Source organism: Thamnophis sirtalis, unplaced genomic scaffold (assembly GCF_051295495.1).
Source record: "Thamnophis sirtalis isolate CommonGarterSnake01/CBP01778 unplaced genomic scaffold, rThaSir2_p1.2 scaffold_4, whole genome shotgun sequence".
Classification (NCBI taxonomy): Eukaryota; Metazoa; Chordata; class Lepidosauria; order Squamata; family Natricidae; genus Thamnophis; species Thamnophis sirtalis.
The window spans coordinates 89,385,565-89,529,743 of NW_028261384.1; the positions used below are offsets into that span (position 1 = coordinate 89,385,565).

General features: G+C 39.1%; 4 protein-coding genes across 9 annotated transcripts; 2 read left to right on the forward strand and 2 right to left on the reverse strand.

The window, feature by feature from the left end:
• The first annotated feature begins 7,583 nt into the window (after positions 1-7,583).
• Positions 7,584-58,012, forward strand: INTS10 (integrator complex subunit 10). Of its 4 annotated transcripts, XM_014068111.2 has the most exons (18): positions 7,584-7,719; positions 8,816-8,883; positions 10,875-10,978; positions 14,183-14,322; positions 15,132-15,213; positions 16,537-16,677; positions 20,196-20,367; positions 21,669-21,838; positions 24,733-24,866; positions 25,604-25,757; positions 26,216-26,298; positions 30,751-30,903; positions 33,367-33,475; positions 34,263-34,342; positions 37,117-37,279; positions 38,061-38,154; positions 55,819-55,896; positions 57,856-58,012. In XM_014068111.2, the coding sequence occupies exons 1-18, from the start codon at positions 7,591-7,593 to the stop codon at positions 58,010-58,012; spliced, it is 2,211 nt and encodes a 736-aa protein (XP_013923586.2). In that variant the 5' UTR covers positions 7,584-7,590. The 4 variants fall into 4 exon arrangements, with proteins under 4 accessions (XP_013923586.2, XP_013923601.2, XP_087569473.1 ...); XM_014068126.2 differs by lacking the exon at positions 55,819-55,896; XM_087713347.1 differs by lacking the exons at positions 55,819-55,896; positions 57,856-58,012 and adding an exon at positions 51,872-51,981.
• A 902-nt stretch (positions 58,013-58,914) lies between these two features.
• On the reverse strand, positions 58,915-91,070 carry HGSNAT (heparan-alpha-glucosaminide N-acetyltransferase). 2 transcript variants are annotated; one of them, XM_014068138.2, is made up of 18 exons: positions 90,893-91,070; positions 88,042-88,157; positions 87,490-87,620; positions 86,671-86,792; positions 82,362-82,431; positions 81,930-81,999; positions 78,608-78,717; positions 76,123-76,199; positions 75,693-75,723; positions 71,766-71,926; positions 69,136-69,251; positions 67,453-67,574; positions 66,388-66,514; positions 64,779-64,865; positions 64,281-64,358; positions 62,239-62,309; positions 62,044-62,156; positions 58,915-59,096 (listed from the first exon to the last, which is right to left on the reverse strand). In XM_014068138.2, exons 1-18 carry the CDS (start codon positions 90,981-90,983, stop codon positions 58,915-58,917), a joined length of 1,875 nt encoding a protein of 624 aa, XP_013923613.2. In that variant the 5' UTR covers positions 90,984-91,070. The 2 variants fall into 2 exon arrangements, with proteins under 2 accessions (XP_013923613.2, XP_087569475.1); XM_087713349.1 differs by lacking the exon at positions 62,044-62,156 and having other exon boundaries at positions 58,968-59,096.
• A 2,840-nt stretch (positions 91,071-93,910) lies between these two features.
• On the forward strand, positions 93,911-98,139 carry POMK (protein O-mannose kinase). 2 transcript variants are annotated; one of them, XM_014068100.2, is made up of 3 exons: positions 93,911-94,028; positions 95,072-95,382; positions 96,564-98,139. In XM_014068100.2, the coding sequence occupies exons 2-3, from the start codon at positions 95,077-95,079 to the stop codon at positions 97,332-97,334; spliced, it is 1,077 nt and encodes a 358-aa protein (XP_013923575.1). In that variant the 5' UTR covers positions 93,911-94,028; positions 95,072-95,076; the 3' UTR covers positions 97,335-98,139. The 2 variants fall into 2 exon arrangements, with proteins under 2 accessions (XP_013923575.1, XP_013923567.1); XM_014068092.2 differs by lacking the exon at positions 93,911-94,028 and having other exon boundaries at positions 94,101-95,382.
• Positions 98,140-108,126: 9,987 nt separating this feature from the next.
• On the reverse strand, positions 108,127-111,991 carry LOC106550136 (somatotropin-like). Its single transcript, XM_087714423.1, has 4 exons — positions 111,818-111,991; positions 111,233-111,349; positions 109,791-109,952; positions 108,127-108,327 (listed from the first exon to the last, which is right to left on the reverse strand). Exons 1-4 carry the CDS (start codon positions 111,884-111,886, stop codon positions 108,127-108,129), a joined length of 549 nt encoding a protein of 182 aa, XP_087570549.1. The 5' UTR covers positions 111,887-111,991.
• Positions 111,992-144,179: the final 32,188 nt, after the last annotated feature.

A 144,179-nucleotide genomic window follows, 5' to 3' on the forward strand; every position in this document is an offset into this window, starting at 1 on the left:
TATAGATAATTAAGAGAAGAAACCCACTAATGGGGAATGGAGAGAAGTTAAGAATTCAAGGATATTTTGCAACAATGTATTCAGACTTTCTCTTAAGATTGACTATTACTGTACAATTGAACTTAAAAGGGAGATAAAGGATACAACTGAGAATTAGTCTGTTTGGTATTTAAAAAGACATGGTACAAGAATGATAGTGACATAGATGAGACTTACCCATGAAACTGGTTTATGTTTTAATAGTTAAAAGGGACACCCAAATAATGATGATTTGGATTATGGATTTCAATTCAGAAGACTGACTTGGATAACTTTCTGGATTTGGATTTATAAAAGAGATGTATTATACTTATGAAAGAGTTCTTATGAAAAGATAAAGAGAGAATGAAAAGAAATAAACATCTGACATTACTTAAAAGGAATAAACATCAATACATGTTTTTTTCTTAAATAAGTTTAAATGATGATGAAGGACAGAAAAGAAATGCTTTATTTAAGATATTTTATTGTATTTTTAGACAAAATGATAAGTTACTGTGCAAAGGAAAGAAAGGAATATGACATTGATTTACTTATTTAAGATTAATATACACAACGTACACTGTACATTTACTGTATTCATCTTGATTAAGTACAAAGTAATTTTGATATATTTGTTATATATCTTATATTTTCCCTGTCCCCCTTTTTTCTGCACTTTTCATTTTTTATATTTTTCTCTTGTATTAGTTTTTATCTTTGTATTTTAAAACTTTAATAAAATTATATTTAAAAAAGAAAACCATTGAAAAATCAAGGAGGGACAGTGCACAGCCTCCATCTCGAGTCTGCTAAAAGTCATTCAACAGGAGTAATCAATGCTGTCTCAGTGCTATAAAAAGGTATAAATCCTGACTGAAAAGGTTCAGATAACTTGTTTTTTCGAAGGTCCGCTGTAGTTGTAAGGCATTTATATCTCAACAATCTTCCTTAAAAAGACAAGGTTGGAAACTGGATCAAAACTGTCCAGATTCATTGTGATGACCTCTTAAGGAAGGGAAAGACAACCACCTCCTTCCACAAGACCTCCTCCTGCTGAGAAGCATTCACAAAAACATGGACTCAACCACTTGCCCTCTGCTAGGATATCCTAAGGCATAAAAAGGAACAAGGATTTAAGATCCAGTTGGGCAAGCTCAAAGCTCCGAGGACCCTGTCCATTTCATCAGGATCAACAGATCTGAACTCTCCCCAGGTAACTGGGCATGACTATGCCTCAGGTAACTTACACAGAATCTGTACAGCATTCTAAATCTAAGCAAGTGTAACCAACTTTATCCAACTACATTAGAATAGAATAATTGTCACAGCAACCCTACAGGATTTCTGGCTTTTCTTTGGTCTAGGCCAGTGGTTCTCAACATGGAGCCCACACCTCACAGGGAGGCAATTTGATTTTTAATGGGGGCAATTTGCACCTTCTTTAAACCAAGATAATGGCCTTTTATGCTTCCTCTGCGTGAATAGAGTAAAGTAAGAATTATACTGTATGTTACAGGTGGGGTGGGGATAAGGATTTTAGAAATGCTTAGGTGGGGCATGGCCAAAAAAAGGTTGGGAACTACTGGTCTGTCATTGACTCACATGTTAACATCACACTGTCTCTCATTTGTTTTTCTAATATTTCAGATATTTTAATAATTGTTAGATTTGTTTTATCTCACTTTTTCATTCAGAAACCTTAGGTCAGTGATGGCTAACCTTTTTCTAAAAGTGTGCCAAAACTGTGAGTGGGCATGCTATTGCGCGTGCATGCTCACTCCCCTGCACATATGCATGCAACCCCCCCGTGCATGCGCATGCATCCCTCTGCATGGGGGGGGGGGAGAGCGATAAACAGGACCAACTTCCAGTTGACCCATTGGGCCTGTTTTTCGCCCTCCCCAGGCTTCCGGAAAGCCTCAGGAGCTTGGGGAGGGCGAAAAACAGGCTTAATGTGTCAACTGGAAGTAGGGCCTGTTTTTCGTTCAGGAATGAACTTCCAGTTTGCCTGTTGGGTCTGTTTTCTTCTCCCCAGGCTCCAGAGACTTTCCGGAAGCATAGGGAGGGTGAAAACAGCCTCCCCTGGCTCTCCAGAAGGCGCACGCTGGAGCTGAGGGCTACCGTGTGGCAAATATGATTCAGCGTGCCACCTGTGGCATGTGTGCCATATGTTTGCCATCATGGCCTTATGTGGTATAGATAGCACCCCTTCTTTTTCCTTTTCCCCACAAAAAAAATCCTGTGAAGTAGGTTGGATCCAGAGAAAGTGGCTGCCCCAAAATTTCTCCGTGTACATATGTGGTTAAAAGTGAACTAGAATTTGGTGCTAATCCAACTTCTGAATTATATATAGATTACAATCAAGGATTGAATACAAATTGTGTAAAACACTGTTAAATTCTTATGAGAACTTATACTATCCATAGTGTTAAGCTGAATCAGTCTGTAATAGTTAAGAAATATATTATTTAACCAAGTCAAGTGCAGTTGCATTTTTGTTAAAATCAAGCATATATACCTTAATCATTCTCTGTGAAAGCTAGACATTCTATATAAAACCTCAACATATATTTTAGCCCATTACTCATATATTTTAGCTATATGCTCACCACACCCAGATTTTTCCCCTTACATCAAACAAGCAATAAAATGAAGAAAACTCATTTTTATTCTGCAAAATAAGAGATAACATAGTTATTTAAATATGTTTCTCTCATAACTATAAAATCAATCATATTATAAGCAGCTGAAATGCAAAAAATTATGTAGATAATTATGGAAACTGGAGGTGGTATAATGAGCCAATTCTAACATTATGTAAGTCATGCATTATATTCTCAATACTACTGGAAACAGCTATGCATACTTAATAAAAATGCACTTGATGGAAATGTGCATATTGGATGAAAATTGAAAATATTTGTTATTATTGATTATCTTCTTAAGTCTTAAAATCCCATTCACCAAAAATGTATGATCAATTTGCGTTCGGTTTTAAAAATCTACACAATTTGAAGTCTTTTCTGTACTGTAGACAATAACATATTAAGTTTTAATGAAACTGTTCCAAAATCACTGGATTCAAGAAATCCAGTTCTGAATAAGCGTGCATATTTCCCCTGAAAGTACCTTTAATTGAAATACAGATTTTAAAAAAATATTTAGTTGATTTTAACTTAATGATATTTTAAAAAAGATAACAAATACTCCTCAGTTACAAGTTATTATCTTTTCTGTGTTGGAAATTTTGGCATAGTTTTAATTAGGAAGTCAAAAAGGAAAAATGTTAGAAATGTTCATCTTTTGTAATATTTGTTAATAAAATATATACCAGCACACATGCAAAATACTAAATTTTCTAGAAGAATTAAAATTAACTTTTAAAATTCTAAGTTACTTACATAATTGCAAGCAGGTACCATGAATACAATCATCTGTATTGCCCCATGCTATTTTCCAGAATTCACAAATAGTGGCTTTGTTCCATGTTGTTCCAAAATAAGAATAATTTATTATCTTCCATAAGTCACTCTGGAAATCATGGAAATCTTTCTCTTTTTAAACCACACTAAAGACAACTTCTTACCTCTGTACTATTTGAGCACTGCTAAACTGTCACTAGGTTGCAAAGTGTCATACCTGTTAAGGCATAGGACTGTTAGTGATCTGAATCTGCAATAAAAAAAAGCCTATTTCCAATTTAGAACAGGGAAAACAGGAAAAAGAAAAAAAAAGCTTCATGGAATGAAATGGTCAAAAGGAACATTATCACATAAACCTGCTACTGATGGAGAGAAGGGGGAGCAGAATCCCACAAGTTTCAAATGCCCAAGGCAAGTTTCAAAGGAAATGAGAAGGGGGAGGGAAAGGTATTTCTCTGTACTGTCAAAGAGTTCAGTGTGCAAATCAGAACAGGGAATTGAGTTGTTAAACTGTCCAGCCCTGGCTGAAGGTATCTTTCCAATATGAATTTGACATATTCTTTCCACTGACTGGAAGGAAGCTTGCTCCCTCCTCCTTGCTTTTACTTTTCGCAGATTAATGATGCTCTTTTCAGCAGTAGCTCTAGAAATTTCTGAATTTCTAGGCATGAATCTCAGGGCAATCAGCAGTATCTTCCACTTATGTTCTCAGAAATAAATCTTACTGATCTAAGAGAAACTAAGTGATACAGAAATTTGCTTTTTACACTGTAAAAAAGTGCTTAGTAAATTTTCAAATTACAATAAGAAAAAGGGCTCCCAAATATATTTTCTTCCAAATAAAATGGACGTCAAACACCTTATGTAAAATTAGGCAAAACAAAGTACATTGATAATTTATTTATTTCAAAACTACAGTCATTTATTTCTGAGGTATTATACCATAGTTATCTCCAAATAGTGTCTAGATTAGAACAACACATTGTGGCCAACTGGCCAGAGAGAGTTGTCCCGTTCCGTCCAAATATATATTAGCAGTCAATAACAGGAAGCAAAGGAAATTGAGGCAAGACAATTTAACCAGATAATCAGTAATTACTGATACTTGTTGGGATGAAATCCATGACTGGAACATATTGAAACTGTTAAAAAAAACAGACCCCATAAAAGAGGAGGTGGAGTTGCACTATATATAAAAACCATTATATTCAGTGTTGGATTCCTACTGGTTTGGCCAAACCAGTAGTGGTTTGGCGGCCTGGGTCGCTGGAACTGGCAATGACCCAGCCTGCCACACCTCCAAACTGGATCTCTCCTTTTTGACTTCTGCAAATGCACAGAGTAATTTTTATTGCACTGTGCATGCGCAGACAACCACATATGTGGTGCACCCACAAGCAAACTGGCAGTAGCAACTGATGGAACCCACTCCTGACTATACTGCTATAGAAATGCACGAAGCCAAAGACGAAAACCTCCTACAATGCATATATGTCAATATAAGAGAAAAAAAGAATGGCATTGCCGTAGGTGTATACTAAAGGTCACCCAACTAAGCAGGAAAAACAGGTGTATTGTTTGCTAATCAATTAACAAATATATGCAGGAGACACACTACAATAATGGGGGCCCTCAATTACCCTGACATCAAGTGGAAGACTAATTCTGCACCAAGTGAGAAATTGAATAGGTTCCTGACCAACCTAGCTGACCAGTTTGTTGTCCAAAAGGTAAAAGAGGGAACTAGAGGGATAGTCATACTGGATTTAATTCTCATGAACAGAGAAGAAGTAATAGAGGGAATTGAAATTGCAGGAAACTTGGGTGAGAGTGATCATATCATATCAGAATTCAATATAATGCAAACACAAGCAATGGAACATAATAATATCCAGGGTGGATTTGATTTAAATCAAATCAATTTAAATCACGATTTAAATCATGATTTAAATCACTAGTAAAAAGGCTTGATTTAAATCAACTCGATTTAAATCATAATTTTTAAAAGAGCAACAGTCATCTCTGTCCCGCAGCAGCTCCTCCTCTGGCCCACTGTTGACTCACCGACAGTCCCAATATTGCATAATATACAGCCTCATGCTACATAACTAAGCTCCATTTCATGATGAATAAACTAAATTATTAATGTATCTTAAATAGAAAACTATCTTTATTAAAATAAATTTGATAAAAATAAAAAAATCTGATTTAAATAAAAAAAATCTAATTTTTAATTTAAAAAATATCAATTTTTATCCACCCTGATAATATCAGAGTCTTAACTTTTCAAAGAACTGATTTTAAACTCAGACAGAGTTTGGAAAAGGTTCCTTGGATGAAAATCCTAAAGGGGAAAACAACTCAAGAAGCTTGGAAACTATGAAAAATATAATCATATGATTTTAAATCATATCTTTTCCAATAAGAAATAATATTTCAGAATGACTCCACCGCATTTATACAGAAAAGTCCAAGGTTGCTGGTAAATCAGTTATATTTATGCTGGAGCTGCACTAAAATTAAAATTCTTTATTTATAAAAGCTTATTTAAATAAGTGTTTCTACAGTGTCCAACAATTGTTCTACTTAAGAAATAGGTTATTGTGTATTAACATGTATTAATTTAACTTTGAGATTTACACTTTTTAGATTTTCATATTATTTTGAAGTTTATCTCTATCACATGGAAATGACATCTGGACAAAAAATGCTTAAAAGATTTGATATCCAGGACTGGAAACATAACCTGGGCTTCAACTATTGAGTTTGGTATTTGGAATTCAATTATTCCATGATTTATAGAACTGATTTACCAGCAATTTAGGAATCAGTAATTTATCAATACAAATAAGCTATGGGTGGTTGTAATGAATTATGGCTTCCATTCACTGAATATTCATAGTGCAACCTTATATGTGTTTGTGAATATATATCTTTTTTGTTTCTTCTTTAGCATATTTGTCTTCTTTTATAATTGTGTGTAGTGTTTTTATTGTTTGTTTAATACAAAATGGAAGGAAAAAGATGCATAATATAAAATACATACTGTAGATGTAGATTGTATTACAAATTGAAATAGAAAATTGAAACACAATTATAAAAAGTTTAAAATTACAAGTATATACTATAGTGATTATATAAAGTTCATCAACTCATTATACCAATGAGTTTTAGTATAAGATACTTTTAATATAAGATAATTCTTTTTAGTATAAGATAAGTCTAGATAGTGAGATTTATTATGGTCAACAAACATTTGGAATCTAGAGGTCATACATTATTTCATTGTCTATATCCTTAATGAATGAAAAGTTACATTTCAATTATTAGAGGTTAGTAAAAAAAAATTTTCTACCCCAGTTCATGAAACCCTGCACTAATCTTCAAAGGCAATCTCAATCCTGTTTTGGATTATACTGTATCACAATTGAACGGAAGAAGAAAATATCACTACTGACTTGCTAATGGTCTCATTTTCTCTGAAGCAAGTTAGGTACTCCGACTGAATGTACTTACTCATTTAGAAGGCAGAAATTGCCTACAAACTGTCACTTACATAGTATGATCACAAATAATACGAAATGCGTTTATTTTAAAGTTATCCTCGAGTTTTGGAAACAGTTTTAAGTACCAAATGCGTACATAAGAGTGAAAAGATTTAGAAAGTCAATGTAGCTATGATAAGCAGCAGATTATCTGTGTTGTCAAAAACTAATGGAAGATTCACAAACTCAACTCTAAATCTTTCCTTAGTTTAATAAATATTTTACTTTTTTAAAAAAAGTCCCTCGGAAACTTCATATACAGTTTAACCTAGTATGGTGGTTACAAGGGAGAGGTTACAATTTAGCTACAAAAATCCAGGGAATACCTTCAGAGCTTCACTGCCTTCAGCAGTGAACAGTATCACTCCACCTGCGAAATATATTGCAAGAAAACAAAGAGTGATTTATAGAGTAACCTGAAAGGGTCATGATATGGATATCCAATATTCAACAGTTACCTCGCCCATAAAAAAAAAAGACCGCGTAACTTCAGATATTGAGCATGCGTAGAATTGTTCTCCAACTTCATTCGTCCTAGGAAGTAATAGAGCGATTTTTACTGGGCCGTTATGTACGCATGCGCGGTTTTAAAGGCCTGCAATATGTCGGCGTTGGGCGATTGTGAGTTTTTGGTGAAGCGAGCCCGGGAACTAGTCCAAGGAGACCTGTGGGCTGCCAAAGCTTGGCTTATCACCGCGCGGAGTCTCTATCCTGCCGACTTCAACATTCAGGTTGGTTGGTTGTGAATTTGGTGTTCGGAATGCCGCCTGTTTTACTTGTTTTCTGGTGCTCCGCTTCAGCCGAGCTCCACCGCCTCTGACCTGCCGCTTTCCAGAGAACTTTATCCTTTGCATTTGGAGGCAGCATCTTTTCCTCGTGCGAAGGGATAACGTTGAAAAAAACCTTTTTAAAAGACTGTAGTAGAGAAATCAAAAATTGTATTTAGTATCTTTCCTCTGCTTCACATAAAAATAAAAACAAAAACAATTCATATCCCCTCAGAATCGAATCATTGTGGGGAAACGGATTGTCAGATTATTGCTTTCATTATTTAAATATTCTTGCTTTCTGAATTAGGAAGAGCAACTGATTGCCCTCACTCCTTGTCTTCTGTAGTGCAGGATTAGAAGACGTTGAAGGTAGATTTTAAATCCTTGTAAAATAATTCATTTATATTATTGCCTCAGGGAGAATCAGTTTAACAAAAAATGGAATGAGAAGAGGTGAAAGAAACCCTTTTAGATTGTGGTCTAAACAAGAGATGATGATTGTGATCTTTGCCAGAAATGGATTAAGGTTCCAAAAGAGTACACTACAATAACTGCACAAAATTCCTCCTGACAACTAATACTATTTAAACCTAAATTAGGGGACCAAGAATCATATAAAAATGAAGATATTTACAACAATGACCTGAATTTAAAATATAAAGAATGTGGTGAAAAGGGGGTTGCCTTTCATAAACTAATTTTGAAAGAAGGCCTTCTGGAAAAAAATATTATAATATAAAGAAATTAGGCTTTCATAATAAAATTTGCAAGCATCAACCTTTGACCACCCTATTTTATTCCCTTAATGTTTTCCAGTAATCTCATAAAACAGTTGGGTTAAACCCAATTGATAGTAATTGAGAAACTTTGGGGAAATGAACAGTGAAACCTGTAGAATACCACAATTTTAATATGATAGAATTGATGTCTCTATTAGTGTTAATGGTTCTGTTCTTCATTTTTTTCTCATTCTAGTTATGGTAAGTTAGAAAAGTTTGCAAGATGCTCAGTGTAGGAATGTTTTTGTTTCTTCACACTCTTCTTTCTTGTTTTCTAGTATGAGATGTACTCCATTGAGAAGAATGCAGAACGAACAGCATCAGCAGGCAGATTGTTATATGACATGTAAGACATATTTTACTGGATTTTTCCCAAATTAGGATTGAATGGATGGGATAACCTATTTCATTTGTAATTGATCTGTTTTATAATAAGATGTGATGCATTCTATTCCCTGCAGATAACCAAGTGCTCTCTGAAATTTAAATCAGTATGAGAATACCTTTATGTGCAATTGCTTTTTATTGTACATGTAGTATTTGATGTTTGACCACAATTGAGCCCAAAATTTATGTTGCTAAATGAACCATTTGTTAAGTGAATTTTGCCCCATTTTACAACTGGGGAGGCAATATGGCGTTAAGAAGCTGTGGGAGGATGAATGGATAGCCAGAAAGGAAAAAGCCACCAGCCATAGGGGAGGCAAGCAAAGATAATGCAGGTCAGTGGCGGAAGGAGTGGGTGGGGGGAAACGATTATAAATATGGGCTAGCATGAATTTTTATTATGTGACCATACGGTTGCATTGGTTGGTCAAGGGCCAGTTATTATCAGTGTCACCATAATTTCAAATGGTCACTGAATTAATTGACATTAAATGAAGACTACCTGTAATAAATTAATCTGATAAAATGGACAATCAAGATCTTTAAAGATTTATTTTTGAAGAAAGACATCTAGATTTATGGAGGTATGGAAGTGAAAGATGTGCAGATAGATTCAAAGTGGGAAAAGTGCTTTGGATTCAGCATGTGCATGCTTGTACCTTTTGGAAATCTTGCTTTATCCATGTTTCTCATAGCACCCATGCAATACCAAGAAAATGTACATTTTCCTAGGACCACTCAGTAGCCCCCAGAATCTGGCAAGTTTTCTTTTAGCTACCTCTATAACAAGTGCACCCATGTTGGACCGAAAGTACATTTCCTGCTTTGGATCCAAATACTGATATCTTGGGGGGGGGGGGGGGGGGAAATACTTAACATATATATGGTATGGATAGAATTTGTCACCTAATGATATCTATGAACAGTAAATTCAGAATGGATAAAAACATTTTTCTCATAGTTATAATTAATATATGGAATTTGTTAACATAGAATTTCAAGTTTTAAAGAGCAGTGTTAAGTGAGGGAATATTGAATAGTTTCTTAGAACCCTTTTAGCAGTCATAGAAGCTTCTGGGCTGACCTCTTTAAAAGAGAGCTTTCATAGAAAAACAAAAAACTTCACATGCCTCAGCTTTTTTATATTTTTTCAGTGGAAAAGTTTTCACTAGCAAAGAAGTGTCTATTTTATGACAATAAGCTGAAATTATATACCTCAAGCACAAAATTTATTAGACAAAACTGTTTAAACGATGAATATAACTTGCTATAGGTACTTTTATATAAAAACTTTGTACATTTTCCTGATTCTTTTCTTTTAATTAATATTGGTCATGTATTATTATAAAACATAAATATTACATTATATTATTTGGGTACAGTAGTTTTTTTTATATAGTATTGACTAGAAATTAACACATGATTTAAATAACAAAACTTTAAAGAAAAAAGTTGTTAATATAAATTATGTTTTCTAAAATGTTAATGTTGATGATTGCATTCAGAACTAAGAGCAGCATTGATTAACCACAAATTGCATTAAATTTATTTATTATTTATTTATATTTCACATTTCTGTACTGCCCACCTCCCTCAAAATGTTATTTGATATAAGGTTTTTATCTTAAGTTTAGTACTTTTACTACTGATGTATTCAGTATTAAAAAAATACTTTAAAAAAGCTATTTGCTTTCTAACTTTCCCCTTTTTTATCCCTTAACCAATGAATGTTCATATTGTCCTTTTTCTTTTACGTGTTGGTTTTTGAGCATTGATTATTTGAATAGCTTTTATTTTTTTTGTGGTTCCATAATATAACTTGTACTGCTGTTAATATGACCAGTTTGGCAAAACCTTTTCACTTTCATAACATACTTTTCATAACAAAATTTCAGCTGTTCTTAGTGATTTCAAGTAGAAATTTCTCTTGTCCCCTATTCTTTATTTTAGGTTTGTAAATTTTCCAGAGCAACCAGTGGTATGGCGGGAGATTAGTATTATCACATCAGCACTTCGTAATGATTCACAGGATAAGCAAACAGAGTTTTTAAAAGGTATAAATTTCTTCTAGACTTAAATTCCTTGGAAAATGATGTTTATTGGTGTGTTAATGAACTTGATTTGTAGGAAGCTTTGATGAACAAGATGATGGTAGGTTTTCTTCTATATTGCACTACCCAATATGAGAATCAGTGAGACGAGACAATAAGAGATGGAAGAGACATTGGAGAGTCCAAACCCTGGTCAGGCAGGAAACCCTGTAGTGTTTTAAGTAAATGGTTGCCCAATATCTTCTTAAAAACCTCCAGGGTTGGAACATTTACAACATCTGAGGCAAGTTGTTCCACTGATTAATTGTTCTAACTGTCAGGAAATTTCTTCTTAGTTCTAGATTGCTTCTTTCCTTGATTAGTTTCCAACCATTGTTTCTTGTCCTGCCCCCAGGTGCTTTGAAGAATAGCTTGACTCCCTCTACTTTGTGACAATCCCTGAGATATTGGAACATTACTACAATGTAGTAACCGCTAGTCCTTTGTTTCATTAAACTGGACATACTCAATTCCAGCAACCATTCTTTATGTTTTAGCTTTCAGTCCACTAATCATCTGTGATGTTCTTCTCTGTGCTCTTTCTAGAGTCACAACATCTTTTTTTTATATCATGGCGACCAAAAAAGGATATGGGTATTCCAAGTGTGGCCCACATTATAAAGTGGTATTAACACTTCACATGACAATGAGCAATGAGCAGTAAGGGAAGTGAGCGCCGGCCAGTACCTGCCTGGGAGAAATCAGGGGGAAAGGGAGAAGGCATCCCTAGCAGAAGTTTGTTGTCATGTCCCCCTCCCATTGATTTCTCCTCGGCAACACTTGCCTTGTGCCGTGGAAGCAAGCTGGCTCTCAAAGAGAATGAGAATAGCGACGGCTGTTGTGCTGCTGCTTCCAGCCGGGATATATTATGTCAGGCCTTTGGCGGCATCCTGGTATTGGGGGCCAAAAGTGGCAATGGTGAGGATGGGCGGCTTCGGTTTCCCTCCCCACCCCCCGAGCAGGCTTCTTGCACAGCACCAACCCGTGGCTCTGATGAGAATCTGCGATCCGGAGCGCTGCCGCTTCCAGCCGGGATATATTCTGCCAGGCCCTCGCCTCCCCGCCAGCAGCTCCACTAGCATCCTGGCTGGAAGCAGCAGCACAATAGCCGCTGCTGGGGAAGGGATGAAGGGTGGGCGGCTGCCCGTTCTCACCACCGCCACCTCTTTGCCCCTGGTTACGCCGACTGTTGTGCTGCTGCTTCCAGCTGGGATGCTGGATGAGCTGCTGGTGGGAAGGCGAGTTACTCGCATAAAGACGCTGCCGAGGACCTGGCTCGCTGATGTGGGAGCAGCTGCGGTGGCTGCCTGGTCGCTCCTGCCCTTCCTCCTGTGGTGGCCACTGCTGCGACTTTTCTGACACATCTGATACGGCCAGGCACCCCAGACTGTGGATGCACGTCAGTGCCGCAGGCTGGAGCAATGCAAGTAGCCTGCTCTGGTGGCGAGGAAGGGAAGCCCTTGCCTGTCCTTGCTGCTGCCGCCCCCTCGCCCCCGGCAGCTGTCACAGCGCTGCTTCTGGCTGGTGTGGGGTTGCCCCTCCTGCCCTTTCCCTTGTGGCTGCCGCTGCCGTTGCTTTTCTGGTGTGCCCAAGCTGGCCAAGCACTTCAGACCGCAGATGAACCACAGGGTGGCGGGCTGGGGCCACGCAAAAAGCCCACTCGGGTGTGGAGGGAGGGAAGTCCCAACCACAGCTCTGCTCTGTTAAGAAGCCGTCTCCACATCTTTTGGCACATGCGGCCATTGCTCTTCCTCTTACTGGTTTTTGCATGTGCATGCATGCCAGAACCAGATCACCAAATGACTGAAGCAAATGTGCACCCTGGAAACAAAAAGATCGTTTTCCTGGCTGCGCATACGCACCAGACGGCTTCTCTTCTGCTTTCTGGCATGCCAATGCGCGTGAAGACCAGCTGGCTGCTGCACCAGAACCCTGAAGACCAACTGGTGATGGCTTCGCTGCCAGGAGAAATGGTTCTGCATGCCAGTTCTGGCACGCGTGCCATAGGTTCGCTATCACAGATCTAGATTCTTCTTAAAAACATCCAATGATGGAGTGCCCACTATTTCTGGAGATAAGCTATTCCACTGATTAATTGTCCTCATTGTTAGAAAGTTTCTCTCTAATTCCAGATTTTTTCTCTCTTTGATTAGTTTGTAATCATTGTTTCTTATTCTGCCCTCTGGTGCTTTGGAGAATAATTTGACCTCTTTTTCTTTGTGGCAGCCACTGAACTACTGGAATACTGCTATCATGTCACCCCTAATTCTTCTTTTCTTTAGACTAGCCAAACCCAAATCCTGCAGCCGTTCTTCATATGTTTTAGTCTCCAGACTTTTGAGCATCTTAGTTGCTCTTTTGAAAGGCTCTCAATTCACTCATGCTTTGGTCACTTCTTGGGTAAACTAATGTGGGTATAATGTAGTTGGATGGCCTTTGAAGACTATCCAGAAGATTCAATGTGTAAAATGCTGCAGTGAATGGCACACATTACACCTGCTCTACAAGCTGTATTGATCGCCAGTTGCTTCTGGGTCTATTTTAAGGTACTGTTTTTGATCTTTGAAGCCCTTTCTATTATTATTTGAGGAACTTTCACCACCCGATTACATTTGCCCATCCTATCAAGTCTGCCAGAAGAGGTATGCTATGAGTTTCATTTAGAAAAGTTTCATCTGGTGGTATGCAGGAGATTTGCTTTTTCTATCCTGGTGCCTGCCCCATGGAACATTATTGTCCTCCCACCAGGTGAGATTGGCTCTATCCTTGATAACTTCTAGAAGTCCCTGGAAACATGGCTGTCCTGGGAGCTTAAGGATCAAAAAGAAATGGTGATCTAATAAGATGGTTGCATTGTTTTTAACATAATTTCTACTAATTTGCTCTATAATGTTGCTGATATATTTTAAAGTTTTACTTATTTTAATATTTTAATTTTACAATTTTTTATTTTGTGCCATTTTTCTGCAAGATGCTATAAATATGATAAATACATAAATAAATCTGGAAAAAGATTCTCTTAGGACAAAATACTTGAGCTAATGTGTCTAACTCTTCCTTAGATTTTTATGTCTTTTTTCCTCCTATCTTCACCCCATACTTTCAGTTTCTAATTTTTACCTGTATCTATCTTTTAAAAACATTAATTAAATATTGCTCCCCTTTTAGGTTTATTTGAAACTCTTCCTGGCCGGGTTCAATGTGAAATGTTATTAAAAGCTACAGACCAGTGCTTCAATACTTTAGAACGGGCAGAAATGTTACTATTGCTTTTACGGCGTTTTCCTGAGACTGTGGTTCAGCATGGGGTAAGAGGATGAAGATTATATGCTAAATACTTGCATATTATTTCTTTAAAATATTGTAAAGCTTCAACAAACAAACGTATGTGTTTAGAATCAACTTGGTAAATGAAAGTACCGATAGATGGGATGGAAATAATGGCAATTTCTAGCAGCAGTAACCAATATTGGGAGCATGAGGTTTGGCCTCTTTCCTAAGAAAATGTTATTGTCCAAAAGCTTGATTGAGATGATAATGTAGTTTTGTATGCATATTCCTTCCTTTTTACTTTGAAAGTAAGAAGTCCTCAACTTGTTTACAAAGATACAGGTAGTTCTTGGCTTACAACCATTCAAAGTTACAACAGCACTGAAAAAAGTCATTTCAGCACCTCCATGATTGATATCTGAGTGCTTGGCAACTGGCATGTATTTGTGATGATTGAAGTAATCTGGGGCCATGTGTTCACTATTTGCGATCTTCCTGAATTTCAGACAAGCAGAGTCAATAGGAGAAGCTGGATTCACTTAGTGATCACACGATTCACTTAACAACTAAAGTGATTCATTTAACAACCATGGCAAAAAAGCTCATAAAATTAAGTATAATTCATTTAACAATTGCCTTTCTTAGCAATCAAAATTCTGGTCCCATTTGTGGTCATAATTGAGGATTACCTGTATTTTTATTGTGTTGGCCATAACATGTTAAATAGCTGTAGGTTTTCAAGTATTGAGAAAGAATTGGCAGCTTTATTTATGCAATATGTTACAAACAATTTGAAAAACATAAAAGGAAGAAGAAACAAATTTGATTTTCTTTAAATTTTGCAAAGGTGGGCCTTGGGGAAACGTTATTAGAAGCAGAAAATATTGAAGATCAAGAGTCACCTGTTAATTGCTTTAGAAAATTATTTGGTAAGAATATAATTTTGTTCCAAAAAGTTTGTTTTATACATTGAAGGTTGTGAGATCATAGTTGTAAAATCTTTAAAATATATGCTTGAATATGAGTTGTATGAGTAAATTAACATTCATTTATGTCTTTGTTTTCCTTTGGTTTGTCAACTGACTGAAGTTGGAATGAAAAGTAAAATGGGCATGATGAATATTATTTAAATATTTAGAACAATTTGGGAAATAGGGAATAATGACACTTTAATTTACTCTTTATATTTGAAACTCCTCTATTCTTTTTTTGTATTATCTCTTTGGGAACAGGGAATAATGATCCCAACATATTTGTAGTAAAAAGAACCCAACAGGGTAGTAGAAAATGAAATTCTACAGGTAGTGCTTAATTTATAATATTTATTCAGCAACTGAAGTTATGACAGCACTGAACAAATTGTGGTTACAACTTGTCATTGGCATTCTGGCTCTCCCAGCATTGTGCTCTGAGAGTTTGACAACCCATTTGAACTTACAGAAAATCAGTAGGGAAGCCAGCAAGGAAGGTCACAAATAGTTGGAGTAAATCTTCATTACTTGCACACCCTCCATAGCCCTTCTGCACTCTCATTCATCCCCTCATGCTTGATTTACGCCATACGTAAATGCATACTCTCCCCAACCCATGCTGTGCCTCTTGTGCACTCCATTGCACCCTCATGTATCCTCATGCTCACTTCTCACGACCAATCATACCCTTTCTGACCTGCATTGTGCCTCTTTCTCTGACCTGTGCTTTCACACATCCCCTCACACCCTTCCTGCTCTGCACCATGTTTCTTGTACACCTTCTTGATTCTCCTTGTACTCTTGTGTGCCCTCCCCAACCAATTCCTGCCCAATCTTTCCTTCCTTCCCTCACCTGCCTGCAGGCCTGGAAGTTGCAACTTTTTTCCTGGCTTCCTCATTCACTTTGGTTATGGGAAGCTAGTAGCCTCACCTAATGATCATGGAATTTGGTTATAATATAATATGATAATATATAATATTGGGATTATAGAGGTTGCTGTTGCTAAGCAATGTGATTTTGCTGTATGACCTCATTATTTAGCAATAGATGAATATTTCAGAAGAAGAACATCTGAAAAATGATTTTCTTCTTCCTAGAGAAGAGAGAATATCCATTTGTTGCTTAATTTAAATAAGTTATTAGTTTTAGCTATTGTTAGTAGGACTTTATTTTAAATGAATTGCAAATACATTGCTTAAGGAATATAGATAATGCTTTGTTAAATAATGACATGATGCAGGAAACTGACAAATTTAATTTGATTTCATTATCATTTTTAGTTTGTGATGTTCTGCCTTTAATAATTAACAACCCTGATGTACGACTTCCTTCCACTTTGTTATACAAGTATCTGAATAAGGCTGCAGAATTTTATATTAATTATGTGACTAGATCATCACCGACAGAAAACCAATATCCAGGTAAAAATACTAGACCAAAATGCACTAATAAGGTAGAAATTAATATATATCAAAGAGAATAAAGAGAAATTAATATATATCAAAGCAGTGGCTTGGTTTATACAGCATATGAATATTATTCAAGAATCTTAAAATCTTCAATGTAGCAGTATAGCCATGTTTACATAATTCAGGAAGGACTGATAGAGCACAAGATGGTTGGGGCAGAGGGGCCTTTTCACTGTGGCTATGGAGTGGCTAGCAGTAGTGACAACACTTGGGCTGAGATAGATGTCTGAGGGCAGTGGTAGCTGGCTGAAACTTCTCAAAACCTTGGGCATTTACTGGCATGTGCTGCTGTGCAGGATGACCAAAAGGACAGAGATTGGGGGTGGGAATAAAAGTGAGTAAAGGAAATTGAAGCTCCCCTGCAGTTATAAATTCAGTCAGGCTACCAAGATCCCAAATTTTGATCAGATGACTGGTGATGGTGGCTGCAATGGCTGAAACTTCAGGATCGGTGACAAATACCATTTGTTTAGCACCACCATAATTTTAAGTAGTCACTGAATGAATTGTACTTGACCAAGGACTACCTATATGTCACTCTCAAATAAACAACCTATATTGTGGCTTATGTAATGATACTGTTTTTCCACAGCAGGATAAGATAATATCTAGGATTTTGTAGCATCTGAATTTCAAGTTAAGTTCTCATTCTGGTTATTCATGGCAACAATGAAAATTATTTATATTATCTTCTTCCTAGTTGCTTTTTCTTTTTTTCCGTAGTCCTAATATTCCCTGCACAATTTCCATCCAAATCCAAGCCCTATTCAGCTTCCAAACAAAAAACAAGGCTGGACAAGTACTTAGTAATAATATTACATTAATTTTAACCTTAACTTCCATGTTGTGTGTTTCTCCCTCTTGGTAAGGGAGAATGTAAATTTCGGAACTGTGATTTAACATGTGGTTCTTTTATATATTTTATTTTCTATTTTAAGAAAATTTATATTGCTGCCCAACCCAGTCTTGGTGAGTCTGAGCAACCTACGAATATTAAAACCTAGTATAAAAACAATGAAAAGCCATAAACCCCAGACCTCTGGCAACAAGATCAATCAAATAAGCCACATGATAGGCTCCATCCCACTCTGGGATCCCCAGGCCTGTTGGCAAAACCAGGTCTTCAGGGTTTTGTGAAAGAGTTTCAAAGTAGGGTCCAGTCTTACATCCACGGGGATGATGTTCTACAGAGTGGGAGTCATCATAAAATAGAAATAGAGTAGAATATTGTCACTTTAAATGTCCATTAATCAGCATTGCATTCATTGCATTCAGCTCTCAAAAGAACCATTATGCATATACCCACATATATATGATAAAGAAACATCACAGTCTGGTTTGAATGTATACAAGATGGATGGCATAAGGGAAAAAGGTTGTTACAGAATTTAGTAGTCTGCTAGAAAAACTTTGAAATCTCCTCCCAGAACGGAGCAACAGAAACAGACTGTGAAGTGGGTGTGTGGGGTCCCCAACAATGCTTCGAGCTCTAAGCATATAGTGCTTATAAGCAATATCCTGAATAATGACAAGCAAGCATCCTATAATCTTCTCAGCTGTCCTTACCACTCTATATGGATCTTCTATCTGAAGCACTGTTTCCACCAAATCAAACAGTGGTGCAGTTTTTTTGTTAAAATGCTCTCAATCACGCCTCTGTAAAAAGTGGTCAAGACAGGACAAAGATATGCTCTCTTCATCTGACGCAGGAAATGCAAACGCTGGTTTGCACATTTACTGAAGATAACATATGAAGAGACCAAGTCAGATTGTTAGCTATCTGCATCCCCAGATACTTAATACTGTTGACCACTTCCATAGCTGCAGCCCTTCTTGGTCGTACTAGATGAACCCACTTAGAAGAGAGGACTCATAACTTTTCTTGCCTGCCCAGTCAGGTTGATGTGATCTGGAAAAGATGACCCTTCAAATAGCCTCATCCCAAGCCATCTAGGGTTTTAAAAGTAACACCTTGAATTAGTCCTGGAAGCAAATGCACAACCATTGCAGCTCCTGAAGAGAGATGACACATGCCATCTAGACCTGCAGAAAATCATGTGCGCTACTGTATTTTGAATATGTTGAAGCTTCCATATGCTTTTCAAAGGCTCCAGTATGTAGAGTATGTTTCAATAGAGTCAGGTACTGAGGATTTCATAGCTGCCAGCTGATGTAAGGTTGTAATCTGTAAACTGATGCAATGTGGATGATTCAGCAATATAGGTATAGCCTATTTAAGACTGATGGATCCACACAAGTCATTTACCCCCTTAAATAGTCAAGATGGGAAGTGATTAGGGCGTGAGTATAATTACCATTTCATTTCACTTATCTCTGCCTACTTTATCATCTTCAAATATTGTGATAAAGTGGAAATTTGGATGATGTCAATTCGTAGTGTTTGTTGGATTTAAACTCTTCAAGTAGCCTATTAGGTAGTCTATTTTTTATTTTTAATCTTTTAATTTCTCCTTCCCATCCCCTTATAATTGTAGTTTCTAGTATTAAAACTAGAAACTACAATTATAAGATGCAATCAAAAAATCTGCATTCTTTTGAAAAATTATCACTGTAGTCTAAAAGCAAAATAAGATATTAGAATTAATATAACCAAGTAATGTAAAAAACTAGATCTTTTTTCAGATACTTTCAGAACAAAATTGGTCTAAAATCTCTAGATTTTTATTACTCGGTGTATATTTATGTATAAAGAATTGAATTTCTGCTTCAAGAGGATTGTAATTTAAACATAACAGAGAAGATAGCAAAAGAAAGGAAGAGGAATTGATAAAATAAAGAGATGAAATTGAGGGCTCAGATTGTTGGGGGCAATATGCTGCTCTGTAAACCATTTAGAGAGGGCTCTAAAGCACTGTGAATGCTATATAAGTCTAAGTTCTATTGCTATTGCAATAGATTGCCTTGTCTATATAGATTGCCTTGTCTATACACTAAGGGGTTTTTATAATGGGTAATTCAAATAATGATTGATAGAAAAAAACACTATGCCTTTAAGAACAGATTTCTTAGGGGCACAAAGAATAAATTAATGAAAATCACAATTAAGAATGCACATAGAGAAATCAAATCTTTATGGATTTCAAGAATTAAAGATAAAAATGTTTATAGAATTTAGTGGGTCTCCCCTGCTTGTCTTGATATTGGATTTATCTCTGTTTTTCTCTCCATCCATCCATCAATTCATCTATTTATATATCTATCAAATTTATGTAGCTGGCCTTCACACCAGAAGTCACTCTGGGAGGCATATAACAATCAAATGAAACCAACATAGGAAAACAATTAAAACAATCATCTTTAAAATATGGGCAATTATTTGGTCTTAACAAACATTGGAGCACATCATTAGTATTTCATATAAATATTCATTGCTGAAGTAGGAACTAAAAGTTGTTTTGGATGTTGGGCTAATTTTTAATAATTAATTAACTGATTTTATTCACTTCTAGGAACACAGGACACATCTGATCTTGTGTCCCCTAATAAACGAAGTGCTCAGAAATATATTATTGAAGGTCTCACTGAGAAATCATGCCAGATTACAGATCCTTGGGAAAGGATATTCAAAATACTATCCATAGTAGGTGTGAGATGTGAATGGCAGATGGACGTGGCAAGAAGGTTTGATAAATTGTTAATTTCTTAAAATATATCTAATTAACTATTTGATGAACTTTGGCCTGATTCTTGTTGACAGAACGGTACAGCTGGCCCTCGACCTATAACATTTTATTTAGTGAACATTCTAAGATACAACAGGACTGAAAAAAGTGATTTAGAATCGTTTTTCACATTTAGGACCATGGCAGCCTTCCCTTGATCATGTGATCAAAATTTAGACATTTGTCAGCTTATTCATGTTTATGTTGCAGTGTCCCAAGGTCATGTGATCTCCAATTGTTCTTACAAGGAAAGTCAAAGGGAAAGCCAGATTCACAACTAATTAACTATCAAATATTACTAATTTAATAATTCTAGTAATTCATTAAGAACTGTAGCAAGAAAAGTCATGAAATAGGGCAAAGTTCACTTAACAACATTCTCAGTTAGCAACAAATTTTGGACGAAAAACGGCTGAAAAAGAAGGCCGAAGTCCTGGCCAGCATGCAGGAGCCGACAGGGCAACGCCTTGTGTATCCTAATAAATGGCTTCACGTGCCATCATGGCTCAATACTCTTCAGCCTGGAGTCACTCATCAAGTTTAGTATCTTACAGATTTGTCATCTTTCCAGGCATGTGGTAAAATTAGTAAATGAGATTTTTAAAAGGGATAGCGATTGGAGGGCAGAGCTGGATAATTTATTTTCAGTACCTATTGGCTGGGGGAGAAAGGCCAACAAGTCCGCCCTCCCAGCTTTTTTCCATTGGTTGGAAAAGACTGAGAGGTTTTCAATCTTTTAATGGCCTGATTTGAAATGGAAAGCTTTGAAAGAGCAGCCATTTCTTCAATAAATTGTTAGAGTGCTAAAAATGATGACTGCTTCCGGTGACATGGGAAGCAGAGCCATGCATTATGGGGTCATCTCGGAGTGGGATGAGGAGACAGAGGTCAGGGGTGCTGTAACATTCCTATGGTAGGTAACAAGGGCAAATGAATACTTGGGTTCTGTATAGTCACCATAAATTTGAAATGGGGTTGTATATAAAGTAGGGGAGAGTGTCTATTTTAACTTTGAATGACCATTAAGTGACTTGTCCTATCTCAATGACTATTTGTATTCACTTTTAGCTGGCACCTATGAGCCTCCCTTATTTTGTATTGTTCAGAAGGTCACCTAACTTGAAGATTTTGGGGGGATAAAGTAAGGAAAATAATCAGAAATTGGGTTTTCTCTTTTTCCATTAAATTAATTTTTAGAATGTGTTTTACTTTATTGTATATTATAAATTCCAGTATAACTGAATATTCTTTTATCTTTAGAAGTTTTGGTGACATATTGCTGAAAATGAAAGATGTCTGCAGATATATAAGTAATTATGATAACGAAGCTCATGCAAAGTACAAGACCCAAGTAGTGTATTCCACAATGCTGGTCTTCTTCAAGAATGCATTCCAATATATCAGCAGCATCCAACCTTCTCTTTTTCAGGGTGAGTTGAAATGATGCCCTTCCTGTATCCATTTGGGCAGGTTTGCCAGAATTACTTTTGTATGAAATCTAACTTAATAGTGTTATTGGCATTTTGAAATGAAGCATTTGTATTGAGATAACATTCTATTTTCCACACTTACTATGTACACACTGCACTAAAAATCTAATTATGATGTGAAATTATTGAACTGTTTTAACTAGTGATAACTGCATTATGTATTAGCATAATCCACCTTTTCTTCCTATGTGTGCCTTGGACATAAGGTCATGAGCTGTGTGTATGTTTTTCGTAGTTCTTTTTCCCTTTTGAAGTGAGAGTAGGAAAAATTTGGTGCCAGAACTTTAGAAGCTGCCATATTTTTCAGAGTGTAAGACACACCTTTTTCCTCAAAAAAGATTTCAACATATAGAAACCATGGAGGATTCCTCAACAGCAGATCTCCCTCAGCCAAGGAGTCATCAGTCATCCGGACCCCCAGTGGCTTCAACTGGCCATCTGGCACTTGAGGGGGAGCTCCTGAGGGGGAGCTCCTTTCTGACAATGGTCCTTCAGACCATTCCAGAAGACCATCCACAACACGCATATACGACGCGACCTGGGCCGCATTTTCCACTTGGTGCAAGGGGCGTGACATTGTAGACTTTTCAGCATCCATACCCCAACTTCTGGACTTCCTTCAAGAGGCGTTGGACAAAGGGTTGGCGTCCAATACTATCTTTCGCCAGGTTGCGGCCTTGTCCACTCTACTGGCTAGAGACACTCATCAGTCCCTGAGTCAACACCCTCAGGTCAGGAGTTTCCTGAAGGGCACATCCAACATCTCCCCTCAGGCTATAAACATGTACCATTCCTAGAACTTATCTTATGTTCTGCGAGCCCTGACGAACGCGCCCTTCGAACCGATTTGAACTGCCTGTCTCTGGCATTTGACTCTTAAAACTGCCTTCTTAGTAGCAATTACTTCTGCTAGGAGGGTATCAGAGATTGCAGTACTTTCTGTCAAGGAGGAACTGTGTATTATCCATCACGACCGGGTCATCCTGTGACTCGATCCTTCCTTCATACCAAAAGTGAATACTCAATTTCACAGGGCCCAGGAGGTGATCCTCCCAAACGTTTGCCCCAGACTTAAGCATTCTAAGGAACGTTCCTGGCACAAGCTAGACGTTTGACGAGCGGTGCGCATATATATTAAAAGGACTAAGGACTTTAGACATTCAGAGTCATTGTGTCGTTTCAGGTCATTGGGCCGTAAGGTCCCTTCCTCAACCATTGGACGTTGGCTGCGGGCCTGTATAAAAATAGTTTATGAGCATCAGGGCAGGTCCGTGTCAGGTCGAGTGACGGCACACTCTACAAGAAGTGCAGCCACTACAGTCATTGACATTTGCAGAGTGGCTACGTGGGCGTCTCCCACAGCATTCATCAGAAATTATAAAATTGACACCTTTGCCTCAGCCGAAGCCTCCTTTGGAAGATGTGTTTTACAGCAAGTTGCCTCGGCTTCGGACAATCTGATACGATTTCTTCCCTCCCTGGGACACAATAGCTTGGGTATGTCCCATACTTTCACTCTCCAAGCAGCGCACAGGAGAATGACCGTTGGTTTACCTGAATGATAGTTCTCTGAGCACTGCAGGAGAGTCGAAACCTGCCCAGGGTTTATTACTGTGTCCAAGATTCTGCATAATGATCAAGATACATGAAAGGTGTTGTACAGCGGACAAGACTTTGTTTTTAAACTGCCCTCAATGAGGCAAAGGAGGCATGGTCAAAGAAAAATCTACTCAGTTCTAGGGCAGATAGACTGTATTTAACCCATGCTTGGACTCTCCCGCAGCGCCCAGAGAACGACCAGTCAGGTAAGCCAATGGTCATTTTTTGCCTCCCGTGCCCTTGATCAAAATGGCCATGTCTAGCCTCTAGGAAGCCTCTTGGGGGGCTGAGAAGGGCAGAACTCTATAAGCCTCCATAAGACTATGCATGCAATTTTTTTTTGGCAAAAAACAGGCCATTTTTTTGCACATTTTGTCCCCTCCTGAGCACTGCAAGCCCCCCCCCCAAGGCTACTCATGCCTTTTTTTAAAAAAAAAGCAGGCCCGTTTTCACAACCCCCCCCCCCTTTTTGGAAAGCTCTTTAACTGATTGATAAGAATTACATTGATCAAGTGCTGTGCCAGCAGAAACAAAGTCTTAGGTACTGCAGATTGTCAGCGATTTCCTTCTCCAGCACATGGATAAATACACCTGGAAACATCTACCTATCTACCTACCCTCTCTCTCTCCCTAACTACCTACTGTATTTCTCTCTCTATTTCTCTCTCTCCCTCTATCTACCAACCTATCTACTCTCTCCCTACCTATCTACTGTATTTCTCTCTCTCTTTCTCTTTCTCTATCCCTCTACCTACCTACCTACATTCTCTCCCTCTCCCTCACCTACCTACTGTATTTCTCTCTCTCCCTCTCTGTCTCCCTCCCTCTTTACCTACCTAACTACTCTCTCTCTCTCTCTCCCTACCTACTGTATTTCTCTCTCTTTCTCTCTCTTTCTCTCCCTCTCTATCCCTTTATCTTCCTACTTACTTTTTTTTAAAATTTCCTCTTCAAAACCTTGGTGCATCTTATACTCTGGGGCGTCTTATACTCCGAAAAATACGATAACTGCTATTATCAGAACTAACTGGGATTTGGAATCTTTTTATGGCAGCATTCCCCAACATAGAACCTTTTAAATATGTTTAAATATTTAATCAAAGAAAAATATGGCATTGCTTACATTTTGATCATAAACATTTGTGGTATTAATAACTAACTTATGTTGAAGCATATATTTCATAAACCAATAATAACAGGAAAAATAGAAGTAATTTTTTTCATTTTACACCTAGGATCAAATGCTTCAAACCAAGTTCCATTGATTCTCATCGAGGATGTGTCCAATGTTTTTGGTGATACAGATATTGAACGTAGCAAACATGTTCACAAGAAACGAAAACTTCCTGAAGGGAGAGAGAAAACAATGGTAATTTTCTCCCCTGTTTTTTTAAATAGAAATGTTATGTAATCTGTTGTAGTGTTTGAAATATTGCCCAAACATTTTCTTTCCAAAATACTGGTATAGATTGATATACAAAATAAACTTGTCAAAGAGAAATTTTAAACTTTCAAGATACATTCTCAGTGTCTGTTTTCTTGTTTTTAGAAAATCTTACTCAGGTAAAAATAATCCCAACTGTTAACAGCAGTCTGGAGAATAGTTAAAACAATGCTTTTCTGGAAGACCATTCGTGATTACTGTGTGCATTTTTAAATAAGACAGGAATTAAAATGCGTTCAACTCATTTGTGAATGGGTGTATATGTGAGTATGGTAATATCATACCTCTATATGCCCTACATATTGGTATGTAAGTCCATCTGCACATAAGCTGACCCTCATTTTTTAACCAAAATATGAAAAATGGATAATTCATGGGATTACTAATGGGTAAACCAATTAAAAATAAACGTACAAAAATTTGATTGTTATCTTATTTAAGTGACACATTTTTATAGTATTGGTTAACATTTTGAGGGATAGCCTATCTGAAGATGGACTTATAAGGAGCAAGCAACTAAAGGAAGATCCATATCATTAATTTTGGTTATTACTTAAATTTTTATTATGGGTTATTTTTATCTCAGAGAAATGCATGATTTAATAGTTTGGTTTGATCTAGTTGACTACTGCTTGGATTTTTGTGTTTTGTCTTTGGAGTAGAGCTCTGATGATGAAGATCCTTCTGGGAAAGGCAAAAATAGAGCCATTACAATAAATGCAACAGATCTCCCAAATTCTGTTGAAGTACAAGAGAGCTTTAGATTGGCTAGAGAGAGCTGGGAACTTTTACATTCATTGGAATCATTGGATAAAGGTACTTTACTATAATATGAAAAAATATTTAGAGAGTTTGTTGTAATTGTCAATTCTTTATGTTGAATCTTAGATTTTTGACAGGGAAGGAGGCATTATTAATCTTTCCTTTAATGAGACTTGCTGAAAATCTTAAATTAAAAATAAATAATTATTTTAATTATTATAACACCTATACTGTTACATTTTACTGGGTTGATTATTCACTGAACTTCATTGCTGTTGGTTTCAATAGAAGCTGTATCCTTTTTGATTATGAATCTACATGAAAATAAAATATTTTTATCTTTCAAAGGAGCTAACGCAATTTAGGGCAGTTGTTTACATTATCAGAAGCAGACATAAGAAGTTTATAATCAAATTTAAATTGATGAATCCTATGTCATTTTCTCACAACTGAGAAAGAACTGTTTCAAATACATTATCTTATATTTTCGTCTACTTCACTTCATTTTACAGAATTTACAAGAATTTGTGTGTCTTGGAAGACAGATACCTGGCTTTGGTTGAGAATCTTCCTCACAGATATGATTATCTATCAGGTAAAAATTCCAGGAGCAAACAGACCTATGTATAATCTTCCTTAAGCCTTTGTCATAAGCATTTAGATCAAGGCTCCCAAATTCATCAGCTCCTGTCTTGGAGACAGCGACGAGCCAGACACTGCCACCTTGGCCCTGAACCAGCTCGGCTGGGCGCTCCCCTTCGGGAGTGCAGAGGAGGTGGTGAGCTCACAAAGCTGGCATCCTGAGTGAAAGGGAAGTGGGGCAAGAAGGTCACTGGGGATGCCAGGCTGTGCATGCTCGTCACCTACGCATGCATCCAGGGGGGCAGGGCCAAGGCGGCAGGAGTGACTCCCTGCTGTCTCTGTGGCTACCCTGGAGGCCAGTCTAAGGCTGCCCACATTCAAGCCTCGACGGCTGCCGCAAAGTTGTAGGACAGCACCTTGCTCACCACCAGAATCTCCATGACCTGCTCACTGGCCCAGCCTCAAAACCTGTGAGTGCTTCCCTTTCACTGGGACTGCCCTTTGCATAGCAAAACCATGGCCACTGGCAGCACTGCCAACCTCTCCCCTTCATCTCTTCCTTGGCAAGGAGAGAAGAAGGAAGGAAGGAAGGAGATTGAGGAGGGAGTCAGGGAAGGAAGGGAAGAAGGAGGGAAGGAGATTGGAATGAGAGGGACTGAGTCTGAGGGACATGTTGATAATTTCCTTAGCACCTGGTCACCAGTAGCACTGTTGTCCTTTTGCCATCCCTTTGTCTTCTCATCCTGGTCTCTCCTGATGGTCTCCCATCCTATCGCTGAGGATGCTTTGGTTACAAAGCCTGCAGTGGTGGGATTCAAGATCAACTTTTAAGAGCACCCCCATGGAAGAAGCCAAGAAGCTGAGGGCAAAATCAGACATGGCGGGGGTGACTGGAGTGCCCCTCCACAAGGAGTGTGAAGGGAAGCAGACATCTTCCCTCTGAGGAAAAGAGGAGGTGGTGAAGTCCCCATGGAGGGACATGTCACATGCCTCTGTCGCCCCTGCCCCCGCGACTGGACTACTGCAACATGGGGCAGCCCTTGAAGAGTATTCGGCGACTTCAGCTTGTCCAGAATGCAGCCGTGCGAGCGATTGTGGGTGCACCTCGGTTCACCCACGTAACACCTATCCTCTGCGAGCTGCACTGGCTGCCTATTGGTCTCCGGATACGCTTCAAGGCGCTAGTCGTCACTTATAAAGCCCTTCATGGTATTGGACCTGGGTACTTGAGAGACCGCCTACTGCCAATTACCTCCACTAGACCAATTAGATCCCACAGACTAGGCCTCCTCCAAATTCCGTCTGCCGGCCAGTGTCGACTGGCGACTACCCGGAGGAGAGCCTTCTCTGGAATGAACTCCCCGTGGAGATTCGTACCCTCACCACCCTCCAGGCCTTCCGCATAGCCCTTAAAACCTGGCTGTTCCGACAGGCCTGGGGCTAAAGATTCGCTGCCCCTATCTCGAATGGTATGATTGTTGTGCTTTTTAACTATGTATAGTTTTGTGTTCTTGTTAAACTGTTTATATCCCCCACCCTTCCCTTTTTGAGTTGTGAGCCGCCCTGAGTCCCCTTAGGGAAAAGGGCGGCATACAAATGAAATAAAACTCTAAACTCTACTTTTGCTCTTGGCTTCTTGGCTTTTTCCATGGGGGCGCGCTTAAAGTCGATCTTGAAGACCTGGAAGACGTTTTGTTAGATCGCCACCAAACTCATCGTTGGGAGAGGTGTAGCCCCTGAATACATAAGAAGTCTTGGGCAAAGTTCTTCCAAAGTTCAGCCAAGTTGTCACCTCCTTCTCGGACCAGCCAGAGGTGGTATTTGCCGGTTCTTCGAACTAGTTAAAATTTCCACTACTAGTTTCCTCGAACCGGTCCGAACCACCTGAATATCACTTCTGAAAGCTGTGTCTCTTCATATGGAGAGGGGGTGGGCCTCCTTGTGACCCATCCACTTTGTCCTCCTGCACCTACATGAGCAACCTGGCTAAAGAGAGTGAATACAGTAGCAGAAGCCTTGAGGAGAAGGCTAGTGCAGCTGGGCACCCCTCGGGAAAACAGACCTGGGCTGGGTCAGGCTACAGGTTCCAAGTGCCCCAGGAACTCAAGGGCCAGGCTGTGCACTGACCCTCTGTTCTCCAGGGTTCTGAGCAGCCTGTGCTGCCATCCGGGGGACCTCCACATGGCCTGAGAGGGACCGCAAGGCTCCTGTGGTGGACTAGGCTTTGGGGCTTGCCCTAGTGTCACTTTCCTCCACTGGAGACCTCTGGATACCCCCTTCCAGCCTTGCCTGGCCCCCCACAGAAGACAGAGGATGATGCTGCTGCATGTGGAAGCGTGGAGAAGAAAGTTTGCAGGAAGCAGTATTCTCCGAGTCCAATATCTGCCTTGACATATCTCTGGAGAGAGGAAGGGGATGGTGGGGGAGCTGCGTGAGAGAAGGCTGTCCCAACAAGCCAGCATCCTTACCATACATGATTGGAAATGTGTATTCTCTTTTGAGAAGAGCCAGCCTCCCTCATCAGTTCCAGGGAGGTCTGTTCCCCTGCCTTCTCCTCTTGCTCTCCAGAGATCTGTCAAAGCAGAAGATGGACTCAAAAGAAACTGCCTCCTGCAAACTTTTTCTTCTGTGCTTCCACAAGCAGCAGCATCGTCCTCCATCTCCTGCTTTGCCAGGAGGGGACACTGGACAAGGAAACAGCAACAAAGTCTGGGATTGGGAGAAGAATATCTCCTTTGGCATGACGTGGCATGCACGCCCACACGATCACAAACATATTTTAAATTTGGAGACTTTTATCCACATCTGAGCTTACAAGCTGCCAATCATCCCTGGACTTGGAGGGAAGGCCCTCTAATTCCTTTGTGGATAAAAGCCCCCAAATGTGGAATATGGTATGTGCGTGTATGTGAGTGCAGGCACTTGGCTGCCAGGAGTTTGGGGAGATGAGCAGTTTATGGGGTATCAAATTGATCCCAAGTTGAGTTAGCCATTGCGATTTGTTCCATCCAATCCCAGCTGTCTTGAGCCAGCCATGCCCAGTGAATGGCATTGAGACAGCCATGCCTACTCAGCCATGGCCACCTAGTCTTGGCAACCTAGCTATTGGCCCTTTGAGGGTAACCATAATGCTGATGCAGCCCTTAGTGAAATTGAGTTTGACACCCTAGCTGTAGATTTAACAATTGTCAACAAGCAAGACAAAAAAGCCTGGACTGTGGATGTGGCAGTTACTGGAGACAGCAAAATAGGAGAGAGATAATTAGAGAAAGTCGCAAAAATATAAAAACCTATAAATAGAAATTGAATGACTGAAGAAAGCAAATGCAGTACCAATAGTAATAAGCACCTTGGATATAATCCCAAAACAACTGAAGCATCATTTTAATACCATTGCCCTTGACAAAATCACCACTTGTCAATTACTAAAGGCAGCTTTACTCAGAACAGCTTCCATTCTATATTGATACTTTTAATACCAGCACATCAATCAACATCTGCCTGTCTGAGGTCCTTGGGAAGGAATTGATAAGTAGGTAAAAATGCCAAATCTAGTCTAAACAACTGACTCTGCAGTGAAACGATAATAATTTATTAAAGGGTGTAGTTGATCATACAGCTCTGAGTAACATTCACCAAAAGTCAACTCACCTTCTGGTTAGCCTGGAGATGCCAAACAACCTATTATTTATCAGCCATCTATTGATCTCCAGACATTTATCAATATTGATCATTTTGTAGAATCTTGATTTAAATGAATGATGACATGTTTTAACTAAACATTTTGAGTAACCTTATAATCTTCATAGCTCTACAGGAAAATCCCAAAGAAGAGTGGAACAATATTTCATTGAGATAGACTAAAAACAGAATCTGAATTTGCCCTTCCCTCCCTATTATACTCCAGGGAATTGGAGATGGGGAGGGGAAGCCAGTCTGAGTTTCTTTCTAATACTGTCCAGTCTTCCTAGACTTAATGCTTGTTTTGTACCAGTTATTGTTTTAAATGCATCTGGGTTTTTTTATTCCCTACAATTGGATGGATTATAAATAGAATACGAAGTAGCATTCCCTTCTTACAAGATTTAATGAAGAAATATCTAAAGCATTTTGATGTTTTATATTATAAAAATATAAAGTGCTGGTAAAATATAAAACTGCTAATTCAAAATTTGCCTCTTTCATAAATTCATAAATTTAGTATGCTAAATTCAGAGCTTTGAGCATATTGTTTTTCTTAAAACTGGAGGATAAGAAAGACCCTCAACTTTATAAGGCTCTTTTAAGAGCTATAAAAAACTTGTGTGAAGCTAATTACTTATGCAGTGTATTACACCTATCAGTATTAATATGTTTACTTTTGTATGAAAATTACTATCTGAAAATCTTGGAACTTTTGTAAATTATTTGCATTATAAAATGGAACACTATTTTTTTAGTGATTTGATTTTTATTCTTTTGAAAGGGTCAATATAAAAAAGCAATTGCCAGCTTACATCACTTAGCAGCTCTGCAAGGATCTCATTGTCCACAACAAATTATGGGGCAAGGATCACTAGAAAATCAACGACCTCTAATCCAGTTAGCGACTTGTCATTTTGCTCTTGGAGAATACCATGTAAGCCCTGCCTAACTGCCTGCTTTTTACTGCTAAGTTTGGGATTTATGAGAAATGCAGGTTACTGAGACCAGACAAAATCTTTACAACTACTTTAGTGTATGAATTTGACTTTCAGTTTGATTAGGATGAGTAAAATTATATTCATTTATATATAACTTATCTGCTTTCTTTTCATGCAAATTGAAGAATGTATTACACCAGTAGAATGGATAATATTTACACTGAAAGCCAATGTAGTGAGGTGACTAAGGCATTGGACTGACATTATGCATTCAGAGGCTAGTCCATCTTTGGCCATAGAAGTTCACTGGCTCACTATGGACCAGTCATTCTCTTAACCAACTCTACCTTAAAATATTGCTGTTTTGTTGGAGAAAGTAGCAGAAGAGAGGACTTCATATGCCATCTTCAGGTATTAATAAAGGAGAATATTTGTAGCTTGGGGTTGAAATGGGAGGATCCTTAGTGCTCTCTGAGCTTGCTTGTCTTCTTGCAGACATTTCATTACCCTACCTAGATAACATCATCAATGCTAATAAGGAGTGCTGTTCGCTGTCAGTTTATATTTTGGTGACTTGCTTGTCTGTATTGGTGGGAGTAGCGTTAAAGATTATTTGGTTGGCCTATGTACTGATGGCTCATCAGTAGTTTCTTGATTGGGGTATTGCTTATTGCTATGCTGATCTGAGTGCTGATTACTAGTGAAGTGCTGGAGACTTTTTCTCTTTTGGGCTTTCGATTATCTCATTTGCACAAATAGACATCTACAACTACCAGTATATGGAATCAGCGTAGCACACCAGTCAACCAACCCCCTTCAAAACATCCTAAGCAAACTAAAAGACACAACAAGCCCAGAAGAAGAAAAAAACAGAAGTTATCTACAGCATACAGTGAGAACTGCAACAACCACTATGTAGGACAAACAGCCAGAAGACTGGTAGAATGTATCCATGAACACAAACTGGCAGTCAGAAGACATGATGAAACATCTAGACAAATTTAACCATAGTTTTAATTGGGAAAATGTAACAATCCTAGACCAGGCCAAATCAAAAAACGCCAAGGAATTTCTAGAAGTCTGGTACTTTGACAAATTAGCCATCAATAGAGACATTAACAACATCCATAGGCTATGCAAAAGATACAAACAACCAGTCCAAAAGAGGAAAAGGTTCCAGCACCTCTCCACCAATAATCAGCACTCAGATCAGCATAGATTAACTTCAGGCCAACAATCCAGTAAGCAGTACTGCCCAAGAGCCATCAGTAAACAGCCCAACCAAAGAATCTTTAAGATCACTCCTACCCAAATAGACAGGCAACACACCAGAATATAGTGACAGAAAACAGCACTCAGTAGCACTGATGATGTTACCTAATTAGGATAATGAAATTTTCTGCAAGAAAATAAACAAGCTCAGAGAGCACCTAGGACCCTCTAATATAATATTGTATATTATACAATTTATACATACACACTCCCGCAGACAAATTACATTAATTACATTTAGGCCCAGAAGCTGACTGGGTGACTTTGGGGCAGTAACTCTTAGGATCATCAATAAAGAATGGTTTGATTTGGGTTGATTATTATGGTTGTATCCACCCACCTACCCACCTACAAATATGTACCTAGAATTGTGCATCTATTTCAAATCTTCCATTAAGCTCTCCCAGCTTTACCTGTGAATCCCGAGAGACAGTTAATGAGCTGTGCTTTTCAGTTCTATTTTTAAATCCTATTTAATCTTAAGAGAATGACAAACAAGTCTTTGAAATGAAGATGAAGTCAGATATAATTGCATATATTGGTTTTTCTTAGCAAACTTAATTTGCAGAAGAATCACGTTCTATCCATTGCAGCTTTACAATTTGTAATTCAAGTTTTGTTGTAGTGCATTAGCTGAATCTGAATAGGGAGGCTGCTTAATTCAAATACCATTTCATCCATAAATCTACTCAGTTTGCCTTAAGCAGCTTCAATTTCTTTTGCAACATATATATTTAGTAATATAGCCTTTTAATTTAACAATAACAATTAAGGTGACCAAATAGTAATTCTTGTCTTCCAAAAATGAGGTTTCTTTAAGCAGCGTTTTTGACAAAAAAAATCCAAATATTTCAGTATTTTCTCTCTGCTGAAAGGATTCAAGTTTATTTTGACCAAGATCAGCTAGAGTTTTCTTTTGTGAGCAAAACTGGAAATGAAAACTGAAAGCCATATATTGATTGCATAACCTATAATGGTAATTTTTCAGTGATCACTCTTTAATATTATTACTATTGGCTTTCCCCACACTCAATAGCTAGAAATGGTGTCATAAAATTCTTTTATAAATGTACTTTCTCTCATTCTTAAGAACAACATGGTAACACAATTGCTGGTTATTTTTGTTTGTTGTAATTTTTTGATGTATAGACATTTTATATATAATGGAGCTCACCTTTTCTTTGTAGTTGACTTGTGAAAAAATTCTTGACTTAATGTGTTTCATGACACTTCCCATACAAGAAGGAGCCAAAATACAAGAAGATCAGCCTGTATTAAAGTCGAAATTCAGGAAAGGTAAATTATAACTTTGTCTCCAAATAGTAAATTTGAGTATTTTAAATTATGATTTCTGAAAAAAATATTGAAAATTGTAATATCCTGAAAGGGCAATTGACAAAATGGCAAAAAAATATGCTGCCTTTTAAGAAGAACTATGGGTAAAAGCAGCTTACAGATTTTATATTAAATTTTTTGTGTGCTCTACTCCCAGAACTGGGCAAAGGAGTGGATAGTTTTGGGAAAAATAACTGACCATTAGAATTACCAGTGATGGCAAGAAAGGACTTATTTCTTATTAAGCCCCTTGGATTCTAATAATTAACTAGTGGCTTTTAGTGGGAGGAGATATATATGGTAGCATATATAGGAATAATTGCTCCCCTACCCCCACACTATACAGGTGAAAACCACCAAAAGTTGAGTAGCTTATCACAACGTAGGGCAAATAAATTATTTTACTATTCTGGAATGTATAGATGATATATGAATACTTATCCAAATAAAGAATCATTTATGCCAAGAAATGTAATTTATTTAGCACAGGCGTTTAATTAAAACATTAATACCTGGTTTCTGTTTAAACACCACCAGGAAAAGGAAGCCAAACATTACATTATGTAGTCAGCCACTATCAAACTGCTCTTATTGTTGGGAGGGCTTTTTTCCTAACATTCAATTGGAATCCGACTTTCTATAACATAAACACATTTTATAGATATTAAAATGGATATAATTTTAGGTCTGTCATACTTGCTTTTAATTCTATTTGATTTTAATATTTTCAAAACTATTATTTGTCTAGTTTCAGAACTGAAGCTTTGGCCATGCAACAGTAAAACTATTATGCCTTACTGTCTCCGATTACTATTAGCTTGTTTTAAGGTAATTTATTATATTTGTGGTGAAGTATATTGTTACTATAATATTTTTTTATATTTTCTTCCAATTTTTCATTCTATTCATGTTGGCTTCAGTATTTATGTTAGCATATATTAATGCAGTGCTTATTAAGATACAAACAACTTGAAATCAGCTTAATTAAATCATTGATATCAAATAAACTATGAGTCAATTTTAAGAGAGTTAAAAATGGTTACCCTGATTACCAGTTAGTAATCAAGTCGCTGTCCTAATTGAAGTTTTTCACTTAAATGCTGAAGAATAACAAACATTCTCATAGGAAAATGAACTACTAAGCAATCTCTAAAAAAGAAACACATTTCTATATATTTGGTGGGGTGGTGGTGGTGTCAGTCTAAATAAATGTTCCTTGTAGTAATAGCATCATTATTGAGAAGAATCTTTTCATAGCCATTTGTAATTGTAGATCAAATTTATAAATGCTGATTGCTTCTTTAGGAAAGGAAAGATAACTCAGTCATTTAGCAGAATATTTCCGGGGCCTTCCAGCTGAATGTGAATTAAATGATCCATTCACTTTTAAAGAATATGGAAGGAAAAATGACCTTTCAATTCATGTTAATCCCAAAGGTGTCCCAACTATCCTTGAAGTAAGTCTCATTCGCCTCTCAACATTGAAGGTACTTTATGAGGACTATTAACTAAAATAATTGGCTATCAAGGTCATCTCAAATTTGTGAAATTTTATAGATTTGAATTGGCATCTTCATTTTTTAACATGAATCTTCAATGTGTCATGTACATGACAGTGTTGGAACAATTATTTTCTACATTAGAGAGGTGTCATAACAGATTGGAAAAAATAAAGATAACAAAAAAAATTCAAAACATTGAAGGTATTGACTTCATGATTGAAGCAATGGAATAATTATTTTTATTATAGGGATAAATTGTATATTACTAGCTAACAGAACATTGCAGCATTAGTACTTTAAACATCTCTGCTGTTCATTTCATTATTGCATATTGTTATTCTTGTGGTAGGCAAGTTGACTGAGCTGATACTTGTACAGATTGGAGCCCCATTGTGAGGGTGATAGATGATTTCTAAATAAATAAATACAATTATTTAATTAATTTATACAGGTAGTAATTCTGGTATTGATTGCTTGCTTCTTTACTGAACTTATTTGCCATCCATTTTGCTATCCTGTGACTCTGGACAGCCCATAGTCAGATAAAACCATAGTATAAAAAATTAAAATAGTAAAACAATGAAGCAATGAATACATTTAAATTAACAAGAAATAGCTTAATTAATAGGGGCTATGATGAAGGTAGAAGGGAGATCTTGTTAATACTCCAGGATGACACACCACTATCTGGGCTTCAGGTCAAGTGGCAGAGCAGTTTTTGAGATCTTTATAGGACAAGAGGTCGGGGTGGATCTCACCCCAAGAGATACGATATTCCAGAGGGCAGACATTATAGCAGAAAAGACTTTTCCTGGATCTTGACAGCCAAAATTCCTTGGTGGTTAAGGTCTGCAGCATGCCCCTTCTGCAGATACAATGAGGAAATTCAATTCCATTAGGGTGAGATGGTTCCTCAGGTAACCTGGATTCATGCCATGAATAGAGTATTGCACCTTGCAGTACTCCAGTACTACGATATCAGTTGCATATGTACCTGATATATATAGCAAAGTTTTGTTAAGATATGCATGTTAAAATAATATGTAAAGCTTAAAGAATTACCTCTTGAGAAATATTTATCTAAGGATGGCTTCACCTCTATAATCAGTTTTGCTATGTTTTGGGTAAAAGGAGTTTATAAGAATTTATTTTTTTCTAATATCCTGACTAGATGTTCCAAGATTAAATTCATTTTTGTCACATGCTATCTGACCAAAGCTTGGAACTTACATATTTTTAATATTTATTTGCTCCTTAGCCCAATGTAGAATCATTCTGTATTTAGGTAGTACATTTGCTTCTAGTACTCATTATATGAACAGAGTGTAACAGATCCTCCCTTTTTACAATTGTGGTGAGTACCATATGTCCATTTGCAGTGAGGACACTCTTTTAAGTTCTACATAGAAAAACTTCCACATAGTTCTAAGGATCCAGTTTACATGGTAACTTTTGTAAGTAGGATTCTGCACTTGAAGACTCTCTTGTTATACATATTTAACATTTGGGGAGAACTACTGACACAGTGTGACTTGAAAGAAGATTCTACTTCATGGTGAATACTACACACAAACGTATTGTCTAAATAACTGAATATAAGTGTTACTGTGTTTCCCTGAAAATAAGAAAGGGTCTTGTTTTCTTTTGAACCCCAAAATAAACTCTTGGCCATATTTGTGGTGAGGTCTTATTATTTTTGAGGTGCAGGAGGTGGCCAGTGTAGTCACCTCATGGCTGCTGCTGTGTTGCAATATTTTGAGGGGGAGGGCTTATTTTAACACATGCTCTCAAAAGCCTGATTGGGCTTATTATTCGGGGAGATCTTATTTTCAGGAAAACAGAGTCACCTTCATTCTAAGCTACCTTTAATTGTTTTGAGAACTTTTAACACTTGTTGTTCAATATATCCTACCCTAATAACAGCCCACAAATTTTATATGTTTTTTAGAATAGCATACTGGAAAAAGTATGAATAATATTTTGAGTACTAAAAATAATTCTTAGAAAAATGAAACAATTTGAAGTATATCTCTCCATTATATTTGTTTGTAACTTTCTGAGATGCTGTTTACATTGTTTGGTTTTTTTCCCCCCTAACAGCTGAAAGCTTTCACAGACAATAGGGATGATATGGCATTGGGTCATGTGATTGTGTTGTTACAGCATGAGTGGCCAAGGGGTGAAAACTTATTCTTGAAAGCAGTTAACAAAATCTGCCAGCAAGCAAACTTCCAATATGAAAAATTTTTCAACTATATTACAAGTATCCTTTGTCTTCAGTGGATCAATATAGGAGATAAACAGTTTCTCCAAGAACACATTTTTTTCAGATTATTAAGAATACTGGAATGTAAAATCTAATGGAATATTATACATAATAGTTGAAACAGATGTAAAAAGCAAATAAGAGGATGATGGAATTTTGAGTGTGCTATAAGAAACATGAGTTCAGAAATATTGCCAAGATCACATAACATATTGAACCAATAGTAGACTGGTTAATGTAGTTTGTTTGGTTTGATTTAACATTGTATGAACCAAATCATTGTGGTCTGTAAACCATAGCTTAGGCCTTTTGTATTAGATGTGAACGTGACCAATTTTGTTTACTCAGGAAGCAGGATTAAAATAAATCATGAATGGTGCTTGAATCTTTTTGTTATTTTATAGAAAGAGCAAGCTATATACTTTAAGATATGGTATGCTTTTCTGATACTAAGAACAAGAGGCTGATGTATAGTCATTTTTGTTCCTAAGTAAATTCTTTGGAACTCAAGGGGGTTTATTCCTAGATAAACATATAAAGGATAGTTGTATTACTCTGTTGCAAGGATAAAACTGACAAAATTACAGCTATAGTTAAATTAAGATATTATAATAAACTAATAGATACATCATATCTTGTTTGGGAACAAAATAAAGATTAAAAACTTTAAAGACATCAGCAATGAGGAATACAATTAGAAGAGAGTAGAGGAATCGGATAATGGATCATAGTAATTTTTTCAAAGATACTTTCTTTTGCACCTGAACATTTGTTTTAGATATTGATATGCTGGAGGAATTTGCCTACTTAAGAACACAAGAAGGAGGAAAAATTCATTTGGAATTATTGCCAAATCAGGCAATGCTAATAAAGTAAGAAAATATTTTTCCAAATTTTAAAAGTTTGTGAACTTACTCTAAAGGCTGCTATACTTTGTTTGTTAAGCCTAAACTGATGTTAAAACACTATGGTATTTATGAAACATTCAGATAAATGTTAGGCTTATTTCTGAGTATATTTTAGATATTCAGAGGATTGCTATGCAGAAATATGATATATTTTTGGTTGAGTGAGCTTTTTAGCCATAGTAAAGATTATGTGGCATTAAATACTGTATATCTCACTTGGCCTGTAAAATAGCTAATCTGGTGTTTGTAATTTTCACAAAGTAATAACCTTGATATATTGGATTAAAGTGATGAAGAACATTTATAAATACATAATTGAAGATGATAGATACAGTATGTAGGATTCTCAGATGAAAGTTCAAACATGATGAATTCATAATTGGATCAATAGCATGTTATAAATATCTCAGTTTAATGTGTTTTACAAATTTTGTTTCCTTAACTGTAAAAATAGAGAAATGTTATTGGAAAAAAGATATTATTCTCCTGTGTGCTGCTCCGGGAATCCAATCATGGGTTAACTTAGCCTTCTAGCCTTGAGACTGAGTATGCAAATATCAAAGTTACGCCTCCTCTGACTGGACTTCCGCTTCCTCCCCAGTCCTTATTACTCAGTCAAGCCTACGAGACTTATTTTCAACGCTCTCTTGATTAATTGCTAATATTTCTAGGTTAAGGATGAAATTACTTGGTTTTTCACTGTGGATTTCTTGCTGGATTGGAGGTAAAGCGGCAGATTGCTGTCAGCAGATTCCTCCCTCGCTATTTCCCTTAAAGGGATATCGGATCGCTGCAGCTGGAGTGGGGCTTCTCCGCCTGCCCTCCCTTATCATCAGCGCGCAAGGAAGCTGAGTCTCCCAGCGCTGCCACCCCTGCCGGGTAGCACCCGCCCGCGGGCGCGGTCAGATCCGAGGCTTTGGCTTGTCGGAGCGGGTCTTCCCCCCCTTCCCCGCCTCCCTCCTTTGTGCCCTCGCTGGAGCGGCTGCCGGAGGATTACACGGATCGGCTGTTGGGAATTTCCCTTGCGGTTCCTTTGAATTTCGCGCCTTTGAAGCCGGTGACCTTATTTGGAAGCGCTTTTCACGCATGCGCTCTAACGCCTGGGATGAGAAGGCAGATTTTGTTCGCGCGCTTGAGTCTGCGCACTGCTTCCGCCTCTCCCTTTTCCCTCACTCGAGTTTGCTGACTCAGCGAGGAGGTCGCTTCTCTTAGTCTCTGCTTCCACGTGGCGTTCTTGGCGAAGTGCTTTCAATTGCATTCCTTTGTCTCGCTGATTGAGCTCTTTCAAACTCATATCATGGCTGATCAATTGCAAGGTACTGTCCGGCCAGTTTCTGAGCCCCGTTCCCCTGGCGAGGGAGGGGCCAGCCCTGGGCCCAGCAGGGCCGCGACCAGGGCCTCTACTAGTAGGCCTCGAGCCTCATCTACTGTTCGGGATAAGTCGCACAAGCGCAAGGACAAGGCCAAAGTTCCCCCCAAGGCATCTGGGGCTCCCATTTCTTCCCCTCCGGTTTTGGTTCAGCAGCCTGTGTCTCCGGTGAGGGTTGTTGAGCAGGGTTGGTCTCCTGATATTCAGCTTCCCCAGGGCCCTATTCCCGAGGTAGGGGCTTTCGGGCCTCGTTCTCCCCCAATTATTTCGGAGGCTAGTGGGGCTTCTCTTCGTTCACCTCCACGCGCTGGGCCCTCTGCCACGTTCACCCCCACAGCTGCAGGCCTCAGGCCTCTGGAGGGCCAGGATTTGGGCCTTTCTGCTGAATTCTACAGCATGATCTCAGAGGCTATTTCCAGAGGGGTGGATGCGGAATTAGCGCGTAGATCCCAGGTCTCCAGGCCTACTCTGGCCTACTCAGGCCTGGCTCCCCAAGCAGTACAAGGGGATTCTTCCATTCTGCAAACTGATCCTCCTTCCCCTTTACACTCTGTGTTTAGCGCACAATCTCCCTTAGTGGAAGAAGGTGAAATCCAGGATAGGGAACTCTCTGGTGACGAGGGCCTTCCTGTGGACCAGCCTCCGCCCCCTGGGCTTTTCAGGCACACTCTTTTCAAATCCCTGCTATATAAGGCCAAGACTACCACCCACATGGGGGAGGCAATTTCTGCAGAAAGTGCTGCTGTGGGCCTGGATGCCACCGAGCGGCTCTTTGCTGAGCAGGTGGCTCTGCAGGATTTTATTCCATCTCCCAAGCTTTTTCTTGATTTAATCCAAAAGCAGTGGGATGAGCCGACCGCGGTTAAGCCCCCTGGGTCTGGTGATAGGAAGCTTTTCACATCTTCCCCAGAGTTGGAGGCCCTCCTGCAGTTTCCCACAGTGGATGCTCCCATAGCGGCTCTTGCTTCACCGGCATTAATTCCTTCTGAAATTTCGGAAGGATTGAAGGCCGAGGACCGCAAGGCCGAATCGGTCCTTCGCAAGACTCATCAGGCAGCAGCGTGGGCCTTGCGATCAGCCACTGCAGCTTCCTTCTTTAATAGGACTTCTTTAGTTTGGCTGAGACAGCTACAGGAAAGGCTGGATCCGGAGGAACTGCGCCTCCATCAGGATGTCACCAAACTGATAGCGGCCCTAGAGTTTTCTGCTGATGCCACCCTTAGCGCGGCAAAGTTTGCTTCCCGAGCCGTGGCTTCCAATGTGGCCTCTCGCCGTTTGCTCTGGCTCCGCCACTGGCAAGCTGATATCAAATCCAAGTGGCGTCTAGCATCCACGCCCTTTAAGGGCGGGGCCTTGTTTGGTTCAGTGCTGGATCCAATTCTCATTGAGACTCGGGACAGACGTAGGGTGCTTCCCTCCACAAGTGCCCGTGTGGCCAGAAGGCCACAGCCTTATGGTAGACGGCAGCCCTTTCGGTCTGGGGACTCGGGGTTTACCTCTGCCCCCTATGTCCCCAACTATACCAGGGGGTTCTCCCAGGCACAGGACCGTGGCCAGGACCGAGCCGGGGCCAGAGACAGGGGGCGCCAGCAGAGTCAGGCGCAGAGTAGACGGTCATTCCGAGGAGCGGGCAACCGATCCTTTCGCAGATACCGCTGACTCGCAGGAGGTAGGGCCCATAGGAGGACGTCTCTTGGCCTTCGCCCACCGGTGGGCGGAGCTCACGTCAGACGCCTGGGCCCTTCAAGTAGTGAGTTTGGGTCTCACGCTAGAATTTCTATCCATCCCCCCGAGGAGGTTCATCAGGTGCCCTGTGCCCAGGTGCCCGTCAAAGCGGCGCCTTATGGACACCGAGATATCTCATCTTCTCACCATCAGGGCCATAGAGCAAGTTCCCAAAGGGCAGGGAGGCCTAGGGTTTTATTCCATCTTGTTCCTAGTACCAAAGAACTCCGGGGGATGGAGGGCAATCCTAGATTTGAAACAGCTCAATCAGTATATCAAATACCAAAAATTCAAAATGCACTCTCTAAAGAGCATATTGGCTTCCATCCGCCAAGGCGACATGATGACTTCCATAGACATCAAAGAAGCGTACCTCCATGTGCCCATTCATCCGGCACATCGGAAGTTCCTGCGGTTTCACTTCAACGGCCGTCATTATCAATACCGGGCCTTGCCATTCGGCCTCTCCTCGGCCCCGCGCACGTTCACCAAGCTTCTGGCAGTATTGGCAGCCTCCCTTCGCTCAATTCCAATACGCATCAATTGTTATTTAGACGACGTGTTGGTGCTGTCGTCCTCTCGAGATCAGGCCCTCCGAGACCTACAGGTCACGATGGACGCATTGCGGGACCATGGCTTTGTCCTCAATCTGCCCAAGAGCCACCTGCGCCCAACCACGTCCCTCCTTCATCTGGGAGCCACCATCAACTCGATGTCGTGCGAGGTTTTCCTGTCCCCGGAAAGGAGGCAGAGCATATACCGCCTAGCGCATCATGCGCTATCCCATCGGCGAGTACCGCTGCTGTCGCTTTCCAAACTGCTAGGGAAGATGATCTCCTGCATCAGCGTGGTGCCCTGGGCCAGGTTCCATGCGCGTCCTCTCCAGTGGTTCCTGCTGCCCTTCCAAAGAGCGCATACCAGTCATTCCCACATCAAGGTGCAGCTCCCGGGCAAGGCCAGGCGGTCCCTGCATTGGTGGATGTCGTCCAGGCTCCTCAGGGGATGTCCATTCAAGGAGCCGGACCGCGTTCAAGTTACAACGGACGCCAGCTTATTCGGATGGGGGGCCCATGCCCTGGACAAGGTGGCCCAAGGTCGATGGTCGGATCAGGAGCTGGCGAACAGCATAAACTGGCTGGAGTTGCGGGCCATCCGTCTGGCTCTCCTGGAATTTCGGGACATTGTATCTCATCACCATGTGTTAATCCTGACCGACAATGTGGCCTCCAAGGCTCACATCAACCGCCAAGGGGGAACGCAGTCCAGAGCTCTGATGCTGGAAGCGGAAAGGTTGTTCCATTGGGCGGAGCCCAGACTCTCATCGATTCGGGCGGAGCACATCTCGGGCGAAGCCAACACTCAGGCGGACTGGCTGAGCAGAGCGACTGTGGATCAGGGGGAGTGGCAGCTCCACCCCATTCTCTTCCAGGAGCTCTCTCGCCGCTTCGGCCTGCCCGAGGTGGATCTGTTCGCTCACCCGCGCAACGCACAACTTCCCCGGTTTTACTCCCGATACCAGGCTCCGGGGGCGGAGGGGGTAGACGCTCTACGCAGCCGTTGGCCGGCCGGCCTTCTCTATGCCTTTCCTCCTCTCCCGATCCTTCCGTCGGTCATTCAGAAGATATTGACAGAACAGGCGGAAGTGCTGCTGGTCGCTCCAATGTGGCCCAGACGTCCCTGGTACGCAGACCTCGTCCATCTGTCCGTTTCGCGTCCTTGGAGGATCCCGGACGACAAGATTCAGCTCCACCAAGGGGCTCTCCGGCACCCGGGCCCTCAGCTGTTGCAGTTAGCCGTGTGGCACGTGAGCGGGAGATGCTAGCGGCCCTCCACTATTCAGACGAAGTCATCTCTACAATTCAAGCGGCCCGTCGCCCGTCGACTACCCGTATTTACGAAGCTACCTGGCAGGCCTTCTGCCGCTGGTGCCGACGCACCGGGGTCGATCCCATCAAGGCCTCGGTGCCCCAGGTTCTGGATTTCTTGCAGTCCGGCCTCAACAAGGGGTTGGCACCAAACACACTTCGCCGTCAGGTCACAGCCTTGTCAACGGTGGTCGGGGGTGGCCAAGGCCGCTCCTTATCCCAGCACTTGCGAGTTCGACCCTTCCTTAAGGGTGCTTCCAACTTACGACCGCCGACGGTACATCGTTATCCCACGTGGGATTTGACCTTGGTTCTCAGGGCCCTTACAGCTGCCCCCTTTGAGCCTCTACACTCCATCAGCCTCCGCTTGCTGACACTCCAGACGGCTTTCCTGGTGGCCATAACATCGGCCAGGAGGGTGTCGGAGCTAGCAGCCCTTTCGGTTCGTGCGGATCTTTGCATCTTCCACCCGAACAAGGTAGTGCTTCGTTTGGATCCGACCTTTCTTCCAAAGATAAATTCATTGTTTCACAGAACTCAAGAACTTGTCCTGCCGGACTTTTGTCCTCACCCGTCTCATCCGCGGGAACGTCAGTGGCACCATCTGGATGTGCGCAGGGCTCTTCGTCGCTATGTGAAGCGCACGGCGTCGTTCCGAAGATCGGAGGCCCTGTTCGTCTCCTTCCAGCCATCTTCAATGGGACAGAAGGTGTCCTCCCACACCATCGGCCGATGGTTGAAAGCTTGCATTGCGTTGGCGTATGACTCCCACTCCAGACCGGTTCCAAGGCGAATCACTCCTCATTCCACCAGGAGTGCGGCCACCACAGCGGCCTGGGCGACGCAAGCGTCCGTGGAAGAGATTTGCAGGGCGGCCACTTGGGCATCCCCCTCGCCTTTTATTCGCCACTACAAGATTGATGTCTTCGCCTCGGCCGAGGCGTCCTTTGGGCGGAGAGTGTTGCAAAGGGTCCTTCCGTCTGCGGAGGAGCCTGACCAGCCTAGCTCCCGCCCTGGGAGTTCATTGCTTTGATATATCCCATGATTGGATTCCCGGAGCAGCACACAGGAGAATGACCGTTGTCTTACCTGAACGGTCCTTCTATGGGTGCTGCGAAGGGAATCCAAACCCGCCCGCGGCTTCGGCTGGTCAGGGCTCCATTTGACTGTGACTAGTTACTGACTGGACTTGACTCCGTAGTGCCGGATGACTTGCGGCTTGTTGAGGATTGACATAATGCTTCTTCGGTGGACTTCGTAATAAGAACTGGGGAGGAAGCGGAAGTCCAGTCAGAGGAGGCGTAACTTTGATATTTGCATACTCAGTCTCAAGGCTAGAAGGCTAAGTTAACCCATGATTGGATTCCCTTCGCAGCACCCATAGAAGGACCGTTCAGGTAAGACAACGGTCATTTTGACAATTCAGAGATATCCAAGTTCGATATGTTTTATATGAACTGTGATATTTTGGAATAATGAGACAGTGATACATGTCTTGGCTTATAAGCATTTTCTCTTGATAAATATTTATTTGCTCTTGTTTGTGTTTCATTGAGCTGCAATTTAATTCATGATGTTAGTTATTATTTTTAAAGGCTTGCTAGCACAGGGCCTGGATACCTGAGAGACTGCTTGTTTCCAAGGGTTTTTGCCTGCTCAGTACGTTCACTTCAGGTCTTCTCCATTAAAATTGCCATCTTGTGGGACCTAGGAAGCATGTCTTCTTTGATGCAGCTCCCACATTTTGGAACAACTTCCCCCCACCATAAGGAGGGCTCCTCCTTTTCTAGGGTTTCAGAAAACTTTCCTGTTTTAGTCTCAGGCCTGAGGTAGATGTTTATTATTCGTCCAGTGATTCCTGTTTTGTCTTGTTGATCTTGGTTTTTATTAGATTATTTGTATCTGGACTCTCAGATTTAACATTTTAACTGTTTTTAGTTTTTTTCTAGATTTATACATTGCCCAGAATCTACCGGAGTTGTATGCACAATAAATTTAAATAAAATAAATTTTGAATGCTTATGATAGCAGAAAATCAGCCAGATATTGTCTTGATTTTCAAAGTGTGATCAAAATATTTTCCCTCCACAAAAGGATGTTGACTTGATAGCAAGGTTAAATTAACTGAAAAATCCGTACAGGACTTCCACCTTAATGGAGGTTCACATCTCACAAGAACATTGGTTACTAGTTTGCTTCTGGATTTTATTTATTTATTTATTTATTTATTTATTTATTTATTTATTTATTTATTTAATTGATTAATTAATTTGTATGCCGCCCACTCTCAAAGAGACTCAGGGCAGCTTACAAGTAAAAAAAGGGAAAGGGAAGGACATACAAAAACAAGACAACATTAAAAGATCCACAATATTCACAACTTAGGAAGGGGCTGGACAAACTCAACAGCCCCAGGCCTGCCGGAACAGCCAGGTCTTGGTTGCTTTGCGGAAGGCCGGAAGGGTAGTAAGGGTCTGGATCTGCGCGGGGAGATCGTTCCATAGGGCCGGAGCAGCAACAGAGAAGGCCCTCCCCTGGGGAGTCACCAGCCAACATTGACTGGCAGATGGAATCCGGAGGAGGCCTAATCTGTGCGATCTTATAGGCCTCAGGGAGGTAATTGGCAGGAGACGGTCTCTCAAGTAACCAGGTCCGATACCATGTAGAGCTTTAAAAGTAATGACTAGCACTTTGAAGTGGGCCGGAGACCAATGGGAAGCCAGTGCAGCTCGTGGAGGATAGGTGTAACGTTCGCGTGACTGCGTTCTGGACTAAGTGGAGTCTTCGAACACTCTTCAAGGGCAGCCCCATGTAGAGCGCGTTACAGTAATCCAGTCTTGAGGTGACGAGGGCGTGAGTGACCACCTGAAGGACCTCCCGGTCCAGATAGGGTCGCAATTGGTGCACCAGGCGAACCTGGGCAAAGGCCCCCTTGGTCACAGCCGACAAGTGATGTTCTAACGTCAGCTGCGGATCCAGGAGGACTCCCAAATGGTGAACCCTCTCTGAGGGGCGTATAATTTCACCCCCCCCAGGCTAAGAGATGGAATAGCTGGACCATCTTTGGGAGGGAGCATCAATAGCCACTCGGTCTTGTCGGGATTGAGTGCAAGTTTGTTCGTTCCCATCCAGACGCTAACAGTTTCCAAGCACTGGCACATCACTTCTACCGCTTCACTGAGTTGGCACGGGGCGGACAGATACAGTTGCGTATCGTCTGTGTATTGGTGGTATTTAATCCCGTGCCGTTGTATGATCTCACCCAGCAGCTTCATGTAGATGTTAAATAGGAGGGGGGACAGGACCAAACCCTGTGGCACCCCATAATTGAGGGGCCTAGGGGTCGATCTCTGCCCTCCGACCAACACCAACTGTGACCTGTCCGAGAGGTAGGAGGAGAACCACCGATGAACGATGCCTCCCACTCCCGCCTCTCGCAACCGTCGCAGAAGGATACCATGGTCAATGGTATCGAAGGCCGCTGAAAGGTCAAGAAGCACAAGGATAGAAGAGTGACCCCTATCCCTGGCTCACCAGAGATCATCGATCAGCAAGACCAAAGCAGTTTCCGTGCTGTAGCCGGGCCTGAAACCCGACTGAAAGGAATCCAGATAATCGGTTTCATCCAAGTTCCGTCGGAGTTGAAAGGCCACTACTTTCTCAACAACCTTCCCAACAAAGGGGAGGTTGGAGACTGGACGATAGTTACTCAAAATGGCTGGGTCCAGAGAGGGTTCCTTCAGGAGGGGTCTCACCACCGCATCCTTTAGGAGGTGCGGGAAGGATCCCTCCTTAAGAGCGGTGTTAACTATCGTCTGGAGCCAGCCACGTGTCACCTCCCTGCTGGTCAAGACCAGCCAAGAGGGGCACAGGTCCAGTATACAGGTGGAGGCACTCACCACTCCCATGGTCTTGTCCACTTCCTCAGGAGCGACAAGTTGAAACTCACTCCATAAAATCCGCTCAAGACCTTCCCACGGTACCTTGGCTGGTACCGTGCAATTGGAGTCTACATCTGCCCGAATCTGAGTGACTTTATCCATTAGAAAGTGAACAAATTCCTCAGCTCTACCCTGTAAAGGGTCATCCGCATCCCTCCCTTTCAAGAGGGAGCGGGCTATTCTAAACAAGGCGGCTGGGCGCGATTCAGTGAATGCAATAAGAGCAGCAAAATGCGCACATTTCACCGCCTGTATTGCCACGAGATAGGTCCTGATATAGGCTCTCATCAGTGCTCGGTCGGATTCAGAGTTACTAGCCCTCCAGCGGCGCTCTACACGTCTCTTTGGGCGCTTCATCTCTCGGAGTTGCTCGGTAAACCAAGGAGCCCTCCTGGATCCATTGCCTCAGAGAGGCCGTAAAGGCGCAATCCGGTTTAGTGCCCCCGCCGCCGCTGTGTTCCAAGCAGCAACTAAGGACTCTACCGGACTGTGGACGAGAGAGACAGGTATGTCCCCAAGCGCTGTCTGAAATCCCATAGTCCAGTGGTCCCCAACCTTTTTATCGCTGCGGACCAGTCAGCCTTTGATAATTTTACCGTGGCCCGCTGAGCGCGCGCAGGGGTGGGGGGCGTTGTTCGCGGTTTCGGTGGAATACGTCGATGACCAGCGCTAGTAGCGTAGCCTTGTGCAGGCGCAGTTCAGTATGGCTAGCGTAGATAGCGTAGCACAAACTGCGCCTACGCAAGGCTACGCTACTAGCGCTGTCTACGCTAGCCCTACGTAGCTGCGCAGGCGCTCTTAGGTTTTTTTCAGGAATCGGCCAGCGCTGAAGCGCTGAAAAGGAATGAGAAGGGCGGCACTGGACACAGGGGGGCAGTGGACCGCTGGTGACGTCAGAGTGCCACCAGCGGTCCAGTAACACCCCTTGTGCCAGTTAGCCCTAATTTGCATACAGAAAGAAACTATGGCCCCCGGTCGCTGCAGCGATCATGGCCCCCGGCCGCTTCAGCGATCATGGCCCCCGGCCGCTGTGCGGCCCGGTGCCAGGTACTCCACGGCCCGGCACCGGTCCGCGGACCGGGGGTTGGGGATCACTGCCATAGTCCATCAGGCATCTGGGGTGGAACCACCTAATCGGTTCCCCCTCCCTACAGTGGGGGATTGGTTTCCGAAAGTCAAGCCTCAGTAGGAAGTGATCAGACCATGACAAGGGCAATATCTTAATGCCCTTCAAATCTAGATCACGTCTCCACTGCTCCGAGAGGAATACGAGGTCAAGCGTGTGACCCGCTGAGTGAGTCGGACCCCGAATTACTTGGGTCAAGTCCATGGCTGTCATGGAAGCCATGAACTCCTGCGCCTCATCAGAGTGTTCACCGAGCAAAGGCAGATTGAAATCCCCCAGCACCATAAACCTGGGGAACTCTACCGCCAGCTCGGCTGCCGATTCGAGGAACGAGGGGAGGGCTGTTGCAATGCTGTTGGGAGGTAGGTACATTAACAACAAGCCCACTTGACCCTCAAGGTCCAACTTCACCAGCAGGGACTCACACCCGACAAGCTCTGGAGCAGGGATCCTATGAGGAACTAATGACCTTCGGATGATGACAGCCACTCCCCCACCCTTTGTCTGGGGTCGCGGCTGATGGAGCATCTGAAACCCTTCTGGGCACATTTCAGTGGGGGGACTCCTCCCTCCGGGCCCAGCCAGGTTTCAGTAATACATGCCAGGTCTGCCCCCTCGTCTAATATTAGGTCCCGGATGAGGGGAGCTTTGTGAACCACAGACCTGGCATTTAGCAACAACAGCCTGAGACCAGGGCCCTGACAACTCTTCGCCATCTGGTCCTGGAGTGGAACTAACAGGGCCGGAAGGAGGGATCGCTGTGACGTAGCGAACCCTCCTTCCACAGTAATGGCTAGCCCTGAAGTTCCCGCCGTACCTGCCCCTCCCCTTCATGATCATAATGCTCCGGCCCACCCCTGCACCTGTAGACCCCATTTCCCTTCCCGTAGCCTCCGCTCTCTCTGGCAGGCCATTTATATCAATCATTCTAGGACGGGAGGTAGGAGCTAGAATTGAAGGTACTGGTAATGGTTTATTAAATCCTACATGGCATAGGGCTGGATTATTTGTAGGATTGCCTCTCATCTATCACATCTACCACGAGATCTGGTGGGAAAGAGAAGTTGAAGGTTGCTGCCCATAAAGGAATGTCATCTGATGTGACTCAGGAGGAGAGCCTTTTCTACTTTGATACTTGCCATTTGGAACATCATTCTTTCTTAAGTTGAATTGGCCCTGACTTTGTTGGCCTTCTAAAAGAGTGAAGGAATGGCTTTGGCATCTGGTCTGGGGAGCCAGTAACATATATATGGAGCCTGCAAAATAACTATGGAAATTGAATGCTTTTTCCTACAAATTATTGAGAATGGGATGGTTTATGTTTTTTTATTGTTTTAAGTTTTAAAAATATTTTTAATGACTTTGGTTATTTTCCCGTATTGTATTTTATCAGTTTTAGGCCCAGTACTCTCCAAGATCTTCCTAAACAATCTAGATGAGAGAATAGAAGGGGAATTCAACAAATTTGCAGATGACACTAAGCTGGTAGGAGCACCAACACCCAGAAGATGGGCTCAAGAATCAAAAGGATTTTGACAGACTTGAGCCCTATCTAGAAAAGTGAAATTTAATGTAGAAAAAAAGTAAAATCTTACACTTAGAAAGACTAACTGTACAGGTACAAACTAGGTTAAACTTGGCTCAATGCCAGTAACTGAGAGGAATCTTGGGAGTCCAAGCGGACAGTCACTTAAATATAAGTGAACTATGTATGGCAGCAGCCAAAAAAGCCAATGCAATCCTAGGATATAATCAAAATAATGTGAAATATTAGTACCACTTTATAAAGCCTTAGAAGGACTATGGGTGATGTATAGTGTTTTTTAATACAGAATAATAGAGTTGGAAGGCACCTTGGAAGTCTTCTAATCCAGCCCTCTACTCAAGTAAGAGACCCTATTCCATTATAATCAGTCATTTCAGACTAGTGGATGTCCTGTCTCTTCTTAAAAACCTTCAGTGAGGGAGCACCCAAAATTTCTGAAGGCAAGCTGTTCCACTAGTTATTGTTCTCATTGTTAGGAAATTTCTCATTAGTTTTAGGTTGCTTCTCTCATTCATTAGTTTCCATCCATTGTGTCTTGCCTTGCCTTCTGGTGCTTTGGAAAAAGTCCCCCCCTTTTTTTTTGTGGCAGCCCCTCAAATATTGGAATACTGCTATAATGTCATCTCTAGTCCATCTTTTATCTAAACTAGTCATATTCAATACCTGCAACCATTCTTCATATGTTTTAGTCTCTTGGCCCCTAATCATCTTTGTTGCTCCTTTCTGCATTGTTTCCAAAGTCACAACATCTTTTTTACAATGTGGTGACCAAAACTGGATGAAGTTCTAAGTCTTACTAAGATTTTATAAAGCAATACTAATAATTCTTGTGAAATGTGAAATATCACATTGGCATAAATATTCAGACCCTTTGCAACAGCACTTGAAATTTAGCTCTGGGGCCTCCTATTTCTTTTGATGGTTGCTAACATGTTTCTATACCTTGATTGGAGTCAACCTATGGTAAATTAAATTGATTGGATACGATTTGGAAAGGCACACACCTCTATATAGAAGGATTTACACTTGACAATGCATACTGTAGGAGAGCAAAAGTCATGAGGTCAAAGGAAGTGCTCAGGATTATTGCAAGGCACAGAACGGGAAAGCTACAATAAAATTTATGCTGCACTGATGATTCCTAAGAGTGGCCTCCATAATTCTCAAATGGAAGAAGTTTGGCAAAACCAGGATTTTTCCAAGAGTTGTTCACCCGGTCAAATGAGTATTCATGGGAGATGGGCCTTAGTAAGAGAAGTGACCAAGAATTTGATGGTCACTCTGACGGAGCTCAAGAGATCCTGTGTAGAGATGGGACAGAGTTCCAGAGGGACAACTATCACTGCACTAACCTGGGCTTTAGGGCAGAGTGACTGGATGGAAGCCTCTCCTCAGTTCCAAACACATGAGAGCCTGCTTGGAGTTTGCAAAAAAGCACCCGGAGTTCTCTCAATCTGTGAGGAACAAGGTTCTCTGATCTAATGAAACTAAGATTGAACTGTTAGGCCTCAATTCTAAAGATATGTCTGGAGGAAACCAGGTACTACTCATTATCTACCCAATATCCCAATGAAGCATGGTGGTGAGAGCATCATGGTGTGGAAGTGTTTTTCACCAGCAGGGACTAGGAGACTGGTCAGGGTTGAGGGAAAGGTGAATGGAGCAAAGTAGAGCACTCAGGACCTCAGACTGGGCTGAAGGTTCACTTTCCAATGTAACAACGATCCTAAGCACACAACCAAGACAACACAGGAGTGGCTTAGGGACAACTCTGAATGTCCTAGCATGGCCCAGCCAGAGCCCTGACTTGAACCTTATGGACCATCTCTGGAGAGACCTGAAAATTGCTGTCCATCAACAGTTGCCATTGAATCTGGCTGAGCTTGAGAGGATTTGCAAGGAAGAATGGCAAAAAATCCCCCAATCCATGTGTGCAAAGATTGTTGTATCATACCTAAATAGACTCAAGGCTGAAATTGCTGCCAAAGGTGCTTCAACAAAATACTGAGTGAAAGGTCTGAATACTTATGCCAATGTGATATTTCAGTTTTTTTCTTTTTAATAAATTTACAGACATTTCTAAAATTTTGTTTCACTTTGTTGTTATAGGGTACTGAGTGCTGATTAATGAGAAAAAAATGAATTTCAACAACTGTACAATCAGCATAACAAAAGTGAAGGGCGGTCTGAATACTTTCTGAATTCACTGTAGTACAATTTATCACATCTAGGATATAGCCTAGTATCCGTGTATTAAATCATTTAATACCGAAATCACCGAACTGGAACATATTATCAACACTACAAAGCTCTACATTATGGGTAGCTAACATGGTGTCTTCCAGATGTGTTCCCACAATCTTTCATTATTTGCCTTGCTATCTATGGTTACTTATGGTAGAACTTTTAATTGAAAACATTTGCATGGGAGGTGTTTTAGAAGCCTGGAAAAGGCTTGTTCACTTCAGCGGAGTTGAATTTTCTATCCATATAGATTATCTGTTGGGCTTCCAAAATGACAGGAATTGGGAAGCTTGAGCAGTAGAAATGTGTTTTCAGTCCAAAAACTATTTTGGTCATATTGCATTTTCATTGATTATTTTTTATAATTAGCTTAAAAGTTTATTGCGGTTATAGACTACAAAGAAAGGAAAATACAAAAAGAAACTCAGCTCGCAAGAAGAAAGCTGAAGAGGTGATTAACAAATGTCCACTAGGCTTACTACATTATGAATTTCTCTGATACGCATAATGCAAAGTGAGAAATCTGCAAGGAAAATAATGGGGATATCATTCTGATTTACGACTTATTTTTATTTTTCTGGGTATGAGAGAACCTGATATTTCTGAATCTCTTATCTGTTATTGGATTCATGCTGCTATTCATATCCAGTGAAGTCCCAAGTTAAAATATTGATTTCTATCAACTATTATCAAAAGCTTTTTGATTTAAAAAAGCTTTTTTTAATCTTCTATGCACATTAGATTCTCAGTTATTCCAAATAGTAACCCCAAAAAAGTAAATTTCCTTATAACATGTTTTTATTGCATCCAACATGTTTATTAGAATATTGGTTCTCAATATTTGGGGCACATTATCAAACAACCTAAATTTCACTAAGATTATAAAAAGCCTATTTTATCCCAAAACATGTATAGTCATTTTTAATTTGTTGAGGTAAATTTTAAAAGTTTCAAAGTTTTAGTCTTATGCCCAATTTACCTATGATTTATACATGCTACTGGTTGAGAAGATAATAGCAGCCAGATGTTCTGCCTATAGGGAAAGAGTTTTGTATTTTATATAATTACAAAGTAATCCCTTGCTACCATTCTTTTCCCTGGGATAGGGGAGTTAATTTCACAAAACATTTTCCGAAGTACTTTCTTACTAAGAATATATTCTTAAGAGACTAAGTCTTTATTTTACTTTTCCAAGTTAAATTTGTATTTTTCAAAGCCAGTGAATTTTAATTATCAGGTTGGCAGTTGTGTGATGGAATGCATTATTGTGGTATACAAATAAAAGTGACTGTCAATCCTGAAGCTGATCTGGCTGAAGCCATCTTGGAGCTTCAGGACTGCCACGCTGGAGTGAGGGATAGGGAGGAGGGATTAGAGATAGCTGGGGTTGTGCAGTTATAATAAAATGCTTTTTCTTGGGGACCAACGACATTTTCACACCTGGCTGGAGGAAGGAGGAATGATGTCACCAGATCAGTGAATGCTGCCTTGATAGGGCCATGTGACTGATTGTTTGGGGTTGAGGAAAAAAAACTTACTTTTAATTAGATGAAAACCAAGGTGCCCCTCAGAGTTGGTTTTCAAAAGATATGTGCCAATACGATATTTCCAGCTATTCTTTGAGGAATCTACCTGTCTCTGAGTTTTTGCTTGCTATGAATCTATTACTTGGAATCCTGACACTGACTCCATCCTACCTAACAGTTTCAGTTGCTAAACCTTCTATTATGACTACTAATGTGCACCACATTGAACTATGAAACAATGATCTGTTCTTCTATTGTATAATAATCGTATGGGTTTCAAGTCATAATTTTGGTGAATAGACAGGAAATTGGACCTGTGCCCTGAATTAGCGAGAAAGGATTAGTTGCAATAGCATTCTTTCCCCAGTTATAGTTCTGTTTACCTTCTTTAGCTCATTTCTCTATTTAGCATTATTACACCTGTTGTAGAGTCTGATCTTTAATTGAAAGTTCTGTTTCAAACATTTGGGTTTAAGTAGTGGTTCAGCTTTATCATGCCACAACTTTATTAAGAGCATAATGCAATTCTTCTGCAGAAGGGACATTTGCTGATCATAAAATAATTCCTGTGTCCAATTTCTTGTAAATGTGTTGGAGAACCAGATTGGCATAGTGGTTGAAGCACGAGGCTAGGGAGACTCTTGAGTTCCAGTCGCACCATAGCTACAAACCCAGCTGTCACTTTCTCTTAGTATAAGATGCACCTTTCCCTCCCCTAAGAGCGTGGAAATGTTGGTGCGTCTTATATACTGAATACAGTCTTTTTTTGGCCTCCCAAAGCCCCACCTCGCATCCCATTTTTGCAAAAAACGGAGGTGTTTTTGCCTTCCCTCAGGCCCTAGCAGCACTCTGCAGGCTTCAGCAGGGCTCGGGTAAGGCAAAAACGTTTTTGCTGCTAGAGGCTGAGTGAAGATACAAACTTTTTTTCTTGCCTCTTTGGAATCTTGGTGCTTCTTATACACCTGTGCGTCGTTTAGACTGAAAAATATGGTAAATTCAGTAGAATTCTGTTAGAAGCTTTCAAACTGATATGACTTCCAACAGGACTTCTTAAATGCTAATATAAAAGATATATAAATTTGTTTTCTTATCTTTTTAATAGATATATGAAACAAGTCTATTAGGTACCATTTTGGTTAATGGGGGTGGGGAAAACCATCTCTAAAGCATCAGTATCAGTGAAATTATTGCAGCTTTTCATCGTACAGCAGCAATTAAGAAAAATGCTGGAAAAATAATAAAACACTGGAGAAGGCAAAAATTACAATACGTATTTCCTGTAGCACATATGAATAATAATAAACTTCAAATGACATTAACTTGCAGCTATTACCAAAAAAGAATGTATTTCATGTCTTAATATTCTGCTAAATTTCTGTTTGGAAGCATTTGTAGTGTAAGTCAGTTCTGGAATGGTGAAGCCCTGGTGGTGCAGTGGTTAGAATGCAGTATTGCAGGCTAACTGTTCACAGCCTGGAGTTAGATCCTGATGACATTCAAGGTTGACTCTGCCTTCTATCCTTCCAACATCGTTAAAATGAGGACCCAAATTATTGGGGGCAATATGCTGAAATTGCAAACTGTCCAGAGACTGCTTAAGGCACTTTAGGGCGGTATATAAATCTAAGAGCTATTGCTATTGAAATGTTATGTTTTCTTTTCTCTTTCAAAATACCTTGGTTTTGCTGTTGATTTGTTTTCTTTTGAAAGTTGCTTTCACAAAATTACTAAAAAAAATATTCGGCAAAGAATTATAGCAGTTTCCCTAGATGTGCTCTGGGGCAAGAAAAGGTGTACCATACTAGATGCCAAGTAGCCCTTTCTATTTTGTAAAAGAAAGAGGTGGCTTGATATTATCTGTTACATTGGTAGCCTAGTCTAACAGTAATGGTTTTCTTCCATTTGAAAAAGAGATAGCGAATCAGAGTATGTGCTTCAGGGGATATCTTATATTCTCTTTAACATGTGAACATTTGCTGAGCTTCCTTACTGAAATTTTACATCCAAGGATTGCTTGCCACATTGTATCTTTCTTGGTAAAGGCATTATTTATGCCAACAGGATTTAAATCCTCAGCTGACTTCTTGAATGCTCTTCTTTGAAACACCTAGGCTTGCGAAGCTTTTTCTGTTTCATCTCTAATAAAAAAATCTATTGGATGCTTGCACTAGGATTTAGACTTGATTTGTACTCCTCTTAATGTGTACGTTACTGGAGAATTGATTTTGTAGCACAGCGGGAAGTTGGTGTGTGTGTTTGAATGCTGCTGTTTGCTGTTTTTTAAAGGACTTCTAGCCCTCCACTGGGGTTACTGCAGCAGGAATTCATACCTGTACTACAGCCCAGCATGCAGACTGCTGACAGGTACAAAGCAGGAGGACACCCCTGCTCATAGTGTGCTGTCTTTTCGTCAATATGTTGTACCGGTCATGGTTATCAGACCTTTGTTAATTCCATGCTTTTGTTCTTCATTTGTGCCTACACCATTTGGCAAATTGTTTTATTATTGTTAACATTTGTTATTTTTTCATGTTACTGGCTCATGTATGTTAAACTTTTAAATGGATTATATAATAAAATGATGCTCTTATTTTTTTCTGGACAAACTAGTCCATTCTTTTATAATGTAGCTAAACATTGACTTTAATATGTTAAGACTGGCAAGGATTTTCATGGAATTTTTCATATTCTTTACTTTCACTACATTGCTTGTTCCTATTTTCTTTGCCTCTTGAGAAGCAAATTTGACTATAAGCAGCAGAAGAATATATATATATATATATTCTGGTTTGCGGTTTCAGCAAGTTGTTTCTTCAACAAGAAATTAGCCTTCTGTTAAAACACTATATGGGCAAGATAGAGGCAATGAAAAGGCAGCATATAAATAATGTGAAGTCTTATTTAAAATCAAACAAATGCAGCCTTATTAAATATGTGGTTTAAGAACTAAAATGTGATACATATTTTTGTGGAATTGACGTCAAATTGTGCATTTTTACTTTGACAATTAGCCTCAGCTAATTCGTGATATTGTAGAGAGGGTTTTTTAGATAAAATAGTAATAACTGTTGTAAAGCAATTTTGGAAGATTAAAGACTTGGAATTCATTTCTACCATTGCCTTCCTCTTTTTTGCCCATTTTTATTTTGAACTCTCTACCAATAGCTAGAGGTTGTATAACAAAGAAATACGCTGTAGCCCATGGTGGATATACAGCAGTTTCTGGTGTCTTAATAGTTCTGTTATGTACTGATGATGTGTCCCAACCCATTAAGATAAATTTGGTGCGTATGTGTTGCAACATGGTTAAATCTTAACCTTTCAAATTGCTTGAGAATCCATAGGTCATACCTGAGCGCAAGATCATAACAATAAGAGGAAAAAGCAGAGTCTGGAGAAACTAAAATGAAGTTTAGAATGTCCATTACAAAATGGCATAATCGGACTCATTTCTGTAGCTCTTGGTGCTGCAGTAGTGGTTATAGTGGAATTGGTAATCATTGACTTATAACAAATCATTTAATGGCAAATCAGAGATACGATGCTGCTGAAAAAAATGAGTTATGATTTGTCCTCAAAGTTACATTTGTACTAACTGCACGATCATATGATTGCAGTTTGGGTGCTTGGCAACCAGCTCATTTACAACAGTTGCAGTGCTCTAGTCATGTGATCACAAATTGGGGCTTCCCAAATGGCTTTCAACAAGGAAAATCAATGGCCAAATTCGGTTAACAATCGGTTAGCATCACTCAGCAACCAAATTCTGGCCCAATTGTGGTCATAAGTTGAGGACTACTTACTACTATTTAACAGTAAATAGTACTGTTGATTTTTCTCTTGTTAGGCCATAAATTATTTAATTTCTTATGGAGAGAGTAATGCAGTGTTTTAGGCAGGGATATCATCTCCAGAACTTTACAGTTAGATTACTACATATATATTGACCTGCTTTTATTCTATTTTGGTAAATAATTTATGCTAAAAATGAAATACTTGCAGTCATAAAAATATTCTTATGGCCAAATTTAAACCTGAATACAATTGTTCTTTAGCATGGCTACTTTAATACACTGCATTAAAGAGATCCAGACATTTCAGGACTTAAGATTCTAGGATGTGTTTCCATACCTTTAAAATCATTTGGAGGTTTTACATAAAATCTTATAATATATGTATGATACTTATCACACAACATTTTCATTCTATAAATATTTTAAAATGTTAACTGGAATGTTCTACAACCAATACTATGCAGTTTTCATTTTACAAGATGTAGCTCCATGGCCTTTAATTTTTTTGTGTGTGTTATTATAATTGCAGACATCACACTATCACCAGAGGAATCACCAAAGGTGTGAAGGAAGATTTCCGTCTGGCAATGGAGCGTCAAGTATCACGCTGTGGGGAAAACTTGATGATGGTATTGCATAGATTCTGTATGAGTGAGAAGATTTTGCTTCTTCAGACATTGAGCTGAGTCAACGTCATTTGAGCTCCTTCATTGGAGTTGAGAAGCAAATAAGGAGGAAAATCATTATCATTCCATTGGGGCCAGCCAGTTATCCTTAGGTGCTGAAGCAAAGTTGCTGGAAAAGTATAGCCAAACTTCATGACTTCAACTTTTGACTTTGGCATTCTAAATAAAATAAGCTTTCAAAATTAATTAAAAATCATCCTTTCATTAAAAAAAAATCTAGTTTAGATACAAGACTGGATTTAAAATTGTAGGTAAGTAATAGAAATCCATAATTCCATTACAGTCATGTTACAAAAATTCATAAGCCATGTAAAGCTGATACAGATATTCATCATGATATTTTGCTGGAGATCATCATGGTCAAGTGTTCTGCCTGATATCATCAAGCAAGCAGGCTGACGGCAGATACAAGTCATTTGTAAGCCATATTTGACTATTGTTTAAGTGCATCTTAGCTTTACAAAACAAATATAGCAGCTGAACTGAAGCCATGAAGGAGACTGAAGAGTACTGTTGTTCATTCCATTCTACAATCTTGAATTGCAGCACAATAAAATGAACAGAATCTTCCTGACCCTGCATAGTCCCAAATACCACTGCATAATCTATGTGATTTTTATAAGGCAAATTTCTGAATACTTGTGTACCAAAAATTCTTTTGAAAATACCATTATTGGAAAGCATTCAGTACGTTTATTTAGAAATTGAATAATGTAGAAAATAAAGTTTGAATGAAGTCTTGTTTTACTAAATGGAAGGCTAACTAAATATACAGGTTTCACTTCAAAATAATTTGGAATGTAAACCAAATACAGGACCCTTTGGGAAAAAAATGTGACAATAATATGAGGGGAAATACAACGTTCTTATAGCCCATACTTTTTGATTTGTATTAAGTTGAATTATATCTTCCAAAATATCCTTTTCTGGTAGAGTATATATGATATGATAACCCATAAAGATGTAGCAATTAGATCCTGAGTCAAATGTTCACTGTGTGATTGTGTATCATGCAGCTTCCATTTAAAAGGAAAATAGTTTTCAAATATTTCATGTCCTACATAAACAAGAATGGAGTTCATACCTGTAAAGAAATAAAAAATACCATCAGAAAAGTAATAATGCATGTGTGTGTGTGTGAGAGAGAGAGAGAGGGAGGGAGGGAGAGAGAGAGAGAGAGAGAGAGAGATGGATGGAGAGAGAAATTTGCCACTCATTGCTTTGAAGCAGCTCTGGGCAGCTTATAACATTAAAAACAATAAGATCATAAAAGATCAGAATTTCTAAGAATAAAAATAGAATTATAATCTAAAGTAAAGTTACAGTTAAAAGATACGACAGGAGGAAGATGGGATTTTTCTCTTCAACCATCTTCAGTATGCTATTCCCTTGTTGGGGTCCCAAGCCTCCTGGCAGAATCAGGCCCTTTTGAAAGGCTGGGAGTCAATCTCATCTTGGGATAAGATATTCTAAAGGGCAGAAGCCACAGCAGAGAAGACTTTTCTGGACTTTGCACCTGAAAGTCCCTATGTGATGGGCCCACAGCATGCCCTCTCTGCTGGGATAGGTAAGACAGGCCATCCCATCGGGGTGAGGATGGTTCCTTAAGTAACCTGGACCGATGCCATGCAGAGCTTTAATTCATCCTGAATTTCACTCAGAAGCAACATCATGTATAATATGGGCCACTCTAGGGAATCCCTGGAACCACAGTAATCCACATGTGATGACCAGGACTTGAGTGATTGAAAATAGGGACTCTTGATCCAGGAAAAACTAACTGCTACACAACATAAAATGCAAAAGCCACCTATTATTTGACCAGGAGTTGTGAGGCAGGAGAAACCCCCCAAGTTGCAGGTGCATTCTGTAACCCCATCCAGAACCGAAGTCCCAGATTTTGAAACTCCATGCTCCCCAAACCACCAGGTTTTGGCTGAAGACTATTGTACCGCATCCAAGTCCTTACAGCCTCCAGGCATGGCGAGATAGCATCACTTGGATCAACAGAGGTGGAGAGATAAAGTTGAGTATCATCAGCATATTGAAACTCAACCCATGAGGGCGAATGATCTCACCCAGTGGCTTTATATAGATATTAAAAAGGATGGAGAAAGTGCTATGTCCTGCAGCATACTACAAAGAAGTGGCCATGGATCTCCCAGTTAACACCAATTGGGACTGGCCTTGGAGAAGGGAGCAAACTGAGCACACAACTGTGCTGCCCAGCCACAAACCCCAAACTGGCCCAAAGAATAGGGTTGAAATCTGCAGAGAGGTTCAAGAGCGCAAGTATGGTTGCACAACTTTCATCCTGCTCTTGCTAGATATCATCAAAAAATGTGACCAATGTTGTTTCTGTTCTATAACTAGGCCTGAATTTGACAGGAAGGGGTCTAAATAATTCAGGAACCTCTGAAGTTGCCAAGCAATCACTTCTTTCTGAGGAAGGAAAAACGGGAACTGACAAAAATTGTCCAGGTAGATAAGATCAAGTGATAATTTTTAAGAAGGTGGTAGTCCAGGTACTCCTTCAGCCTGGATCCAGGCGGTTGTTGCCGCCTCCTTACGGGAGGGGGTCTTTCCCCCTGCTTTAAAGGCGGTGGTGGTGAGACCCCTCCTGAAGAAATCATCTTTGGATCCAGCCGTTTTAAACAACTACCGTCCAGTCTCCAACCTCCCCTTTGTGGGGAAGGTTGTCGAGAAGGTGGTGGCCTTTCAGCTCCAGCGGTCCTTGGAGGAAGCCAGTTATCTTGATCCATTCCAGTCAGGCTTCAGGCCTGGCTACAGCACAGAAACCGCTTTGGTCGCATTGACCGATGATCTCTGGAGAGCCAGGGATAGAGGCCACGCCTCCATCCTGATACTCCTTGACCTCTGTGGCTTTCGATACCATCGACCATGGTATCCTTCTGCAACGATTGCAGGAGGTGGGGGTGGGAGGCACTGTTTTACGGTGGTTCTCCTCTTACCTCTCGGACAGGTCGCAGTCGGTGTTAGTCGGAGGGCAGAGATCGACCCCCAGGCCCCTAACATATGGGGTGCCGCAGGGTTTGGTCCTGTCCCCCCTTCTTTTTAATATCTACATGAAACCGCTGGGCGAGATCATTCGATGGCACGGGATAAAATACCACCAGTATGCGGACGATACACATTCAGGGACTGTGCTTCATAAATTCCTGGTTGTGAGACAGTTTCTAAAGCTGGGCTGACGGGACCAGTTGAAATTGTTGCTATTGTACCAGCATCCCTGCTACATGACAATCTTCCTGCTTGAGATGCTGGAGGCCATTTGGGGCAGTTGGTGGATTTCCCCAGACTTAAGGTTCTGAAAGACTTCAGCCTGTCATTCCTAGATTTGGCATCTGAAGCGGCCTAAGATGGTCATCGTGGCGGCCATAGGCCTATCACAGATCATCTAAAACCTAAGTTGAGATAGTCCCTGAATGCCAAGAGATTATCAAATTACCACTGCCACCTCACCCCATCCCACCTACTCTACCCTACCCTGGAGTTTCTAGCTTCACTTCCAGTCCTCTTCCTATAAACTACAAATATAATATCACAATGGAACAAAATGGTATTTTTTTACCAGATGACGTCTAAACATTATTGGTTATCAATCCCACAAATCGTGCCACCAGTATTTTCAGTTGTCCCTAAAGCTACTTGAGTTTCTTTTATAATTAATCCAAATTAGACTTTCCAGGACATTCCTACAGAATAATCAAGCTATATCATTCCAGCAGCTATTTCACCCATATTGCATGGAATCATTATTTCAACCATAAGCTGATGATGGCACACATTATGATTCCAGGAAATTCAGTCCACTTGTTAGCAAAAATTTTCAGTGAAAATTCAACAATGCATCTAGTGAGGCTGCTAGAACAATATAAACCAGTGTAAAACTTGGGTGGGAGAGATAGAAACTTCCCACTATGAATCAACAGACAATCTACCAAGGTCTTCATTGCCACCTAGGTGTTTAATCTGAAAAAAGTTAAATTTTTATTTTTAAGCATACTCACCTGGATAAAAAAATGGAGCACCTGACCATACCTTCTTAACATCTATAAGATAGTATATCAACATCAGAAGTATAAAGGCAAAGCTGCTCAGTGTTGTCACGTATGAAATTGACCTGCAGGAATGTCAAAAGGTAATCCAAGATTTATCTATCAAATATCAGTTTATAGAATAAAATGATTCCATATGTTCCTCACCATAAATTCTTGTTAACTGGAATGAAGCCTGCATCTTTTGAGCATTTTGTCAACACCATAGAAATGACACCCTAAAAAAAAGCACAGATATTTTAAATGAAAACTAATGCTGGACTTAACAGAATGTTATTTAATTTGTCTGCCCACTTGCTTTGCTAGTTCATTCTCTAGAAAACTACCTTATATTCCTAAAATCTCAATAAGCAATTGCTCAATCATTTGTAACACGCGATCAGGAGCTTTCAATACATATCTCTTCCAATCAACAGGTTCTAAGATTTTTTTTCACTTCTCATATCATATAATCCTCAGAACATAATAGTGTCACTGATTGTTCTCCTTTGTTCTTTATGTCTTCCTACAACTTATATCTTCCTACTGCTCACCTCCTGACAAACTCCTATTTGATGTTATGCTTGACTTGCTCTGAATTACTCCAGAGCTGCTGCTCTGCCAATCCTAGAACATAGAATTATACAGTTGGAAGGGACTTCATGTTTTCTAGACTGGCACCATGCTTGAGCAAACAAACAAATGATTGTCCAGTCTCTTGAAAACTCACAACTTCTGGAGGCAAGGTATTAGGAAATTTATCTTTAGTTCTAGATTGTTTCTCTCCTTGGTTAGTTTCCAACCACTGTTTCTTTTCTTGGTTTTTGGTTCTTTGAAAACTGTTTGACCTCCTCATTTTTGTAGAAGTCCCTCAAATATTAAAACAGTACTGCCGTGTCATCCCCTAATCCTTTTCATTAGACTAAACTCCTATAACCATTCTTTGTATGTTTTAGTCTCCAGCTCCCTAATGCTTTTTGCTATTCTCTGCACTCTTTTCAAAGTCACAACATCTTTTTTTATATTGTGATCAAAACTTGATATAGTATTCCAAGTGTGGTCTTACTAAAGCTTTGTAAAGCAGTACTAGAACTTCACGTGATCTTGATTCTATCCCTCCATTAATGCAGCCTAGGATTGCATTGGTTTTGGATGCTGCTGTGATTGTCCAGTAGGACTCCAAGGTCCCTCTCACAGTTACTGGCATTAAGCCAACTTTCACCTAGTTTATACCTAGACATTTTTTTTTCTTACCTTAGTGTAAAATCTTATATCTATGTTGAATTTTGTATTGTTAAATACAGCCCAGGGTTCAAGTCTGTCAAGATTTTTTAAAAACTTTGAGCTTGTCTTCTGGGGTATTGGCTTTTCCTGCCAGCTTCGTGTTGTTTAAATTTGATGAGTTTCCCTTTAATTCCCTTATCTATATCATTTATGAAGATATTGCAGAGTATTGGGCCTAAAACACTACGTTGGAGTACCTCACTGCTTATCTCCCTTCAAGACTACACACTGAGTACAATTTGTCAGCCAGTAACAAACCCACTTGCTGGTGGTGCCGTCTTTCCCACATTTTACTAACTTGCCAAGAAGTAGGTTTTGGTTACTTATCAAATGCTGTACTGAAATCTAAGTGTATTATGTCCATAGCATTTTGCTGATCTACTAATTTTGTCCCTTTGTCAAATAATGAAATGAGATTTGTTTGGCATAATCTGTTTTTGGCTTCTGTTTTAATGTTGTTTGTATCTAGGTGTTTGCAGATTTGTTCCTTGATTATCTTTTCCAAGATCTTTCCGGGGATTGATATTAGGCTGATTGGTCTGTATTTTCCGGGATCTATTCCCCTCCCCCATTTTTTAAGATGACGACCATGTCAACTTTTTTCCAGTCTTCAGGCAGTTCCCTGGTGATCCAAGAACTTTGAAAGCTGTGGTTCTGAAATCACATTTGTCAGTTCCTTCAGAATTCTGGGATATAATCCATCAGGACCCGGTAATTTGAATCCATCTAGAGATGACAGGTGTTCTCTTATTTTTGCATATTTTAATTTACATTCTAAGTGTGATCCTCTAAAGAACTGAAATTCAGTTTATTGCCCAGGAAATATTCATCTCTTTTGAACCAAATTTACTAGAAAATAACACACTTTAAAAGAATTGATAAATAAATATAGTACTTGACCTAACAAAGCAATATTTGTAACTTACCATTATTACACTCCACACAAAAAATCGAAGAATTATTTCCTTATGCTGATCTTTATAAAACAAAAGAATTTTTCCTCCCTTGAAGAAAAACAAGAACATTAAATGTGGCTTAGGATAGTTTTAGTGGACTAATAAAGTGAAACTGAGAACTAGTTCATGATGTAAATATTGCAGCATTAAATAGTTCTATTAATACCTTCATCTAATCTGATTTTTGAGTATGTTTTTCTTAACCATATTAAAATTTCTCAGCATTGTAATGTAAATAAGAGCAGTTATTAAATAATTAATTCTGACGTTCTATGACTTGTTTGAAATGTTAAAATAAGTATTTCCTTGTGTTGTTCCAAAAAACCTATATGAACAACACTTGTATTATTATACCTATGGAAGGGCCACCCACCCCTCATACATATATAGGGAATTATAATCTCTCATCTTTCTATATAGCACTTGATGAAGCCTTTTTTGCTTATGTAGAGGAAGAGAATACAATACCTGAAGTCCCAAAAATGCCATAAGAACAGAATTTATTGTTCCTAAAATTCCTTCAGGGTCAAAGGGGACTGTAGTAAGATACAACACCTATAGATTGAGAAAGGTACATTAGAAATTTTGTTTAATTTTATTGAAACATTAGTTGCTAATTTAAATACAATTTGATTTAGCAATACTAAACTATTTAGCAACTATTTATAAAATTTGTTTGTCATCCATCTCACTGCAAGATGCCTCTGGGCGACTTACATTAAAAGCAGTAAAACCATACATATAGATAGATAGAAAGATAAAACTAGAACAGTAAGTAAATATATAATATGTATACAAAACAGTAAGAGTAAGAATACAAAGTTATGATTAAAAAATAGAAGCAGGATGCATAGTAGGGAAGGTACCATTGAGGCCCCAGGCCAAATGACACAGGCAGGGCTTCAAACTCTTAATGAAGAAGGGTGAGGGCAGATCTCACCCCAGGGGCACAAGATGCTCCAAAGGGCTGGCACCATGGCAGAGAAGGCTCTTAATTCTGGACCCCACCAGCTAGAATTCCTTGACCAATGGGGTGTTCAGCATGCATCCTCTACCCAGCATGGTTGAGATGGTTCTTCCAAGTAATCTGGATTCATGGCATGCAGGGCTTTATAGATAATAACCAATACCCCAAAAGCAAACTAGCAATCAAGTGCAGCTCGCAGAACAGAAGTATAACATAGACCACTCTAGGGGATCCGAAGACTGCCTATACTTCCAGTTGAAGCTTCAGAATGCTGTTGTGTAGCCCGATGCAGAGCCTTAGATCTAAAAATGTTTTTTGTTCAGATGTTTCTTCTGACCCTGAATTTCTATGTCATGAGACTGGGAGCAACACATAGGCATAGTTATTCCATTCCAGTTAGAAAGTAGGAATAGCATGGGAGTTACCTGTGCCTGCTGTCACTTAGTGTTAGACATCTGGATGGAGAAATTTTATTTGTTATATTTAATTTATTTTAAATGTATTTATTTATTTGAAAATAGAAGACCTAAAGTAAATTTAGGGCTATTACAAATGCATAATTGTGATAACTATAGCAGTAATTCACTTAAATTATTGTTCAATAGGACATAATTTAAGTTAAATGAAGTGAAGATGGGAAAAAATAGCCAAGCCATTCTACTTATTGCTAGCACTAAAACTTACTGAAAAATAGGTGAAATTTCTCCAGCCATTGCATTTCTTATCTGCTTTCTAAAGTCTTAGAGGTGGAGAACCTCAACTATTTCTGCAATGTGCAATCATAAAATTACTTTAAGAAATTAAAGAATGGTAATGTTGATTTCCTTGTTTGAATGAAATTGTAAGTGAAAGTTCTGTCACATAATATGTATTTTCTTTACATTTAAAAAATATTTCTAATGAAAATATTATGTGAACACATTAAGAAGAAAAGTTACTTGATTTCAAGGAATAAATACAGAAAATAAGAAGCTGGCAGCAATTTTGAAGAATTACAAAAATTGAAATCACAATTTGCCTTCCAATATTCTTAATAAGCAGTGATAAAACTTTTAACCAGGTTGAATCATTTTACAAATAGTTGATAGATGTTTGGAATGTTTAACTCACATTAGAAGATGGATGTTGATAGATATGATTTCCTCCTAGAAGCAAATGATCAATGTAAGCTGCTGCCCCTCCAGTACAGTTGGGAAACTTTCCAAAACTGCCAATACCTCCAGGTCCAAGGTAGCCTCTACAGGAGGGGAGAAAAAATATTTGAGAGTCATATGTTAGCATGGGTGTGATCAGACTGATTTGAAAAGGTCAAGAGCTCTTTTTGTGTAGTGTGTAGTATAATGAGAAAGCAGCTTTGCAAGCTATTAAGATTGTACAATGGCTTCCAGAATATGTCAACAATTTTCGCCACTGGCCAATGTCCATCATTTCATTTTATTGCTTTTCCCACTGTCTATAAAAATCCCAAAACAGGAATCTCATGACAAAATTCTTAGCCTGACTATCATATCTAAGCCATTTTCACAGCCCTTTAGAAGTTCCATATGCGAATCACTAAAAAAAAAAAAGCAGTCTAGGGATAAATAGCACTCCTGGAATAGCTAGCTCCAACTGAATTCAGTGAAGCTTCTTAATTTAATTTTATTTAATTTTAAATTTTATTTATTTTGTCAAGCACGTATAGGATAACAGATACAAGTATAAACATGATTATGAATACAGGAAATGGATCTGAATAAGTGGGGACAGTAGGACAGGAATGGTAGGCATGTTGTTGCGCTTATGCATGCCCCTTACAGACCTCTTAGGAATAGGGTGAGGTCAACAATAGAAAGTCTAAGGTTAAAGTTATGGGGGTTTGGGGATGAAACCACAGAGTCAGGTAGTACATTCCAGGCATTGACCACTCTGTTGCTGAAGTTGTATTTTCTGCAATTGAGTTTGAAGCAATTTACATTAGGTTTGTATCTATTGTGAGATCGTGTATTGTTGGGGTTGAAGCTGAAGTAGTCATGAGAATATTGTAGCCAGTTGTCCCTCAAGTTAACTAATGGCAAATAAATATTATTTTAATGCTAAACATTGCAGTGTTATTAAACAGAACAGCATATTAAATCTTATAGGTATCTGGAAAAGATAGAATTGAAAAAAAAAAGGATTTAAGTTTCAACTGACTTTGGACATCCAGGTACACTCAAAAGGAAGGTGAGACACAGCCAAAGTCCTTCAAGGGCCAGCATAAAAAGCCACTGGGGCCAATAAGGAAGAATATCCTGAAGAGCAGGGTAGGAAGTTTCCTATTAAAACATAGAAAGAAAAGTAAAATGTGCGTAATTCAAGTTTCATTGGGAAACTCCTACAAGTGCTGAATTTGCTGAAGGTATTTACTTTAACACAATTTGTATACTTTCAAGAGGTTTTCTTCTATTAAATATCTTCATAACACTAGTTAACTTCAGCCACTGACATATGGGCCAATCTTTTTTTTTCCACAATGGAAAAGAAAAACTAATGTGAATATACTTGCATTCAGTGTGTAAACTATTTCAGTGGTTTTCAGTCCAGATCAAGCATTACAGTCAGGTAACTGATTTGTTATCTAATAACTTACTTTTATCATTCTTCCATTTTCAATTTTTTTGAGCAATCCAAAAAGAAGCAATATATTCATTAACAAAGAAAACAAATTAAACAAACGTTAACAGTATTAAACATTAAAACAGCTAGCAAAAATAAAGCACCCCAGTAAAGCATTAGGAAGGGCCTAGCTAATCCCAAAACCCATTTCTCACTCCTTTCTTTGGTTCATCACCTACACTAGCTAGATATTTGAAGGAGTGTTTTAAACTTGTATGTTTAATACATAGTTCAATTGATGTGGAAGAGAAGGACTCCATTTTGTTTTGGACTTAAAGCTAAGTGCTGCCTCTTTTGTCTGTTCTAAGAAATAGATCAAAGAACTATATTCAGGTAGTAAACATTCTATAACCTAAACCCATTTCAAATACTGAATGACAAGAACAAGAAGCAAAAATTAGCAACTTTATTCTTGAAAAGTTTAATAATCTAGGCTTCTACGAGATGCCTGAAGTCACCTTTTTGACCTAATTTACTTTACTTTAGGAGAAGCTTTTAATTCAGGAACAACTCCACCAGATGACACACATGCAATAGCAGCACAAAAGCCCTGTATGCTTGGAAAATTATTCTGATGTATTGTTCTTTAAAGCGTTCTGAAAAAAGATACTTCTGTCTAAATCATTTAAGAAACTCTATTGCTTTCTTGGGGACGCGATGGCTCAATATTAAATTCAATATTAAAATTGAACAGACCTCTCTCAACAGATGGGGAGGGACACAATGACACCTATCTCCTATTTACAACACAGTTCTTTCAACAGTTCCAAGGTTCCACACCCATTTATAATATTCAGATGACCCTGAGGGCACAGATAAACCTCCAATGGCCTCAATGACTCTCAGAGAGAATGCCAACAACCCGATGACTGCAAGGGAAATAAATCCTTCCATTCTCCATCATTAAGTCATAACTGAAGAAGATTCTTGAATGAGAAGTGAAATGTCTTTAAGGAAAAACAAAGAAAATCCAATTGCTTTTTGAAAAAGTACCTTTGGGAAAATCATGATCTGGATGACTTAGAATTTCCATAGATATTGGGGTAAGTTAACTATTTAAGCAAGGGAGATAACTGATAACTTGTATTTGATGCATTCAATAAGCTCTATTTCACTTTTCTCTAAATTTCATATTGAAGCAGAGTTTTAATTTTTGAATTAGGAAAAGCCAATATTCTCTTCACTTTAAGTTGAAATACTACTATTAAACCATTCACTGACCAGAGTACTGTTCTCAGGTGCAGGTTTGACAAAGAGTAGTTCTAGTGTTGCAACAACAAAATATGTGCAAGCCAATCTTTGGAGCACACCTGGAATTCGTAGATTATCCAAGGAAACTAAAACAACAAAACAAATAAAAGCAATACAAGTGAGCATAAAAGTTTACAGAATAATGGATGCAGAAGTAGTTCTCATACTGTCCAACATTATATATATATATATATATATATATATATATATATATATATATATATATATATATATATATATATATATGTGTTATTATTTGTGCTGATAAATAAATAAAGGAAGACTAGTATAGATCTATTTCAAGCTATTTAGCTCTCATCAGCTAGCCATATCCTTACTGGGATTCGAACCTGTGCTCTATTGCCTCCCCAGGCAGGGAGTTAACCATTTGAGCTACAGAGAACGACTCCTTTTATCAGCCAGCCAGGGTGGGAGGTATATACTTAAAGTCACAACCCCTGGTATGTGTGTGTCAAAAACTAGCAAAAACCAGCCCACTTTTTGGAAAACAAGGGGGGCATGCAGAACTTTTGGAGGCTCGTAGAGTGCTCATGCGGGCTTGGGGGACAAAAATGGTCCATTTTTTGCTCGTTTTTGCCCTCCCCAGCCCCCAGGAGCACTTTGCAAGCCTTTCAAACTCTCTGCATGTCCATTTTTGCAAAGGGGGTTGGGTTTCAGTAGGCCAAAAATGCTGTATTTAGTGTATAAGATGCACCCAGATTTTCACCCTGTTTTTTGGGGGAGATAGGTGCGTCTTATACTCTGAAAAAAATACAGTAGGTGTTCACGCTACCCTGGCTATATTGCTCTAAAACAAAATTCTTTACAAAAGGATTTTGAACATTTATGAAATTTCTCAACTGAATTCCTTTATCATTCAATCTTTTTTCTATAAATAGGTATGTAATTAGATAAAAAATTCATTCATGTTTGGAAATAAAACAAAATAACAAAGGCTATATAGCATATTAGCTTTTAAAGATCACTGAAATGCACAGCTCCCCAATTTTCGAATTCTACTGTGCCCAGACAAAGACATCCCATTTTTTATTTTGCTATGTTAGAAAAGTGGTGCTACTTTGTGTGTGAATGTAACGGTAACAGAATAAGAGAGTTGTAAAGGACTTCAGAGGTCTTGTAACCCAACTTTCTGCTCAAGTCGGAGACCTTATGCCATTTTAAATGGCTCTCCAAACTCTTCTTAAAAACCTCCAGTGATGGAGGACTCATAACTTATGGTGTTAGCTAATCAAGTGATTACTTGTTCTCATGCCAGGAAATTTCTTCTTAGTTCTACTCTGGATCTCTCTTTGATAAGCTTCCATCTGTTCCTTCTTGTCCTGCCTTCAGGTGTGTTGGAGAATATGTCACTCCCTCGTTTTGTTGGCAGTCATTCAAATATTGAAAGAGTGCTATCAAGTCACACCTAGTCCTATGTAATTATTATTTAGTTTTGACTGTTCAGTCATGTCTGAATCTTGGTGTGGTGACTCAGGGCTGGACATGAAAGCAACATAGCAGGAGTGAAGGCTTAATTCCCTTTTATTGCTCCAACTCCCCCCCCCCCAAAAAAAGTCCCCACAATTCATTGTAAGTAATTATGTAACTTCTGAGGTGAATAATAGAATAAAAAAAGAATGTTTTTTTCGACTCCAATATGATACACTGGATTAAAAACATGAATCAGAACAAAAGAAAAATTGTTAATTCTAATACCTGAATTAAATATAAATTTATCCTCCGAACTATCATGTTGCTTCCGAAGTCATTTTATTCCACTCCCTTTATAATACTTAGATTTATACCCTTTATGTGCATTAAGATGAGATGTTACAATGATTTGGAAACAATATGAAAAGTAATTATCATGTTTTCCCCAAAATAAGACCCGGTATTATTTTCTTTTGGGCCCCAAAATAAGCATGGGATGTTTTACCTGCTTACCTTAGGACCACCACAGCCAGGCCTCCCACACTCCAAGACCTGTTGTGCTGCTGCCTGAGTTCTTCTGCAGCCGCTTCTAGGCAGACACCATGTGGTGTATTGTGCTGGTGCCACCACTTGCAGAACAGTGGTGCAATGCGCCACATGGCATTTGGCCACGAGCAGTAGCACTGGTGCAAAGTGTCATGTGGCATCCAGCCACAAGTGGCTGCTGAAGTCAGGCAGCAGCACAACATGTCTTGGAGTGTGTCAGGGCATGGGAGGCCTGGCTGCACCAGTCTTAAGGTAAGTGAGTGTGGGGCATATGAGTCAGCTCCACTCCCCACCCTCATCCTAGCTTGATTTTTACGCATGCACCTCAACCCATCTCATGCAATTAGACAGTGGGACGGAGTGGGTGGGATCTTAACTAGGACTTATTTTTGGGCTAGGTCTCACATTAGGTCCACCCCTAAAAATCAAGGTAGGGCTTATTTTCAGGATAGGCCTTACTTTCGGGAAAACATGGTACTACTTTGCAAGAACTCATGTAGTTGCAACAGTTTGTACATAGTTCCACCTGTATGAATTTCCATTTTTTCAAAATTCTATTGTGATATACAAAGTGAAGGGCACGATTTTAATCAATATAAAAATATAAATCTCTTAGCACTTACGTGGTCCAAGACAATAATTTGGGTTTACAATTATTAGTCCTATTAAAAATAGGAGGAGACTTCTCCATAAAACTTTGCCCAGCAATTTCCATTTGGAACAACCCCGTCTTAACATGACACTGAAGGACAGTGAAATAGAGGTGCCCATAATAAATACAAACCTAGAAATGAAAAGGAGAAACAGAAAATCAGAAAAAGACATATATTATCTGAGGATGAAATTAACTTCAAGAATTGAAAAACTTTAGAAAAACAAATATGAATCTTCTATTGGCAATGAAAGGGGGACAATTTGAATATTAGAAAAAGAGTTGAACAGTTCCTCTCTTTCCCAATGATCTACAATAAATTCCAGAAAACTACTATATTTTTCTGAGTATAAGACTCACCTTATACTCAAAAAAGAAAATCTGGGTGCATCTTATACATTGAATACAGCATTTTTTTCCTCCTGAAGCTCCACCCCTTCACCAAAATGGCTGTGTATACCCTTATGGAGGCTTTCAGAGAGCTCCTGGGGGCTGAGGAGGGCAGAAAGGTATGAAAAATGTGCCTTTTTTTTGCCCCCCCCCCAAGTCCCCAGCAGCACTCTATAAGCCTTCATAAGGCAATGCATGCACATTTTTTGACAAAAAACAGGGCCATTTTTGCAAAAAAAAATGGGCTTTTGCTCATTTTTGGTCCCCCCACTCACCCAGGAGCACTTTGCAAGTTCCTCCAAGGCTATTCATGACTTTTATTTTAAAAAAAAAAGTGGCCGTTTTCACAAAAACCAGGCTGTTTTGGGGAGGTTTGCAGAGTGCAAAACTTTTTTTTTCCTTTTTGGAAAGCTCTTTAACTGATTGATGAGAGTTACATTGATCAAGTGCTGTGGCAGCAGAAACAAAGTCTTAGGTGCTGCAAATTGTCAGAGATTTTCTTCTCCAGCACATGGATAAATACATCTGGAAACATCTACCTACATATGCGCGAGCGATCGTGGGTGCACCTCGGTTCACCCACGTAACACCTATCCTCCGCGAGCTGCACTGGCTGCCTATTGGTCTCCGGATACGCTTCAAGGCGCTAGTCGTCACTTATAAAGCCCTTCATGGTATTGGACCTGGGTACTTGAGAGACCGCCTGCTGCCAATTACCTCCACCAGACCGATTAGATCCCACAGATTAGGCCTCCTCCGAATTCTTTCCGCCGGCCAGTGTCGACTGGCGACTACCCGGAGGAGAGCCTTCTCTGTGGCTGCTCCAGCCCTCTGGAACGAACTCCCCGTGGAGATTCGAACCCTCACCACCCTCCAGGCCTTCCGCATAGCCCTTAAAACCTGGCTGTTCCGACAGGCCTGGGGCTAAAGAATCGTTGCCCCTATCTCGAATGGTATGATTGTTGCGCTTTTAAATTATGTATTGTTTTGTGTTGTTGTCAAATTGTCTGTATCCCCCTTCCCTTGTTTGAGTTGTGAGCCGCCCTGAGTCCCCTTGGGGAAAAGGGCGGCATGCAAATGAAACAAACAAACAAACAAACAAACAAACCTACTCTCTCTTCTTCCCTCCCTCCCTCCCTCCTGTATTTCTCTCTCTCTCTATCCTTCTACTTACCAACCTACCTACTCTATTTCTCTCTCTATCCCTCTACCTACCTACCTACATTCTCTCTCCCTACCTACCTACCTACCTACCTACTCTCTCTCTATTTCTTTCTCTATCCGTCTACCTACCTACCTACACACATTCTCTCTCCCTATCTACCTACTGTTTTTCTCTATTTCTCTCTCTTCCTTCATCTACCTACCTAATTACTCTCTCTCCCCCCCTACCTTCCTACTGTATTTCTCTCTCTTTCTCTCCCTCTCTATCTCTCTATCTTCCTACTCACTTTTTAAAAAAAATTGCCACTTCAAAACCTTAGTGCGTCTTAAACTCTGGTGTGTCTTATACTCTGAAAAATACGGTATTTCTTAGTTTCAATATTACTAGAAAATGCAAAAGACTTGAGCTCTTCTTTAACATACATATTCTCTGCAGTTCTTTTGTGGGTTCCATAGTAAAAACTATGTGGAACATATTTTTATATAATAAAAAATCAACTATTCCAAAATTCTATTTTTCACTTACCAATTTGGCAAGAGCCTTCCTTGTATCTATTACTTTCCAAATTTTGATCCAAAAGTCCTCCTTTACCCAAACTGTTTAGACATAGCCTACTTCTTCATAATATAGAAAAATGTAGGATAGATAGCATCACCACCAGATAGATTTGCAGTTGGCTGACCAACTGTACTCAGAGTGTAGTCTCCAATGAAACTATATCGATATAGAGGCAAGCATGCAATGGGGCACCTTTAGATTCTGTTTTAGGGCTAATACTTTTCAACATCTTCATAAACTATTTGGAAGAGAGGATAGAAGAGGAACTTCTATTCTCTCATCATTGCAGATGATAGCAAGCTGGAGAGAATAGCCAACATTTTAGAAGGTGGTCTCAAGATCCAGAAAGAACTTGACAGACTTTAATACTGGCCCCTATCCAACAAAATGCAATTCAAGTAAGGGAAAAGTAAGGTTTTACACTTATGCAAGAAAACCCAAATGCTCAGGAATAGAATAGGTGATACCTGGCTTAAGAGCAGTAAACTGGGATCTGGAAAGCCTAGTGAACAACTATTAAATATGAGCCAGCAGTGTGCTGCAGCCTCCAAAAAAAACAGTACAGTCGTAGTCTGAATCAACAAAAGGATATTGTCAAGATCACGTGTAGTACTGCTTTATAATCCCTTGGTAAGACCACACTTGGAATACTGTGTCCAGTTTTGATCACTACAATACAAAAAGGATGTTGAGACTCTAGAAAGAATTGAGAGAAGAGCAACAAAGTTGATTAGAAGACTGAGGCTAAAATATGACAAAAAAGTTGTAGGAATTGGGTATGTCTAACAAAGAAAAGGAGTAAGGTGTGACATAATAGCGGTCTTCCAATATTTGAGGTCCTGTCATAGAGAAGAGTGGGTTGACCTATTCCCCAAAGCACCTGAAGGCAGAATGCAAAGTAACTGATTGAAATCTATCAAAGAAAGATTCAATCTAGAATTAAGGAGAAATTTCTGACAGTAAGAACAATTAATCAATGGAACAGTTTGCCTCCAGAAGTGGTGAGTACTACCACTTCTTGTAGTATAACTCCCTCAGTGAAATACATTATTGTTGCTGGTAAAAATTCTTTAAATTGTAAGATGGAAAAATAGACTGAAATAGACTTCTACTGAAATATCAAATATAGTTGACAGTGAAAGAATGAATACTTAGATTTGCTGAGGAAAACTGCAAAAATAAGAACACAGCGCAAAGGAGAGGGGGACAGAAAATTATGCCAGCTCAAAGAAGCACTTCCTGCATGAACTTCCAAACCTAGTCCTATCTCAGCAATGAAACATCTACATATGATGGAAGAAATTGAGCAGATGGACCATTTAGTAAACTTGAGCCAGCAGAGGGATGGGAAGAGCAACAAAAGACAGGATGATGACACATTTGCAACTGACTGTAGCTGAGATGAGGATTTCATGTATTTCTTTTTTTGAGAAACAGTCAGTGGGTCTCTCTTATGGTGGGAAGTATAGAGCAGCCTTCTGTTAAATGAACTGCATGACAATGTTAAGGTTTTTATGCTTTGGAAAAACAACTTTAGGAATTATATTTAAAAATCCAATTATTTTTAAAAAATAAAGTTTTGGAATTGCATGCACTTATTACCATTTTATTCTAAAACTACAGTTTAAAGAAAGTCACTGGAAACAGTAACCATTTTGGCGATTAAGAATCCAACTAAACTTGTCCTGACCAAACTGACAGACCAAATTAGAGATATTCCCATATGGATTTCTTCTGAATGGACTTATAATTAAATTCAAGCTATTAGTAATCAACATGAATTACCATGGAAAGACGAGGTCTGCTATTGTTAAGCCTATAAAGAGAAACAGACATTGTTAATGTTCATAACAATGAAGAACTACTATTCTTAGATAATTAAATATACTATCTGGTTCTAAAGTATTATTAACTATTAACAAATACACTCTGAACTTTCTAAAAGACATAATACAAGGTCTGCACATTGAAAAGTAGTATTCTGAAGTGAATAAGTTAAAAAAAGAATTTATTTCAAACCACATACAGGTCCCATTCCTCCCTTTTTTCCTCTTTCTCTGCTTGTCCAACTACAAACTATTAATTATCCTTACTGAACATTAGTTGGAACAGCGGAATTTTAAAAACTCTCAAACTCCCAAAGCAGAACAGTAAATGAGGCAATTTCATTTTATATAATTAATGCGGGAGGACAAATGGATTTTGAATATCTTACCATTCCAGCTCTGATGCTTGAAGAACCAATACTTTCCTCCACCATAATTCACAAAGATCATAATTGTAAGTGCCAGGCTATAAAGTCAAACAGATATCATAATCACACACTGAATGCATATATTAACAATTCTGAATACAATTTTTCATTGTTGTAGTGATAAAATATTGTTTCTCAATAAGTCTTAAATTAGTAAATTTGATCAATACTTTTATCTTTCAAATTGTGACAGCACAGAGAATATATTGTCATTTAAATGTTACCAAATAATTTTTTTTAATGGGGTAGGTGGGTCAGATATAGCAACATCAAAAGGGACCAGCAGAAATACTTAAAATATTTCAATGAATACTTTCACAAAATAGCTGCCAGAAGAATATGGCAAATCTCAAAATGCTCATTTTCCCCCCTGAACCATGCTCGCCTAGCCAGTGTGATGGGAACTTTTAAGAGTTCTTGGGCCGGAATGAAAGCTCTATCTAGGACTTGGAATCACATGAGCAGAAAATGCCCATTTCACTACTGGGTTTGCCTATAAATACAAGACATTTGAAGAAATCTGAAGCAAGATTTTTTCAGGTGAGTTCAGCTTGGAGGTGGGGCTTCCAGGATTTTTCACCTGGAAAAAAATGGCCATTAAAAATAGAAAGACAAATATGGACAATATAAATTGCCTGCTACTACATTGTAATGTAGTGTCTAAGGGAACTAGATCTCTTTAGCCTACCAAAGAGAAGATTTGGATATGATAGCCATCTTCCAGTTTTGAAAGGCTGTTACATGAAAGAGGGGCTCAATTTAGTCTCCATAATACCTGACAGCAGGACAAGAAGCAACGGATGGAAGTTCAACAAAGGGAGATCTAGCCTGGAATTAAGGAGAATTTTCCTGACAGTGGAAACAATTAATCAATGGGATAGGTTGTCTCCTGGAGCTGTGGGTCCTTCATCCCTGGAGGTTTTCAAGAAAAGATTGGACAATTTTCTGCTAAAGTATAAGGACAATTCTAAAGTATAAGGGCTAGGGGATTAAACTAGAAAACCTCCAAGATTTCTTCTAGTGGCTAAGGCTGGAAAAAAATGTTCAACAATGTAAGTACACAAAAGAGGCCAATTCTGAAATACTAAATTCCTGTTTTAAATGTAACATACATTTAACAGAAAATAAATTGAAAAGCATTGAGGAAAATAACTTGGCTTAACAAATTTAAATTGTAGGCAAAAATAAGCTGCAAAAACCAGTTTATATTTGTTCTCATCCATCCAGTTCAACAAAATTCCCATTTCATACCAGAAAACTGCAGATTCTAGAGAACGGTCTAGAACAACCTGTGCTGGCAGAGGACACATGCTACAGACCCTGTCAATCAAGGATTGACCAGTTCTGAAGAACCGGGAGCAGAAATTTTGAGTAGTTCAGAGAACCAGTAAATACCACTTGACTGCCCCCCCCCCCCCGTCTATTCTCTGCCTCCTGAGTCCCAGCTGATCTGGAGGAAATGGGGATTTTGCAATAACCTTCCCCTGCCACGCCCACCAAGCCATGCTCACAGAACCAGTAGTAAATGTTTTTGAATCCCAACACTGATGGGCGGCACATAAATTTAAGAAATAAACAACTGTCGCTCAACAGGGATTATCCAGATATGTTAGGATACATTTCCCTGATTGCCACCCAATGCTGATGTTCATGTCAAGGGCATCAGATTGAGAAGGCTCATCAAAAAAATAGAAGTATTCAAAATAAATAGACATATTCTTTCATTTTCTTAAAGAAACCCAGAAGACTAGTTTAGCCCCTTCCAAGTAGGCAACATACAGTACAACCTTTTCTTGTCTCCTCCTCCATATTCTTGTGCATACATTTCAAAATGGTGTGTTGATTGCAATCTGTGTTTTTATTACCCACAGATGCTTTTGATCAACAGGGGTTTTATCAGATCTTACTTCTGCTACAATTTAGATTTTATCAAAAGAAAAAAGGTGCAGCAGCTTCTCAATTAAAAAAAACAGTGCAAAAAAAATGGAAACTATCCTAATCCCTAAAACAAGATTAAATCTGATGAGGGTTCAAGCAGATATGATGTTGCTCACATGTACCAGATCATTAATCCCATCTAGAAGAGCCTTAAATGTGTTGTGTTCTCTAAGCTCAATTGTTTAACAGACAACAACCTGAAATCAGAACCTTCAAAATCAAGGTGATTTCTGTTACCTCAGGGACATATGAAGTGAATCTACACACGAATCCACTTCCTTACCACAGTAAAGAACAGGAAGTGCCAGTTATATCAGTTTTAACAGATTGTACCTGTTCTATTGTTCTGTCATTATTTATAGCATCACTGTAAAAGACAAGTGGGTTCCACTCTTGGTAGCTGCCTTTCACGAAGGTGAATACTACTGCACCTATAAATCTCAGCTGATAATATCCTCAAAGACATTTACAGAAAAATTGTAAGGAATTATCCAGAACTGCAATTTACCCTCTGAAGGTATCCAGGGAACTAAGTCTCTGTAGAGAGGAAGCAGTATTCCATACCCGTATTGGGAATTCACCACCAATGGAATCTGTTCTGCTTGGGGATCCAAGCTCCTGAAAAATGAAGATTCACTATGAAAATTTAGTTATAAAATTAGTAATCCTGATAAGAGTCTTGTCTTTCCATGTTTCCAGCATGTGTGTGTGTGTGTGTATCTGAACACAAACCCAAACTCTGGCTTAAATATGTAGATGACACATTAGTAATTTGACCAAACGGGAAGGAAAAACTGGACAACTTCCTCACACATCTTAACAGCCTACACCCCAAAATACAATTTACTATGGAAATAGAAGGTAACAACCAACTTCCCTTTCTGGACATCCTAATCTACAAAAAACCCAATGGCTCCCTAGGACACACCATCTACTGGAGAAAAAAACACAGACCAATCATTACTTAAACACACAATCCCATCACCACCCTGCACAGATCAACTCCATAGCCAAGACCCTCATCTCCAGAATCAAACACCTAGCTGACAAAGATCACCTGAAAACTGAATTACACACTCTCACAAACGTATTAATTTCCAACGGATTCCAAAGAAATACAATTACCAACCTAATCCAAAAGGAGACACCCGCCCCCAAGAACCGAGACACAGAACAGGACAATGCCATTGCCCTCCTCCCTTACATCAAAGGCACCACAGATAAAATCAGCAAAATTCTCCACAAGCACAATATCAAGACAGCTTTCGGCCCTGACCAAAAAATAGCCAACATCTTAAGAAACCCCAAAGACAAGATCCAGCTAGAAAACCAAGGAGTCTATGAAATACCATGCAAAATCTGCCCAGCCACATACATTGGACAAACTAATAGGACAATAAATGCATGCATTGCAGAACACAAGAACGCAGTCAGAAAAGAAGAAAAAACGTCCTCCCTTTTCCAGCACCTTAAAGCAACAGGACATAAAATTGATTTTGAAGGAATCAAATTAATCTCTAAAACTGAACACTTCAACAAGAGAATAATTATGGAAGCCATCGAAATAGAGAAACACCCCCACAACATGAATAAACGTGAGATATCTCCCGCCTATCAGACATCTGGAAACTAGACCTAGTCAACAAACAAGTCCCATCCATGAAAACCTACACCGGATCAAGAACAACACAGGACGCCACCACCAATCACCCCCACCAGACTCAAACCAAAACCCAGTCCATAGACGAAATGCAACCACCATCCAGAAGCCAAATCATGGCGGCATCACCAACTGCTGCACCCCTCTCTGACTCCCACACAAAGCAAACTGACACACGCCATGAACACATGGCCAGACCACAAACCCGGAGCCAAACCAAAGCCCGGGATGTTACATCACAGCCATCTGCTCAGGACATTACATCACAGAACTCAGGAGGTTACAATGCAAAGGCTCAGGATGTTACAACGCAGCCAACCTCCCAGGATGTTGCAGCACAGGACTCAGGATATTACTACAATAGAGCTCAGGATGTCATCACACAACCCATTACCCAGGCCGTTACAACACAAAAGACTAATGGGCACACAGGATGTTATGAAACAGCCAACTAATCTACATACATCAACTCCATCAACTAATCAAGATGTAACTACACAGCCAACCAACCCGCTTACAGCAACAAAGCCAGCACTCCACACCCACCCACCAATATTTATAGAAGGACGGCAGCTACGATCACGCTTTGCTCACACAAGCACAAAGCCAGAGGTACCAGCCTGAAGAAATATATATATTTCACATACCATGTTCCGTATTGAATTGGATAATTCTAACATTGTTTTCCTTCAATCATTCTTTCAATGAAAGCTGAATCTATACCACAAATGCACAGAAATATGCCCCTATATTCATCTAAAACCTCTGCATGCTATTCAATCTAAACTTTTGTAAGTACTCTTCAAGGTTCCATGTTATGTTCCAAATCTAATTCACATGGAAAGAGAAATGATCTCATTGGAGATGACAGTTTGTATTTGCTGTTTCTCTTATTGGCTCAAGCTTTTTCGTGATGACTTGATGGCAAGATGGAAAGCAATTTAATTATTATAGTCTGCTTTCCTGGAAACCTTTCAGATCTGAAAATTACCTATCCAGTCTAGTTTGTTCAGTACTTTTTCCTTTTGATTCACTTTTATGCTCTTACTCTTGGCAGTACATTACCGTTGCCTAAGAATGCTTAAGGTTCATAATCCTGAAATTATGTCGTAAATAAGTTATAGTATTGTTTTATCTTAATTTTTATCTATTTTGTTTTGCCTTCTTTTATTTTGTTTACTTCTCAAATCTGTACACTTTAATCAGCAGGTAGTGGTTTTGTAGGAGATGACATGCCTGAGCCTGAAGGAGGGGTCAAATGAGTCATCAGTCATAAGTCCCTGTGTGCCCACAAGAGATCCCTGGTGCTTGACAGGTTTTACTGTATTGCTTTTATTGTAGATGTGTCTACTTTTATGTGATGTTTTTGTGTTATAGCTACTTTGCTGGTCATTGACTATAAAAAAAAATACTATGCTATGCTTTCTATGAAAAAATACATAGTTTGATATTGGGGGTTCAGAGCTCAGCTCTTGAAAGACTAGGGGAAAAAGTTAATTGGTTTTATAAGACTCGTCAATGTTCTTTCTTTTTGCTTTAACAATTAGCCATCACAGATATAGATATTTTATTATAGTATTTAGCCATGTCCTCCGCAGCAACTATATGGTGAGAATGGTCCCTATAGTCTTAAAATGTCCAAATGAGCATGTTGACCCCAATAGCTCGGGCTAATTCTGTACATTCACCACTGTACCAATTGGGAATTCATAGACATATTTGGTGCTCTTTTAATTGTATTTCGCCTCATTCTAGAGCAAAACAAAGAATAAGTATAGCATTCTTCTCTAGCATAACTAAACAAAGGTCAGTACTAATATCATATCAGTGATAATAGAGCAATCTATTTAGGCTGAAACAATGATATCCATTTATGCAAGCTTTACTAAACTCAGATTGACTTATTTCTTTTTAAGCAAAAATCATAAAAGAACGAGTGCATGTCGTTCAATGTCTGAAGCATTTATATGAAAAGCAACTCAGCTGCAGTGATGTTAGGTTACCTTCAAATGCTTTGAAGGTTATCTGTGATGGTTTTTACACAATTATTCCATGATCATAAAGCTCTCAGTCTTAATGGTCAACATGCATGACTGAAGTCATCGGAGATAACTTATTTGTAAAGAGAACAATCCAATTATCAGTCAATAATTTATATGATCCCACTTACTGAATTAATAAGTCGATCAGTTTCTCTAGGATCCATCTTTTTGAAGAACCATTTTCTTACTATTTCAGTGCTATAAAACAGAAATTTAGAAAATCAGATTTTAGTCTTGAATAACACAAATGTTCTTCTAAAATCATCATCCTAAAAACATTGTCACAATTAAGCACTTTAAAGCCGTTAAAATAATTTTCTCTCAAAACAAGGCAATTATGGGAGCCAACTGATAAAGTTTTGTGGAGAAAGTCCCCACTGAAGGACCTTTCCTTAATAAACATGAAAAAATACTTCTCCAAAAGCATATATTTTGAGAAGGATTTTTGGGATAAATCTCAATACATTGCCATATTGTTCAATGATTAAATTAAGGTTTAAATGCAAATATGGAAAATAATGAATACATCCAATTAGTCTCATTTTAAAATATTTACTTACTTTATGAAAAACTGTCCAATCATCAGACTAATGAAAATGCCCATGTAGATGAGAAATGCATATAAAATAGCTGCAATAAAAGAACACATAATTACTGTAAATAATAAGGTATGCATTCTACAGCAAATTATTTCATTTTTTTTTTTAAAGGTCCATTTGTGCTTATTAGGCTTATAATTGAAAGTTTATTTCCAAAGTTGAAACCAAACTTTGTAAACGTATAAAAAAGGCATGGTGTTTCCATATTTAATGTAAACCATAAAATGGATTTCTTTTTCACTTTTTGACAAGCATTTTGTGAAATACTAAAACTTCTAAATTATTCAATTCTTTCAAGAAGCATTATGAAAGATCTTCACTGTAATAAACATTTTTATATCAGTTTCCTGGAGAAGGATTAGCTAGGAAAAAAAATAACAATTAGACATTACATGATAGCAAAGTGTAACAACGTATTAAAATATTTAGATTAAACACTAGGTAAGTAAAATGAGGTAGGTTCAAATATAATTTAAAAACTTATGTAACTTCCATACAATACCCTAAAAATAGCCTACATAACTATATTTCTTACTAATGTGCTTTGAGAGGAGCCAGAAATAAATGATTAAAGATATTGCAGCAATACGAATGGAAACAGTTTTATTGAAATCGTGAGCATCAAGAATAACTACGGAGGAGGAGAGTGGGGGAAGCAGCAGCAATACAAGTAATATAAAAAGCAATAAATGCAATTGATATAAGATGTACCTATAAATTAATAACATAGTGTGTGCTCCTGTAACATATCTTTTAAATTTTCTTGAACAAATTTGAGTTCACTTATTTATTAATCTAACCTCATTTCTTGCTGCACAACAGATGGAAAGGAAAATACTAAAGTCAGAAATAAAATCTTCATCAATATTCTTAAGGCTAGAGCTTGCATGAAGGAATACTAAAGACAAACATTATTTAGGAGAAAAACAATGATGATAGGAAAGGCTGAGTTATTTAAGCTTTCTAAAGTTAATTACCTGTACTCTCCTCTATTATGGAATAAGAGAGAAGTCAGTATAAAGATTGAACTGAGAAAGGTGATGAAAACCTTGAGAACATTCATCCAACCTACAATAAGCATGTTTCAAAGACATGGAATATTAAGTCTTTTAGACATGGGAAAGAAATAAAAATCCAGAGATGCTCGGCTAACTACAGATAATCCTCATGTAGCAACTACAATTGGAATTGGCAACTCTGTGATTAAAGGAGGCATCCGCTGATTGAAAAATCATGTAATCACAACAGTTCTTATGATTTTGCTTCAACCTTTTCTTTTGTTTAAGGATCAGAAGATTATGATCCCAAAACAAGTGAACCCAAATGGCTGGAAAGCTTTCTAGAATTTGACTTATAAGGAAGCCAGGTAAAAAAGAGAAATCGTATAGCCCTTTCTCCCATTCTCCTATCCTGGAGTGAATGCTCACACCAGAACTGGGATGATTGGCAAGATGGTTTATATTTACATTAATGTTTTGTATTTACATTATTTGGAGAGGAGATTACAAAAGAGTAAGCAGGTACACAATGAGGAATACACATTGAAAAGAATGTGTTAGCCATGGCTGTTTGCCTTGCGAGTGGCTTAGGTAACAAAAGCCTTTACTATTGGGGGAAGCCCCCCACCCCAATTCTTAGAATAATGAAATATTTTGGGGAATATTAAAAGAAGCAGATTATATTTCCCGAAAGGGAGAAATGGAGACACATGTTATTAAAAACAGAACACAGACTCAGTCTTTCTTAATATCCCCAGCAGATATTTTGTGCTCATTAAGGAAGATTGGGCCAGCCTATTCACAAGACAAGATGAAGCTCCTTTAGTTCTGACTGGCTGATGGGGAATGGAATAATGCAAAGCACAACATGGGAGAACAAACCTGTCAGGACTAGATTCAGCAGTCCATTTGCATTTAAAAGACAAAGGACACTCTTATGAAGACAGCAAAGCCCACATTTTGGACAGAGAGGAATGCTGGTTTGAAAGAAGGGTCAAAGAGGCCATCTATATCAAAATCGAACAGCTCTCTCTCAACAGAGGGGAAGGGATATGACATCATCTATCTCCAGTCTGCAACACAATTCTTTCAACAGTTCCAAGAAGGCGCCACACCCATTTGCACTTCTCAGGTGATCCTGATTACACAGATAACCCTCAAGATGGCCTCAGCGACTCGCTGAAAGAATGCAAATGAACAACTGTCTACAAAGAGTATGAATCCTTCCATTCCCCATCATCTAGTTAGAGCTGAAGACGCTTCTTGGATGAGAAGCGAAACAATTTCAAATAACAACACCCCCCCGCCCCAGTTGCAGAAAATCCAGTTGCCTCTTGAAAAAAAGCACCTTTGGTATAGATCCTATGGCACTAAGGCATAATCTTGAGTGATAATTTGGGAAGAGTTTGAACCTTTTAATTATGATGAGTAGATAGTGTTTGAATTTGTGAGTTCCGCTACCTAAGTTTTATATAAGATTAATATTTTCTTATGGGAGAAGGTGGTGCCATTTAAATGCGAATCTTGTTGGATATCAGGCATCTCCCTTCTTGACCACATCACAAATGACATCATTCTACAATATTTTGGTGTGGCACCAATTATAGAGAAGATAAGAGAAGGCCAGCTCCGCTAGTAAGGACATCTCCTGAGAGCAGCCGTTCTACCGTTGCCAAGACTGCCTACCAACTAGAAGTCAATGGCTAGCAACCTTGCAGGCACCCAAAACAGAGGTGGCAAGACACCATCAGCAAAGATATGCAAGTCATGGGCCTGTGCCCTAGAGACGCAGTTGACGATGCAACATGCCGTTCAATGATCTAAACAAGCAGACCCTGCACTTGCAGGAACACACTAGGAAGAAGGTGACTCCATTTGTCTTCAAAGAGGTAGTTGTCTGCCTCTCTTCAAGAAGCCTATACTGAACGATTTCAACCAATTTTCCTTTTGATTAAAGGTAGCACTAATCTTTTGATCGCTTTTGGTGGGGTGGGATGGGTAGTCCATCTATCTGGCTTTCTTTGATCTCTCGGTGAGTTTGATATCATCAATCATGGCATTCTTCGGGACTGACTCAAGAGGTTGGAAGTAAGAGCCATGGGGTTGCAGTAATTGTCCTTTTTCTGAGGTCTGTAGCAGTTGGTGTTGATTTAGGTAGTCCTCGACATGACAATTGACCTCAAAATTTCTGTTGCTAAATAGACATTTGTTAACTGAGTTTTGCTCCATTTTAAATTTTTGTTGCCACAGTTGTTAAGTGACTCACTACAATTGTTAAGTTAGTACAACAGTTTTTAATTGAATCTGGCTTCCTCTTTGACTTTGCTTGTCAGATGACTCCAAGACACCACAACCATCATAAATATGAGTTAGTTGCCTCTGAAGCATCTGAATTTGGATCATGTAACCATGGGGATGCTGCAGCAGTTTTAAGTATGACAAATGATCAGAAGTCACTTTTGCAGTGTAATTTTGAACTGTTGTAAGTTGAGGATTTTATACATCGAGCTCTGTCATGATTTGTTTTATATAGTACTTTCATTTTTTTCAACAGAAGCAAATGCAACACTCATATAATCACACCATTAGAAGAGTCTTACAATTAGTCTTCTATTCCAACCCCTATTAATCTACTAATTATTCTTAACATTTGAAAACTGTTAATGAATGGATAGCAATAGCAAGAGACTTATATACAGGTTCATATGCTTTACAGCACTCTCTAAGCAGTTTACAGAATCAGCACATTGGCCCTAGCAATCTGGGTCCTCAGATTTACCTCGGAAGGATGGAAGGCTGAGTCAACAGTCAAGATGAAAAACCTGGCATTGGACAGAGTTAGCCTGCAATATTGTGTTCTAACCACTGCACTACCATGGCTCTTAGGATAGATTTACCACTGTTCTAGGCAGACTATTTTACTTCTTAATTCTTATAAAATTCTTCCTAATATTCAGCTAAATTCTTTAATTTCAACCTATTGGTTTTTATTCTATCCCCAATTTTAAAATACGGTAATCAAGTATGGTAAGAAGCAGGCTGAACTGTTCAGAAGTGATTGCAGAGTTACTTGGCAAATTTCTACTCTGCAAGTCTTAGGTTCCTCTTGTCTTATAGGATATAGGGTGAACTGAGATGGGATAGCACACCTGCATAGAAATAGTTAAGCCTAACATGACTGTACAACAACTAGTCAGTTTTCTAAATGAATTAAGGTAAGCATTAAGACAATTAACAAACAATACAAGTTATAAAAGTTTAAAGTAACATACGTAGATAGCTGTTGAGAGGACTTTGACTGATAACTATATCACATGTAATGTACATGGGGTTGTTCTGGAGATGCCTAATCCTTAAGGAATAGTTTCCATATTCTCCAAAATGATAATGAATCCTAGAGACAGCAAAGAGGAAAAAATACTTGTGAAGTTAGTTCAGGTTAGAACAATTCTGACAACATATGAACAGAAGTAGGGCCCTTAAAAATTTAAATGAGCTAAATATAAATAACCCCATTAAACATAATCTTAAATTCATCCAGTTTTCCCGATATGTTAATATTTGATACATTAGGTTATCCAAATTCTTAAGAAAGAGGTCTCACATAAAATGCTGTTACTGCTCACAAAGTCAGGAGTCTCCAACATACCTGACCACTTTACAGGTGCTAAAGAAACAGAGAGCTTTAAGCACTATGAATATACTTGGATGTTTTCTTACTGATATGTAAGCTTATGGAATGCATGCAAATCTCAACAATTCTCGATATGCTAACTTTTCTCATATTATACTTCTCATTTCATTTGCTGCAATTTCTATCTTTGAACTGTTTATCCTACCATTTATTACTTCACAATTTCTAATATAATTTTGTTTTTACACAGATGTTTGGATATAGTGAGCAACTGCAGTTGCCTATTTAATTTTGTTTACATAATGTTAATGTTTTAGTATAAAATTAAATAATATACCTAAATCGACATTTCAATCCCTTTTTGGATAAATTATCTAAATAAATTACTTACAATACATCTGTGATTTCTTTAAGTGATAACCACATAGCAGAAACTATGCATCTTTAAAGGACTAACCTGCACAGTTCTTTTCCTTCTTTCACATTATTGACCATCAGTGTGAGAGCATGCTGAGTATCAATATCTACAAAGTCAGTTTCTTTCGATGTTCTGTTCATCGGGATAGAAATCAGCTCCTGTTGCAAACACTAAAAAATGAGGAAAAAAGAATAAAGACCACAACAAATTGATTTGCCTTGCAGTAGATGAACCAATATTACCTTTAAAATGAAAAACAAATAAAAGGGTTACTGGATCTAGAATAAACAATGTGGTTTGTGCTAAAGGAAATAGTTGCCTGTTGAAACTATACAATTATATTCTAAGATTTTAAAAATGGCTTGATTTTATATATTCAGAGTTCTAGTACCTAAAATAAAATGCACTTAATTGAGCTAGCTGTATATATTTGCTTGTGATTAGACCAGTTTTCTTCCATAACTTTCACTCAGTCCAAACATGAATCAAATCCGAATTGCAGTTTGATTTAGATGAAGCATTTCATCCAACTTGAATCATTTTATGTATTTTGTTTATAGGACTTTCCCCTCCCCTCAAAATTTTCATTACCTCATAACAGTAATCTGAGACCCAATAAATGGACAAGTTGTCAATGGGCAATTCATTATGAATTCGTAATAAAGCTTGATCCATTTTCAAGTTCCACTGACGCCGTCTGGATATATCTAGAATTAAAAATGAAGGTGATTTAATATTTATATAATTAAAAAATCAGAATTTTTGTCCAGCAATTGAGATTTGAGGAATCCTGAAATTGTCTCTTTTTTCTTGTGTACTTTGAGGCCTCAAAAAACATTTCAGAAAGGAAATCAGTAATGTAATGTGGTTGTTATATGTTCTCTTTATACCAAGTAAATTATCAACATAGCAGAATATTGTATTATATAGCAATAACATAAATAACCAATATAATAAAACTGCCTTCAAGAACTGCCTTCTTTGAATTTTTCGTTACTAAATACAGGTAGTCCTTGACTTACAATAGTAGTGACCATTTAAAGTTACAACAGCAGAGAAAAAGTGACTTATTACCATTTTTCACACTTGCGACCACTGTAGCAGTCTCATGGTCACATGATCAAAATTCAGACACTTGGCAAGTGATTCGTATTTATGATATTTGCATTGTTCCAGGGTCTTATGATCACTTTTCAACTTTCTGGCATGCAAGAATTTGGAAAACCAGATTCACTTAACTGTATTATTAATTTAACAAATGCAGTGATTTACTTAACAACTGGGGAAAGAAAGGTCATAAAATGGAACAAAACTCACTAAACAAATATTTTGCTTAACAATAGAAATTTTGAGCTCAACTGAGGTCATAAATTGAGGACTACCTGTACCAAGCCAAAGTGTTGGTTCCATAAGTGAAAAACAGCACCTTATAGAAATATATATAAAGAATAAAAAAAGCCTTGAATTATACTAGAAATCAGTAACAGGTATATATTTATATATATTAATGTGTTTTTGTAGATGGGTTGCCTCTGTCCAAGCTGCAGTTTCCCAGTCTATCACTGCTTCATATCCTCTCCTTAAAATACTTTTCTATGCATGGAATTAATTTTATTTTAAGATTAAGAAATAACAAATGTTTTTTAATTTTTAAAAATAAAAAATTAAGGGATAAACCCTGATTACTTAAGATTTTGGGGGGAGAAAAACAAATGTTTCCTTGTTAAATTGAAGGTTCACACACAAAAACATTATTTTCTCATTTGTAATTTAGATTTATATATCAGGAAGTTGATAGCTGAGTGAAAGCAGAAGTAGAAAATGAAATAAGCAAGCAAATAGTTGATAGGAACGACCCATCTGATTTTCATTAGATAATATTCACAACGAAAAATGGATGTCTGGATTTTTTTTTTTACTTTAGAATAGAATAACAGAGTTGGAAGGGACTTTGGAGGTCTTCTAGTTCAACCCCCTACTTAGGCAGGCAACCCTATACCGCCGTTTCAGACAAAAGGTTGTCCAACCTCTAATTAAAAACCAGTGTTGAAGCATTCACAGTTTCTGGAGGTAAGTTGTCCCATTGATTAATTGTTCTGTCAAACAAATTGCTTGACAGTTATACGTTGCTTTTGTCCTTGATTAGTTTCCATCCATTGCTTCTTGTCCTGCCCTCAGATGCTTTAGAGAATAGGTTGAGACCTTCTTTGTGAAAACCCGAGATATCAGAACACTGCTATCATGTCACCCCTACTTCTTCTTTTCATCAGACTAGACATATCCAATTTTAAGAGCTCTATTTTATGTTTTACCCTCCAGTTCCCTAATAATTTTTGTTGCTCTTCTCTGCACTTTCTAGAGTCTCAATATTTTTTTACACTGTGGATGCAGTATTCCAAGTGTAGCCTTTCAAAGGCAATATAAAGTGATATTAACACTTCATGTGATCTTAATTCTATCCCTGTTAATGCAGCCTAAATTGTGTTGGCTTTTTTGGCAGCTGCTACACACTGCTGGCTCATATGTAAATGATAGGATAGGATAACACCCTGTCCGACACCCTGCCTAGGCAGGAAATCCTATACCACTTCAGACAAATGGTTATCCAACATCTTAAAAACTTCCAGTGTTGGAGCATTCACAGCTTCTGGAGGTAAGTTGTTCCACTGATTAATTGTTCTATCAGGAAACTGTCCACTAGGACTCCAAGAATCCTCTGTTACTACTATTGAGCAAGGTACCACCTATACTCAAGCTGTGCATTTGGTTTTTCTTGCCTTTTCATCATTGAATTTCATTTTGTTAGATAGTGCCCCATGTTCAAGCCGGTCAAAATTCTTCTGTATCTTAAACCTATCTTCTGGAGTGTTGGCTATTCCTGCCAGCTTGGTATTGTCTGCAAATTTGATGAGTTCCCCATCTATCCCATCCTCCAAATCATTGATGAAGATGTTGAAGAGTACTGGGCCTAAAACAGAGCCTTGGGATACCCCGCTGCATACTTCCCTCCTAGCAGATGCAGTTCCATTGAGGACTACATATTGTGTGTGGTTGGCCAGTCAGTTCCGAATCCATCCGATGGTGATGCTGTCTTATCCACATTGGATTTAAGTGCATGTTTAGCTTTTGATTGTTGTTTTTAAGCATCTCCTAATGTCTCCAGAAAGCGAAATAATAAATTGCAAGCAATGGTGCCCTTGAAGCAAAAAATGATGAATCCATTCATTAAAAGCCGGGCCTCCCGTCCCTCCTCCCCAACTGTCGTTTGATTCCCATTTGCTGAGGAGCTCTTCTCGAAGGGATCTGGAGTCGAGCATCTTTTCATCGGGCAAAACAAAAGCAAAGGAATTCTGCGCCTTCAAAAGCTCCTGGTAGAAGTGCGAAGGAGGCAGCCCTTGCAGGGTATAAGAGAAGATACTGTGGTGGGGAAGAAAAGGCTTACCGTGGGGCTGAGCTAAGCCCGACACAAGGAGGGCGATAAGCGCCCCTCCGAGATAGGCGGCCGAGCGACCCCGACAATCCGATGCCACCATACTGGCTGCCTCTCTTCCTTCTTTGCTCGAAAACGGACGAGAGAACAGCTCGTAGAAGAGGAGGAGGAGGAGCAGGAGACAGCTTCCTGCCCTTTCTTTCTCCCCCGCCCCGCGCGCGCTCCGCGATATTTGGGGATAAAGCACGACTGGAGCTGCCATTGGGTAATCGCCATGTCTTAGATTTAGGTGGTCTTGAGCACTGAAGAGAGCGCAAAGGGCTCCGAAAACGGGGTTCCAGTGACCAGGCTTAATTTAATCATGTTTTTTTCATTCACTTGATTTTGGGTTTATTTTGTCGTTTCTTGGTCAGTTTTAAATACTTCTACTCCTTCTGTCTGTTTTAAATCACTGCTATCATTTCTGATTTCTGAGCAGTTTTTCTAAGTTGCGAGGACCCACTTCAGGCTGGGTGAGGAATTCTGGGAGTTGAAGTCTTTGCATAGCAAAGTTGTCAAGGTTAAGAAACGCTGCTCTAGAATAGGGGAATTCTGGTAGTTGAAGTCCTCCAGGCTTAAAGTTGACACGGTTGGAGACTCCTGCTCTAGAAAGAATACAGGTAGTCATCAAGTTACCATCACAATTGAACCCAAAATTTCCGTTAAGCTTGTTTTGCCCCATGTTACGACTTTTGCCACAGTAGTTAAATGAATCAGTAGTTATTATATCTTAACTTAGTTATTGTGAAGTGAATCTGGTTTCCTCATTGACTTTGCTTGTTAGAAGGGCTCCAAAGGGGACCACATGACCTCGGTCACAACAATGGTCATAAATATCAACCAATTGCCAAGCATCTGAATTTTGATCAGGGTTGTAATTCTGAAAAATCAGCCATAAGTCATCATTTTCAGTGCTGTCCTAACTTTGAATGGTCACTAAATGAACTGCTGTGAGGACTTACGTTTGTAGTAAAATTTCAATTTGGTGCTTACAAAATAAACTCCCAATCTATAGTATTGTTAACGATTTAGCAAATTTATTTAGTATATTACACTTTTGCTGTGGCGACATCCCACAACATGTAGGTAAACCAAATATGTCTTTTGCTATACTGATATAGCAATTGATGACTGTACTTTCATTGGAATGATACAAATAATAATGCTTACATGTAGAGTTCCTATAATTACAGCATAGTTTTTGCTCCTAAATCAGTTTAAACCATAGTGCTTTCCATTCCATATTTTAGATTGAGATAAGAACCTCATATACATGAAATTATGACCAAATTATTAAATGTCTTGATAGCTAAAGTGTGCCCAGTATATATGTACTGTTTGGCAAATAGGAAAACAATAGCATAATATTATTTCAACTCATTTTATTAGCAAGCATGTGCAAAAGGTATGTCAATGATTACACACACGCGTGCGTGTGCATGCACACACACAAATGTTGGAATTCTGGGATGACTTAAAAGATAAGGTCAAAGGAACTTCCTGCAGATCTCAGAAATAGGATTATTGCAAGGCACAAATCTGGGGAAGGCTCCAATAAAATTCCTGCTACACTGAAGATTCCTAAGAGCCCAGTGACCTCCATACTTCTCAAATGGAAGAAGTTTGGCACAACCAGGACTCTTCTAAGAGCTGGTCACCTGGTCAAATGAGGGGGAGATGGGCCTTAGTAAGAGGTGACCAAAAACCCAATGCTCCCTCTGACTTGAGTTTCAGAGATTCTGTGTGGAAATGGGACAGAGTTCCAGAAGGACAACCATCACTGCAGCCCTCCACCAATCTGGGCTTTATGGCAGAGGGACTGGAGGGAAGCTTCTCAGTGCCACATGAAAGTCCATTTGGAGTTTGCAAAAAAGCACCTAAAAGATTTTCAGATTGTGAGAAACAAAATTCTTTGGTCTGATGAAGCCAAGAGGGAACTGTTTGGCCTAAATTTTAAATGATATATCTGGAAAAAACCAGGTATCGCTCATCACCTGTCCAATATCATCCCAACAGTGAAGCATGGTTTGGAGGTGGGAGACTGGTCAGAGTTGAAGGAAAGCTAAATAGAGGAAAGTACAGGGATATCCTCAATGAAAACCTTTTCCACAATGCTCAGGACCTCAGACTGGGCCAAAGGTTCACTTTACAACATGACAACGTTCCTAAACACACAGCCAAGACAACATAGGAGTGGCTTAGGGATAACTCTGAATGTTCTAGAGTGATCAAGTCAGAGGTTTGACTTGAACCCTATTGACCATTTCTGGAGGGACCTGAAAATGGCTGTCCACCAATGGTTGCCATTGAGTTTGAGGATCCCCCAATCCAGGCGTGGCTAATACTCCAAAAGACTCCAGGCTGTAATTGCTGCCAAAGGTGCTTCAACAAAGTACTGATTGAAAGGTCTGAATACTTATGCCAATGTGATATTTCAGTTTTTTTCTTTTTTAATAAATTTTCAGACAGTTCTAAAATTTTGTTTTCACTTGTCGTTATGGGATACTGAGTGTAGGTTAATTAGGGGAAATGATCCTACATTTTGTAGGATCAGGCTGCAGCATAACATTGACAAAAAGTGAAGAGTCTGAATAGTTTCTGAATGCACTTTATTGTACACTTTTTAATTAAGCATTTCTATTTTGCATTTTAGGTTAAAAAAAATCCTATTGAGATTTTAAACATGAATAGAAGGAGACAAAGCATGATCTAGTGAATAAAGGACTGTTATTTGGATGCTCTGAGAAGCTACCGTAATACAATGTATATATCCATTCAAATCTCTCTTTAGAAACACTTAAATGTCCCAAAATTATCAAAGTTATATTCACACACAAGTTTATAGTAAAAGCCAACCAACTATATTTTAGTTTTCCAAATGTTCTTGTTAAGAAGTAAAAAGAAAGATATGTTTCACCTGTCAACTTCAGCACAGAAAGGCTTTATATTTCAATCAGAATCTGAGAAACTAAAGAAAGGGAATATGTCACTCTACACTGTTAGCTCTATGTGCAACGCCGGATACCACGTGTGGCTCAAAGCAGGGAACCCTGGGATTGTCTTATGCCGATATTGATAATGGTATATAAACTATGAAGATAGGGAACAGGTAAGCATAGTACAATAGGATAAATCTATTTAATAAAATTTATGTCATTCTGCCCCGAATTTCTGAGATGATGCAAACCAGACAGATTTTTAAATTCTTTTTACTCTGTTGCTTTTTTCAAGTCCTATCTGTTTCTTTAAGATCTATACATTAATTTAGGCATATCGGTAGAAATATATTCCATTATATTCTCTATATTAAATTATCTCTAAGAAGGTGGATTTCCTGTAAACAGAAGTTGTGAAAACACATCCCCAGAAATAGTCAGATTAAAAATAATCAGAAAATAATGTGGCTTCCGCGAATTTATATGTCTTGTTTTCATTAAGTGTATTGAATTTTAAAATTTATTTGAAAGCCTTAGTAAATTCAGCTAGACTTGTTTGTGAATAGTCATTAGCTATTAACAGTAAATATTTCCTACGGAAATCATTAAAACCAGAAGCATTTAAAATATTAGAATTTGAGTACGGTAATATCTATGATGAAAACATTCATTAATGATGTCTACCAGAGATCCATAGAATTTGATAGTCAAACAATGTTTATTATTCATCAGGCTATCTATAAGATATTCACAAAGAACATAATTGAAGTGCAGAACCAAGTTAAACAATCTTCTGCTTTCCTTTCTTAAATCCACAAGTGGTGCATACATTTATTCCCTTATACATTTAATCATATTCTCCAAAAGGGATATTTTGCTTCAGCAAATATAATTTGAAATTATGGGTTTTTAAAATTAAAGTATTAATTGAATCTCATATCAGTTAGTAAACAGATGCAAATAGATACATGTATCTAGCATTTGAGTAAATTGAATTAATGCATATTTTCCCCTGTGTGCAGAATTGTTTCAGTATATCATGATTTATGAAAGGAAACATATTACCGTAACACATTCTCATTTTATATGTATATTTAATATTTTTTGAGACCATAGAATTGCTATGTACAAAAATAAAATAAAATCATTCTGAAATATCACTTCTTTTGCTGCTTTGTTATGTCCGATTAATAATTTGTTACTGTTTATTTTTCAGAAATTATGAAAGATGATAGTTTTACAACATGGACAAAAAAGGCTTGTGATTTAAAAAGTGATATTAAGCAAAAGCTGATCCTTTTAGCCTTGCTTTTGTTTTTAACTGTGCTGCTTGTGATCTTGTTTCTCTACCAATACCTCGGCAATGTATATTTTTCCTATGGAGAATCCTACGTTGAGCAAAATTTCTGTCCACGTGGTTACTTCAAATTAGGAACTATGAAAAACTGCTCACCATGGTTGTCTTGCCAAGCTATAAAAAGAGAAGTCCGTAAACTGAAGCATGTTGGTGGAGGAGCTGTAAAAAGGGTTTGTTTAACTTCATGGATCTCAAACATAATAAAATATTATTCTATACATTTCCAGGTCACTATTTATGGCCAATGATAACCCCAATCTACAGAGAGATACATAGGTATTCTCAGAATCCACTATTGTTGTCAAAATGATGAAAGCAATATTACATTGTTATGTATAGAAAGCAGTTGCAACACATTTACAAAAGGATAGAATTTCTGTCATATGAGCCATTATTTTATGTCACTTCCCCTTTCCCTCATGAAGATGCTGCTGAAAAAAATGTTGTTCTTAATATATCTGAAATCAATTTGTAAGTAAATGCTGATGATTCCAGATGATGTCTAGAAATAAATACTCATATATGTTTTACAAGTGCTTATAACACAATAACTTATTTTCATTTACTGAAGTATTTCTAAATAAAACTTATTTGTTGAGATATGGCATAGACATGATATTTACTAAATTTTCTTGTGTTATTTACATCTAATTGGCACTCATTACTACATTAATAAATGAACTCTCATCTTTTAAGGTCAAAGTTGGGCATAGCCAAATGGTGCTGTTACCACCTGAATTAGAAAATAATTGAATTTTAATTTCCAGTTGCTTTCCCCATCTTTTCTTTCCACTTACTTGCGAAAAGAAGAGCTCAATGGAATTTTGAAAGAAGTTTCTTAGCTTTATATACACTGAGTATGACTGAGCTGAGATTTAGGCAAACCCTCCTCCATTTCAATAAGAGAAAAATATTCTAAGCTCATATTTTGAAGGAGAAAATTAGTTATTTAGAAAGATGTATATTTTAATACTTAAAAGTATATACTTATGTACCAAATTATATAGAATAAAAGCAGGGAATAGATGAAGGAATATGTACTATAATAAAAATATTTCTGGTTCATTCATAGAAAACACTCTATCAGTTTATAGATATGATTATAGATGGGTTTGATCCATCTTTGTAGGAGACATAAGGATTAATTAAATGCTGCTGACTAGTGTTCTATTATGCATGATCTGTTTTGAAATACTGAAATATAGTGGCCTTTGTTATAATCGGAAGCTTAGTAAGGGCATAGATCTTGTTAACTCATAAAATGAATAGCATGTTTAAATAATAGTGAACATTAGTGACTGTATGTGTGAGATGCATATACATATTTCTTCCCCCACCCCTTTCTTTCTAGGTCTTTCTTTCTGAGTGGAAAGAAAACAAAGTGGCACTTTCCCAGCTAACTGTGCCAGAGCTACAAGAAGACTTTATTCATGGGCTTCAGATGCTAAAAAAGTTACAAAGCAAGCATGTGGTCAAACTCCTTGGATATTGTGAAGAGGAGTTCATGATCCTTACGGAGTATCACCCATTTGGGTCCTTGAAAAATGTTAATGAGATATTGAACCTTCCAAAATATAAGAATTATAATACATGGCACAACAGATTTCTGCTTGCCATAGGCTATGTGAGCATTATCCATTTTTTACACAATAACCCCCTTGGCACTTTTGTTATGTGTGACTCCAGTGATCTGAATAAAACACTGTCACAATACTTACTGACTAGCAGCTTTCAGGTGATTGTGAATGATTTGGATGCCTTGCCCCTCTTGAATAGGAGGGCTGGTGAATTGATCAAGTGTGGTCATCGGGAACTGGAAGGTGAATGGGTTGCTCCTGAGCAGCTTTGGCCACATGGAAAAGAAGTACCTTTTGAAGACCATCTCATGCCTGCCTATAATGAAATGATAGACATATGGAAAATCCCTGATGTTTCTAACTTTCTCCTGGGAGATGTTGATGGGAGTGATCTTGTCAGATTTCACTTATTCAGTATACATGAAGCATGTAAAAAAAATGCAGCTGAAAGACCTTCCTCTCAGATGGTACTGGACAGATATAACAATGTTCTTGCCTCACTTGTGAAAGAAGCAACGGTGTCCAATACAAGGGACATGTTATAAAAAGATTGGAATGCTTTGACAGCACGACTAATATTGGGTATGTTCAATGTCAGTGTTCGATTTTTTTTTCCAATGTGGAAAGTAGCCGAGAATGTAAAAATATAAGCATAAGAATTCTCAAATAACTTTAAATGTTTATAAGATCTTGCATAGGAACAAAAGCGTGTACTTGAAAATTCATATTGTTTTCATATTTTAATTTTAAAATGAAATTTCTGGGTCACTAGTGTACTAAACATCAATCATTTGACAGCAATTCTAGTATTTTTTAAAAATTTATTATTGATGATTGTGCAATTCTTTCTCTTGATTTTTTTTTTTAGTATGTTCCCAATTAACCTCATTTCTGTCCTGATAAAATTTCTTCTTGGATTTTAATTCCATCAAGATGTTAATGTAATCTTGAATAAATTGTGCTACGATCAATATATGAAGAATGAACACTTGAGTATGTAATTGTAACAATTGCAAGAATGTTATGGTTTCAGATAAAACTTATTATTGTCTAAGGAAGCATTGCTGCTCAGTTAACCTAGTTCAAAGGTATGAAACAAACCAGTGTACAAGTTCCATGTTTCCTTTTATTAGTAGCAAAAGCATCAATATTTCTTTAGGAATGCTAATGTGAGAGGATTTTAATATTTTGACAAATGCACTTTTGGAAAACATTTCCTGTGTATAATGATTTAAATCCATACCAAGAAATCTTTTGAAATTCAAAATGAACTTAAGTGGGAGAAAACAATGCTGATTGAAGCCATTTGAATGAATGAAGCCAACAATGAATAAATATTTTTCCAAAGGATGAATGTTTTCAGCTGGAGGTCATGTTTTACACTGCCATTACATCAATTACCTAAATAGTAGTATACATACTAGTGTAATGCATTTTGGTAGTATACAAAATATAATAATGTACCATAGCATTGAAAATATTAATAGTATTCTTGTTATTTATATTGTTATCCTTTACACATTATGCATATTGCACATTTTTCATATTTATTATATTTATTGGATTTCCATCCTGCCAGGCTCCCTAATATAGCAACTCTGGATAAGCTCACAATGTAATAATATTGTATTTATCGAGAGAAATCTCTTTAAAATATTTATATATAGAAAGAATAGGCAGAAGATTAATCTCGATCTACTAGAATTTTTAGCTCTTAGTTACTTAACAACAGTATTCTTCCTAAATTCTTGGATAAATTATGAATATTTGGATAACCAAGGAGGACTTTTCTTGTGGAAGGATTAAGATCCGCTCAGATCTGGTATTAAAAATAATTCCAATCTTCTACCTTCCTTAATTCTTGAATATATTCTTTTTTGGAACAAGCTTCATCTGCGTTAATGTTCAATGTTTGGAAAAAAGTTTTGGTTTTAAATTTGTTAATTTTAATTTTTTAATTTTAAAAAAGGATTAGAGTGTTCATCTAACCTTAGAAAGACGTGATAATTCTTCAAGGGCAATTGAAAAAATAGTTCTGTTAGGTCCACAAGAAAATATTGAGCCAAATTACATTAAAGAGTGAGTGTCAACTCTCAAAACAACTCTAGTTGGAGCCATATTTTCTCCGTATTGTTTCCTAATTGCCATGCTTATGGGGTGGGAGACTTATGGAATGTAGAACATTTTCCTCCAAAGTGCCAGACATAACAGCTATAGACTCGTGAGAACCAAGGCAAACTCATCGTACCCTAGCAATGGCAGGAGGAAGTGCTGAGAGGTTCATCACCTGCTTGGTTGGCTAACACGACCTGTGACACAAGGAGTGGTGGTGGCCAGTATCTATTCTTTAATTATACCGAAGCACGGGGATTATTCAGAGTTGGTTTCACATTTGATCGTGCCAATATGATGTATCCAGTAAACAGGATCTTTTAAGAAAGCCACAATCTCAAGAGTCATGAAATAATTGGGAGTATTACTTGGAATCATGACATTGAGTTTTAGTACCTATCTAGCTGTTTCAAGAGGATTCCACAAATATAGAATTTTGAGGAAGTTCTGAAAATGTTTTTTAGGCTCAGAAACATTTAAGTTTAGTGAACCTTACCATAAATCAGGTGTATCATTGAGGGCCGCATCAGTAGTATGGTTGCCCTCAAAGTGCCAGTTGCATGTAAGACTGATGATTCACAGAAGCCAGGTGGGCATGGCTGGGTGATTGTAGCCAGGTTGCCATGACTAGGTGGGCATGGCCAGCTCAACGCCACTCACTGGTGCAGCTGATTTGGAATGGCTGGGTCAGGATGTAACAAGTCACGCCAGCTAACTCAATAGGATAATTCAATGCCACACATGTTCCCTGCTCCCCAAACTGCTAGCAGCCAAGCACATTTGTTTGGCTGCACACACACACACACACACACACACCTTTCCAAGCTCAGGCATGATTGACAGTTTGCAAACTTAGATGTGGATAAAAGCTGATGGAGGTGTTGCTGCTGGCTTCATGCTGATCTACAACAACTTTGTGGTAGCCACCCATGTTAGAAAACATAGCCTTAGATCTAGCCTCTGGCTGAGGCTGTGGCAACAGGGACTGGTCCCTTGCTCTCTCCAGGGTGCTCCACGGACCAGATCTAACAATATCGCAGGACTGATGTGGCCTGCAGGCCTTGTGTTTGATATGTCAGCCTTAGATCAAGTATTTGATGAGCTCTGTAAGAAGGGTTAACTAGAATGCATCTTCTTCAACCACCATATGGATGCAATTAAAGTTATGTTGAAAGCAAACAATTCAGACCAGCTATTCCCCAGTACCATCGAAGAATATATTCTGTGTGCAGTGAACCGGTGGAAGATATCTTTATCATTTCACTCCAGAGAAAGGCCCAAAAACAGGAAAACCTGTTCAAGTTATTTCAGATAATCTGGTGTATTTCATGAAGAAGAAAAGCATTGGCAAAAGCTTAAAAACCATTGGAGGAGATTCTACAAATATTAATATTGGCTGATAATGTAGTGACATGCACTGGGTAGAGGTCAAGGTTGACTGGAAGTTGATCTGGTTTGTGTGTGCACTCCACACAAATGAGTTATACTTTCCAACACTTAATCACAACTTTGGATGGGAAGACCTTGTCTAACTACAAATAGGCAGGTAAAACTGGCAACATGCTAGACACTGCAACAGAACTTGACATTTGTCAAGCCAACAAATAGCTTGATATGTATAATTAATTATAGAAATATTCAATATTCAATCATTTCCCTGATGGAAGATGGAGGAAAGTATGGGAAAAGAAATTAAAAGGAAGGTTGATAGACTCTTCTAGGATTATGAAGAATACTTTCCAAAATGCATCCAAGAGTTTCTGTTGCACTGCAAACTTCTGCAAGTTGCAGGTAGACAGAAATCCAAAATAACAAACTGATTCAAGATTTCTTGGTAACGCAGGCAGATTTAACTCAGATTTATATATATAAAATCTTTATTTGACATATGTAAATAAATAAAATTAATTAAAATTGCTCTGCTTCTATTTTATTTACACTCCTCATTTCATTTAGGAATATTGGTGTAATAGCCTTTTACCAAAGTGTTGGATTTAAGCTGGAGCCAGAAGACTTGCATTCGAGCACTATGTGCTATGAAATTCAATTACTGAGTTTGCACATTATGTTAAACTAAGCCTTGTTTTTGTAGTTTGTTGAATAGTGCAAATTGTGATCTTTATCAAGATAACTTTAGTTCAGTTATCACATTTCCATCTGTCTACAAACTTTCCTCAATAATGTTAGCTTTAACCTCATCCTCCCCAGTGCCTTCAATGATCTACAAACTCTTAAACCTTCCAAGCTAGATGGCACCTCAGGCAATTATCCCTCAACATAGCTAGAGGATCACCAAGATTACTGCAGATGGGGACTACAGTCAAGAAATTAAAAGACTCTTGCTCCTGGGGAGGAAAGCTATGGCAAATCTAGACAGCATACTAAAAAGCAGAGGCATTACCCTGCCAACAAAAGTGCGTATAGTCAAGGCTTTCCCAGTTGAAATGCATGGCTGTGAAAGTTGGACTATAAGGAAGGCTGAGCAGCAAAGAATTTAGCCTTTCAACTATAGTGCTGGAAAAGACTTCTATGAGTCCCTTGGATTGCAAGGCGATCAAACCAGTCAGTCCTAGAAGAAATCAACTCTGACTGTTCTTTAGAAGGCCAGATCCTGAAGAAGAAACTCAAATACTTTGGCCACCTAATGAGAAGGAAGGACTTACTGGAGAAGAGCCTAATTGTGGGAAAGATTGAGTGCAAAAGAAGGGGACGACAGAGAATGAGGTGGTTGGATGGAGTCACCAAAGCAGTAGACATGAGCTTAAATGGACTCCAGAGGATGGTAGAGGACAGGAAGGCTTGGAGGAATGTTGTCCATGAGGTCATAACTTTGCAACTAATAACAACAAAACAGCTGTAGGATACTTGGCTTAGGGAGGTTACTCTAAAAAACTAAAACCAGTCAGACTATTTAGCCCTTTTTTAGCCTGCTACAGATTCCAAAAACCATTATCAGTCACCCTTCCAACCAACAGGTTCAATCCATATTTAAAACTAAATCATAACCTAACATATACCAAAGTGCTTTTTATTGGTATGGAAATGTCACCGAACGTAAGAATCATCCCCAAATATGAATCTTTGGGTGAGCAAAAGCCCATCTTAGTAGGGAACAACCTTTTTTTTCTGACTGCACTGTAACTGGTAATATTACTTTTATATCTCTTTGGGTTTTTCACTCTAACCTGCCTTACACTCTCCATTTCCATAGTAACCTGACTGAGTTTCATATGAAGTTCAGCCATGACATTCACTCTGGGGTGTAATTCAGCAGGTTCTGAAAGGTTCTGGACAACCAGTAGTAGAAATTTTGAGTAGTTCGGAGAACCAGTAAATACCACCTTTGGCAGGCCCCAGAGCAGGGTGGGAATGGAGATTTTGCAATATCCTTCCCCCAGGAGTGGGGAAGGAATGGAGAGTTTGCAGATTCTTGAATCTGCCTTCCCCCTGTGCATCTGTCTCCACCTGTTGCCAGTGCTGCAGTACAAAGATGAGCCTCTTGTGGCTCTTCACCTGCTCCAGCCCACTGACTCTTGGCTTTCCCACAGCCTGAGTGGTGCATCTGGATCGCATGTTTCCCCCCCACCTCTGCCTCCCCTTGCTGTTTGGACAGGTAATCAATTCACCTGCACTGTGGATGCTGCAGCTTCTGCCAGACAACATTGACCCCTGCACACTCACCACCTCCGGTGCTGGTCATGTTCTTCTGGCTGATGGCGGTCTTAACTGGGGCTTATTTTGGGTTGCTTATATTAGGAGCATGCTTAAAAATCAGGCTAGGGCTTATTTTCTGGTTAGGGTTTATTTTTGCGGAAACACTTGACTGAAGAATATAATTGAGCCCAACATTTTGTTGCAGGGCATGACAGTTGCTAAATAGGTTTTTCCCATTTTACAATCTTTCTTGCCATAGTGGTTAAGTGAATCCAGCTTCCTCATTGACTTTGCTTGTCCAAAGATCATAAAAGGGAATCATATGACCTCTGGACACTGCAACCTTTGTAAATGTAGTCCAATTGCCAAGCATATGAATTCTGATCATATGACCATGGGAATGCTGCAACGTTCCTAAGTGTGAAAAACAGTCATAAATCACTTTTTTTTCTGGGGAATATTTTGCAATACGAGGGACATGTAACTCCAAACAGTCAGTAAACAAATAGTAAAGCAAATAATCAACTATAGCAATAGCAGTAGACTTATATACCGCTTCATAGGGCTTTCAGCCCTCTCTAAGCGGTTTACAGAGAGTCAGCATATTGCCCCCAACAATCTGGGTCCTCATTTTACCCACCTCGGAAGGATGGAAGGCTGAGTCAACCCTGAGCCGGTGAGATTTGAACCGCTGAACTGCTGATCTAGCAATAGCCTGCAGTGCTGCATTTAACCACTGCGCCACCTTGGCTCTTGACTATGGATCATTAAGCACTCTATTGGTTGAATTACCATAAGTCATTGCGGTTATAAGTCATAAATCTTTTATTTAAGCCAATTTCAATTTGTTGAGCAACACAATTTAGGGTGACTAGTGTACATAATTCAAGAAATTCAAGAAATGAAGTGTACAGAGTAGGTTCTCTAACTTAGTGACTTTTCTTATATAAATACAGTTTTGCTTCATTGACACTACTACATCTTAGGGGCTTTTGTTTTAAATGTTTTAATTACAATTTTAATTTTATATTAAAATATTTTAATTTAGTTTTATTTTAAATGCTTTAATTTTATTTTGTTTCATATAGAGAGTTTGGTCTAGTGGCATCAGGCTAGAAACCAGGAGAGTGAGAGTTCAAATCCTGCTTTAGCTATGAAAGCTAGCAGGGTGACTTTGGGCCAGTTTCTCTTTCTCAGCCCAACCCATCTCCCAAGGTTGTTGTTGTTGTGGGGAAAATAGGAGGATGAGTCTCATATCTGTACTAAGAACAGAACATATTTGCTGATATTCTGCCTTAGTTATATGTAACTCTTTCCACTTTTTATACTTGTTCTTTTTGTCTTTCAATTTATCAGACGTTTTTTATGCAGCCATGGTGGTTTCTTTTGAGAGCTGTTGTTTTTCTTTTTAATTGGTATTGTGCTAGACAGGGTTTTTATAATCTAACTTTTCAAAATTTCCCAAGCTTCTTGAGTTGTTTTCCCCTTGAGGATTCTCATCAATGGAATCATTCCCAAGCTCTAAGTTTATTGAAATTAGCTCTCTTAAAGTCCAAGACTCTAGTTTGATTTTGTTCTATTGCTTGTGTTTGCATAATGTTGAATTTCAATATTGCATGATCATTCCTCCCCAAGCTTCTTGTAGATAGAATAGAATAGAATAGAATTCATTATTGGCCAAGTATGATTGGACACACAAGGAATTTCCCTTTGGTACATATGCTCTCAGCGTACATAAAAAGACAATATACATTAGTCAAGAATCATAAGGTACAACACTTAATGATTGTCATAGGGTACAAATAAGCATTCAGGAAGCAATCAATATCAATATAAATTGTAAGGATACAAGTAACAAAGTTATAGTCCTGCAATCATAAGTGGGAAGAGATAGGCGACTGGAACAATGAGAAGATTAATAGTAATAGTAATGCCCCATTTTTCACATACCCCCACCTCCAGAAGTATTCTACAGGCCAAAACATGCAGAAATGCCAGTTTTTAACCACTTGGGGTGTCTGTATGTCCCATTTTTCACCCAACCCCCACCTTCAAAACGTCTGTGCAGGCAAAAATTGTTGGCCTTACCTTTCAGTTTGGGGCTCCTGAAGATAAGTCCTGCAATTGGCTGAAGGATGGGCAGGACAGCTTTGTACTCCTGTGAGGCTGGATTAATGGCTTAATTAATTAAAAACTATGGTCAAACTACAGGCTGTAGTGTGAGGACCCACACTCTAGCTGTACGTTCCATATGTGGGTTTCAACCCAGCAAGTGTCCATAATGGCAATAAAATCATATCTGCCCTAATTTACTTGAATTTCTAATTCACCCTGTTTATTCCTTGCACTGTGTGTGTTGGTGTGCATACGTTTGAGTCCATTTTGATTGATCCTGTGTTTACTTTTTACAAACCTGTATTATGCCTGACTTCCCCTACTTCCTTACCACTTGTTTGATTAGTGCACATAGTATGGCACTCACTATTAAACGTTTGATTTTGCTTGACAGCAAGGTTGATATTCTTACCCTCACAAGCATCTATGTTACATATCCGGATAATCCTATTAATTTTAGATTGTTGGGGACAAAAATGTTTTGTATCAATTAATTATCTGCTGTTTAGTTTAACTATTTATCCAGAAAGTCTGTGAATTTAATGCTAAGTAACTCATTCCCTTTTCTCAATGGATGCAAACTATTTCTTTTGTACAGTTTTTTTATTGGACCAGCTTCAGATATTATGACTAATAAAACTTAATGAAACTTCCCTTTTACACCACTCCTTTAGCCACACATTAACCTCTGATATACCCTGGTCTTTTCCTTTTTGTTATTTATATGCTGATAAAACCTCTGAAAAGGTAAGCCTACAGCCTATGCTACTAAATAAAGTTGTGTTGAATATGTTCACTGCCTTGAATTATCTATAAAAATAATAGACATGGGTGTGTTCTGGGGAACATTTTGCAGTAGGAGGGGCATGTAAAAGAAAACTTGATTATGGAAATAGTTAGGCCTTCTTCTTCGATATTTGAATGGTTCCCATACTATTGGTGTTGTGAAGAGCTTTGAAGACATGTATCTTCACCCAGGCCTTTGCTAAGGGTGAGTGATACTCCTTCTTTTTCTGAGTTCCCATCCAGAGTTTTTTCCTGATAAATTTTATCGCCTGTTTGTTATATTTTGAATGCTATTTATTTTTTAATGTCTTTGTAAATTGCTCAAAATTTCTGGGAGTTAAATGGCATAACAATTTAATAAATTATTATTAACACCATTCTGGCAGGAAGGAAGGAAGGAATGCAGCAGAAAAGGATTAAGTCATCAAGGAAAGAAATGTCACAACATGTGTTCACTACCAAAGTCAGAAATTAAAGCAGTGTAGTGTGGAAAGCTTGACCAGACATAGCAGGTTTTCTTTTGTTAATCCATTATTAATAACAATGAGCAACAGATGAGTCCCTTTTATCTGCCCTACCTCTCTTATTCTAGAAATTAAATATTTTTTGTGGGGGGAGGGAATTTTAGATGTAATACCCTCTAGCCTGACACTGTTTGCAAGCAAATACACTCCTCAACATACAACAGTTTGTTTAGTGACCATTCAAAGTTACAATGGCATTGAAAAATGTGACCTATGACGATTTTTCACAGTCACGACCTTTGCGGTATCCCCATGATCATGTGATAAAAATTTAGATGCTTGGCAACTGGTTCATATTTATGACCATTGCTGGTGTCCCAAGGTCATGTGATCCCCTCTTGCGACCTTCAGACAAGCAAAGTCAATGGGGAAGCAAGATTCACTCAACAACTGGGCTACAAACTTATAAACTGCAGTGATTCACTTAGCAACTGAGCAAGAAAGGTGCAAAATGGAATAAAGCTCACTTAACAAATCCCTCCCTTAACAACAGAAATTTGGGCTCAGTTGTGATCATAAGTCAAGGACTACCTGTATCTTATGTTTGCTCACAAGTCTGTTTCGTGTCCCTTTGCATTAATTCTGCATTTGGAAGATTGACTTGATCAGAATGGTCTTTAAATGAACAAAAAACTTTATAGAATAAGCCGTAAAGTGCTGATAGTAAACACACTATGATATGGGGGGAAAATGAAGGTGGAAAAATATATTAGATACCATTGAGTCCCATTAAAATGTTGTCTTAAATGGAAATCAGCGGACGTGGAAGGAACATTACCTTTAAAGTAGAATAAAATATGGATTAAAAATATAAAAACAGAGACGTGGCAAAAAAAACCAGTTAGAAGCTTGCTTAAAGGGACAAAGAAATGTCATCAACCTTCAACCACAAAATGTTTCAGTATATGCCCTTATGTCAAAAGCCCAAAACCACAAGGTTCAATTAAAGTTAGCATAAAGACACGCAGTCAGTACCTATGGCCCAAGATAAAAGGAGAAGTAAGACCCCATCTCCTTATAAGGCTTTTTCCTCAAGGTAATCAATAAAAAATGAGTTAAGTGTTTCCGTGTTATGCTGCCTTTGAGAATGTATAAGAACACGTGCTTCAATAATGAAGGTTGTTCAGAAATTGCAATGCTAGCCATGTGCTAGCTTTCTGAACCTGGTTGCTAAATAATCTCTTCCTGAATCCTGAAAAGTCTAAGTCTGCCATTTTCTGCAACACCTTCATTATGAACTGGGATTGTGCTAGCACTCCTCCCCCCCCCCTTATAATAGTTACAAGGCTGAAAAAAGCCAGCTACATGCCAAGATGGAGCCAACATTCTGATAGCCTTTGGGAAATAATTCCCGAATAATCTTAAAATGAAAGTTGCATTCTAGAATACAATAAGGCTATTTGCTAAAAGACAAAATTGTTAGAATGGAAAAAATGTGTTTTAAAATACCCTTGTTGTTTTCCTTATATTTTGGAGAACATACTATGGAGAACATAGAGCCGTGGTGGCAGAGTGGTTAGAATGCAGTATTGCAGGCTGACTCTGCCTATTGCCAGGAGTTCAGTTCTGAATGGCTCAAGGTTGACTCAGTCTTCGATCCTTCCGAGGATAGTATACTGAGAACCCAGATTGTTGGGGGCAATATAAGTCTAAGGGCTATTGCTATTATAAAAAAAATAAACTACAAGTTAATAAGTTTATTTGAGTGGGGGTCTTTTAGAGGCTTCTTTGTGTAGTTTTTAAAAAAAATGCTTGCCTTAATTATATAGGAATTGAGTGAGGGGAAATTACTTTTATAAACAGATTTAGACATACTTTATTTTGGCAGAATCGCTGTTCTGAAAGCAAGTTTGTGATTCTGTGTAAAATGAGGGCAAAGCCTTTAAGCTTGTATTCTTTATCATTTAAGAGACAGATCTAATTTAGCCAGTCAGCTTATAGCACTAAAATAAAATAGCATTTATTTTTGCACAGAAATCAAGGAGCACTGAGGGACTTCACAAACAACAGGGCTTGAAATGCAATAGGTTGATCTTTACTTGACCCAGGCATGTAGGCAGTTGGCACAGGAGTAGCCCATTCTCTTTCCCAGGTTCTAGGAAACTGCATAGGAAAAATGGAATGGAGAGGCGGGTCTTTTCGGCCTTTAGGAGACACAGCTGATCTCTCTGAAACGACGGCATTTCATCACTCGCAGGAAAGTCTCCACTTTGTGCAGGTCTTTCTTGAAGCAGGACAAGAGATTGTAGTTTTTCAGCAAAGCGACTTCACTCCGGAGATTGAACTCAAACTTTTCATAGGTGGGCCTAAGCAGCTGAAGATTCCAGGGAGTACCATCCTCCACCTCCTGGAAGTACATGTTGTAAGTGGAAAGAGTAGTACAAAAGTATTAAGAATCTTATTCTGCTTCAAAAAATCTCTCTCTCTCTCTCTCTCTCTCTCTCTCTCTCTCTCTCTCTCTCTCTCTCTCTCTCTCTCTCTCTCTCTCTCTCTCTCTCTCTCTCTCTCTCACACACACACACACACACACACACACACACACACCAACTCAGATTTACCGAGTTAAGTACTTAAGCTAGGAAATTAATTTATAATAGTGTATAATTTATAATATATTTTATGTAATGACTTATATATAATTACAATGAAATATATATTTTATCCAATATCATTTATAATATTTTCAGTCCTTGAAGATTGGGACATACTGTGTTTTTATGGTTGATTTTGTGGACTTTCTGTTTAATGAACATAAAAAGAATAGTGAGCCTGTAGCTGCATCATATCGACCCTCCGAATTGCATTCCACCAGAGTCCATGGATGGACAACTATAGCTGGGCGACAGGATTCCCACTTTTCCCAACCTTGGGACTATATTCTGAGCTCCATGTTGCTTACCAACTTTTGAGTTCTGGAGCAGGAGGCCAAGGGCTGTGCCGGTTGCAAATTAATGGGAGAGTTAAATGCGTCTGGAAGACACTGAGTTGAAAAACACTACAATAACTATGAAGGGCTAATCTCATTCTGCAGATCCCATGATTCATTTTGGGGTTTATTTTTCTTTTGATATTAAAGAATATCTTAAATCCATATACTTTCTAGGTACAATCTCAACATCATGTAATTTTCTTTATCCTTCATCAATAGCCTCATTCATGTTATCATTTGATACAGGTAGTCTTCAACTTATGACTGCAATTGAGCCTGGAATTATGATTGCAAGTCATGCTGGTTATTAAGTAGGTGACCAACCTGATTTTACTTCTTTTTGTGGCAGTTAAGCAAATACAAAAAGCAAACCCATTGCCCAAGCACACGCACACATACCCAAAGCAGTGTGGGGAGGGGTTTTGTTTCCTGAAAACTGGAAGCAAATACCAATTCTCTGCAAGAAACGTCATAAATTGAGTGAGCTAATAGCAGGGGGTGGCAGGCTGTAAATGAGAACTGATTGCCAAGTGCCCAAAATGTGGGCATGTGACCAAGGAGGGAGCAACCATTGGAACTTTCAATCAAGAAACCTTTTGAGGAATCATTGTACCCTCACATGGTCACTAGGCAACTGGTCATAAGTCAAGGACTACCTATATTTTTCTACATGTCTATATTTTGTAGAGTTAATAAATCATAATAGCAAGGTTTTCTCATTGGGAGTTTGATAAATTAATAATTTTGATGCCTGTGATTGTTCTGAGTTTTAGGAATAGAGAGGTCTGCCTTCTCTAGGTTCATATTCATAACATTAGCCAGGTGGTACAGTACAATCTGTGGCAGCATTTAAAAAGTGCTCCTTGGAAGGGATTGCTTACCCTCAAAAGAGCTTGGATACCTTGTTCCAAGTCTTGGAGTTTTTCGTAGACTCTGTCTGAGGTCCCAAATACAAGACTGTTTGTAAACATCCTACTTAGAAACCGTATAGGATTTAGCCAGGACTGGATGAGAATCTGTGAAAACCTCAGCAGTTCCGTGTCCTAGAAAAATAGATACATTTAAAAAAAGCAATTTAAAGACTTGTATTTACTCTCTTGACTTCCTAGAGCCAAAGAAGGAGAACAAGGACAATAGCATTCAATTGTGTCTTAAGATAAACGGCAATAGAAGTTCAACAGGCAAGAAAAATTCCAGCCAGGGCAAATTCTCTATTTTCTGATCAGTTCCTTGAGCCCGCTTTAAACCCAGTTTCTTGCTAAATAGCAGTTACACACTTTTCATTATTGCAGAGGACATGTATGGACAGATAAAAATGCTTCCTAGATGGCTTTTAGATGTTTATAGATAGAATATATCTCTTTCCTCCAATGAAAACAGGACATGTAAAACTAATCCATAATATGATCTGATTTATTTATTTTTTCTTAATGTGGAAGTTTCTCTATATGGGAAATAATTGTTTATAAGCCACAGTGGATGGGTTTTTAGACATTTAATTAAGCCAAATTAAGAATTCTTGCCTAGCTTACGTATGACATTGATTAAATGAAAGAAGCAACAAGGAAGTACTATTTGGAGAGTAACATGCCCTGGGATGGATTGGCATAATATGCCTGAGTTCATTATACAAAATTATAATCTATGTTTTCTTTTAACCATGTGCTCTATGAATCCAGGCTTGTGATTTGTAAAGCATGACTTCGGCTTAGTGAAGTAGGTTGGTCTTTCTCGGTGTTGAGTTCAAATGCTATACAGAAGATCCCTGCATTGATAGAAAAGTACAATTTGTTTGCAGAAAATGTGTTGTCTCTAGTGTTTATCTTCATTCTGATTCACTGTTTAATGGTGGTCAACATCTTAAGTATGTGGTCAAGATAAAGATAACACCATAGGGAAACATCAGAGGAAAACAGATATTGCCAGGGCATGTTTGTGTAAATGCAAGAGAGTCATAGTCTACTTCTAGATCTTTGCCTGAATCTTGGCCAAATATATTTGGAATTTGCAAATGTGATAAAGCATAGAGTTTCCAGTGTTGTGTCCTCTAAGGAATCAGATCCCGTAATATAGAAATGAGAACCTGGCAGCCTTCAGATGATTGACTATGGCATTTAGTCCCCCTTCACTTTTACCAGGGTGTCTGTCTAGCTGTCTGACTCTATTCCAATGTTCAGAATACACCTATTGCTCTTTGTTAACACTTCTTGGAAATTTTGTGAAAGTGGGAAGTTTTCAGATAGGCAACACAAGATTATATATATATATTTGGGGCACCAAAATAATTCTTCAATGGAATAAAACATGAAAGGAGTTGTCTTACTGTTTTTTGTTGAGTTTCCTCTTTCCTCGTGGGTGAAGGGATAGTGTCAGAGTAACAACGTACAGTCTGAGAATTCTTCATGGAGTATCGCTGCTCTTCTGGGATATAGGAACGCTCCTTTATAAGTCCCATAAAACGCCACCATTTGCAAAGAAGTAGAAAAGGTGAGAGTGTACAGAGTCTTGAATAACATTGTCTAAAAAATTATTAACTGAGCAAAGACATTAAATCAGAAGCAATGAAATGCTAATATTACTTGGAAGATAGTAAATATTTCAAAAGAGAACCTTATCTAAAAATTGTTCTGGTTTGTGGCAACTCTACGTTGATGTGGTAATGGAAGATCTGAGAACATAAAAACATGTGAGGGGGAAAACTCTTTCCATATCATTTTAAAAATTAAAGTGCTACTTGTATACCCCTTTTTTATGCTTTAATATATCATGTGAACCTAGAGAATTCCCCATGTTACTTTTAGATGAACTTATTCTGCTCCCAAATTGCTGAACACTCTAGTTTGCTATTACCAGGAATGATGATGCAACCTAAAAGTTTAGCTGACCTAAAAGATGGACCTCTACTCACAAATTCCTTGTAGGTATTTGTTGCGAGCTGATGGAGATGCTGTGCTCTTAGCACAGCATTGGTAAACATACTGGAGAGTGGTATTGTGGGGAAGGCTCCTCCGTCTGTCCATTGCAGAGCCAAGATAAGCAAGCCAATGGTAAGCAAAGAGGAAGGTCTACTGGTCCCTGCAGAGGAAGATGAAGGAGGTTGGCTTCTTAAATAAAGAGGACATATTGGTAAATCCACCACTCTAATGCACAATGAAGCACTAACTGCAAGTTCCTTTCATGACTGGAAACTTAAAACATCCAAAAGACACACACGCACAAAGGTTCCATCTCTGCTGATGCTTCAGTTGAGCATTGCACCAGTTGGGTTTCTGGGTGGCAGAAGCAAATAGGAACCCATGTAAAACAGAAGCACTGCTATACACAACCACACAGGATGCATGATTTGAACACCCACTCCCTCTTTCTCTTCACACTGACCATCATAATGCTTCTGGGGGAGGGGTTGATAAATAGGAGGCTTTACAAGTTGCCATTGCAACAGTTTCACACATATATGCAGTTCTTGTTTTCTCCATTTGTTAGTTGAGCATTTTTTCAGATACCTGTTTGTGCCGAGTAAACCACAATTAGTGGCATTCTCTCTTTGTTTTTTATTTCTCCCTGGGGAGAATTGCTTCAGTTTGATCCTCACTGGTATAGAATTTTAAAATTTCACTAAAGAAAATAAAAACAAACACACCCTTCTAGCTCCCAAATTTAATAATAACTAAGACAGCTTCCTATATTTTGCTTAATGGATATATATTGCATGGAAAATTAGAGAACAAGCTTTTTTTCAATATAAAGGCTGGACCCACTGAATGGATGTCTTATAGCTATTAAAGATTCTAGCTCTCCCATCCATTAAAAAGTAGAAACTTCCCTATTGCTATCCAGAAGCTTACCTGAAGCCATGTCGTAGCAGCAAATCACAGAGGTGTTCTTCACTTTTCTTGTTGATGCTGCCCCTTCCATTCTGATCTGTTTTTATACACGAATATAATAATACATATATACACAATCATATGTTTATTCATCTCTGGAAGCTCATCAACGTGCACTGATGCATATATGGAGGGGTAAGCCACATGGAGGGGTAAAATGGGAGTGCTACAATCTGGATAGTAGGACCCAGAGGTGTGAAGGGGAAATTGTCTCAGCTGTGGCCCTTGGGGTTTTTTTGGCAACACTATCGCAGGATTCCAATCGTGGATGGCATATTAATAATAAACAACAACTATCACAATATATAATATGCCATAGTTGAGCAATAAAATAATCTGACAATCTAAATCCTCCCTTTAGAAGGTGCCAATTAGAAAAAATATATATTTGATATTGAAATTAAGCCCAAGAGTGCTATCATATTCCCTGGAAAAAAGAATTTTAGATAGCAGTGAAGGTCATGTCTCCTGCTTTCAACTGCGTGATTTCAGATGCTGGGCTAGGAACAAGGTCTTGGCAGCTAATCCTCACACTCATCATGAGGCCCTTCACAAAATTGGGGGCTTTTTGGGTGGGTGGATCCTTTGAATTGAATTGTCTTCAGAAACGTATCAAACCAACAGTAACTGCAGCAAGAACTGGCATGATAATTTTTGTAGAATCATCCCAGCACAGACTTGCATTAGAATTTGATTCTGCCTGAATCTCCTCCCATATCTAGAGTACACTTACTGCTCTTTGTTGAACATTTCTTGGTTCTGTTCAGTCCTGGCCCAAGACATTTCATAACTAAAGCAGATTTCAAAAGTGGAAAAAAAGAATAGATTACATCAATTAAGCACCAGTTTCACCCTAAACTGTCTCCTTGTCATGGTACTGCCTCAAGCAGATTGCTTTTAAGAAATTGCTTTTAAGAAGAGACTGAACAACTACTTGTCTGAAATGATATAGGGTCTCCTGCTTGATCATGGGGCTGGACTAGAAGACCTCCAAGGACCCTTCCAACTCTATTATTCTACATTCTATACTTTGCACTGTTAACGTGTCTGCTTTCCTGCTGAACAAAGTTTTCTGAGCCAAATGTTTTTGTTTAATACGATGTGTGGGGGGAGTATAGATTTATTGATTATATTATTATCCCACCATTCATTCAGGAGGTCTAGGTAGAAGAAAGAGTTCCCTCTCCTGTCTTTGGAAAAACATTTTCCTACCCAACAGTCTCCCTGCCTGAATTTATAGAGATGCTCTTGGACATTCAAGCAGTGCTATGGAGCCTTAGGCTACCGGTCTAGGGTGAGAGTGACATATCAGCAAAAAACTCCACAGCCAAACCTTGGCATTTCCATTTCAAAGAATCAAGTTTCTCTTCCTTCAACTATATGAAATGCTTAGATTGCTGAAAACATGTGGCCACTGGCCAAGCAGCCCTTTTGTGTGGCTTGTTGAGACTGGAGAACCACACCCACTTCCCAAATCCTGCTTTAAGAATGGGTAAGAATGTTTCTCCCTAGGATGCTATGCTTTGCCTTTATGCCTGGAACCCCAGGAATCATGGCACCATCGGACTGGTTGTAGATAACAGGTCAGACTTCTTTGAGGGGACTTAAAGGATGACATACAAACCTTCTTCCAAACTGGGAAAAGTAAACTTGTTTTGTGTTGATTGTAGTGTTGATTATGAAATTGTTATTGAAAAGTGAAATGGGTGGCATATCTCTTGGCTTTCTACCTTCCCTTCACAAATCTTTAAAAGGTCCACCAATTTTGGCTTGCCATCTTTGGAAGGGATTTGGATTGGAAAAATGGTTCTTGGAATTGGGTGGTGGTGGTGGTGGTGGTGGTGGTGGAGAAACTGCTTGATTCTGATCTAGCTAGACTAGGAGGATGCTGGGGAAAAGTTAAACAGCCACACCAGGACTGGTATTTTCATAAAGATTCAGGATTGGGAACTTTAATTTTGTTCCCTCAGCACTTTGGGGTATGTTAGATGTTGTATAATTTCATTCTTTTATGCTGCCTTCGATAGGTTTTCTAACTCATCCCAGTTGCCTACGTGGCCTTCATCAAGAAGACACTTGAAAAGTCAGAGGTTTACACTGCCAGAGTTCCACATTCTGAGGACTTGAACAAGCACGAAAGGAAAAATTGTACTTTCAAAATGTGTGTGCAGGAGAGAGAACAGGTATAAATATATTTCTGTGCTCTGGTTTACTTTATGTGGGTGAAAAGGCCCCATTTCTTATTGTATTGTTTTTTTATACTAATTTAAATGAATGCTAAAACATGTCTACAGGTTTGTTAGTTTCACCTCCTAACTCTGTAAAAACATTTTTAGAAGAATAATTGTGCAATTTCCTGTATTATTTAATAATAAAAAATTAAGGCATTATTTAAATATTTAAAACACTTTGCAAAATGTTCTTTAAAGCAAGCATATCGGAAAAGTGAAAATTCCCTGAAAATTATTTCTTTACAATATTTTTATTCTGCCTATAATGCTCTCTCTCTCTCCCTAGAACCCATCACCTAAACAATTTCAACTAGTGGGATCCAAGAGAAGTGCTTCTCTGTTGCCATGCCTGCCTTATGGGACAGTTTGGATGGCCCTGATTCTGCTCCCTTTCAGGGGCTTTTAAAACCCAAATTTTCCCTTGGCATTAAGTCTAGAGATTTTGTACCCATCTGCATTGTCCTTGATTGGATGACATTGGCCATGATATGCTTTATTAGTTTGAATCTACGTTTGGCTATCGTCAGATGCAAAGTATCTGGAGCATACATTAAGTTGCAGTTCAGAAGATTTAATCTTCAAGTCTATACGCAAGGATCTAGTCAACTAAAAGCTCAACCCTAAATTGACACCAAATAAGGGTCAGCGGAATTCAAGAGGGGTTGTACTTAGACCAGTGTTTTTCAACCTTTTTTGTGCAAAGGCACACTTTTTTCATGAAAAAATCACGAGGCACACCACCATTAGAAAATGTTTAAAAAATTTAACTCTGTGCCTATATTGACTATATATAAAGTAATTTTCCCACGGCACACCTTACACTATGTCACGGCACACTAGTGTGCCGCGGCACAGTGGTTGAAAAACACTGACTTAGACTGTTCATGGGAACGTAATGACTCTAGGCTGATGTTTAGCTCCATCCCCTTCTCTTGCAGTTATTATATGGGATTTCCATTTGTGTATGCTGCCCTAAATCACTTGCTGATTGGGTAGCTACATAAACTGTTTAAATGCAAAAAGTGTACAACTTTAAAGCATCTTTTGCATAATTTAAAAAGTTAAAAGCTAATGATTGTCATTGTGGAAGAAAAGACTGAGTTCTTATCTATTCCTTAAAAAATCCCTTTTGGATTCTAAACAATGGTAACAAACATTTGTATAATGTTTCTTTAGGCACAATTACGGCATTGATTTATCTCTTTTTATACTTGAATGAAACTTTTAAGCTTTAGTCCCATTGAAGACTAAAAACTAAAAACACTCAATGTTCAAAATATGGAGGATTTAATAATTGAGAGCAAAGTTCTGTTATTTAGGTAATGATGCTGTGTACGTTAATCTTTCCATAGCAAGTGTATTGTTTGCTCATCAGAGTTGGTAACACGCCCACAGGGGCTTATGCAAGCCAGCCAGGGATCTTCCAATCTGTAACATTAAAAAAAAAGGTTTGATGTCACTCCATTAATAAACACAGATTTAGGAGGCGAGTTGTGTGCCTCTTCTCAGAAACCCCTCATATGGGCATGATGATAACACCATATAAAGGTCATCTCCTAGGAAAGCCATTGTGGGAGGGAAAGAAAGACGTTGCATCCCATCCATCTTTGATGTCTAATAACTGAGGAAGCAGAAACACCTGGGACTGTTTTTTTCTTCCTTTCCCTCAGAGTTGGTTTTAGATAACGGCCACATTTTGAACACATGATAAAATACTGGTCACTTGTACCTCATGAAGTTGCATCATTGCTGGAGACTACACAAAAGACAAAATGGAACACACTTTCTTTGAAGAAATGTGTCCTAGCTTGGCCGCCTCCAATGTATTGAACTATGCGGTTTGCTCATTGGGATTCTGGGAGTTGTAATTAACCAGAGGGAACTGGGGTGTGGAAGGCAGTGTGGCTTAGGAAATTATCCATGAAAGAAAAGGCATCTGTGGGTAGGGAAAATGCTTCAGAGGTCTTCAATAGCACTTAGCTTTTGGTCAGCAACTGCTTAGATGGAACACCATTTGTCAGCTGTGACCAGGGGGGCCTTTGCCTAGGTTCGCCTGGTGCATCAATTATGGCCCTACTTGGATCGGGAGGCACTCCAAACGGTTACTCACGCCCTAGTCACCTCAAGGCTGGATTACTGCAACGCGCTCTACATGGGGCTACCCTTGAAAAGTGTTCGGAGACTGCAACTAGTCCAGAATGCAGCCGTGTGAGCGATATTGGGTGTACCTAGGTACACCCACGTTACACCTATTCTCCGCAAGCTGCACTGGCTACAGACGCAATTCAAGGTGTTGTTATTACCTTTAAAGCCCTACATGGCTTAGGGCCAGCATACCTGCGTGACCGCCTACTGCCACATTCCTCCCAACGGCCGGTGAGATCCCACAGGGTGGGCCTCCTTCAGATGCCATCAGCCAGACAATGCTGGCTGGCGGCTCCCTGGAGGAGAGCCTTCTCTGTGGCTGCTCCGACCCTTTGGAATGAGCTACCTCCAGAAATCCGAACCTTACCCGCTCTCATGGCCTTCAGAAAAGCTGTTAAAACCTGGCTATTCCGGCAGGCGTGGGGCTGTTGACCTCATTGTTGAGGTCCAGCCCCAATCGTAATGAATGTATGCATGTTGATTTTAATCTGTTTTTATCCTCACTTTTTATTGTTATTTTTTCTTTCGTTGTAAGCCGCCTGGAGTCCTCTGGGATTGGGCAGCCTATAAATCGATTAAATAAATAAATAAAATAAATAGATACTGTGGTGAGTTGCATTAAGTACCAAATCAAATAAATTCCTCATTACTATCAAGACCATCTACAAAGAAGGTGGGATACAGTTATTAAAAAAGCAGAAAGTGAATCATAAAAAATTAAAAAGCTAGAAGATATAAAAGATACAATTTAAAATTAGTTAGGTATAGGAAAGCATAAAAGGTTAGTATGTGGAAGACTGCTCTCTAATACATAAACTAGTGGCTCTTTAAGTCCATTCTATAGCTCAGGTCATCAACCAATGAATTTTGAGAACTGCTGCAATCGCCTCCTGCCAATTACCTCTCTCAGACCAATTAGATCTCACAGGTTAGGTCTCCTCCGGATTCCATCTGCCAGCCAATGCCGGCTGGCGACTCCCCGGGGGAGAGCCTTCTCTGTTGCAGCTCCAGCCCTCTGGAACGAGCTCCCTGTCGAGATCCGGACCCTTGCTACCTTCCCGGCCTTCTGCAAAGCCACCAAGTTCTGGCTGTTCCAGCAGGCCGGGGGGTCCGAGAAACATCTACCTCCACGGAAATTGTGAATGTTGGCTTGTTTTTAATATGTTGTCTTTGTCTAGTTTCCCCCTTTCCCTTGTCTTTTGTGAGCCGCCCGGAGTCCTCCGGGAGTGGGCGGCATACAAGACAAATAAATAAATAAATAATTTGGTATATTTCAATATAATCATTGTTTCTATAGTTTTGTGATCACCTTAAAGAATAATAGAGCCAGTTTGGTGCAATTGTTAAGACACAGTATAGAAACGAGGAGTTTGCGAGTTCTAGTCCTGCCTCAGACACAAGGTCAACTGGGTGACCTTGGGCCAGTCCTTCTCTTTCAGCCTTAAGAAAAAGGCAATGTCAAACTTAGACACTTTGTGTCTAACTCACAGATTGCTTATTTCTAGCCTGTGTCTTAACAACTACACAAAACTGGCAAACCACTTCTGAAATCTTGCCAAGAAAACTGTGGGAGTTGTCCAGTCAGTCTCCAGGAGTCAAAAAGTGAGTCTAAGGAACCAAAAAAACGAATAACTAAAATATAAACTAGTTAGTTTAATCTTACATAAGCTTTTGTGAATCGGTCAAATTCATCAGGTACCCAAAGCCATTTAGTCTTGCCAGTGATGTGGCAGTACCTGGAGACAGCAGAATAGAAGATAAAGAAGTGGAGAAGCTAACAAAATATGTAGACCTACAAATAGAGCGATTGTGGCAAAAGGAAGCAAAGGTGATGCCAATAGTAATAGACACCTTGGGTGCAATCTGAAAACAACTGGAGCCCCACATGAACACCATTGGCATCAACAAATCTGCCACAAGTCAATTGCAAAAGGCAGTTTACCTGAAACAGCTTCCATCCTGCAATAATGTCTGAAACACCATCCATATCTGCCTATCCCAGGTCCTCAAAAAGGAAAGATAGATAAAAATAACCAATCCAGTCTGACTATCTGGCTGATTATGTGATGGATGATTACAACAACAACAACAACAACAACAACAACAACAACAACAACAGAATTGGAAAAAAACTGTGTTGCTGTATTTTAAGAAGATACTTGGTTGATACCTAGGACATAGGCAACAACCCATATCAACCATTAGCACCAGTCAGTGGTATTTGTGACACATTTTAAATGTTCAGTTGGCTGAGTTTTATGTTTAATGAATAAAAGAGATAACAACAACAACAACAACAACAACAACAACATGGCACAAACCAGCAGTGGTAATTCCAGTGGTAATTGGCACACTGGGTGCTATTCCAAAAGCACTGGAATTACATTTAAAACAGTTAAAAATTGACAAAATCACCATCAGTCAAATGCAAAAAGCCGCACTGCTTGGATCTGCACGCATATTACGAAAATAAGTTACGACGTCCTAGACCCCTGGGTGGGGCCCGACTAGTAACCAATGCCAAATCCAGTGAAACAACTGGCTGCTGTGATACAATTGTATAACAACAACAACAACAATAATAAATACAATAATAATTTAAAATAACAAGAAACCAATACCTCTTCTACTGGTCACTTGATGAAAGTTGAGCTCAAACTAATATTCACCCATGTAAAGAAAAAACTTTAAACTTTTGGAAACAACTTTTGCTGGCCAGCAAAGGAGGCTTACCCAGACCAGGTCCATTGGAAAGGGTTAGTTTAGAGTCCCATCTTGGGTGCCAAATTGTTGGAAGAAATATCCATCTGTTCAGTTCCAAGCTGGCAGAAAGACACTGGAAACATGGAGGCTGATTAGAAAGATGGTTTAATGATGAAGCAGAACCACATGGGTTTTGGGAAGCTGACCACATGGAGTTGAGAGTGGGGGGCTAGGTTTATACCTTATCTTGGGCTTTACACTTGAGCTTCCTGTTCCTGTGCAAGAACATGTATTGTAATGGCTGTTATCAGACTCCCATGGGGCCATGTAAGAGTTATGTAGGGTGTTGGAATCCATTCCGTGTGTGTGTGTGCAGTTTCTGCTGTCTGAAACACACATACAAAGGGATGACACATGAGCGGCCCTCCAGTGTGGCAACAACGCCGCAACTGGTGACCCCGACGTGATCTCGCTGACCGAGCTCGTCGCCTCATTCGTCTCACTTGACACCCCCATGCTTACCGGCAAAGGAATGCCTCTTGCATACCAGGACCGGCCGTCGCAGACGGAGCATCCTCCCAGAATCGTGAGTTATGGGGGCAGAATTCTTTAAGCCCCAGGTTGCACATCTTTTTGAACTTAGAGAATTAGCCAAGTCCTCAAATTTTGTACTTAAAAATAATGGGGAAAAAATTGCCCCTGCCAACAAAATTTGAATTAATTGCTTTACTAAAATATATTTATGAACACTGCCTGGCTTATCCGGAAAAGGGTTCAATTAGGATGTCCACATGGATTAAATTAGGCACTTATTTGCACGAGCCCCCAAGGGCTCCGGCGAAACTTCTCGCCAGATGGCGGCTTGTTATGGAATGTTTGCAAATTCATGAGGAAGCCATGACGGGGGAACCAGGCCCTCTGCCGCCATATCAATCTGACTCTAAATTAGCCCCATCGGAAAAAGCCACTGCTTTGATGACATTTTCATGCCTGAGCACCTGAATTTTTTTCACAGATGTTTCACAGAGCAATTGATTTATAGGATCCGAATTGGAATGGAGAAAAATGGTTTTGTGTGTGCGTGTGTGTGTGTGTGTTTGAGTGAGCGAGGGCTCCAGTAAGGGAACTGCAGAGAGGAAGAGGAAAGAGATATCCCACAGCCCTTACAATACCCCAGTGTTTGTCATAAAAAAGAAATCTGATAAATGGCGTTTTTTGCATGATTTGCGGGCTGTTAATAAAATTCTCCAACCCATGGGAGCGCTGCAGTGCGGCCTCCCCAATCCAAATTTGATTCCCCAAGAGTGGGATCTCATGAACATTGATTTAAAAGATGCCTTTTTTTCTATACCACTCCATGAGAATGATCGCAAACTGTTTGCATTTACTGTCCCGGAATTTAACAACTCCAAATCTGCTTCTCGCTTTCAATGGACGGTCCTGCCTCAGGGAATGCTCAATAGCCCCACCATGTGTCAATATTTTGTAGATAAAACTTTGCAGCCGTATCGGACGGCACACCCTCACTTTTTAATTTACCACTATATGGATGATATCTTAGTAGTGGCATGTGGGCCCCCAGGTACGGTTTTAGCAACATTACCTTTTCTGACTAACCTTCTCCATAAAAATGGCCTGCATATAGCTCCGGAAAAGGTTCAAACAGCACAACTTTTTTCGTACCTGGGTCATAAGCTTTTGGCTTCTCATGCTGCTCCTGCATTGCCTAAATTGGACTTGCCACACACTCCCACATTAGTACAGTTACAGCAATATTTGGGCTCCATTAACTGGGCACGCCCATATATGGGGCTCACAACCCCTCAACTGGCTCCGTTGTTTTCTGCATTAACAATGGGCAAAAACCCTGCAGATGTTATTAAATTAGATGAAACACATCAGCAAGTTTTAAAAGAGGTAAATGAGGCCCTTGCTCAAATTTGGGTGGATCGTCTTCAGGACAACACCCCCTTAGCTTTCATCATATGTAACACTCTTGGGCTCCCAACGGGGGCCGTGGTGCAAAAAACTTCAAAATTATTAATTATTGAATGGGTACACTTGTCTCATACCCCAAAATCTACTATTTCTCAGAAATCTGCTGTTTTTGCAGCTCTAATTACAAAAGCCCGTGTCAGAACAAAGTTGTTGGCCGGAATTGAACCTTCCACGATTTTTGTCCCTTGTTCTTTATCAACTTGGGAGACCTTACTTGCTAACTCGGAAAACCTTCAATTCGCACTCGCCAACTGGCCAGGTGAGATTTCTTGCCATGCACCTCCCGACCCTAGATTGGCTCTTTTGAAAACTGTTCCCTGCAATGGCACACTCCATATTCCCCTCTCCCGCTTCCTCAGGCCATGACTATTTTTGCTGACGGAAGCAAGACATATGGTGCTTGTGCCTGGCAGCAGGATGGCCGGTGGTGCACAAAAATTACCCCCCCCCCCGCAGACTTCCGCTCAGCGTGCGGAGCTTGCTGCCTCTATTTTGGCTTTTTCTACTTTTCCAAATAAACCCTTCAACTTGATTTTGGATAGCCTCTATGTAACTCAGATTGTGAAATCAATCTATGAGGCCTATCTTTCTCCCTCATTGGAACCACAATTACTCTCGCTCTTTTTATCTTTGTAAAAGTTAATTTCTGCCCGCACCCATTTTTTCCATGTTTCCCACATCCGAAGTCATCAGCCTTTCCCTGGGCCTCTCCAGGAAGGCAATGATGTGGCCGATGCTGCAGCAGTGGCTGCTACCAACTCTTCTTCTCTTTTAACTTTGACAGCTCCCACTCCATGGGAGAGTCATTCCTATTTTCATCAAAACAAGAAAGCGCTCATGAAACAATTTGGCATTACTGCAAATGAGGCCTCTGCCATTGTTCAACAATTCCCCACTTGTAGCCGGCAAGCGCATTCCCTCCTGATGGGAGTTAATCCCAGAGGGACAGAATGTTGCCAAATTTGGCAAATGGATGTGACTCAATATCCATCCTTTGCTCCTTGGAAGTATCTACATGTAATTATAGATACCTTCTCTGGCTTCTTGTTTGCTACCCCACAAAGGGGTGAAGCCACAAAACATGTTATCAACCACTACATTCGAACTTTTGCATCGCTGGGACGCCCAAAAGAGATAAAAACAGACAATGGCCTTTGCTGCTTTTTGTAACCAATGGGACATTGTGCATAAATTCAGCATTCCATATAACAGCCAAGGACAGGCTATGGTTGAGTGCGCTAATCAGACTCTTAAGCATGCCCTTGATCGCTACATTGAAACAAAGAGGAAAGCGCCCCCTAGCCTCCCAGTTTGCAAAGCATTCTTAATCTTTGTCTCTATACATTAAACTTTTTAAATCTCACCGGTCAGCCGCCTTCCTCAGCAGCAACTCGTCATTTCGCAGCTCCACCTTCTGCTGACACTCTTCGACCACCTGTCTACTATCGCTGCTTGCCTGACCTGACATGGCGAGGACCTGCTGACCTGATTACCTGGGGAAGGGGCTACACTGCAATCCAACTAAAAGACAAGGTTCTTTGGATCCCAGGACGGCACGTAAGACCATATTTGCCCAAACCACCTATACAACCACCTACACAAACACAGAAGCAGCCTGATCATGACCAACCAGCAGGAACCACAGCTTGAGGCTGTCTCTGTCTCTGATCTGGAAAACAGGGCAGAGCACACTTCACCCTACCACTTTTGGGTGTCGCATGGAATGTTAAACAACTGCGTATTTTATCTGCCCAACTGGAAACCCTAGCTAACACCACAATATTTGGGCTACAAGCCCTGCAGGCAGAAGTTGACTCTTTAGCTGGAATTTTAACTCAACATAGATTAGCTCTGGATTATTTGTTAAGCAAGGAAGGAGGCCTATGTGTTTGGTTGAATGCTACCTGTTGTCATTATTTGAACCAGTCCGGAGAAATTGAAATGTGGAAAAATTGAAGTGTGGAAAAATTACATGATATCGTTCAAGCAGTTAGACAAACATATAAGGCCTCGGACTCCTTGTGGGATTGGTTGACCTCTTGGCTACCTAATTTTAGCTGGTTGGGAAATACTGTCAAGACCATTATAACCCTTGTTGCTTTGCTGATACTGTTGTGCTGCTGTATTCAATGTGTACCCTCTTTATTTGCAATGTGTAAGAATGTACTCTCTAGCTTGGCTCCACAGAAGAAAATTCACATTGTCAACCACATGGAGTTACATGAACAGTCAACCCCTTTCATGGGGAAAGATCCCTTCTGCATGCCCAGCGACGAAGAGGGAGACGCTGCCTTTTAAAACAAAAACAGTGGAAATGTTGGAATCCATTCTGGGTGTGTGTGTGCAGGGCAGTTTCTGCTGTCTGAAACACACATACACAGGGATGCAAAAACATCGCACCAGAAACACCTTTCCGGCCTAACGGTCAGGACTCACTATGCAGCCTCATGTAACATGAACTATGTGAGCCAGCTACTCCCACACCTGCCCTTTCTCCCCCCTATGCTGTGCTGTAACTTTCTATTCCCCCTTTCCCCTCCCAATGCCATGCAGCTTGTAACTTTCTATTCCCCCTTTGCCCACCCTTGATGTGATTTTCTATTGGTTTATTTGTAGAATGCTGTGATTTTTCATTAGTTTACTTGTACCATGTGTGATTATATATGCCTTTTGATACGCTCCTTTTTGATGACGCTGTAACTAACTTTTCTAATAAAAGAGACCTTCGATGTTTCATTCGAAGCTAGCTCATCCTGAGGAATTCTGTCTGGTGTTTTCCTTTTGATTAGGCAAGGACACATGAGCGGCCCTCCAGTGTGGCAACAACGCCACAGTAGGGGTCATAGCTGCCTCCATAGGCAAAGTAGAAATCCTAGGTATTTGTATGAGGTAAGTTTGGTTGAAGATTTGACTGCTCTGAGTTGACCTAATGAAGGAGGTTGTGTTCTGAAAGGGGGTTGAGCAATTCCTACTGTGGCTTAAAGGCTTTGTCCTGAAGGATAATCCCATCATCCTAGAGCTGACAGTCTCTTGTTTTGTAGATAGGCTGGTCCAGTCTTTCTTAATGTTTATAAAATATCTACTGGGGGCTATTAAGACCGAGTCTACTTCTTGCCTCTAAAAAAACATGTTTCTCTATTTCTCATTTAGGGAAATATGCTATTTTGCCTTTTTAAATATTCCTCAAAATACTTCGTTTTTCTAGAGAGGGGTGGCTTACCTCAGAGGTTTAGCTATTGTTTTCTTATGGACTTTTTGTGGTCAAGCAATGGAAAAATGGCTTGCAGTATCTTCTGCCTCAGGCATTCACTGAATCTTGATCTGGATGAGGGAACTAGAGACATGTAGATGTTTTGGAGGAAGGGTTAAATCTGCAAAACATCAGAATACGAACTCTAGCCTTTAGATATCCCTGTATGCAACATGAGTACAAAAGGTGTAACTTGTTTATGACTTCACAACAAGCCTTTCACTATTTTTGTATTGGAAATAGATGTCTATGCAAACAGTTGTTCCATTTTGAGTAGCAAAATACCTCTGACCAGGTCTGTTTTTAACAAAGTGTCTCTGCTTGCCAACAAGGTCTTCCTGTTGACAGATGTGTTCACCTAGGAATAAAAACATCTGCAGTCCTTACCATAATATATCATTTTTCCAACCTAGTGCCTTCTAGATGTGATTGAAATAAACTCTTGTGATCATCACCCAGCTTTGGCAAATGGCCATGCTGATTGTTTAAAATCGACCCAGCTGGAGGGTACATGGAGTTGCCATAGACCCAAAACATAATTATTTATAAGTAGTTCTATTGTTCACTGCCCAAATGGAAAATGTTATTCCTAAGAAGTTGGTTATGCATATTAAACTAAAAATGATACATCTTCAGTTTTCTGTAATGTAGACATTTGAAAACACACAATGAGTTTTTGTACTCCTGAAACAAAGAAGTAATATGCTAATTCAAAATTTGAAGAAAAAAATAGTATTAAGCTTTTTTATTATTTTGAAAAATTCAGCATATATGTTTGACATTCTTTCATAAGCATTCTAGTAACATTTTTTTAAACATAAGCCTAAGGAAGGAAAATCCTAACTACAAAGCTATAACTATCAGTAGAAAACATTATGTCCTATATAGCTAATATATTCCAGATATTCTCACCAAAGCCATCTTGGTAAGGAATTCTGGGAGCAGTAGTCCCAGATCATCTGGAAGGTCCTCGGTTAAAGAAACTGAAGCAATGTGATGCTAGATACTAGTTTATAATATTCAATCTTTTGTTTCTTGCAATTTCTAGCAGAGCGGCTGCAAGCAAGAGATAAAAGCTTCTCTAGAGTAGAATTTTTAAAGGGGATCCTGGTTGTCCCAGGAATTGAAGTCCCTTTGGTTAAGTCAACTGCTAGCTGCTAGCCTTTTTGTTCTTCACACAGATGTTCCACAAAACCCCACTTCTCTGGTCTGTCTTGGTAAACCCCAATGTCTTCATACGTATCAGCTAGTTCAACTGTCAGCCCCTGCTGAAGAAGAAAAATGGAACCAACTAATGAATGGAAACAAAGTACTTTGTGTTTGGAGTTGGGGGTTGGGGTGGTGGTGGAAACATGCTTCCAATTCATTTTCTTTCTTTCTGCATGGCAGTAAAAGAACTGCCCAAAAGTTGTCCTATGGCAGGAATGGCGAACCTTTTTGTCCTTGCATGCCAAAAGCATGTGTGCGTACATGGCCACACCCATAATACAATGTGCGCCCCCACCCTGTGTGCATGCAAACTCCCCCATGCCCTGTTTGGGGCCTAGCAGGCCTCCTCCTTGAAGCCTCCTGGGACCAAAAAAAGGGGTGCGGGAGGAGGGTGTCTCCCTCCCCCCCATGCTCCCCCCCCTTGCATGCCTATGCTGTTACAGGTGTTATGTTGGCCTTGCAGCTTTATTCCTCTCTAGCATTCATCTCCATTGCTTTGTGATGTATTTCCTGCCTCTCTAGGATTTACCTCTATCTGCTCCTGTGAGGAACTTCCTGTTTCTGTTGGATGTATATAGTTATATTCTTGGCTTGTATAGTGTTTAGCCTCCGCATGTGCCACCTGTTGCACACATGCCAGAGATTTGCCATCACTGTCCTATGGGGACGTAAAAGGGATCCTCCCCAATGAGACAACAGGCCCAACTAGTCCAGTTCTTGACTGGTGGACTGTTCAGCTAGAAGTCGAGAATGAAAGAAGCCGACTTGTACAGTATTGAACTAGGTCCATAATTGATAATGACAATAAGGTACACATATGTGTTGGCTTGATGAGAAGAAAGTGGATATAAACAGTAAAGGATTTCCATAAATGGTTTTGTTAACAAATATTAATGACAACAACAATAATAAAATGATAAGAGATATAGTTAATTACATGTATGTATGTATGTATGTATGTATGTATGTATGTATGTATAGGTTTAACATAAGGAATTTGGATATAAATTACAAACAGTGACTTGGGAAAAAAGGCTTAGAAATTATGTTAATTAATCCTTATTTTGAATATGTTATAAAGGTGTAATGTTATTGGATATATGAAAGTTGATAACAAAAAATTAACTGTTTTATAATTAATAAGTAGTAATTTAGTAACTTTTAAATTGTTATGTTAAATAAATAATTGATAATGGCAATAAGGTACACATATGTGTTGGTTTGATGGAAAGAAAATGGATATAAACAGTAAAGTATCTTCTGTTAACCAATATTAACTATAACAACTAATAATAATGGAATGATAATGATAAGGGATACCGTTAATTGTTGTGTGTGTGTGTGTGTGTGTGTGTGTGTGTGTGTGTGTGTGTGTGTGTGTGTGTGTTACCTTAACAAAAGGAACCCGAACATAAATTTTAAACAGTGACTTGGAAAAAAAAGGGCTTAGAAACTTTGTCAACTAATCTTTATTTGGAATATGTTATAAAGGCTTAAGGTTATTGGATGATTTTTTGTAATAACTAATGAAATGCCATCAGGTAGTTGTGTTTTTAACTATGGGTTATTTTAGGCAAAAGGACACTAAAACAACTTCAGCCAAATGAGAACTATGCTATGTTGATAGTAAGATTCATTAAGAATCTTTGACATCTGATATGAATATAAGTAATGACTGTGGGAGAGATGCACGAAAGCTAATTCTTACCAATTGACACACTTTCTACAAGATGTAATGTAAAATAATGATTTTTTGTGTGTGTTGTTTGTTTAATAGCCGAGGTGGCGCGGTGGTTAAATGCAGCACTGCAGGCTACTTCAGCTGACTGCTAGATCAGCAGTTCAGCGGTTCAAATCTCACCGGCTCAGCGTTGACTCAGCCTTCCATCCTTACGAGGTGGGTAAAATGAGGACCCAGATTGTTGTTGGGGGCGATATGCTGACTCTGTAAACTGCTTAGAGAGGGCTGAAAGCCCTATGAAGCGGTATATAAGTCTACTGCTATTGCTATTGCTATTAATAATTTTTTTTTTGCAAAAAAAAAAGATCTCTCTGCTAAAGGATTTCACTTTATCAGCAAGAGTAACTTAGCTACTGATAGTCATCCTTGTATTTAACTATTTTAATTTCTCAATGTGCTCTGGCAACCTGCCTGATTTGTAATGCCATGTTGCAGGTATTGCTGAGGAAAAGGAAGTTATTCAGACAAAATGGTTTAGGTTTCCATGACAGCTGTGACACACTGATTTTCAGTATGTATTCCCTCATTTCCAATCTAATGACTGGTATTTAAGGCAAGTTTTTTGCAAGCAAAGAAACTTTCTGTATTTTTGTACAGGTAATCCTTAACTTACAACAGTTCATTTAGTCACCATTTAAAGTTAAAATGGCACTGAAAAAAAGTGACATGACCATTTTTCACACGACCGTTGCAGCATTCCCATGGTCATTAGAGGGTGGATGAGGTGAAACGCCCCTCGAGTGGACCATGACCATCCAGTTACATGACCACCTAGCCATGCCCACTCAGCCAGTCATTAGGGGAGAGAACCAGTTGTTAAAAAATTTGCATCCATCTTTCTGTTCCTCAGTTGCCACCTTGGGGGGGGGGGCAAAAGGGGGAGGAGGTTAGAATGTATTACTAGACACAACAAAGAGTTTTCTCATGAGAACCAAGGTCATCTCTTCTGCCAAAAGATAAGGTTGGGGAAGGAATGCCTGAAGAGCCGACACTTAGAAATGGGGTTATTTTACTAGTTTAATTATACTGTAACAGCAGGAAAAATTTAGATTTGGTTTTCCTTTGAAGCTGTGTCAATATGATGTATTCATTAAAGAAGATCTTTGAAAAGGAGCCAAGCCTGAGAGTTCTGCTTTGCTTGAGTTGTTAGTCAGAGCCTTAACAGCGATCATGTCATCCCTACTCCTTCTTTTCATTAAACTCGGCATATCCAAATCCAGCAACCATTCTTTATATGTTTTAGCCTCCATAAAGATGATCCTAATCATCTTTGTTGCTCTTCTCTGAACTCATTCTTCAAGCGGAATGATATATGGAGAAAAAAATGAAGCAAAATTTCCCTCCCCCAAATTCAGTTGTATAAATGTTGATGCTGGATATGCTTTTAATAGTCTTCCGGTATGGAAATGATTGGTGAAGTTGGATATTTTGAATGTTATATCCAAAGATTCAGCAGTTCCAACTAGTGTTCACTGCAATCTGACAAAGGCTGAAAGAGTGGATACAAATTGGAGTTTGGCAGGATATAACAAGAAGACTTAATGCATCCCCCAAGTGAGATAAATAGGCAGCAATGTTAACATGCTTCCCTCCAGCCCTTCAGCCGCCAGAAAAGTATATTGCCCAAATTGGGCTCATGACACAGAGGGGGAAACATATAAAAAAGTCAACTAACAACATTAAGCTACCTAGGACTTTAAACCATCTTCATCAAAGGATTTGGCCAAAGAAGATGGAAGGAACCATTCCTGTGACTACAAGCAAAAGCCCCAGGGTGGCCCCAAAATCCCTGCAAATCCAGAAGGAAGAAGCTGCCATAGCTGAGCAAAAGCTGAGATGGAAGGAACATATCTTGGATTAGATTCGATCAGAGGGTTGTGAAAACACCGTCAGCCTTCAATTTCTTCTTTCTTTTGACAAATGACTGACGCTCCTGGGATGAGCTCCTGTTTCCTGTCCATGTGAATTCATTTGTCATGGGAGAGTCCCTGGGGTGATTTCTGGGCAAGGGAGAGCTTAGAACAAGGTGCAGTTGATCATGTGCTGAGCAGTTTGATTGACAAGAGCTACACTTAGTGACTGGGTCTCACATGAAAGTGGAGGAAGTTATTCTGGTTCACCACCATTTCTCTTGTTGTGGATATTCTGCTTTGAATTGTTTTATTTTATTTATACCATGCTATTCCTTTCCAAAGACTCCAGAACAATATATGGAAGAAAATCACAACTAAGAACAATAAACAGCAATAAAAACAGGAACAGTAATTGAGTACAATAGTTGAAAATAATTTACTATGGCTAACACATGGCAATCCTTTTGGTCATTCAAAGGTTTTTCCTCCCCCAGGAGCAAATATATATTTGCTTAGCTGAATTAATGCTGACCACTGAATACGGCAGTAAATACATTCAGCCAGCTAGACAGCCCCGGACAGTCGTCCACTGGATGGACTCAGGAGCATCAAAAGAAACCTCTTGAATCAGAGAGTTGGTGCTGTCTAATCCATTCCCTGGTTGCCAGAAACATTTCTGAAAACTCCCCAAAAGGAAATGAGGGCAAAAGGTGCATCTAATAGGATGCTCCAATTCAGTATCTGATTTTCTTCATGAATTCATGTTTCAGTAAAAGAGAGTTGTCAGATGGATTGAAAAAAGGCCATTATTTGTTTGTTTCTATAAGGTTCAGATTGATGGCTTCTTCCTTCCTGCATAAAATTCACAGAGTGGGAATTTCCCTCCCTTCTGGCTGTCCCATAGTGGTATCCCATAGTGGTAGCTGTGCCTCTGCATTTTACTAGGCAGAAGTAAACCGGTCCCTGCAAGGCAACTCTTCTCCATACCTGATGCTGATCAGGGCTGCTTGCTAAAGGGTCAGTTTGACATGCAGGCACAACTGCCCACACAGACAGAATGTAAATTTATCAGCCCCTTCATCATCCATTCCTGTTCATCACTAAATCAGGTTTCATGTTAACTTCTTGGTGCCAATAAAAACGGGCATTGTGTCAGAAGATAAACTGTATGGATCCTCCCTCTTACTCTGTTGTCTGCACTATTTGTTCTCACAGGACACTTCTTGGACATTCAGAATTAATATTCAACAGGGACACACCGTTCCCACAAATAAGGGAAACATTACATCATGGATATATTAGCAAAAGAATTGAAAATAGGAAACAAAGGACATCATCAAACGGTCATGGAAAGAGATCTCACATTGCTTGTTTTAAAAATAATGCAGCACCCAGCTAAGATGAGGAACTTAAAACCTTTGCCTCCATATGCTCTATTCACCAAGGCTGCTTTGTATTTTACCTTACCACTGAGGTGGTACTGCCTTTTTTAAAAATGAAATCGGAGATAGCCCACCACAATGTCCTTTCTCATATCTAAGAATTAGTTTAAAATTCAGGTTTTTTTTTAAAGTTAAGGATCATTAATTTATGGTAGAGAGTAAGAAGCAGTGGCTTAGATGGGGCCTGCTTCCAGTGGGGCATCCAGGAGTGTGAGGCTTTGATTCTAAACATCCCTCTCCAAAAGATGGAGTTAGATCTGAAGCACATTTCTGCACATGAGGATAAAACAGGTATCTTGGATTGGTGTCTCCTTAAAGCAGCTTTTCCCTCTCTGGTGCCTTTAAGATGCTTTTTATCTTGGCCAGTAAGAGTTTTGCCTAATGAAGCCCAATGTGAAGCTGAATGGAATAATAGACAAATACACAAAGTATATAAAGGTGGAAGACAAGCCTTATACATTTGGCTCAATACACACCACACATTTAATTACAAACTAATTAGATTTTCCCTTCAGTTTTTGTGAATTTAGCCATTGTGATTTATTCCATAAACAATTTTCTGATAATCCACAATTTGTCACAATGTGGGAACTATGTAATAAAATGTCTACCAAGATAGTTTAATACAGTACTTTTTTCTAAATATTATAGTATATATTTGGACATTTCAAATTGTCAGTTACCTAGAAATCACAGGTAAAGGACAGCCTGGGCTCAAGACCATTGGCTATTACAATTGCCTTCTTCTCATTCTACACAGAAAAGCTAGAGTGGTTCTGAATTACTTCTTGGAAGCTCCATGAGAATGTATAGAATGTAAGTCCTCAACTTACAACAGTTCGTTTAGTGACTGTTCAAATGGATGGATAACAAAAACAAAGAAAGCAAAAACCAGCCTCTCTTCTCTGTAGGGTTTCGCTTACAGTCCTGGAATTTGTGAAAAGATCATGCAGTAGAAGCCCTTCTAATTCTTGAGAAATGTGAATGCCGGATCTATCAGCTCCAGACTGAACATTACTTAATGGAGGACAGTGAGGTAAGACCAATTTAAGATACTACCAATCCAGAGGAAAATAGATGCTTTTCAGGAGTTCCTACAGAGGTATATACAGTGTACTCTGCAGTTTTGGAACTCACCTGAAAAGCTCCTAATTCTAGAAGTACAACATCATGGTAGAAATGGGGGGGGGGACATGTATTTAGTGTTTGCTTTACAATTCTAGGTGTCAATTTTTGAGGTCAAGATGAGAAGGGAATTGCTCCTTGGATATTATTTTGTGGCTTTTCTTGCTCCAGAAAGCGTTATTGACATCCACTCAGACATCTATCCAAGAATTCTTGAAAACTATTTAAAATCCTTAAAGGTAAGTGATGACTTTTTACTGTGGAAACATTAACTCACATACACACATAGACATTTCTCTGATATTTAAAATCATTTAAAAATGCTTCCTGTGGGGAAATATTCATTTCCTTATACACAGTATAAAAATATGTATTCTAACCTTATGTGCAGGTTACAGTAATTGAAAAATTACTGTAGTCTCTTTAGGAGTAGCCAAAGTCTGAGATGATTAGTATACTTTTGAATTAAAAGGTTTTTTTAAAAACCATAGTTTGTGCTATGAAGCACATATTGCTCAAGAACAGCATTTGTCTTGATGAAATAAAAACATCATTTTCCACCAAAAGATGTTCTAGGACAGAGTGTCAAACTCAAGGCCTGCGGGCCACATCTGGCCCAGGGGATTCATAGATCTGGCCAGTGGGGCTGCCCTGGAAACAGTGAAGGCCTGGCAGTGCCCTCTGCCAGCAAAAGTAGAGCTCAGGAGGGCCGCGCACAGATTTCCCAAGGTCCATTTTAGCTGGCAGAGCGCTGCAGGAGGCCATAGCAGCCGAAAATGAAGCTCAGGAGGGCTGCACGCATTTGATCACAGAAAGCGGCATTTGATGACACACTTTGCCACCTCTACTGTATATTCATCAGGGATATGCTTTAGTTCATACCTGAATGGCCTAGTGCTTTCCCCTACTTTCCCTACTTTCTTCAATATAAGGCTAAATTTTGCCACAAGAAGCTGAGCCACAGTTAGTTCCTGGCCTTGTTTTTACTGACTGTAAAGAACTTCTCCATCTTTGGCTGCAGAGTACATAGTTAATTTGATTTCTGTGTTGACCATCTGGTGATGTCCATATGTAGAGATGTCCGTGACCCGTCAAAACTGCGGTCCACTAAAGTGCGCCCGATCAAAGCGCGTACGTGACGTCATCAGCAGCGCGACGAATAAAATTAAAAATAAATTAAAATAAAATTAAAATAAAATTAAAGCAAGCCGATTCACATAAAGGTAAGGGTTAGGTTTAGGGTTAGGGTTAGGTTAAGGGTTAGGGTTAGGTTTAGGGTTACGTTAAGCGTTAGGGTTAGGTTTAGGGTTAGGTTAAGGGTTAGCATTAGGTTTAGCGTTAGGTTAAGGGTTAGGGTTAGGGTTAGGGTTAGGTTTGGGAGGGTTAGGGTAAGGTTTTCGCGTTAATTTTAAATTTACCGCTCACAGCGTGCTGTTTTCATCGCGCTGTGATGACGTCATGTACGCGCTTTCGGCGAGCGCGCTTTAGTCTACCGCGGATTTGTGGTGGAACCGAGATGTCTCTTGGGGTGTTGGAAAAGAGTGTTTGCTATGACCATCATATTCTCTTGACAAAATTCTACCAGCCTGTGCCCTGCCTCATTTTGTACTTCAAGACCAAACTTGCCTGTTATTCTGGTTATCTATTGGCTTCCTATTTTAGCATTTCAATCCCCATGATGATAAGGACATCATTTTTTTTATGTTAATTCTAGAAGATATTGTAGGTCTTCATAGAACTGGTCAACCTCACCTTCTTCAGCACCAGTGGTTGGGGCATAGACTTAAACTACTATGATGTTGAATGGTTTGCCTTGGATTCGAACTGAGATCATTCTGTCATTGTATCCCAGTACTGATTTTCCTATTCTTTTATTAACTCTGAAGGCTTCTCCATTTCTTCTGGAGGATTCTTGCCCGTAGTAGTATATCTGATAGTTCATCTGAATTAAATTCACGCATTCCTATCCATTTTAGTTCGCTGATAACTAAGATGTCGATGTTCAGTCTTGTCAACTCTTGTTTGGTCACGTCCAGTTTGCCTTGATTCATGGATCTCACATTCTAGGTTCCCATGGAATATAGATCTTTACAGCATCGGACTTTCCTTTTACCACCAGATACATCCACAGCTGAGCATCATTTCGGATTTGGCCCAGTCACTTCACTCTTCCTGGCACTACTAGTACTAGCCCTCTGCTCTTCACCAGTAGCATATTGGACACCTTCCGACCTGAGGGGCTCATCTTCCAGCATCATATCTTTTTGCCTTTTGGTACTGTCCAAGGACTTTTCATGGCAGAGATACTGGAGTGGGTGGCCATTTCCTTCTCCAGTGGATCATGTTTTATCAGAGCTCTCTGGTATCACCTGTCCATCTTGGATGGCCCTGCAAGGCATAGCTTTGCATGGCTTCATTGCGCTGTGCAAGCCCCTTTATCATGACAAGGCAGTGATCCATGAAAGGAAACCTTTCTTGTAAGAATAGCCAAAAGAAAAATAGTCTGGCTCCATTCAATAGCTGCAAAGAGCATGCAATTTTATTGTCTCTTCTACTAGCAAAAACGTCTCCAGAACTACTTATTTGAAAGAACATTTGCTTTCAAATAATAAAATAAAAATAAAATAAAATAATAAAATAAAATAAACTTATCTTTTCTAAGTTTTAAGTTAAACAACAGCCCTTGACAGACTGTGCTACTCACTCAGTCTTTGGAGTGGTTTCACTACTGGGCATTTCTTTTTCAAACCTGACAAAGGGGGAAAAAAACAACAGAACCTCCATGCCCCCCTTGCTGGCCTGTCCGCAAGGCTTTCCTTTCACTGGGACTGCCTCCTCTGTATTGGAAAATGTGGCCGGTGGTGGCATGGCCCCTGCCAGTGCTGCCAATCTCTTCCACATCCCTTGTCCCTTTCTGAGCATGAAGGGAGGAAGGATATAGGAATGGGAAAGAGCGGGGAGATGGAGGGAAGGAAGGAAGAAGGAAATCATGGGTGGGCAGCAGTGGAGCAGCCTCAGTCCATCACTCTGCCAGGCACCATGTTCCAAGGGCCTAGGTTCGACATGGTGAGACTCAGCTCCAGGTGAGGCAGTTGTAGGGATGGTTTTTTTCACCAGTGCCTGCATGGTCTGCTTGCTGGCTTGGCCCCATCTTTCACTGAGACTGATGCTGCCCCCGCCTGAAAATGGAATGGGACCTTTAGGCCAATCTAGTGCAGCGGTGGGATTCAAAAAAAAATTACTACCAATTCTGTGGGTGTTGCTTGGTGGGCGTGGCATGACTTGGTGGGCGTGGCAGGGGAAGGATACTATAAAATCTCCATTCCCTCCCCACTCCAGGGGAAGGTTACTGCAAAATCCCCATTTCCTTCTGATGGAACTCGGGAAGCAGAGAATAGATGGGGGCAGGGCCAGTCAGAAGTGATATTCTCTGAACCACTCAAAATTTCCGCTACCGGTTCTCCAAAACTGGTCAGAACCTGTTGAATAACACCTCTGATTAGGTGGCAGACAGAAGCCATGATGCTTCTGCCTGTCAGTGTGTAATGGGTGATAGGCAATCGCAGGAACTTTGGGGCTGTTGTTGGGGGGGGGGGACGTGGCAAGTGAATGGTGGTGACATGCAGCTTTTGTCATTGTGGGGGCACAGAAGCAGTACCGCCATTTTGGTATCAGGTGTAGAGTCAGTCCGGGAATAGAGGCAATGGGGGGGGGGTGTAGACAAAAAGAACAGTTTTTTTATTAAAAAAAAACCTGGCAGAGGTTCCACTGGAGACAGTGGATCCCCCAGCCCTGTCTGGGTCACAACTGGTGCCTCCCCATGCGAGTGATGTTGAGCTGGCCATACCCAGCTGGCCCCCTGAGGCCAACCACAACCCTGATGCAGCCCTTAATGAAATCAAGTTTGATACCCTTACACTAAGCCATGAGTAATAAGAACATTTGTGCAACACAATTGCAATTGCTCCAAATGGGAGAATAGCCTCAGAATAAAGATAACAATAAAAAAGGTGGATAGAAAAATGTATTTAATAATATAAATAGCAAAAAAAAAGAGCTGTAGATAAGTAGGATTAATCTTCTTTCTCTTCCTCTTCTGAATTTCTGTAGATATAAAAGAAATGAAAGATGATATTACAGTGTGGTTGTAAAACTTATTCTTGTAATAAGTCTTTCAACTTTTGTCAAGATATTATTATTATAATTGATCCATTACGATTATTCTCAGATGCTTCTAAAGAAATATTCATATATTGAGGTGCCATTATTTTTTTGAGAAGAGCAAGAATTTCAGTATTCCAGAGCTGCATTTCAACAACCCTCTGATAGCCAGTTGCTCTAAGAGAAAAGGCTTCTGTAACCACCCATAGAATCTTCTCACAATGGCTACTTTGGGTCTGGAACCATCACTTTTTATCTATGGTGAGGATAGGGAAAGGAAGAAGTGAAGCCCTAAGGTGAGCAGTAGGTTTCCTCATATTGCACTTCCAACAAGACTGAGGAAAGAACTACTGTGTTCTGGTTTCTCTTTTTTGGCATGTTTGAATAAATGTTATAACCCACCTGGAATTACCTATATGTGAGTTGGGCTGTTATATACGTTTGTTTAATAAATAAATGAAATGCATGACTATTTCTATCTTCCTGTAAACAAGCATCTGTGCTAAGTAAAATATTTCAATAGGAGGAATGCAATGGGTGCAACTAAAAAAAACAGTAGCCCTTATTCCTAGTAAAGCAGTGTTTGGGAGGATTCTTATTGTGGCATCCAAATGGAAATGTACTTAGGAGTAAGACACACTATATTCTCTGGGGTTCATCTGTGAATTGGTTATACAGATTGGGAAGCATATTCTTCAGGGGTGGTTTTCATTTACCTTCCCTACCAATTTGCAAATGTGCACTCACAGTTTTTTTTTTATTATTATTTTAGATTTCATTTATTATTGTAATTATATATTGCTCTAGCAGAGGACCTCATTAATTCACCAAGCATTTCCATTTTTAAAAAGAGCCATTTGTCCATAAGTTATTGAAGGTTTTCTGAGTATTCTTCAAAGAATAAATATAGGATCCAATTTAAATACAAATGCAAAAGCAAAACTGAAAAAGCCTCCAATCTGTTAGAATTAGATAGATGGAAAAATGATTGGAAATTAAATCTACATGTATACATGAGAAGTTTATGGTTTCATCTTTATCTTCATCTTCAAATTGTTCTGAATTAAAATATGAATGATGCTCCAATTTATTTATTTTTGCTTTATCACATCTCCACCATAAATGATAGAAAGTCCCTTCTTTACTTTTACACTTCCAACACTCGTTTGACATATTTTTATACATCTTAGATGACTTACCTGGTGTTAGATACCAGCGATACATCATCTTATAAAAAGTTTCTTTTAAATTATAATTTAATGTAAATTTTAAATCCTTCATTCACATATTTTCCCATTCTTCAAGCATCACATATCTAAAATTCCTTACCCACTGAATCATGCAATGTTTCACATTTCAATTTCACTAACAGTTCATAAATCTTAGCAATAATATGTTCATCATTTCCACAGAGTAAGATTTCCAACTCATTTTTAACAAAGTCAAACTCATAACTCTTTTTATTCAATATAAACTTTCTTTCTGTTGTTGACAAGTAAACCAATGGCAAACATAACCTTCTGATTCAAGTTCTTCCCTCGGTTTTAGTACTGGGTCACCAGAGTTTAAAGATAAACCATTTCTTTTCTTTAAAAAAGCTTCCTGGGGTGACATCCAAAGAGGCAGCTTCATAGAGAGCCTTGTTTCATATTTATTCCAAACTCTTAGTGTGGAACATCTAACAAAGTGAATATTAAAATCAACATTAATTTAAATTTTATCATACCATAGATAGCTGTGCCATCCAAACCTTAATTCATGGCCCTCTAGTTCAAGTAGCCTCTTGTTCTGGAGGTTCACCCATTGTTTTAACCAGGGCAGACATCAAAATACAGTTTCAAGTCTGGTAGACCCAAACTCCCTCTTTCCTTAGCATCTTGCAGTAGCTTTTAGCTAATTCTTTTTTCCCTTGCCATATAAACTTAGAAATATCTCCTGACATTGCTTAAATGGATTATTAGTTGCAAGTATTAGTAACGTCTCGACTTTTAAAAAAGCATCTTTGGTAAAATATTCATCTTAATTACAGAGATTCTGCTCAATAGTGATAGGTGCAGTTTGGCCCATCTTTGTAGGTCCGGCTTAATATCCTTCCAAAAGAGGAACATAACTATTTTTAAACAGTTTTATATTTGTACTTGTCAACATAAAGCTAAATATTTCATCTTTTTCTCAACCCTAAAATCCAACGTTTTGGTCAATATATCACTGTCCTGAAAAAAACATATTCTTAATCAACATTGTTGTTTTTGGTTTGTTTATTTTAAAACCTGTCAAAGGCCCAAACTCATTTCACAAATTTTTCCAAGAAAAGTGCAGGGACTTCTCCAGGCAGTCTCCAGAGGTCAACACTGATTAGAAGGCACCAAACTTCAATCTTTCATCTTCAATTATATTTATTGTCTCTTAAGACTGGAGTTTCCTGGCTCTGCTGTCTCCTTGAAAAAGTTGCTTTGCGCAACAATAGAAATAACCCTAGGTACTCAGACAAGGACTTGCCAAGCTTCCCAAAACAGTTGCCATCAAATCAGATTCCTAGAATTTTCTGTCTGCAACCTCTCCACTTCTACCTCACCTGAAATGGTGCCTCTCCTGATATCTCTCAGGCATCTACATGGTTCTTAAACATCTACTGGACACTTGCCACTTCCCCAAAACCTTTACTATGTAAATGTTTATGTTTATTTATTATAATTGTAGTTGATAATCTCTCAATCATGTTTATTTTCTTCCTCTACCACTTGAGAGTGTAAGATGGCTTCCCTTTGTGGCTTCTGCTATAAATACAATAATTTTCCCATAGCTGCAAGAATGCTTGTTTTTCATACTATAAACTCAGATAGCAAGGCAGACACCATGCTTTAGCATATGACTTTGGATCCATAGCTCTATTTTTAAAAGAAGAACAGCAATACCTCAGGAACAAATAAGCTTCCATTATTTGATTTCATTGGAGCTTTTGATACCATCAAACATTCTATTATTCTGAAAAGTCTATGCAAATTGTATGCTGGAGGTGAGGCTTGAACTAGTTATATTAGTTTCTAATAGTGATAGTAGCAGAGTCCCATTAAGGATTTCCTTCTTTTTTCCAAGTTAACTTTGATGTTTCAATCAATCTCTGGATGAGAGAGATCCAGAAATACCACAAAGAGTAGATGAATTTGAGTTTATTTTTTTTCTCAATGAATATAAAGAATGATGTGGTTATGGATAGAATAATGATTAGGAAACTTGAAACTAAGCATACAAGAAGGGAATACTGGTGTGCATATGTGTTTAAACATATGCAGTTCTGAATGGAGTTATCAGAGAGCTTCCTGATCCAATATTGCCCCTAAAAACCTGAACAGTCTTTGTGACAAAAAATAAAGATTCTTCATCAGTTTTGGCTGATACGCTGGCTGTCACTTTTCTTGCAGGTGACAACCTCTCTACCCTTCATCCTGCTATGGTCATCTTCCACAGTGCATTATTTTCAAATAGTCTTAAAATTTCAGTAGGCCAAATAATGCTGCAAAATTTTTGAAGATTGAGAAATTTTCCATGCTACTCCAGTGATTTATTAGCTGCACAGGATGTTTCTGGGCTCAACATCTGGTGCTCCTTTGACTTGGGAGCAAGATTTTAGAAAGAGTTTATATTCTCACATCTCTCCGTTTGAACCATGAAAGCTTTTTCAAAAGCTGTTTTATTTTAAAGCCAAGGTGGCGCAGTGGTTAAAATGCAGCACTGCAGGCTACTGCTAGATCAGCAGGTCAGCGGTTCAAATCTCACCGGCTCAGGGTTGACTCAGCCTTCCATCCTTCCGAGGTGGGTAAAATGAGGACCCAGATTGTTGGGGGCAATATGCTGACTCTCTGTAAACCGCTTAGAGAGGCCTGAAGGCCTATGAAGCGGTATATAAGTCTACTGCTATTGCTATTGCTATTTTATTGCTCCTGACAAGTGAAGTGAGGAAAATTGAGGAAAATTGGATTCAATTGAATTCAATTTTCAATTGAAAATTGGATTCAATTGGAAAATTGAATATTTTAATATCTGTTACATTTTCATTTTGTATTGTAAATGTTGTGGATTCTTAGTCACATTGTGAGTTTTATTTCACTCCCTACTATTATTTGTCTCTCTCTGTGTGTTACAGTTTATAGTCATAATTTTAGTTACAGATATAAAAAGAACTGATATTTATTCTGCATTTGGTGACCTGGAAACATTACTGAACATTTTATAGAGATACAATAAATAAATGAATACATACATACGAGGGTAATCCTGCCACTACACAAATGTCATGTGAATGATCTACACATTTGTAAAACATCATTCTGGCACCAGAAAAACCTATATAGATTTTATCACTGGTAGTCACTAGGGCCATAAGTAATAAGAACCTTGGCCCAACTCAATTGCAGTTGCTCCAAATGGGAGAATAGCTATGCTGAAATGTTTTAAAGCCTCGGATAAGGATAACAATAAAAAGGTGCACGGAGAAATGTATTTAATAATAAAATATATAGCAATAAACAATGTTCTATATAAATAGGATTAATCTTCCTCTTCCTCTTCTTCTTCCTCTTCCTCTTCCTCCTCTCCTTCTGAACTTCTGTAGATATAGAAGGAATAAAGATGATATTACGATGTGATTATAAAACTACATATTTTCAAATCAGTCTGTTCAACTTTTGTCAAGCTATTATTATTAGAATTGATCCAGTACTATTATTCTCAGGTGCTTCTAAAGAAATATCCATATATTGAGGTGCCATTATTTTTTTGAGAAGAGCAAGAATTTCAGTATTTCAGAGCTGCATTTCAACAACCCTCTGATAGCCAGTTGCTCTAAGAGAAAAGGCTTCTGTAACCACCCATAGAATCTTCTCACAATGGCTACTTTGGGTCTGGCAGCATCACTTTCTATCTATGGTGAGGATAGGGAAAGGGAGAAGTAAAGCCATAAGGTGATCAGTAGGTTTCTGACTATTCTTCAAATATAGGATCCAATATAGGATTAAATATAGGATCCAATTTAAATACAAATGCAAAAGCAAAACTGAAAAAGCCTCCAATCTGTTAGAATCAGATAGGTGGAAAAATGATTGGAAATTACATCCACATGCATACAAAAGAAACATACAAAGAATATACACTGAAAGGAGTATCTGCTCCCTTTCATAATAGGGGTTTGGTACTCCAGAACGGGAATAGGCAAAAAGTTGTTGCTCTTTTCTAATTTTGCTCCTTCCTTTTCCTATTTCCTACTATAACTTTTTCTTTCTACTGTTGAACAGTGAAATAAAATGATGAGATTATGAGATGTTTTACACATTAAATGTCCTATAATGCATTCTGAATCACTTCAAAAATTCTTAAAGAGAAATACTTCTGACTTGCACATTGAAGCTACTTACGCTTTTTTGGAACCACCTTCAGTGTCTTCTGCTTCTGAAGCCCTGGTTAAAAGAAAAAATAAAAGCAGAATAAGTATTGTTGTGAATATTTTATCTTTACCTCATCAGCTTGCCCTCCTCATTTATCTGTTTATTTATTCAATTCAATTGCCACCCATCTTCTTCCTGAGCAACCCCGGGAGGCTTAGAGGATAAAAGATAAATATTTCTAAGATTATAAAAATGGCTATAATCAAAGATAAAGTTAATAAATGAAAGGTAACTAAAAGATAAAAAATGGGGAAGGAGGGAGCAGGATGTTCAGTGGGGAGGGGGAGATTGCCTCTTAATTCACCAGCCACCTCCAGTATGATGCTGTCTCTTGTTGGGGCCCCAAGCCATCTGGCAGGATCAGGTCTTCAGGTCTAACCTTATGGAAGGTCAGAAGGGTGGGAGACAATCTCATCTCAAGGGTAAGTTATCTCAATGGGCAGGAGCCACAGCAGAGAAGGTCCTTCTCCTGGACCCCGGCAGCCACAATTCCTTGACTGTTGGAGTCTGAAGATTGCCTCCTCTGCTGATGTGAGTGGATTTACACTCTCTTTAGTGTAAGTAAATGGAGTTAATGATGCTACAAAACTGATTTGTTTGCTGGTACAATAGGGACAGAGAAGTCCCTTGCACAATGCTTTTGTGGATTGACCTCTTCTGCCACAAATCCATTTACCTGCAAACTCTGTTCCAACCTGGGACTTAGATAAAGGAAGCCTTATATATGGGGTTGATTGTCCTCTAGGCCAGACTGTTCCTCAAATAAGCTGGACCTATGCCATGCAGGGCTTTAAGGGCAATAACCAACTCTTTGAATTGCACCCAGAAGCAAGCTAGCAACCAGGGCAGCTCTTAGAGCAGTGATGTAACATGGGCCACTCTAGGAGCCTCAAGAACTGCCTGAGTTGCAGTTATCGCTTGTATGTAAGCTTGCTTTTTGTATGGGTTCCTCACACACCAGATCTACCATTTTAGTCCTTTCCTTCCAAATACTACTGCTTGTGACTCGCTTTTCTTTGTCTCTCCAAATTCAGTCATGAGGATTTTATTTTATTTTATTAGTAAGAATGTTCTCTTTCATCTCACATTGTGGTCTCTTCTGTTGGGCCTAGAGGACAGTCAACCCCATATATAAGGCTTCTTTTATCTAAGTGCCAGTCAGGTTGGAACAGAGTTGCAGGTAAATGGATTTGTGGCAGAAGAGGTCAATCCACAAAGGCATTGTGCAAGGCACTTTTCCATCCCTATTGTAGCAGCAAACAAATCAGTTTTGTAGCATCATTAACTCCTTTTACTTACACTAAAGAGAGTGAGAAGATTTCGCAAAACCTTCCTTAATGTGCAACAAAATAAAATAAGCCTCCCCGGGAGGGAGGCACTCTCTGCTGCTCAAATTGGGGGAACAAACTATTTTGGGCCGTTTCCTGCACTCAGCTAGAAACTCTCATTTGGGTTTAGGGAGTGGGGCAGTCTGGAAAGAAAGCTGCTTTTTGCCTTGTAGTTTCAACCAGGTTAGTGAGTGCTGGAACTAGGAGGCATCCTCTGCTTCCTAGTTCTGCTTCCCCCAATTTACATTTTTAATTCAGAATACTCTTAGAATCAAAATGTCTTCAGCTACTAAAAATGGACCCTTTATTTTTCCAGATTATTTCATACTATTACAGTACAGGAGGAATTAGGATGTTTCAATTGTGTGTGCAGCATATTTTATTTTTGGTTTATATATGCAAAGGCTTTTAGATGTTTAAAGTTGTTGATTTTAATAATGATGAAGCTGCAATAGTAACAGAACAAATTAGATGTTGCTTTAAACACACATTACTTAGAAATAACTTGGAGGAAAAAAGTTCTAAGTGAAAGAACAGCCCTTGACACACTGTAGTACTCACTCAGACTTTGGAGAGGCTTCACTAGCGGCTGTCTCTTTTTCTGACCTGAGAAAGAACAAACAAACAAAAAAGTTAAAAAGAATTCTGCTTCAGCTAAGATTGTCTCCTTCCCTTCCCAGGAAATATCTTGGAGGAAAAAGGCTATAAGTTAAAGAACAATCCTTGAGGGACTCTACTACTCACTCAGTCGTTGGTTCG

Bases quoted from the DNA above. Each gene is read 5' to 3' on its own strand.
- POMK (XM_014068100.2), top strand. From the start codon at position 95,077: ATGAAAGATGATAGTTTTACAACATGGACAAAAAAGGCTTGTGATTTA. The intron at 95,383-96,563 runs GTTTGTTTAACT...CTTTCTTTCTAG, and splicing joins GTGGAGGAGCTGTAAAAAGG to GTCTTTCTTTCTGAGTGGAA.
- LOC106550136 (XM_087714423.1), bottom strand. From the start codon at position 111,886: ATGTTTACCAATGCTGTGCTAAGAGCACAGCATCTCCATCAGCTCGCA. The intron at 111,350-111,817 runs GTGAGTAGAGGT...GGACTTATAAAG, and splicing joins CAAATACCTACAAGGAATTT to GAGCGTTCCTATATCCCAGA. The intron at 108,328-109,790 runs GTAAGCAATCCC...ATGTACTTCCAG, and splicing joins GTATCCAAGCTCTTTTGAGG to GAGGTGGAGGATGGTACTCC.
- INTS10 (XM_014068111.2), top strand. From the start codon at position 7,591: ATGTCGGCGTTGGGCGATTGTGAGTTTTTGGTGAAGCGAGCCCGGGAA. The intron at 21,839-24,732 runs GTGAGTTGAAAT...TTTTACACCTAG, and splicing joins CCAACCTTCTCTTTTTCAGG to GATCAAATGCTTCAAACCAA. The intron at 34,343-37,116 runs GTAATTTATTAT...CCCCCCTAACAG, and splicing joins TACTATTAGCTTGTTTTAAG to CTGAAAGCTTTCACAGACAA.
- HGSNAT (XM_014068138.2), bottom strand. From the start codon at position 90,983: ATGGTGGCATCGGATTGTCGGGGTCGCTCGGCCGCCTATCTCGGAGGG. The intron at 87,621-88,041 runs GTAATGAAAATT...CTCATTTTTTAG, and splicing joins TCTCAGATTACTGTTATGAG to TGTTTGCAACAGGAGCTGAT. The intron at 82,000-82,361 runs GTAAGTAAATAT...TCTGTTTTATAG, and splicing joins ATTGGACAGTTTTTCATAAA to CACTGAAATAGTAAGAAAAT.